The sequence below is a fragment of the Phyllobates terribilis genome, unplaced genomic scaffold (assembly GCF_046119375.1).
Source record: "Phyllobates terribilis strain yellow unplaced genomic scaffold, ASM4611937v1 Scaffold_3__8_contigs__length_932513732, whole genome shotgun sequence".
In the NCBI taxonomy this organism is placed as follows: Eukaryota; Metazoa; Chordata; class Amphibia; order Anura; family Dendrobatidae; genus Phyllobates; species Phyllobates terribilis.
This window is the reverse complement of record NW_027362763.1, coordinates 774,687,335-774,831,513: the sequence shown is the minus strand read 5'-3', so window position 1 is coordinate 774,831,513 and position 144,179 is coordinate 774,687,335. Positions and strand designations below refer to the sequence as shown.

General features: G+C 43.9%; 1 protein-coding gene across 1 annotated transcript; it reads right to left on the bottom strand.

The window, feature by feature from the left end:
- Window positions 1-24,773: 24,773 nt before the first annotated feature.
- Window positions 24,774-104,740, bottom strand: FERMT1 (FERM domain containing kindlin 1). The gene is made up of 15 exons (XM_073672254.1): window positions 104,289-104,740; window positions 95,939-96,098; window positions 90,354-90,587; window positions 61,007-61,147; window positions 56,707-56,920; window positions 54,856-54,958; window positions 51,960-52,067; window positions 51,042-51,173; window positions 45,827-45,876; window positions 42,485-42,609; window positions 37,446-37,552; window positions 34,855-35,076; window positions 33,098-33,222; window positions 30,135-30,276; window positions 24,774-25,294 (listed from the first exon to the last, which is right to left on the bottom strand). Exons 2-15 carry the CDS (start codon window positions 96,087-96,089, stop codon window positions 25,121-25,123), a joined length of 2,028 nt encoding a protein of 675 aa, XP_073528355.1. The 5' UTR covers window positions 96,090-96,098; window positions 104,289-104,740; the 3' UTR covers window positions 24,774-25,120.
- Window positions 104,741-144,179: the final 39,439 nt, after the last annotated feature.

Below are 144,179 nucleotides of genomic sequence, written 5' to 3'. Positions count from 1 at the left end.
GCGTGGTAGAACCACAACATTTTTTAGCAGGGAAGGATTCCATGTGACTGCACTAAATTACAGGTGCATCTCACTAAATTAGAATATCATCAAAAAGTTAATTTATTTTAGTTGTTCAATACAAAAAGTGAAACTCCTATATTATATAGAGTCATTACAGAGTGATCTATTTCAAGTGTTTATTTCTGTCAATGTTGATGATTATGGCTTACAGCCAATGAAAACACAAAAGTCTTTATCTCAGTAAATTAGAATACTTTATAACAACAGCTTGAAAAATGTTTTTAAAATTCGTAATGTTGGCCTACTGAAATTTATGTTCAGTAAATGCACTCAATACTTGGTCGGGCTCCTTTCGCATCAATTACTGCATCAATGTGGAGTGGCATGGAGGCGATCAGCCTGTGGCACTGCTGAGGTGTTATGGAAGCCCAGGTTGCTTTGATAGCAGCCTTCAGCTCGTCTGCATTGTTGGGTCTGGTGTCTCTCATCTTCCTCTTGACAATACCACATAGATTCTCTATAGGGTTAAGGTCAGGTGAGTTTGCTGGCCAATCAAGCACAGCGATACTGTTGTTTGTAAACCAGGTATTGGTACTTTTGGCAGTGTGGACAGGTGCCAAGTCCTGCTGGAGGATGAAAGTTCCATCTCCAAAAAGCTTGTCGGCAGAGGGAAGCATGAAGTGCTCTAAAATTTCCTGGTAGACGGCTGCGCTGACTTTGGTCTTGATAAAACACAGTGGACCTACACCAGCAGATGACATGGCTCCCCAAACCATCACTGATTGTGGAAACTTCACACTAGACCTCAAGCAGCTTGGATACTGAAACAGACTAATAGACCTTTTTAAACTCTTAGGAAGCCTTTGCAGGTGTTTTTAGTTAATTATTCTAATTTACTGAGATAATGACTTTTGTGTTTTCATTGGCTGTAAGCCATAATCATCAACATTAATAGAAATAAACACTTGAAATAGATCACTCTGTTTGTAATGACTCTATATAATATATGAGTTTCACTTTTTGTATTGAAGAACTGAAATAAATTAACTTTTTTGATGATATTCTAATTTAGTGAGATCCACCTGTATATGCTAAAATAGGAAGATCATAGTACCAAGTGATGGACTTTACAGTGAGCTCCACATGTGATTTTCTTCTCTTGGCCAACATTATTAACCCTAATTATCTATCTTTCTATGGGGCATACATAGGTAGTATGTATTACAAGATCATACCATACTGAGCTTAGTGCCAAATTATATTGTGATAGTTTACTTCAAAATTAAGAATAAAGTAGATTTCATCTTGCCTTTCATGTCTGCTTTTTATGTAATATAATGTTTTGGAGGCAATAATATCCAATCATAAATTTACATAGTAACAACATATTCTGAAACACTTTACAAACATAATTAGACATTAGGGATGTTTTCAGGCTGGACATAAATTTTTGCATTCACGCTATATGAATCCTGACAGTGCGCATTATCACCACTGTGAGGATTACTCTCTATCGCCCGGTCCAGCGGTTGTCACATGACCATAATGATGAGATTTCCATACTTCCTATCATGTGCCAACTAGCAGCTTTTCTTGCTTCTTTCAATGTTCTATTGAGAGAAGCTGATAAGAAACTATTCGGCACGTGACTGTGTGACGACACTACATTTAATCTTAATTATCATAAATTCAGTAGGCCAGGAGACATATGCTATTATCTTTATGTTGACTTTTGAATTTGTGTGTTTTTCTTTGGTTGGTCAAGAAACACAGACTATTATTTGTATAAGCCGGAATGTTGACAATTGAGTTGATATTTACTGCAACTTATTGCAACTTACTGCTAACTTTGCAAGACAGGGATGCAGGGTCATTGAACAATGGATGTTTGCTAAATATGTTAATTGACCATTGTGTGGGCCCTGTAGCTTGTTGATCTGCAAAACAGAGAAGGAGGAACTATGCAGATTTATTAAATGCTTAAACATTGAGAGTTAAACTCCTCCTACCTCCACTCTGACCTGTGGATGATGACCTGAGCCACAGATGTGGATGTAAAAAGGGATTTCTATCGTTCTGCAAGAAGAATCAGAGTGACTTGCCAGAGCAACAGCTAGGACAACATGACTTCATCAAGAGGGACACAAATTTGTCTTTCTACAGGAGGTCAGCTTAGGGGACCATGGTTATAGCTGGAAGAACACAGATATACTCCATTGAATATCACAGAACCCAAGGATACTGTTATGAACTGCTACAAACACTAAGGAAAGATAGGAAAACTGTCCCTACACTAGGACTAAGCTGATTCCCTACGATGCAGCGGGGGACCTGTTCCTTGTGAACAGACCCGCCTAAGTCCTCGGCTAGTCCAAATGCAGACCTATAGATATAAGGGAGGGGTCCCTACAAGAACTAAGGACTGGGATATAGTTGGACACCTCCTAGCAGAAATGTAGCAGAGCAAAGACAAACAAACAAACAGAAGTACTAGTGGTCAAAAGACCAAGCAAACTACAGAGTAAGGTACAAGGCACCTGGCTAGCTTAAGAGTAAATGTAACACTGAAGTCCAGCAAGGCCAGGAGGGCGGAGTTGGATTAAATAGGCAAAAAGTCATGTGACCAGCAAAATAGAAAAAACTAACAGGAGGGTTCTAACAGTACCCCCTCTTCTATGAGGATCCTCCAGATCCTCGAGGCCCAGGTCTATCAGGAAACCTCCTGTGAAACGCTCCGACAAGCCTAGGAGCAGAGACATCATCCGCCCTTACCCAGGAGTTATCCTTGGGACCGAAACCTTTCCAAGCGACGAGATACTGCAATCTCCCTCTATGCCATCTAGAATTAAGAATGCGAGAAATTTCATATTCACAGTCTTCCTCCACCGGAGGAACAGAGACAGTGGCGTCCCTATCAGAAACATCAGCTTTTTTCAATAAGGAAACATGAAACACCAGATTAATCTTCCAAGAGGTAGGAACCTCCAACCTAACAGCAGATTGGTTAACTACCTGAAGCACCTTAAACGGACCCACAAACTTCGGGCCCAATTTCTTAGAAGGAATCCTCAACCGCAGATTCCTAGAGGACAACCAAACCATGTCACCAACAGTAAACAAAACCTCTTGACGTTTCCTGTCAAAGTACCTCTTGGATTTTTTGTTAGCCTCCTGAAGGTTACGACGTACATCAGGCCAAACTCTCTCCAAATCACCGGAAAAATTCTCCTCCTCCGGCACAGCCGATACCAATTTGGAGAATGACCCAAGCGACGGATGTCTCCCAGTACAACAAAAAAAAGGAGAACACCCAGCAGAAGAGGATGTATGGTTGTTAAGAGCAAATTCAGCCAGTGGCAGAAACTCAGACCACCCCTCTTGATTGTCAGCCACAAAACAATGCAAAAACTGTTCAACATCCTGGTTCTTTCTTTCTGTCTGTCCATTAGACTCAGGATGATAACCAGATGAAAATGACAAATGGACTCCCAACCTGTCACAAAAGGCACGCCAAAAACGAGCCACGAACTGAGGTCCCCTATCGGAAACAATGTCGGTAGGAACGCCATGGAGCCTGACAATTTCTTTAACAAAAGCCTTAGCGAGTGTCTTGGCGAAGGGCAGTTTGATGAAGGGAACCAAGTGACACATCTTGCTAAAACGGTCCACGACCACCCAGATAACAGTGAAACTCTCAGAGGCAGGAAGGTCAGTAATAAAATCCATAGCAAGATGCGTCCAAGGAGCACTAGGAACCTCCAGAGGGCAAAGCAACCCCGCAGCAGGAGCATGTGAAGACTTAGATCTAGCACACACAGTACATTGACGCACCCACTTAATGACTTCCTTCTGCCACCCAGGCCACCAAAAACTGCGACCTACAAGTCTCTTAGTCTCCGAAATTCCTGGATGACCTGCCAACCGAGACTCATGACACTCCACAAACAAATCTCTCCTAAAGTTCCTAGGCACAAACAACCTCCCATGGGGAGTGTTAGATGGGGCATCCTCCTGGGCTTTCAGAATCCCATCTTCCAAAACGGAGTCCAATGCTGCTATCACAACACCTTCCTGTAAAATGCTCTCCTCCTCCTCCTCGGTACCAACCATGGGAGAAAAACTGCGCGATAAAGCATCAGCTTTTACATTCTTGGTACCCGGAATGTAAGTAACAGAAAAATTAAACCGCGAAAAAAAAAGTGCCCACCTAGCTTGACGGGCATTCAAGCGCTTGGCAGCATCAAGATAGATCAGATTCTTATGATCAGTAAAAACCTGAATGGGAAATTTAGCACCTTCCAAGAGATGACGCCAATGTTCAAATGCGAGTTTAATTGCCAGCAATTCCCGATTACCGACATCGTAATTAAGTTCGGTCTCAGAAAATTTTTTTGAAAAAAAAGCACAGGGATGTACTCTATCCTTGTTTTCCTGAGACAAAACAGCACCGACCCCCACCGAAGAAGCATCAATCTCGACCAAAAAAGGCTTGGTCTCATCAGGCTGCATAAGGATGGGGGTAGAACTGAACCTCTCCTTGAGATACACAAAAGCTTCAATGGCCTCAGTAGTCCACTGGACCGTATTCGCACCTTTCCTGGTGAGATCGGTCAGCGGCTTAACAATTATAGAAAAATTCTTAATGAATTTTCTGTAATAATTGGCGAAACCCAAAAATCTCTGTATTGGTTTCAAACCAATAGGCCTAGGCCATTCCTGAACCGCCTGAACCTTCACCGGGTCCATCTCAAAGCCCTCGCTGGAGATATTGTAGCCCAAAAAACTAATTCTCTGCACAGCAAACTCACATTTCTCCAGCTTAGGAAAAAGTGAATTGTCGCTTAACAACTGCAATACCTCACGTACGCTCTGCCAATGAGACTCCAGATCCGGCGCAAAAATCAAAATGTCATCCAAATACACCACCACATTCTTAACGATCAACGGTCTTAGGATGTCATTAATAAGGTTCTGAAAAAACGCTGGTGCGTTGGTAAGACCAAAGGGCATAACCAGATTCTCAAAATGACCCACTGGAGTGTTAAAAGCAGTTTTCCACTCATCACCTTCCTTCATACGTAACAAAATGCCATGGAGTCGCAGCTGCTCTAATCCCGGCGAGTCAGCGAAAGGGTGAGACTCTGTCATTTAGCATCATATTGGGTGTTTTGCTGGGACTGTTCTATATGTAATTGTCTGGTTTGTGGTTCAATAAAGTATTGCCACACTGTTTTACCCTCACCCTGTGTTGTCTGAGTAGTATTATGCCCATGGGAGACCCCCGTGTCTCCACAGACTGCAGGTAACAAAATTGAATACCTGCGGTCATGTGACGACTCCTTAAACTAGCAATGCAATCCAGTCACGAAGTGACAGCAGAAATTTATGTTAAGCTGGAAAACCATTTAAAGAGTAAAACATAATTCAACAAATCACACAAGAGGTGTGAGGGTTTTATTGTATGGTTTAGCTATATTTTAGAATAAAAGTATTCATTACCAGCCAGTACCTTTCTGTCATGCTCCTGTGTGGCTTCTCTGTCCGCCAAGCCACAGCAAACACTTTTTCCGGGTGTTTAGGTTCTGCTCTTCCGGCTGCAATCTGTTTAGTATAGCACACGTTTTCATTTGTCTGCCCTATCACCTTTCTGGTGCAGCTTTATATTCTGTCCCTCCTTCTGGAATACAGTACGTGTTTTATACTTTATTCTGTATTTTGTGGTTTATTTTACTCACTCTAGGATCCTTCCTTTTTCGGCACACTTTCCCTTTTGTAGGTAATTCACACTCTGCTCTGCCCTCCGGTTGTTTAGGAGGAACGTGAAGCACTCGACGACCTTTCAGGCTGTATAGGTCCAAGTTGCCATCTTCTAGTTTGTGGTTATGGCTATCTCAGCTCATGCAGGAGCCACTATGGACTGTGGTGTCAGGATCTCTAGTCTGTACAGGAACCAGCAGGGTCAGTTGCAGTTTTTTTTAGTTTTACCTATTATCCCAAGTGAGTTTCTGCTCTAGCACAACACTTTCATTATACAGATATAGTGTGTTACTGAGTGAATGGAGTGTGGGAAACATGTAGAAAATGCAGGAAGGGAGAATTGAGAAGTTATGTTAGGTAATGTGATAGGCCTGTCTAAAAATATGTGTTGTTATGGGGTGCTAAAACTGCAAACACTGAGTATTAACCTGATTTGACTGGGGTAGTGCATTCCAAAGGACTGGTGCAGCACATGAAAGGACTTGGAGAAGGGAGTGGGAGGTTCAGACAATGTAGGATATTAGTCTTAGATCATTAGCTGAACAGAGCACCTGGGTTGAGTGGTAGACAGAGATAAGGGGGGAGATCTAGGGTGATGCAGCAGTGGGGAGAGTTTTGTGAGTGTGATAACTTTATGTTGGATTCTGTATCGGACGGACAGTTAGAGAAATGTATGGCACAGAGTGAAGGCATTGGGATAGTGACTGTACAGAAATATGAACCTGGCTACTCCGTTCAGAATAGATTGAAGAGCTGAGAGTGAGTTGCAGTGATCTAGGCAGGAACGAGTCATATCAACAGTGAGACTTTCTTTGGTGCCAATGGTAAAAAAAAAGGGTGGATTCTGGTAAGGTGCAGGTGACGTGCGCGATTGGAAATAGGACGTGAAAGAATAGTATGAATCATCTATCACCCCCAATAGTGGATGTGCTGCCTGGGCGTTATGGTTGTACTACAATACACACAGAAATGGAAAAAACAAGTTTAGGTAGGTTAGTAGAGGAAGGAAACACAACAAGTTCAATTTTACAATATTCAGCATCAGACAAATTGAGAACATAATGTTGGACACAGTGTGCAGCAATTACATTGACCCATTCCCAAACTTTAGAGTGAACTTTGTCTCATAAATGCTGCCTCTAACAGCAGCTACCAGAGTTAGCCAATCTATAGTGTTTAACTACTTATACGCGACTCTTAAAATCTGACTGGTATTTAAATGGCGCGAATCAAGTGGTGTCCAAAAATACAATAAAGGGCAAACAAAATGTCGTATATACTCCAAAATGATACAAAGTAAAAATGTAGCTCACCATGCAAAAAACAAATCATAAGGGGTAAAGTTCCTCCTTGGGGAGCATGCCTAGTCGGCCTAAGGAGTCTTATAAGCCATAAAATGCTCCTCTGGGAATGGCTTATAAGTCTCCTTACGCTGACATGGCATTCTCTACAAGGACCACCTGTCAGAGGCCTCTAGCCCAGACAAAATCAGTTTTCCTGCTTTGCTATGATAAGGGGCAAATACTCCAAAACACGTGTCAGCAAATGGAGTTTCAGGTTTGGCTTCTTATCCCAAATCATGTGCAAATTTCTTCAAAGTGTTAATAATGGCTTTCAATATTGCTACCTACAATAAGAGATATAAACAGCTGAGGAGAAAAGATAGCGCAAAAATAGTGTCTTATCTGGTGATAATTAACAAGGATGGTATCAATATATGCTGACCTGATCCCTGGTTGGATGGCTGCTGCAGATCCACGGGTGATTTCACCAGAAAAATATAAAAAAAGTGGAAAGTTTGTGGTTTGTATCCACGCTGCCAGCTTACGAAGAAACGTCAATTGCCAGAGATAATGTACAATAATTTTTTTTTAAATTTTTCTACGCATTTCGAAGTGTAGCCCACTTCTTCTTCAGGAAACAAAAACATATCTGGTTTTCACTTTGAAACGCGTAGAAAATAAAAAAAACTTTATTTTATATTATCTGTGGCAATTGACGTTTCTTCATCAGCTGGCAGCGCGACTGCAGACCACAAACTTTCCACTTTTTTTTTATAATTACAATAAGTGGCACTAAAGTTCCTGTCCTCTACCTCTCTTTAGAGGCTATTTGCATAAAAAAACGCCCTCACACAGCTCCCCAATAAATCAATGTATACATTTTTTTTTGGATGTGCACTCCATGTCTTTCTCTACAGCTATGGTACCTCAACACAAAGCAATTGTTTTGCTTACAAAGTTCTAATTTTTTTTCTTTACACGTTTTTTTTCTACACGTTTGCTATCATTGTAATTGTATTTACCTGAAGAATCATATTGCCTGGCCATTTCTACCGTACACTGAACACTGTCAAAATAAAACCTAAAAAATGACGGAATTGCAGTTTTTTGACCATTCCAAACCACGTAGATTTTTTTTCTTGTTTTCAGAACATTACACGTATGGTAAAATAAATATAGTTCAACACTACAACTTATCCCCCCAAAATCAGTCCCTCATATGGCTATGCCGATGGGAAAATCCAAAAGTTATGACATGGAAAAAGGGGAAGAAAGAAATTAAGAGCAAAAATGAAAATTGTCCACAATAGGAAATAGTTAACAATTAGTAAGCTACCAAAGCTCAAATCCTGTTTCTTTGTGGTTTTATTAGGCTATGTTCACACATTGCCTTTTTGCTTCTTTTCTTGCTGCGTTTTTCAGGATCCCAAAGTTCAGCTTTGCTTCCACTTTGCAAGAATTAACAAGGCAAGTTGTTAGGCCACCAATGTAAGACATATGTGAAACCATAAAACATTTCTGGAAAAAAGGGCAAGTTGATCAAATTATTTAGTGGAAAAAGTTTTTATGTCTAAAAAATAGTGACTACTCTGAATAAAAAAGCTGAATTCATGTACGAAGCACAGCCGTGAACTAAGGTTACATGAGAACATGGAAAAAAGACACAAATGCGAAAACAGCAGGAAGAAGTTTAATTGGTCGCCATTGTTTGTGTAACAAATTGGTATGGCATTGAGTTGGTAGGACATTGTTTACTTTTACACATTGGTAGGGCACTGAGTTTGTAAGCATTGTTTACTTTTACACAGAGGCATACCTAGGGGTTCAGCTCAGGGGGTGACGAAACATCTGAGTGGGTCCCTTACCAGGTAACCCTGATTATAGCTATGGTGGCGCACCCCAACTGTAGGTAGAGAGGAACCTCAGCAGATGACAGCACTGTTACTAAAAATAATTCACTATACAAAGACCAACACTGATATTACTGTCATATGGTGACCATATATTGGTAAAACATACAAGTGATCACAGTACAGATGGTGACTTACAGCTGACGTTCTCTCTGATGGAGTTGTTCACTTTTCCCTTCTTTTCCATTTGGCCCAGACTGACATGACAACTTCTTCGAGTCACGATTCGTCTGCAAAGATTACATTTCCAGCAGCCTCCCCATCTATTTCCAACCTGCACAAACTACTCAACTCAATGCTGAGCCGCAGCTGCTGTATGTGTCCCTATTACTGCCTTGATGTTTGGCACAACAACAGTACTCCTCATGCACCACATAATAATGCCCACCACTGCGCCCCAGCATAATAATGCCCACCACTGTGCCCCTAAGAAAGTAAAATGCCTCCTTTATGCCCTCTAGATGGTAAAATTGCACCCTAAAAAATATTAGATAGACCATGATTAAGGTGTGACTGCCGAAACATGTTGGTCCTGTTCACATCCGTGGCCTGTCTTATGTATGCACCTTTTTAACTTAGGAATAAATATGAAGTTTTAACAATACAACAGGAGTCAGACTTATATTTTGCTGGAAATATTTTTTTCAACTAGAAAATATTAATGCCCTGTGTAAGTAACGCGCCCCTGGGCCTGTGTCGCGCTGCGCTGCGCATGCGGTAGCTTACCCGGAGCCGGATCTGTGGAGGGTTGTAGTCTCGCGGCGGTGACCCGGTCCGTGCCCAGGGAGTCAAACTAGACGGCAGTCCATTAGTAGTAAATGGTTGATGACTACGCCACCCGTTGAGTGCAGCCAGGGGGCTGCTGCTGCAGGGCAGACCGCTGAGGCCGATGGTGGGATTGTGCAGCGTGATAGTATAACCCCCAACGGGAGGGGTATGGCCTCAGGGCAGCCGACGTGGATGATGGGGGTAGCAGGAACCACTCAGAGACGGTACGGTGTAGTTCAGGGTCTTTACTGGTAACAACAAAAGACCCTCCCGGAGTACTTGCTAGCGGATGGGGCCTGGTCAGTCCTTGAGCAGATGGGATCTCCCCTGGCCAGGCGTAGTTGTAGGCCTCCCAAACTGACTGTACTCTTCTGGCTACCTTGCTAGGAGCTGATGTAAGTAGCCCACGTCCCTGAGTGTACCGTGTGGTGCTCACCCGTATGGCCGGTGACTCGGGGCCTTCTAATGGCTTCCGCTCCACGATGGCCGTGCTGGTCCCACGCGTGTGACCGTGCCTTCGGGCTTCTGGGCCAGAGGACCTGAAATCCCCTGCCTGACGGATTCTGCTGCTGGGCAGGAATTAGTCCCCACAGCCTCGGACTCCGGGTCCGGTAAAAAGTCTTCTTAGTCAGGGCGAACTCTGCAGCTGCCAGCCCCTGACTCCTTGTAACTGCTGTTTCTTCCTATGCTGTCTCTACTTCTTCTCTTCTTCTACTCACTCACCCTGCCTCAGCCCCAGGTTTATATAGGGGAAGTTCTTCCCCTCCCAAGACTGGGCAGGAGGTGTGGCATGCACAGGATCCCTGACTAAAGGACCTCCCACCTGCTCTCAGACATAACATTACGTTACTGTGGCAACCAGACCCCTGGGGTGTCACATTCCCCCCTAGTAAAATTTAGTACTCCGGGACTAAACACATTTAGAAAACATAACAAGGCAAAACATTAATAATACAATAAGAAAACACATAAAGATGGTTACGGCGTGTCCGCAACCGGGTGCAGTCTCTGAAGAAAGCAAGGTGTCCATTTCACCAACACAGGGAGACGTAACCAGGTAGGGGTCTGTTCTACCCCGAGTCCTTGACAGTCTTTAGTCCATCCTGGGTTACGCTCCAACTATATACAAGGATTCCCGGTAAATCCACCAAGGATTCCTAAAAACAACTAGAAATACAAAATTACACACAAGCAACTATAGACAGGTAAACATTATAAAATAGCTTAAACATTTAGATCCTCCAACGTGCGGGTAACTGGCCTCTAGTGGCCCTAGTGGACCTACGGAGCTGACTGTCTGGCCCTGAACTACAGGGTGTAGGAGCTGTCAAGGGTAAACTGGGCAGCTGTCTACCGGCTCTTTGTCTCACTAGGGGTACGGCAGGCTCACTATAAGCAGAGGGTTGATTCTCCTGTTCTACTTGTGTGGAGTCTTCTGCCTCCTGGACCGGCTGTTCTTCCAGCTCTACCCGTTGCTCCGTAGGTTCTTGGGATGATGGTTGGAGGAAGGTGAGTACGGGTACCACAACTGCACCATTGACTTGAGTCCAAGACCGAGGGAAGTCCCCGAGCACGGTACTAACCATATCTTCCCTTTCTCCCACGGGTCGATGGTCTTCTTGTTCCTCTTCAGGGTTCCTCAGTTGTTCGGGACACTTCTTCAGGTGGTCCCGGGATACAATGGCTGTGGTTTCCCCTCCGTCTTTACTGATGGTACAGACCTTCGGGTTCTCGTGGCTTGAGGGCAGTACGGTGTACGGGTCCTTCTCCCACTGGTCATCCAACTTGTGGAGCCGTCTTTTCCTCTTCAAGACCTGCTCTCCGGGTACCAGGGGAACAGCGGGAGCATACTGGTTGTAAGTCTTCTCTTGTCTTTCCCTAGCCTGACAGAGACTTCGCTCCACGCTCTCCTGTACTCTCCGGTACTGCTGCTGCCTCTCTGTGTCCCAGTCTGTTTCTGGTGAAGTGTCCTCAGGTGTCAGGACTCCCATTTCCAGGTCAACAGGTAACTTACCAGGTCTCGCCCTCATTAGGTAAGCCGGGGTACAGTTGGTGGAACCTACCGGGATGTGGTTGTATAGGTCCACCAGATCGGGCAACTTCTCAGGCCACAGACTGCGTTCTTCCAGGGGCAATGTTTTTAGAAGATCCATTACCACCTGGTTCATTTTTTCACAAAGTCCATTAGTTTGCGGATGGTAGGGTGTCGTCCTTATCTTCCGGCAGCCATACAGATTGCAGAATTCCTGGAAGACCTCCGCTTCAAAGGCAGGTCCCTGGTCCGTCAGCACTTGGTCCGGGTACCCGTGTGGACGGCAGAAGTGCTGCTGGAAGGCCCTAGCTGCTGTTTGAGCCGTTAAGTCCTTGACGGGGACGACAACCAAGAACCGGGAGTAATGATCCACGATGGTTAACGCGTAGACGTAGCCACTTCTGCTTGGGGTCAGTTTTACATGATCCAAGGCTACCAGTTCCAACGGTTGCCGGGTGACGATGGACTGCAGGGGAGTCTTCTGGCTGGCCCGGTCCTTCCTTCTCAGATTGCACGGGCCACAGTCTCTGCACCACTTCTCGATGGTTCCCCTCATGCCTACCCAGTGGAACCGCTCGCGCAGCAGGAACTCCAGCTTTTTCCACCCGAAGTGTCCAGCTCCGTCGTGGTATGCCTCCATCACCATGGCTGCGTCTCTTCGGGGCACCACTACTTGCCAGAGTAGTTCATGCGTCCGGGAGTTGACCATTCTGCGGCACAACTTCCCCTTGTAAAGGAATAGTCGACTCTTCTCCGCCCATAGTTGTTTGGCTTCCTCCGGAGCGTCTGGTTCAAGGCGAGCCTCCGGCCGAGTCAGCATCTCCTTCACCAGTCGGACGGCAGGGTCGCTGTCTTGCGTTTCCGCCCAGTTGTAGTGGGGTAAGGGGTTCAACGTAGCAGCCTGCTTACCCCTTACCCGGTGGGAATACTGGATAGTCCCATGACGGTGGAACGCAGGGAGTTCAACTTCTTCCAGTCCCTCCGGATCTTCTCCTTCGTCCGGCAGGTTGGGCATCCTGGACAGGGCGTCCGCGTTAGTATTGGAGCGTCCTGCCCGGTATTTGATTGTGAACTCGTAGTTGGACAGACGGGCCATCCACCTCTGCTCCAGGGCACCGAGTCTTGCCGTGTCCAGGTGTGTCAACGGGTTGTTATCCGTGTATACGGTGAACCGGGAAGAAGCGAGGTAATGCCTAAAGCGCTCGGTGACTGCCCATACCACGGCCAGGAACTCTAGCTTAAATGAGTTGTAATTTTCGGGGTTCCTTTCGGTGGGTCGCAGTTTTCGGCTGGCATAGGAGATTACTCGTTCTCTCCCCTGCTGAATCTGGGACAGTACGGCTCCTAGCCCGATGTTACTGGCGTCGGTGTAGAGGATGAAGGGCTGGCTATAGTCCGGGTACGCCAAGATTTCATCCCCCGTGAGGGCCATCTTCAGCTGGCGGAAGGACTCTTCTTCTAGCTTTTCCCATTTGAAGGGCGGCTTCTGGTTCTTGGCCTTCCAGGACTGGCCTATCAGGAGGTCCTGGATAGGTGCTGCCTTTTTGGTGAAACCGGGAATAAACCTTCGGTAGTAGCCTACCAACCCTAGGAACTGCCGCACTTCTTTTACGCTGGAGGGGCTTGGCCATCCCTTAATTGCGGTGATCTTATCGGGGTCGGGAGCCACTCCGTCAGCGCTCACCACGTGTCCCAGGTATTGCACCTTTGGTTTCAGGAGGTGACACTTGGAGGGTTTCACCTTTAGGCCGTAACTCGCCAGAGCTTCGAACACCTCCGCCAGGTGTTTCAGGTGGTCCTCATAAGTTTTGGAGTATACGATGACATCGTCCAGGTACAACAGGACCGTCTCGAAGTTTCTGTGGCCCAGACAGCACTCCATTAATCGTTGGAAGGTTCCTGGGGCGTTGCAGAGTCCGAACGGCATGCAGGTGAACTCGCTAAGTCCCATCGGGGTGGTGAATGCGGTCTTCTCCCGGTCCGCCTCTGCTACAGGAACCTGCCAGTACCCGCTAGTGAGATCCAAGGTAGAGAAGAAGTTAGCAGATCTTAAAGCAGCCAATGACTCCTCTATCCTTGGTAAGGGGTACGCATCCTTGTGTGTGATACGGTTGATTTTCCGGTAATCTACACACATCCTCATGGTGTTGTCTTTCTTTTTGACTAAAACTAGTGGGGCTGCCCAGGGGCTACAGCTATCCCGGATTACCCCAGCCTCCTTCATGTCTCTAAGCATCCCCTTGGCGTGTTGGTAATGTGCAGGGGGTACGGGTCGATACCTCTCTTTTATGGGAGGATGATCTCCCGTGGGGATGCGGTGTTCTACCCCCTTGACTCGCCCGAAGTCTAACGGGTGTTTACTAAACACTCTCTCATACTCTTGAACCACCCGATAGACTCCTTGTTTCTGATGTGAGGGAGTGGAGTCAGTACCCAGATGTAGTTGCTGACACCAGTCCTCCATGTCTTTCTTAGAGCCGTTACCTTCCTCCGGGTGAGATGGAGGCAAGGGTTCCACAGATTGTATAGAATTTTGATTAGTGGTATATAATTTGGCTAGCGTGGCATACCGGGGCAGGTACACTTCCCTCTCCCCGATATTTATTATGCGAACGGGCACCCTCCCATGGCGTACATTGACCACCCCCCGTGCTGTCAAAATGGTGGGCCTACTGTCTGAGTAAACTGGTTCTACCATTGCCTGGTAATCTCTACCTCTCAGACCAATAGCTGCCCGGCACCAAATCATCATTTCACTTTTTGGGGGCATGGCAATAGGAAAAGGGTCACACATTCTTACGCTACCAATCTCACCGCCGGAGAGTTCCACTTGTTGCCGTTGCATCAGTGCCCGGATCTCTTTCTGGAGCACCCGCTGCTCGCCGGAGCTGGCGTTCTTGGCAACCTGCTGTAAAAGGAAAATCACCTCTGCAAGACAATTTTCAATTACGTTAGTTCCTAGAGTTATTTTTGGGTGACTCTCATGTTTATCAATATCTACAATGATCAGTCCCTGTGCGGCCAGTTCGACTCTACCGATTTTGAGGGTCACCTCTTTAAATCCGATCTGTGGCACGGGCTGGCCATTGCTGGCGATGATACTCAAGTCGTCGTCAGGGTAGCGGGTAATATCCGAGTCATTCCAGTACTGCTTGAAGAGCACGTACGGGATGGTGGTGACCTGTGACCCGGTATCCAGTAGGGCACTCATGGGAATGCCATCCAGTACCACAGGCAAGACTGGACGTCCTCCCACATATCTGTCGCGCCAGTTCGATGGGCCTGGTGATCTTTTTCCTGGGGGTTGGCCCTCTACCCCAGGTTGTGCCCGTTTAAAGAACAGTACCTTTCCATATGTCCGGGTTGATTGCAGCGGCGGCAGATGGGTCGTCCGTCCTCGCTGTATCGGTCACTGGGTCTTCCTCTGGCCGGTGGGGTCCTCCTTGGTCGACGCCACGGGATGTCCTCCGGTCCGGATGCCAGCTGGATCTTCCCTGGGGTGGAAACCTATAAAGACTGCACAGTTCGGGTTAGCGCAGCAACGCTCTTAACTAGCTCTTGGACCTGATGGTGTAGGTCTGGAGCCGGGTCATTGTCCAAAGCCTGCGCATGAGCTCCCACAGGCCCTGTCGACAAGGGCGCCGCCTCCTGGTGGTAAGTGATAGCTGGGCGCCTGTGGGTCACAACGCCACCCGGTGCTGGTTCTCGGAGCACCCGGATAGCTCTATCCTTGAACTGTGCAAAGTCCAGATGGGGATCCTGTAAGGCCATTGCCCGCAACTGGGTTCGGTGGGCATTGCAATATAAACCCTCTATAAATTGTTCAGTCAACAGCCTGTCCTCGTTTCCCACCCCATCAGGGTCGGTCTGCTTTATGGCCCTCAGGGCCTCTTGTAGGTTTAGTGCATAGTCCCTTATACTCTCATGCGCTCGCTGCTTGCACCCGTAGAATCTAAGCTTGATCTCGGCTGAGGTGCGGGTATTGAAGGTGTCCCTCAGCCGGGTTAGTATCTCTGCGACAGTCCTCCTCCCAGGTGGCCAAGATTTTACTTCTCTTTTGGCTGCCCCGGTTAGTTGGGCCACCAGGATGCTCACTTTTTGCTCTTCTGTGAGGGGGTACACCTGGAAGAGGCTATCCAGCTTTTCTCTAAAGTCATGCAGGGTATGTGACTCCCCTGAGTACTGGGGTAGCCAAGCTGCTCCCGGGATATAGGGCATGGTGAAGGGCATAACTGCAGCAGTGGTAGCGCTGGCGGGGGTTGAGGCAGTGAAGCTCTCCTCCGTATCCGACATCTTCCTCCCCCCTAGTGGACCGTGGCCTACCTTGCGATGATCCTCTTCCGTAGGCCGCGGCTCCGCAGTGGATCGTCAGGGTTGAGGACCTTCCGTCGCGCTCCTGTGACGTCGGCGTCTGCTGGGCTCCTTCCAGGACCTTACGCAACGTCCGGACGTGAGGCGGGGCTTCAGTTCTCGCGCGCTTTCGGAGTCCACGCCCCTCTTCTTCCCGCGCGGCGTCCTCAAGATGGCGTCCAATGGGGGGAAAACTCCACGGATGGCGGGAAGAAGGTCGAAGATGGCGCCGGATGGCGGGAAAACTTCGCGGATGGCGGGAAGAAGGTAGAAGATGGCGCCGGATGGCGGGAAACCTCCACGGATAGCGGGAATCTTCACCACTGGTAAGTTTGAACAGTCTTTGCTTTTCAGGCACGCAGTACCCGGTGGTTGCGGGCACGAAATCCTGCCGACTACGCCAAAGTTAACGCGCCCCTGGGCCTGTGTCGCGCTGCGCTGCGCATGCGGGAGCTTACCCGGAGCCGGATCTGTGGAGGGTTGTAGTCTCGTGGCGGTGACCCGGTCCGTGCCCAGGGAGTCAAACTAGACGGCAGTCCATTAGTAGTAAATGGTTGATGACTACGCCACCCGTTGAGTGCAGCCAGGGGACTGCTGCTGCAGGGCAGACCGCTGAGGCCGATGGTGGGATTGTGCAGCGTGATAGTATAACCCCCAACGGGAGGGGTATGGCCTCAGGGCAGCCGACGTGGATGATGGGGGTAGCAGGAACCACTCAGAGACGGTACGGTGTAGTTCAGGGTCTTTACTGGTAACAACAAAAGACCCTCCCGGAGTACTTGCTAGCGGATGGGGCCTGGTCAGTCCTTGAGCAGATGGGATCTCCCCTGGCCAGGCGTAGTTGTAGGCCTCCCAAACTGACTGTACTCTTCTGGCTACCTTGCTAGGAGCTGATGTAAGTAGCCCACGTCCCTGAGTGTACCGTGTGGTGCTCACCCGTATGGCCGGTGACTCGGGGCCTTCTAATGGCTTCCGCTCCACGATGGCGGTGCTGGTCCCACGCGTGTGACCGTGCCTTCGGGCTTCTGGGCCAGAGGACCTGAAATCCCCTGCCTGACGGATTCTGCTGCTGGGCAGGAATTAGTCCCCACAGCCTCGGACTCCGGGTCCGGTAAAAAGTCTTCTTAGTCAGGGCGAACTCTGCAGCTGCCAGCCCCTGACTCCTTGTAACTGCTGTTTCTTCCTATGCTGTCTCTACTTCTTCTCTTCTTCTACTCACTCACCCTGCCTCAGCCCCAGGTTTATATAGGGGAAGTTCTTCCCCTCCCAAGACTGGGCAGGAGGTGTGGCATGCACAGGATCCCTGACTAAAGGACCTCCCACCTGCTCTCAGACATAACATTACGTTACTGTGGCAACCAGACCCCTGGGGTGTCACATTAGTGCCCTAGAAAACAGTGTCCACATTTTGCCCTTAGAAATGAATAATGCTCCATGCACACCTGTGACAGTCACAATACCCTGTGTGCTCCTATAACAATAATCCTTAAGTGCCCATGTCCCCTAAGCCCCTCATACACAGTATGATGTCTCCACTGCTCCATCAAAACACAGTATAATGGTCTCCACAATAGCCCCCACACTGTATAATGGCTCACACAGTAGCCCCTCATGGTATAATGGACGCCACAGTAGTCCCCACACTTTGAGGTCCCCCACACTGCATGAGGACCCCCTAAGTAGCCCCCAAACTGTTTTACTCCCACGCTGTGTAATGGCCCCTCATTAGCTCCCACGCTGTGTAATGGCCCCTCATTAGCTCCCATGCTGTATAATGGTGCCACATCAGCTCCCACACTGTATAATTTTCCCACATTAGCTCCAAGGCTGTATAATGGCCTCACATCAGCTCCCAGGGTGTATGATGGCCCCACATTAGCTCCCATGCTGCATAATTGACCCCATATTAGCTTCCACGCTGTATAATGGCCCCAACATTAGCTCTCATGCTGTAAAATGGCCAGCATATTAGCTCCCACGCTGTATAATGGCCCCAACATTAGCTCCCATGCTGCATAATGGACTGAACATTAGCTCCTAAGCTGTTTAATGGCCCCCATATTGACTTCCACGCTGCATAATTGCCTCACATTAGCTCCCTCCCTGTATAATTCTCCCACATTAGCTCGCACGCTTTATAACTGCCACACATTAGCTTCCACGCTGCATAATGGCCCCAACATTAACTCCTATGCTGTATAATGGCCCCAGCAATTAACTCCAATGCTGTATAATGGCCCCACATTAGGTCCCACGCTGTATGATGGCCCCCACAATGTATGAAGGGCCCCCACAGTAGTCCCTGCAATGTGTGAGTGGGTCCCTATACTTTATGATGCCCCCACAGTTACACCACAAGTTTTGATGAAAATAGAAAAACATATACTCACCTAATTCACGATCCTGACGTGTCCTCCGGCATAACCTGGGTGAACCAACGCTCTGATATCACAGTGCCTTTATATGCACAGGACGTGAGTCCCAGTGCCGGGACTCTGACATCCTGTTCTTGCCTCAGCCAGTTCTGTAGAACACGGGCTTAAAATGATCTGCGGTCTAACAGAACGGAGAGGGGTAGTGCAGGGAGACCGTGTCTCCCACTGCCACTGTGCTAGCTGATATAGTTAAGAGTAGCAGTAGCTCTGGGTGGGCCCCTCTAAGCGTGGGGCCTGGTGCAACCGCCTCCTTGGTCCCCCAGTACACTATTGCTGTAACACATTGGTCAGGTATTTTTTGCTTTAACAAATGTCACTAAATTAATTAAACTATACTGATACTAACAGCCATGCTCATGTGAGAACACCAAGACATTCTGCAGTTTCACATCCTGGTGTACCAGCGTTTTTTTCACCAAATATATTGTAAAAACTGATGGCAGAGTTTTACTTCATTTTTGGCGCTTTTTGCACTTACTCATTGCTTTCTATGGGTGAAAAACGTTGAAAAAACACTGAAAAAATTGACATTCTGCAGTTTTCAAAAACGTAGCAGTTTTTAAATTCAGTCAGAAAAAAAGCGTCTGCATGAGATTTCTGAAATCTGAGATTTTTATGGTAAAAGCAGCTTTTAATTTGCATTAAAAAACACAGCAAAAATGCAACGTGAGAACATAGCCTTACAGTTATATGAATATACAGTTGAAACCAGATGTTTACATACACTATATAAAAAGACACATATGGATGTTTTTCTCTATATCTGACATGAAATCAGAATAAACCTTTCCTGTTTTAGGTCTATTAGGATTACCATAATTTTTAATATTTTCCAAATGCCAGAATAATGAGAGAGAATGTTTTAAGGCATTTTTATTACCTGCTGCAGAGTCAAAAGTTTACATACACTAAGATCACTATGCCTTTAATCAATTCTGGACTGCCCATATGATGATGTCATGTGTTTGGAAGCTTCTGATAGTTTTTTTTTGGCAACATCTGAGTTAATTAGAAACACAACTGTGAATGAATTTTAATGCACACCTGAAACACACTGCTTTTTTTGTGTATCATCATGGGAAAGTCTAAAGAAATCAGCCAAGATATCAGGAGGAGAATTGTGGACTTGCACAAGTCTGGATCATCCTTGGGTACAATTTCAAGATACATGAAGGTGCCTCGTTCATCTGTACAAACAATTATACGCAAGTACAAACAAGAATGTCCAGCCATCATACTGCTCAGGAAGGAGATGGGTTCTGTGTCCCAGAGATGAACGTGCTTTGGTCCGACATTTGCATGTCAACCCAAGTACAAAAGCAAAAGACCTTGTGAAGATGATGGCGGAAGCTGGTAAGATTGTGTCAATAACCACAGTGAAATGAGTACTGTATCAGCATGGGCTGAAAAGCCATTCTGCCAGGAATAAGCCATTACTCCAAAAGAAACATAAAAAGCCAGATTAATGTTTGCAAATGCACACAGGAACAAAGACCTTAATTTTTGGAAACATGTACTGTGGTCTGATGAAACTAAACTTGAAAATTTTGGGCATAATGACCATCGTTATGTTTGGAGGAAAAAGGGAGAAGCTTGGAAGCCTAAGAACACCATCCCAACTGTGAAACACAGGGGTGGCAGCATCATGTTGTGGGGTTGTTTTGCTGCAAGAGGGAATGGTGCACTTCACAAAATAGATGGCATCATGGGAAAAGAAGATTATGTGGCAATACTGAAGCAACATCTCAAGACATCAACCAGGAAGTTAAAGCTCGGGGGGAAATGGACAATGGCCCAAAGCATACTGCCAAAATGGTAACAATGTGGCTTAAGGATAACAAAGTCAATGTTTTGGAGTGGACATCACAAAGCCCTGATCTCAATCCTAATGACAATGTATGGGCAAAGCTGAAAATGCAGGTGTGAGCAAGGCGACCTACAAACCTGGATCAAATTCCGACCAACTATTGTGAGAAGCTTGTGGAAGGATATCTCAAACGTTTGACCCAAGTCATTCAGTTTAAAGGCAATGGTACCAAATACTAATGAAATGTATGTAAACTTTTGACTTTGCAGTAAGTAATATAAATGACTTAAAACATTCTCTCTCTCTCTCATTATTCTGGCATTTGACAAATATTAAAAATTATGGTAATCCTAATTGACCTAAAACATGAAAGGTTTATTCTGATTTCATGTCAGATATTGAGAAAAACATGCATGTGTGTCTTCTTATATAGTGTAAGTAAACTTCTGATTTCAACTGTAGGTCTATAGAATATGGTGGAAATTACATTTACTGTATATGATGTAAGAAGCACATTAACCATTTACATGCCTATTTCTCACTCTTTGAACCTGATTATGTCCTGCTTGAACCAAAGGTGGTTTAGTGTTCTGTGATTTATCTTACTGTTGTTTGTGGTCGATACACTGTGACACGTACATTTAAGGAAAGCTGAATCTGTGGAATGTTAAGGATGAGCCGAGCATTCCCGACTGACAGAAAGGATAAGCAGAGCCTGATATGAAACATTTGTGTGAATGGTACCAGGTTTTGGCATCTCCAGTCTGGAATCCCCCATGAGTAAGCAGAGCCAAGTACATTTTCAGAAATAATGTGCACTTGTACATGTTTTTCATTTTCATTTTGTGACATTGGTCATTTTTAATAAGGGAAAAAATGAATAATATTTTTTAATAAGGACAAAATATAATAAAAAAAAAAAAAAAAAGTGTTTGCAAATATTGCAGCCATGTATGCAACTGGCATAAACGGTGCACTGTATATTTGCCACATCAGATGTTACCAATTCATCAAGACGGCATTTTGTACACCAGTCTTGATTCAGAATCTGCTAGAATTAGATGCGCCAAATTCAGTAAGACGTGTACGCCTCTTCAAAGGCTGGAGTACATTCCCAGTATAATTTACCCCACCTCTGTGGAATCAATGATAAGGATTTTACCCACAGCTCCCAGTAAGCTCTGTCCACTTCAAAAAGTAGGAAGAACTAGTGAACATACGCTAGCGTTTAAACTTAATCTTGCGCAAATATATTGCTACATTTGCAATAGTTTTACTACAGTTTTTGGGCATAAAACACTTTATGTTCTAAAGAATTTGACTGGCTCCTGAGAAAACTTTCTCTAACTGATCACTTAATATAGAAAAGATGTTAATGAAGCTCCAGTGAACTGGAACCGGAAATATAATTATGTTAATGTAAGTTTAAAATTACATCTTTACTTTCACAAGATGTTTAAAATTATTGCAATCATCTGTAGGGAACAGTTGGGAGGCCCCATACATGTTAGATGGTCGGACGATCCCGCTGAAAATTAGTGGGTTCAGTCGACTTCAATCTAATGTGTATATGGACTTTATATGGAGGTTGTTATGATCTCACCTTGTGAGGTGGATCCTCTAAGCCCAGGTCCGGGTGACATTTAGGCAGCAGGTAGGTACAGCACACAGGAAACAAGGACTAGAAGCACTGGAGGCCGCAGGCAAACATGACACCAAAAAGCAGATATGGAGCAGGTTCTAGAAGCACTGGAAGCTGCAGGCAGACACGACACCGGAAAGCAAGTACAGAGCACATACTAGAAGCATTGGAGGCCGCAGGCAGACAGGACACCAGAAAGCAGGTATGAAGCAGGTGCTAGAAGCATTGGAGGCCACAAGCAGACAGGACAAAGGAAAACTGAGAGTGTTTATATCCACACAGGTGTGTGCCTTGGTGGGCCTTATATAGGCCTAGGATGATAATCACATGAGAGTGTGGCGCCCAGCTGCCCTTGGTACCACAGATCCTAGAAGAGTGCATTGATGGAATCCTCCACAAGAGGCCCCCATAAGCATATACACACCTCCACCTTCCACCTCAGACCACCAGAGGGAGCCCGTTAGGGATATAAAAAGGGAAGGTGGAGCTAGGCAGTTAGTTTTAGTCTGGAGTGCACAGAGAGTGATTCAGCAGTTCCTGCTCAGACACAGAAGGAGTCAGTGCAGTCGAGCCAGAGCCTAGCAGTTCCTGCTGAAAAAGTTTAGTACAGTCAGTAGAGTGAGTCCAGACTAGAACTCACAGAGTTCAGGATAGAGAGCTAAGGTGTGCCGACGCCTGTCAGAGCGGTGAAGAGCGGCAAGCTGCCGTTAGTGTGAGTAGCCTAGTGAGGGCCCGAGCGTGGCCGAAGGCGAGTGGAAAGTGAGTAGCAGTGGGGGCAGAGGAGCTTACCCAGCTCACCCCCAAACATATACCGGACACCGGGTCCGAGCTTACCGGGATCTCTACGACCCAGTAAGTCACAACCAGAATCCCTGGAGAACTACAGGTCCCAGGTTCACCAGAGAGCTGATACGTAACAGAGCCAGGAGACACATAGGCCTCGTAAGCTGGGAGCGTGCACTCCAATAGAAGGCCCTACCACAACGTCAGCTGGTGCAGGACAGAGATAAAGTTAGTCCTAGCTTCAGGCAGGTCAGAAACTTACTATGCAGAGGCAAGAAACAGGAGGCCCTACACCCGCTCATTGGGGAGGATCCTGATATGCACCCTTCACCCTACAGTGCTCCGGGATGTGCCTGAACTACCACCAGTAAAAGGTACTGAAGTGACTACCGTGTCCATCCCCGTTCTTGCTCTGAACCGGCTGGGTCTCGCCTGTCCTGCATCCCCCTCTCCGTACGCTGCCCTGAGGCCTAGCTCCACCTGTGGGGAGCTATACCATCGAGCTGCCTTATCACCGGCCTCAGTGGACTGCTGCAGCGCTGGTGATTCTCACCAGAAACCACAGGTGGCGTCACGAACTTTCATAAAATTAACAAACAATCCCCTTTTAAAAGCTGACCCCAGGGTATGGGCCCGGGAGCCGACCACCACGACATCCCCAAAAGCCAGGCAAAGGCCCGGGTACCGAGTCGTCCCCATTCCCCTGGGCGTGTCAAGAGCATGCCGGGTCACTTGCAAAATCCAGTATGGAGCACAGCAGAGAGCAGCGGCCATAGGAGAAGGTAAGGAAGCCCTGCCGAACTGGGGAAAATGCATAACAGAGGTAAAAGGGAGCTAGCTTTCTCAACATTACTGAGGTAAGTACCTCTAATTAACAAATGATATCAAAAGGATTACCAATTAGGCATAGTAGGCACTGGCCTATGGGCTCTGCATCTTTTGTGGGCTCTGGGCAACAGATGAAAAATACTGACATTGATCTGATTTTGAAAGAAATATGCAAACAGTGTGCCGGATGGGCCATCTGACAATGGAGACCAGCTGGGGCAAGGGAGCTCCGATGTGAACATTACAGCGAGCGGCAATGAAATAATGTTTCAGCTGTTGTTGGGTATATTAGAAAACTCACGATTACTAGTGGAGAAGCATCTATGTGATTGGGCAGAGAAGGAGAGGTAATTGGCCATGAGCTCTCGGCGACTCCTGATCTAATAGAACATTTATGAGTAGAAGCCTCGGGAACACAGATGAGTATACTTAGACCGACACCCATGGTCCACATTATTTAATATTTGTTGGGTTGTAATGACGTTTGATTAGCTTAATTTTTGTTCTGTTTAATAAAATTTAATTGGTGTATTAAAATTTTTGTTAGCAAATTTAAAACCGAATTAGGAAATCATTTGATGAAGGAGTCCCAAGATTTCGACTGGCTAGGGGCCTCCACAGAGTTTAATAGGGTACTGTTGCCAACGCTATGATTGCAAACCATACTGTCTACTGTACTGCACAGAACGATTACCAACCAGAGACATGGCAAGTACCCCCTGAAGTACACACAGGTTAAGAACCTAACCCCTAATACTGAATGAAGACATGACTTGGACACAGTGCAGCATAAACTCCTTTGCTTGGATATTGCAGGGGGGGCACAGCTAACTGGTCTGATTTATGCATGGCTGCATGAGATAATTTGTATGGTAATCCATGGTTTGATATTGCAAAACAGGGACAGTTGCCCACTTTTGCTGTATATTTATATGGATGCTTGTTGATAGCAGAATCTATTATTAATTTTGTGGTATCTTCATTATCCATTTTCCCCATTCTATTCTATTCTTGATATCTTGGATTGAGTCTAAGAGAAGGACCATCCTTCAGCCATAATTCCTTACATTCCATTAGTGGATTTTTTTTTATTAATAATAATAACAATAAAAATAATAATAATTTTTAGTGAGTTTTTTTTCTTGTAGCTTTAAAAGTAAAATAAAACCCGAAAATAGAAAAAAACTGTTTATTGAATATCAGATGATGAAGGAAAAGTAACGTCAGGACAAATGATTAAGATGTAATGAAACACAAATAGAGATTCGATGCTGTTATGTACAACACGCTAATATTAATGCGGTATTATGTTTTTTAGAGTCACAACTGGAGAAGCAGAAGCCATGATGCAATATTATGTTATCAACCTGGGAAATCCATGTTCAGCTTTTTAAAAGTCTTTTAGATAGCAGGTCTGAAAGAATAGATTTGTTGGTTTTCTCAAAAATCATATAATTACACACATACAACCACACACATTCACACCTGCACAGACACAAACCCTTGTAAAAATGTGTAGTAATTATTCTTGGCCTCCAGTGAGTTTGTGGAAAAGTTCTTCATCCAAAGTTTCATTCTGGTCCTTTGAACGAGTAGAAAGAAAGATGTAGCCTCCTATGTATTCATGTACGACTTTGCAGCTTGCACTATTGCATGTAAATGCAATCGCAATGTTGGGGTCAAACTCAATAGCAACCTGAAAGACAAATCAAATTTTATAAATCCCATATGATGATTTCTGTTGAGCCAATCTGATAATTTTGTATTGTTAAAGAGAAAATACCTATTAAGTCTGTAATTTCAGTGACAAATCTTCTGGACATTTGTAGGGATATTAGTCATACTAACACCAGTATGACTGTGACTAATCTATTGCCAATAATTTAAAGTTTAATTTTGTTTAAGATTTGGCTTAAGTATCTATTTAGGTTCAACATTATGTGCTGATAAATATCCTAAGAAATCCTTTTAGAGGTCAGATCTTTTCTTTTTTTTTTATAAATCTTCTGAGTATTTCAGGAGTTCAGCCATGTCCCCCTCTTCCACATTACTGCACTGTCTGGCTGTAAGACAACTGTCTGCAGCAGAAGCCACTTTCCTCTGTCTGCAGTACAAAACAACATTAGTAAGTCCCACCTCTTTTGCAAAGGAGGCATGGCTTTGGCTAAACACAAGCCTAAGATGAGACTGATCAGCCAGAGAATATTCCCTTTGATCTGTGCAGGATTTATTCAAGACAGACTGGTGACTAACAAACAGAGAGGACAACTAAGTTAATTTATTTATTGATTTATAGACTTAGAGTTCCCTTATCCCCTTCAGCCACCAGCCTGTTTTAACCTTCCTAACCAGGCCAAATTTTTCAATTCAGACCAGCGTCACTCTATGAGGTAATAATTCTGGAATGCTTCAACATATCCCTGTGCTTTTCTGGGACTTTTTTTTGTGACATGTGTTTTATGTTAGTTGTGAATTTAGGTTATTTTTTGCATTAATTTATGAAAATATCAAAAATTCGACAACAAATGAGAAGATTTCTCAATTTTCAAACTTTGAATTTGTATTCCTTAAACCAAATAGTTATACCACACAAAATAGATAATAAATAACATTTGTGGAAGGCTTAAATGATAAAAAATGGACCATACAATTTGTTGTATAATTTCTCCTGAGTACAAACGATACCCCATATGTGGAGGGAATACTACTGTTTGTGAAGACAGCAGGGCTCGGAACAGAAGGAGCGTTATGTGACTTTTGGAGCACAAAAATAACTTGAAAAGATAGCTGACGCCATGTCACGTTTGAAGAGCCCCAATATGCAAAAACAGTGGAAACCCCCACGAGTGGCCCCATTTTGGAAACTACATCCCTCATGAAATTTATCTGGAGGTGTGGTGAGCACCTTGAACCCACAGGTGCTACACAGAATTTTATAATGTTGAGCCATGAAAATGAAAAAATAAATTTTTCCCTCAAAAATGTTGATTTAGCCCCAAATATTTCATGTTCTCAATGGTAACAGGAGAATGGACCATGCAATTTGTGATGCAATTTCTCCCAAGTACACCAATACCCCATATGTGATGGAAAACTGCTTTTTGGGTGCAGGGCTCGGAAGGGAAGGAGCGTCAGTTGAATTCTGGAGCGCAATTTTGGCTGGAATAGATTGCGAATGCGATGTCACGTTTGAAGAGCCCTTGACATGCCAAAACAGCAGAATCTCCCACAAGTGAACCAATTTTTGAAACTATAGCTCTTAACAAATTCATCTAGGAGTATAGTGAGCATTTTTAACCCTCAGGCGATTCACAGAATTATCAAACATTGGGCTGAGTAAATGGAAAATTACCATTTTTTTCCACTAAAGAAGTTGCTTTGGCCACAAGTTTTTAATTTTCAAAAGAGTTAATAGGAGAAAATGAATGGTAGAATATGTTGCACAATATCTCCTAAGTACGCAAATTCTCCATATGTGGTTGAAAACTACTTTTTAGGCACAGTGCAAAGCTAAAAAGGTAAGGAGCGCCATATTGGAGTTTAGATTTTGCTGGAATGGTTTGAGAGTGCCATGTCACATTGGCGTAGCCCCTGAAGTGCCAGAACAACAGAACCCCCATAAGTGACCCCACTTTACAAACTACACCCCTCAATTAATTCACCTATGGGTGCTTTGATTATGTTGACACCACATGTGTCTCACAGAATTTTATTTCATTGGGCGGTGAAGAAAGAATAATTACATTTTTACCATTAAAATGTTGTTTTAGCCCATAGTTTTTAATTTTTATAATGGCTAATAGGAAAAAATGGATCTCACAGTTTGAGTGTGTCAGTACCCTACATGTAATCGGGAAGGAACACAATATTATAGTGCCGATTTTGCTGTTGTGATTTGCAGGTGCCATGACCCACTGGTAGAGCCCCTGAGGTAACAGAACAGCAGTACTCCTCATATGTGACCCCATTTATCAAACTATACCTCTCAATTTTACATAATTACATTTTTAACCACAAAATTTTTTTTTATCCCCAGATATTACATTTTCACACAGGGAAATGGGTAAAAATGGTACACAATTTCTGCTGAATGTGACAATACCCCATATGTGGCAGTACTGCTTAGCCACACGGCAAGACTGGGGAAGGAAGGAGTGCTATTTGACTTTTGGAGAACACATTTTCATAGAATAGTTTGCAGACTCCATATACAGAGTCCTCAAGTGACCTCATAATTTGGAAATTACACCCCTCTGGGAATTTATCTACAAGTGTATGGACAACTTTGTGTGTTTTCCAGAAACAATCAGCAGTGGATGTTGCTGAGTGAAAATTGCAAATCTGCCATTGTAGAGCCCAGTACATTGTAGTGCCCAGTAAATTGTAGTGCCTGAACATTATGCCCAGCTCATGCTTCTGGAGACATGGACCCTGTAAATGAAGCGGGCTCCCATCGCTACAGAAATGCTAGACATGTGGTCGCTAAATATGATTTAGGTACACTGTGGTACTCATTGGGGAAGGGGATATTTGGATTTGGGAGTGCAGAATTTGCTGTATTTCTTTTGGGGGGTGAAGAGCCATATCGCTTTTTCAAAGCTTTTGTGCTACCAGTAACGTGGGATTCCCTTTATTTCCAATGACAGATGACGGACCTGAGTGGGGACTTGCTTTTTTTGTGGATTGAGTTGAAGTTTTATTGGGAACATTTTACATAACATTTTGGACCAAATTTATCATGTATTCTACGCTGAGTACATACATCAGGGTATCCATCTAAATCTCTGAATAACGTGATTTAAATGAAAGCCCCAAGGGATCCATTCACTGTAATAAGGCAGAAAAGTTACTCTGTTCAGCGGTGTCCTTTTAAGAGGTGCACAAAACTGTGGCCAATGGCACTTTTATGCATGCTTAAAAAGATGGACACTGATGTTATTAAGAGGGTTAAATACCCGGGGGCGGTGCAGGCACCACTCCTGGCTGTGACAGCAGGGACTCACCTATCATATTAGCCGAGCTCCCGGCAGTGATTGTGTGGGCATCGCTTCTATGCTCACACGATCGCCACGACCTACTGGTAGGTCCATTTGCAGGAACGCATTGCAAAATAGGAAGTACTGGTGTGTCTAATGTTGGGACAGGGTTAATGCTTGTAAAAGCAGAAAAAAGAAAAAAAGCTTAGCTTTAAATGAAGCCCCAGTGACCTGGAACAGAAATTATAATCGTGCTTTAAAGGGAATTTGTCAGTAAGATCAATCCTCCTAATCCATCTATATGGGCATGTAGGTCATAGGAAGCTGAATAAAATGATACCTTGATAACTGCGATCCAATGTCTTATTCCAGAACAATCCACATTTTTAAATAAGTAAATGAGCTGTTAAGATCTATGGGCTGGACATAGCTCTCCGAGTTCGAATCCAGAGCTTATTGTAAATGAAAGGGTGAGTTACCAATGTTAGACATGTAATGACTCACAGTCTGCTCTCCTAATCTACATGTATCACTTTGGTAATGCCCCCTTTATGTAAAATAAGCCCTGGAGGCAGATTCTCGAGAAGATCTATGACCTACCCATAGATCTAAACAGCTCATTTACAAATTCCAAAGAAATCCAGGTTTTTCTTAATAAGACATTGGATGGCAGAGATCAAGGTATAATTTTATTCAACTTTCTATGACCTACACGCCCATATAGATAGCTTTGGAGGTTTGATCCTACTGACAGATTAAATTTAAAATTACAGTGCTGGTCACCATGATTGGCACCTCTTAATTTTTTTCATAGACTGTACAATATCTTCAGAAATAAATGGAAATTTACCAAAGTTATATCCTCAGGATTTTTTAATTAGTGGTCCAAAGTAATACAACAATAGAGCATTGTTTTTGAACTTCCATGTTGCAATTTCAAAAAGGAAACAGAATAAACAGTATGTGCAGCAATAAACTAATTAATGAAGTAATAATAGTAGTAATGAATATCGCCGGCACTTCCCTCTCAGACACCTCAGGTATTTATACACCCAGGCAAGGGAGCTAATTAGCCAGAGGGAGGTAGCCGCGGGGTCCTAGAGAAAGCCAGCCTCTAAGAAAATGTCTGTAATGCCAAACGTAGAGATCTCCTGCAACCAACTGCAGGGTGACTGTCTGTCACCTCTGACACACCCGTGACACTAAATTAATATAAATGGTAAAAATATCAGTGTCACAGCAAGCTTTAGGTTTTTCTTCTTTTTCCCTCCCATTGTTTTTGGTTTTAAATTAATGTTTATCATTTGCTCTTTTGAATTTAACACGAGTGCTCTATACAAAAAAACTGTTTCACTTGATTAATTTTTTTCAGGAGCTATTCCACATTATGTACTTAAACTTCATGGGTGCCAATAACGATGAGCAGGACGGTATATCTTTACTTTTTGGAGGAGTTTTCTGTCTATCTTGCAAACAGTAGCCGGATTAACTGGAATGCAGCATATTGCTCCCATTCTTTAAAATAATGGTTGATTTAGTAAGAAAGGGAAGTTTTTGTACCTGCTGTATTTCCCAGTTGACATTCCATTGTTTCATATTTGAAAATCTCCAAGTTGTAACAGGATCTCCAGTCGCAATGTCTATTCTGATGAGTCTGTTGTAAGAGACTCCAAGCAGTTCTTCTTTCTTGCCATCTCTAAATCTGAAAAATAAATTAAAAAAACTTATCAAGCTTGTGTGAAGACACAGTTTCTAATCTTAATTATCCAGACGTCTAAATTTGTTAGGCCAGGAGAAATACACTATTATGTTTATGTTGACTTTTGAATTTGTGGTTTTCTTTGGCTGGTCAAGAAGGACAGTGACTCAGGGTAATAGAACAATAATGTTTGCTAATATGCTAATTACATATTTAACCAGGTCAGCTAGCTTGTTGACTCACAAAACAGGAGGACAAACTACCCAAATTGATTAAATGCTCAAACAATGAGACATGAGCCCTGCACCTTTCCCACTGACCTGTGAATGATGCCTGAGCCGCAGATGTAAATATAAAAAGGGATTTCTATCGTACTGCAAGGAGAATCAGAGAGACTCTTCAGGACAGCAGCTTGGAAGCATGGCTCCATCCAGAGGGACACAGATTTGTATGCTACAGGATACCAGGCTAAGGGAACATGGCCCTGGCTGGAAGGATACAGATCTGCTGAATTGACCATCACTGACCCTATGGAAATGTTTGGGGAAACCAGGATTGTGAACCTCCGGTCACCTGGTTCCATGGATATGTTCTGAGATGCTAGATTGGGACCATCCTGTCGCCTGGTCCCATGGAGATGTTTGGGAAAGCCAGGATTGTGACCCTACGGTCACCTGGTACCATGGAGACGTTTGGGAAAGCCAGGATCGTGACCTTCCGATCACCTGGGCCCATGAATATGTCTGGGTTAGCCAGGTTGGGACCATCCGTTCACCTGGAACCCATGGATACACTCAGAGAAAGCCAGGTTGGGACCATCTGGTCACCTGCTCCCATGGATATGTTTGGAGAAGCCAGGGTGGGATCCTCGGGTCTCCTTGCCTTGTACCTCAAAGGACTGTCAGCTTCCTAAGCTTGCAGCTACTTTTTCTCTGTGGGTGTCCACCCAAAGCAGGGTGTCACTGGTTGAGGTAGTTGGCCCTGGAAGTCCCAAAGTCGCAGGTGCTCTATTCCGAGGGGGCCAGCGGAAGGGTGAGACTGTGTAATTTTGCACCATCTTGGGTGTTTGCTGGGACTGTTCTATATGTTTATTGTCTGTTTGGTGGTTCAGTAAAGTATTGCCACACTGCTTTACCCTCACCCTGTATTATCTGAGTAGTATTACACTCACGGAAGACCCCGGGTCTTCACAGCTTGTAAATGATGGTTATTGTTAAAAGTATATGAAAATGTATGTTTATTATGTCTTGACTCTTGGTTGTTTTTTAGCAGTGCTTGATTAGGAGGCATGTGTGATCTGTAACTGTTGCATTGTTGCATGGGGTTTCTGAGGCTGTCTAATATCCACATGCTCTGTTTCTTATGTTTTTTTGCACTGCAGATCAGCTTGACTGCTGTGTCTAAAGGCAAGCTCTCCACCAGCAAGTCAGCTCATGGAGAACTGATTTATATAATAGATGCGACCAATCATTCCACAAAACATTCTTCTTTCCTGTGAAAGATTCTTCGCTCTCCTATAATAAATTTCACTTCGGGCAATACATTGACCATTACTCACCAGGCGTCATTGGACATGTATGGCTGCATTGAGCAGCTATAATGGACAAAATGAAGTAAAATGTTATGACCGCACCAGCAATGCAATCATTTAATGATTCGATCAATTACTGTTCAACCATCCACCAACTTCTATCTAATGTGTATGGGCTCCTTTTATTCACACACAGTATGGAGTGAGCAGCTCTTTCATGTGTTCTGTATGTGCAAAAAAGAGTATTGGACACCATTAATGGCGCCTTCTCTCCAGAGAGCAAAAAAACCAGAGTTTAAATCCAAAATGCATAGTCTGTGTGGGAGAGACAAAGATCCTTAAACAGCTTAGATAGTTTGCCAGTCTCGCCAAAATTGATTGGTTCGGCCATCTTCAATGGGTATGGTGGCCTTAAATAATTCTTTAGTTTATTTCATCTTGTTTGGACTATATATTTTAGAATTTTATACTGATAGGTTGTGACACAGCGCCAGGGAGGACACTTGTTCTGTAAAAAGTCTGGGAGTCCTGAACATTGCGCATACAGTGAAATGGGGAAAAATGGGGAGAGGGAGGTTCATGTACAGAGTGTTTACATGCAGCACTGGGGAATGAGAAGGCTAAAAAATAATAGGTAGGAGGACAGTAGTTGTTTGCACTACTGTGCTAGATTCAAAAAAATACAGAGGACGTAGTAGGGGATTACATCATACGGTTTACTCTCAACACGCTTCGAGGTTGAACCAATTTCTTCATCAGGAGAATCACAATAAATACTCCTATCCTCCTACATATTGTTCTAAACTGCGGGACCTCTCGACTTGAGGGTACTGCAGCAGCTGTCATACTTTGATTCTGTAGTTGTGGGTTAAATAACCTCAAATGGTGAGCATTTCCTATACCTCTCACCTAGACCAATTTCTCCAACCAATAAGACTCTATTGCCCTTGGTATTCCTCCCTCTTTCAGGGCTAAAAAGTACTTTTAAAGAGTACCTATAGTTTTTTTTATTTACAATCTGGACCCTTTCCAAAATGTGCAGCAGATGTCCTTAGAACCCCACTAATCATTCAAAAAAATGTTCTGTAGCGCAGTAACTCATCAGACCGAAGCCCCGAGCTCCTGAGTGCATGCACAGAGCAGTGTATGGCTCATTATAAGGTCTATGAGGCCATACTCTACTCCGTATACATACTTAGACTTTCTATTGAGCCTTTACATATGTGTCTAAATTGGAGTATGCCTGCAGCAACATATACAATATCAGTATATTTACCATGTAGATATATTTACCTGACAATGTAGTAGGCTAAGCCAAACTCCGGAAGTGATTGCCATGCCTGAATAAACCTCATTTTTGCTTCAATAAGAGGCATCTGTGATATATTCTGCTGCGCCTCCAATATGCGGGAAGCTAACTGTAAATAAAAAGAATTGTGTTAATACCCTATCGATTTATGATTAACAAAGACAATGCCAATCTGATAGATAGCAACTTCAGGCCTGTAACATAAACCCACAGTAGCAGATGATCTTACCTTGGGGCCTTGGCTAGGGGCATACATAGAAATCATGGGGCCCCATAGCAGAAGTCCTAATTGCCCAACAGCCCCCCCCCCCAAAATATTCAGAAATTCAGCAGGGTCATCGAAGAGCATATCTCACAACTTTGCAGCCCATACAAGGTAATTTTGCCCCTATTGACGTCCCTTAGTGTTCCCATACACTAAGATGCCCCCATAAAATATGATGCCAATAAATGTGGCCCCCAAACACAGTAAGATACACCCACAGTGAATTCCTACACAGTACCCTCCACACGCAGTTTGACGACCCTACAAAACCACTCCATCCTGCAAAATATGATACCCCCACAGTGACCCCCAACACAGCACTGTCACAGTATGATGGCCCAAAACAGCGCTCCAAACAATTATGGACCCGACATAGCCCTCCATACAATGATCGTCCCCATGCAGCCCTCCATATAGTATGGCGGCCCTCAAAACACTCACACTATATAATGGCCTGCACACATTATAAAGGCCATCACTAGGCCTCCAAAAAGTATAATGGTCCCCACTAGCCTTCCAAACAGTATAACTGGCCTCCGCACAGCCCTAAACTCAATACAACAGTATTATGTGCAGGGTTTGCAGACTGTAAATGTAGGCAAGAATAATCTCATTCACTGCCAACTGACATACAATATGCCTTTAAAATACTGAGAAATTGAAACGTGAAATATATTGGAAAGATTTATTTTCACCCCCCAAACCTCTTTGCGGCACTGTTCAGATGTTTGTTCTAATTCTGTTTGTCTGTTCTGTTTTAGGAACTGACAAGCGTAATAAGTGATATATGAGAGGCAGGTAGAAAAACTCGAAAGGGTGGCACTCACCGCTGACATAAAATAATGGCAACTTTATTCGGCTATCATGTGAGGAGCAGAGACATGTACAAACAGGCAGTTGATTGTTTGTTAATGTCTCTACTCCTCACATGATGACCGAATAAAGTTGCCATTATTTTATGCCAGCGGTGAGTGCCACTTTTTCAAGTTTTTCTACCTGCATCTTTTACTAAACACTATATCTTTTTAAGAAGAGCAATAACTGGCTGATTAAGAATATCCATTGCTTTGATTACGCTTCCACAAAGTGTTACAATTGAAAATGTGTCAGCAGTGCTAATGTTTTTTATGTTTTTTGTATTCCCATAAGTGATATATTGCTTTGCTTATGCAACCAGAAGCAGAGGGAGCCCATTGATTATTATAGAGTCCATTTGGTTTCTTCTTTTTTAGAACAGAAAAAATTGTTTTACATGCACCCGTTCTAAAAAAAAGGATACCAAACAGACCCGATAATCATTGAATAAGAAATGAAATAAATCACTTATTCCAAATGTCGGATCCTAAACAGGACCAAACAGAATATCCAAACGTACATGTGAACACAGCCTAAGAACCCTGAGTATTGTAGCAACACACAAGGAGCATCTGGACAAAATATTTATATGTCTCCACCTTTTGGTTGATGATGAGATACCTGTTTAGTTTTGTATTTCTTTGCATACTTCGGTGATACAAAGCACTCAGGCTTGATGTCCACGTTTTCAATGTTGGTATTTGTTTGAGTTGTAGTGTTGGTGTTCTTCAACCTCAGAAACGAGAGGATGCTTTGTACTTCTGATCGATAGGAGCTGTCGGCCATTGTTTTTCCTTTTGATGCCAGTATACACGCAGCCATCCATTTCGAGTACTGCGATTCCTAGTGATCCATAGTAGAAAGAGTAGATTAAACTATACTGAATGTCCATGTCTTCACTACTCATAGTTGACATCTGACAAATTATCTATAGTGTTAAGGGATATTTCCATGGACTGGAAGAAGGGGATATTCCCATGGACTAGAAGAAGGGAATATTCCCATGGACTGGAAGAAAGGGATATTCCCTTGGACTGGAAGAAGGGGATATTTCCATGGACTAGAAGAAGGGAATATTCCCATGGACTGGAAGAAGGAGATATTCCCATGGACTGGAAGAAGGGGATAGTCCCGTGGACTGGAAGAAGGGGATAGTCCCATGGACTGGAAGAAGGGGATAGTCCCGTGGACTGGAAGAAGGTGATATTCCCATACACTGAAAGAAGGGGATATTGCCTTGGACTGGAAGAAGGGGATATTCCTGTGGACTGGAAGAAGGGGATTTTCACATGGATAGTTCTCTCGCTCAATACATAAGAACTGATCTGTCGGGCAAAGGGATTGGGGCAGGGAGAAGCAAGCCAGGTACCACATTGGACTAGTTGGCCAAGACATACAGTGGGTACGAAAAGTATTCAGACCCCTTTAATTTTTTCACTCTTTGTTTCATTGCAACCATTTGGTAAATTCTAAAAAGTTCATTTTTTTTCTCAATAAAGTACATTCTGCACCCAATCTTGACTGAAAAAAAACAGAAATGTAGAAATTTTTGCAAATTTATTAAAAAAGAAAAACTGAAATATCACATTGTCATAACTATTCAGAACCTTTGCTCAGTATTGAGTAGAAGCACCCTTTTGAGCTAGTACAGCCATGAGTCTTCTTGGGAATGATGCAACAAGTTTTTCACACCTGGATTTGGGGATCCTCTGCCATTCTTCCTTGCAGATCCTCTCCAGTTCTGTCAGGTTGGATGGTGAATGTTGGTGGACAGCCATTTTCAGGTCTCTCCAGAGATGCTCAATTGGGTTTAGGTCAGGGCTCTGGCTGGGCCAGTCAAGAATGGTCACAGTGTTGTTCTGAAGCCACTCCTTTGTTATTTTAGCTGTGTGCGTAGGGTCATTGTCTTGTTGGAAGATGAACCTTCGGCTTAGTCTGAGGTCCAGAGCACTCTGGAAGAGATTTTCATCCAGGATATCTCTGTACTTGGCCGCATTCATGTTTCCTTCAATTGCAACCAGTCATCCTGTCCCTGCAGCTGAAAAACATCCCCATAGCATGATGCTGCTACCACCATGTTTCACTGTTGGGATTCTATTGGGCAGGTGATGAGCAGTGCCTGGTTTTCGCCACACACATATCGCTTAGAATTATCACAAAAAAGTTCTATCTTCATCTCATCAGACCAGAAAATCTTATTTATCATAGTCTGGAAGGCCTTCATGTGTTTTTAAGTAAACACTATGCAGGCTTTCATATGTCTTGCACTGAGTAGAGGCTTCCGTCGGGCGACTCTGTCATAAAGGCCCGACTAGTGGAGGGCTGCAGTGATAGTTGACTTTGTGGAACTTTCTCCCATCTCCCTACTGCATCTCTGGAGCTCAGCTCAGCCACAGTGATCTTGGGGTTCTTCTTTACCTCTCTCACCAAGGTTCTTCTCCCACGATTGCTCAGTTTGGCTGGACGGCCAGGTCTAGGAAGACTTCTGGTGGTCCCAAACTTCTTCCATTTAAGGATTATGGAGGCCACTGTGCTCTTAGGAACCTTGAGTAATGCAGAAATTCTTTTGTAACCTTGGCCAGATCTGTGCCTTGCCACAATTCTGTCTCTGAGTTCCTTGGGCAGTTCCTTTGAGCCCATGATTCTCATTTGGTCTGACATGCACTGTGAGCTGTGAGGTCTTATATAGACAGGTGTGTGCCTTTCCAAATCAAGTCCTATAAGTTTAATTAAACACAGCTGGACTCCAATGAAGGAGTAGAACCATCTCAAGGAGGATCACAAGGAAATGGACAGCATGTGACTTAAATATGAGTGTCTGAGCAAAGGGTCTGAATACTTATGACCATGTGATATTTCAGTTTTTCTTTTTTAATAAATGTGCAAAAATTTCTACATTTCTGGTTTATTTCAGTCAAGATGAGGTGCAGAGTGTACTTTAATGAGAAAAAAAAAAGATTAACTTTTTAGAATTTACCAAATGGCTGCAATGAAACAAAGAATGAAAAATTTAAAGGGGTCTGAATACTTTCTGTACCCACTGTATAGTCCTAGGGCAGCTTTTCAAAGTATATTTACTCTGAAATGCAGTAGCAATCGTGCAGCCAGTTTCTCATTCATGCTGCCCCGAGTATGGGCAGCAAGAATCTAGTAAAACTTTTCTTTTAAATTATAATGCAGTAATGTTACCTGCTAATAATACTTATACTTACATTATCACATCTTAGATGTACTTCATTCATTCCTTCTGCAAATGGTATTAATAGCTTTATCCCGAATCTTCTCTGCGATACATTGACATCTGGTACAACTTCACAACCTGAGCATAAATGCACATGAAATCCTTCAACCCACCTGGAATTAATGTATTTTATAGCCGACTTAAGTACATTCGGTGTTTGCACTATCGAACTATCCTAAGCCTGTGACATGCATGTATTCATTCTCTTATAAGGTTTTGTCGCTCTCAGGTACACTGTATACACTATGAACATGTTTAATGGATATTCTCTTCTATCATCTTCAAGAGTATACCACCACCCTGCCTCCATGTACATCACTGGCAATATAACAGAATTTGATATGCTGGATTTCAAATCCTTAGCGCTGGTCAATTTCAAATAAGATTTCTTAAAATCTCATTCACATTTCTTTTACTGTAATGTGCAGCCCATTTTTAACTGAAATATCTGAACTGAAAATCTGCAGTGGCTATACCCCATGTGGACAATTTGTGCTCTAAAGCGCTTCCAATCAGGGTTGCCAAATGTCCAAAAATTACTGGATAGTCCGTAAAAATGTTTTTTTTTTTTCTAATGGCAGTAAAAGATCTTTACAGATTATTGTGTTTTTAATTTTCATGATTTTACAGTTCAGTCAATGCCTCTAAAGTATTCATATCAGTAAGCTGTAGTCATAAATCACCTACAATCTTAATGATGTATATTATGGCTTTCCAATATGTTCGTAAAAAATGTTGTCTTTCCCTGATTTTTGGATGTTATCCAGAAAAAAATCATAAATTAAGTTGGCAACTTTGCCTCCAATATTGGTTAATGTAAGCAATTTTACAGAGAAGAATAAGACAGAATTCCTCCATAACGGTGGTAAGAAATGGGCTGCAGTTGTTTGAAAGTTTTTGATTGCAGTTGGTGGCACATCCGGGTATTCCAGGGGTCTAGCTATAGGAGATACACGGGTACACAGCCCAAGAGTATCTCTACCACATACAGTGGTGGCCAAAAGTATTGGCACCCCTGCAATTCTGTCAGATAATACTCAGTTTCTTCCTGAAAATGATTGCAATCACAAATTCTTTGGTCTTATTATCTTCATTTAATTTGCTTGCAAGGAAAAAACACAAAAGAGAATGAAGCAAAAATCAAATCATTGATCATTTCACACAAAACTCCAAAAATGGGCCAGACAAAGTATTGGCACCCTCAGCCTAATACTTGGTTGCACAACCTTTAGCCAAAATATCTGCGAACAACCGCTTCTGGTAACCATCAATGAGTTTCTTACAATGCTCTGCTGGAATTGTAGACCATTCTTCTTTGGCAAATTGCTCCAGGTCCCTGATATTTGAAGGGTGCCTTCTCCAAACTGCCATTTTGAGATCTCTCCACAGGTGTTCTATGGGATTCAGATCTGGACTCGTTGCTGGCCACCTTAGAAGTCTCCAGTGCTTTCTCTCAAACCATTTTATAGTGCTTTTGGAAGTGTGTTTTGGGTCATTGTCTTGCTGCAAGACCCATGACCTCTGAGGGAGACCCAGCTTTCTCACACTGGGCCCTACATTATGCTGCAAAATTTGTTGGTAGTCTTCAGACTTCATAATGTCATGCACACGGTCAAGCAGTCCAGTGCCAGAGGCAGCAAAGCAACCCCAAAACATCAGGGAACCTCCGCCATGTTTGACTGTAGGGACCGTGTTCTTTTCTTTGAATGCCTCTTTTTTTTTCCTGTACACTCTATGTTGATGCTTTTTCCCAAAAAGCTCTACTTTTGTCTCATCTGACCAGAGAACATTCTTCCAAAACGTTTTAGGCTTTCTCAGGTAAGTTTTGGCAAACTCCAGCCTGGCTTTTTTATGTCTCGGGGTAAGAAGTGGGGTCTTCCTGGGTATCCTACCATACAGTCCCTTTTCATTCAGACGCCGACGGATAGTACGGGTTGACACTGTTGTACCCTCGGACTGCAGGGCAGCTTGAACTTGCTTGGATGTTAGTCGAGGTTCTTTATCCACCATCCGCACAATCTTGCGTTGAAATCTCTTGTCAATTTTTCTTTTCCGTCCACATCTAGGGAGGTTAGCCACAGTGCCATGGGCTTTAAACTTCTTGATGACACTGCGCACGGAAGACACAGGAACATTCAGGTCTTTGGAGATGGACTTGTAGCCTTGAGATTGCTCATGCTTCCTCACAATTTGGTTTCTCAAGTCCTTAGACAGTTCTTTGGTCTTCTTTCTTTTCTCCATGCTCAATGTGGTACACACAAGGACACAGGACAGAGGTTGAGTCAACTTTAATCCATGTTAACTGGCTGCAAGTGTGATTTAGTTATTGCCAACACCTGTTAGGTGCCACAGGTAAGTTACAGGTGCTGTTAATTACACGAATTAGAGAAGCATCACATGATTTTTCAAACAGTGCCAATACTTTTGTCCACCCCCTTTTTTAGGTTTGGTGTGGAATTATATCCAATTTGGCTTTAGGACAATTCTTTTTGTGTTTTTTCATTGAAGACAAATTAAATGAAGATAATAATACCAAAGAATTTGTGATTGCAATCATTTTCAGGAAGAAACTGAGTATTATCTGACAGAATTGCAGGGGTGCCAATACTTTTGGCCACCACTGTAGGAACATATCTGTATTGTAAATGGCACATGACAGGAGCTTCAAGTTCCGCATTTTGAGGTATTCATTTTAAAGGGAATTAATTCACACAAGGCCAGTTGTTGAATAACATACTCCGATGAATTAAATTATTATTTAAAGCTATCACCCGTACATGATATGTCCTATGTAAGGGCAGTATATTACAACACAGATACATTTTTAAAATTGCGCACCTTTTCTGTTAAGCGATGTTCCCACATTGAGTATCTGGTGAGTTTTTATTATTGAAACCACCAAACAAAGAAAATAATAGGTGTGTATAATATCTAAAATTTTTAGACTTTATTGAAAATTACCAAAAAAATCAGAATAAAAGCTCGACTGAGTATGGAGGACAACATAATGCATTTATATAGTTATGTCTAGTTTCCATGATATTTAATCACAAACAGTCCAAGTACCTATTTTTATATAGTATGCAACAACATTCAAAAATCAATGCCTCAATCGCTACTTTATGTATAAACAATGATGCAAAAAATCAGGTTCATTAAAACTGATACCACTTTATCAAATTGAATGCAGGAAAATAACAATGAAAAATTTACATATGTTGCAGACTCATGTGATATGTGGTCCCAGTGCCCCGACGCACGTTTTACCCTCTAGTCCGACAAACCCTTCTCAATCCATAGGTTTCTCTTTTTTAAAATAACTACACTTATACTCACCTCTGGAGCCGTTTGAGCGGTGTTTGCACTGTCTCTCCAGGCAATTGCGTAACAGTATGACATCACGCGAACCCTGTGGCCAATCAGCGGCCGCTTCACCCTGTACTCCTTCAGACATATCACATAAATCCGAAAAGAAGAGCGAGAGCAACAGCGCTCACTTCTTCCGGATGTAAGCGATTTAAAAGGAGGAAACATACAGATTGAGAAAGGGTTGTCTGAGTTTTGGACAATGCCTTTAAGAGAAACTTTACTCCTTAGGATCCCCAGTGATTTTTCCCATAATAGAAAGTTTTCTTTTGATAGAAAAATATTTTGATTGTACCAATATCGGAGTGGACGTCTGATATTTGTTGTGTCTCTAGCCGCCATTACTGAGAACTAAGTTTAGTGCACTAGGATCCTCACATTGTTCACCAGCTATTTTTGCAGACCAAGTGATTAGTACAAACACGTCATGGTCAGCAGGTTAGAGGTCCACAGTCATTTGTGATGAATGTTGTGTCCTTGTGGGAGTTGTGTGAATCTTGGGATATGCTGTTTATTTTAGAGACTCCTCTCCTGTATTTTCGTAGATACAGCACTTCAGTCTTTGTGTTTCCAGTTGGAGATGAGAGCAAATATTTTTAGCAAAGCACCTTAAATGGTACTGAGTGACACACTTGTGGGTGAGGGTCACACACATAAGATGCAGAAATCCATGCATATGCTGAAGGAATAAACCCATTCACATGCTGCATCACCACAATTTCTGCAACAAATCTGAATTGTGTAAATATACTCCGAGAAAGAAAAATTCTTTATGGACAATTGCTGTATCTTATTTTGCTTTATTGGGAAAGTTTTTTTTGTTTTGTTTGCATATCATGGTATATAGTTTTTATCCACAAGCACTGCAGAACTGGTAAAAATGGCCAATCTCTAAACCAACGTGGCCATGATAAAAGTGTGACATACTATTTACCAGCAGCAGACATAGTCAGAAAAGTGTCATGTGCAAGAACAATATATGGGCCCTTTGCAATCGAGTAGCTCATCATAATGCACCGGTCCTGCTGCTTTGGAGGTGGAAGAGGGTCTCTTAGCGCTTGAGCCCATATGCGGCAGCAGAGGCACAGGTTGCACCAGTGGTATGTCCGCCCCTGCTATTTATATACTCACTATAACTTGCTACTATATTGTATACATCTTTTGGTATTCTTATATTAGATTTACGCTTTGTATTCTGACCCGGCTTTGTTCCATATTTACTCTTTTGCTTAACCATTAAATGCCTTTCTGAATGAGCCCACTGCTGTTTACTCTTTTGCCTTCCATCTCTTCCTGACCCTCTAGACTTTATCCCATCTATGCACTTAGCTTTTAGAAGTTTGTCATTGTCCGCACCTCTCTGGCTCTTACTTGGCTTTCTGACACTCCTTACCCAAACTCTTGGCTACTATGTAAATGCAACCTGGGAGTCTCTGCACTGAAGGCCAGATCCCTGTACAATAGTGAAAATGTGAACACTACGCTGTTTTGGGATCAAGTAAGTGACTTGTGTGGTAGCCCTTTTGAGTTTATGGACAATGGTTTTATAGTAGAGGACTCCAGTGACTCATGGTATACATAGCTCAGGTCCTGCAGATGACTCCATACCTCTATTGCGGGAATTATTTTTGTATGTTTTCTTACCTCTCAGGTTCAGTTTTTCAGCAGGTTCTCCATGAACAGCTTCTTTATTCTTAAAATAAGATATGGAAGTATCTTTAAAAACAAACCAGTATTGCTTGTAAGCTTTGAGTGTTAGCTTCTTAGGTCTAAAGGCAAACAGAAACAGGTTATCAGCTCCTTGTACGAGCACTATAAGACTTTGCCAGACCTCACCTATATTGATTGAACATCATCATCATCAGACAATGTAGTCCTATTAACACTTTACCATTGTCCACTTGTTATGGTCCTTATATACAGTACAGACCAAAAGTTTGGACACACCTTCTCATTTAAGATTTTTCTGTATTTTCATGACTATGAAAATTGTACATTCACACTGAAGGCATCAAAACTATGAATTAACACATGAGGAATTATATAAGTAATAAAAAAGTGTGAAACAACTGAAAATATGTCTTATATTCTAGGTTCTTCAAAGTAGCCACCTTTTGCTTTGATGACTGCTTTGCACACTCTTGGCATTCTATTGATGAGCTTCGAGTGGTAGTCACCGGAAATGGTTTTCACTTCACAGGTGCCCTGTCAGGTTTAATAAGTGGGATTTCTTGCCTTATAAATGGGGTTGGGACCATCAGTTGTGTTGTGCAGAAGTCTGGTGGATACACAGCTGATAGTCCTACTGAATAGACTGTTAGAATTTGTATTATGGCAAGAAAAAAGCAGCTAAGTAAAGAAAAACGAGTGGCCATCATTACTTTAAGAAATGAAGGTCAGTCAGTGCGAAAAATTGGGAAAACTTTGAAAGTGTCCTCAAGTGCAGTTGCAGAAACCATCAACCGCTACAAAGAAACTGGCTCACATGAGGACCGCCCCAGGAAAGGAAGACCAAGAGTCACCTCTACTTCTGAGGATGTTTATCCGAGTCACCAGCCTCAGAAATTGCAGGTTAACAGCAGCTCAGATTAGAGACCAGGTCAATGCCACACAGAGTTCTAGCAGCAGACGCATCTCTACAACAACTGTTAAGAGGAGACTTTGTGCAGCAGGCCATCATGGTAAAATAGCTGCTAGGAAACCACTGCTAAGGACAGGCAACAAGCAGAAGAGACTTGTTTGGGCTAAAGAACACAAAGAATGGACATTATACCAGTGGAAATCTGTGTTTTGGTCTGATGAATCCAAATTTGAGATCTTTAGTTCCAACCACCGTGTCTTTGTGTGACGCAGAAAAGGTGAACGGATGGACTCTACATGCCTGGTTCCCACTGTGAAGCATGGAGGAGGAGCTGTGATGGTGTGGGGGTGCTTTGCTGGTGACACTGTTGAGGATTTATTCAAAATTGAAGGAATACTGAACCAGCATGGCTACCAAAGCATTTTGCAGCGGCATGCTATTCCATCCGGTTTGCGTTTAGTTGGACCATCATTTATTTTTCAACAGGACAATGACCCCAAACACACCTCCAGGCTGTGTAAGGGCTATTTGACCAAGGAGTAGAGTGATGGGGTGCTACGCCAGATGACCTGGCCTCTATAGTCACCAGACCTGAACCCAATCGAGATGGTTTGGGGTGAGCTGGACTGCAGAAGGCAAAAGGGCCAACAAGTGCTAAGCATCTCTGGGAACTCCTTCAAGATTGTTGGAAGACCATTTCCGGTGACTACCACTTGAAGCTCATCAAGAGAATGCCAAGAGTGTGCAAAGCAGTCATCAAAGCAAAAGGTGGCTACTTTGAAGAACCTAGAATATAAGACATATTTTCAGTTGTTTCACACTTTTTTGTTAAGTATATAATTCCACATGTGTTAATTCATAGTTTTGATGCCTTCAGTGTGAATGTACAATTTTCATAGACATGAAAATACAGAAAAATCTTTAAATGAGAAGGTGTGTCCAAACTTTTGGTCTGTACTGTATAGTTCTATTTATTGGCACAGTGAATTACATGGATAATCAATATAAAAAGCTGTTTTTATAAAGATAAGGATCTAATATTTTTACCACTCTGCTACTGTAATTTGCAGCCGATTTTTTAACTGGAAAATATGGATGCTAAATGTGTGGCTGATATACGCCATATTGGCAATTTGTGTTCTAAAGCACTCCAATTAGGGCTGTAATCCAGGGTTGATGTTATCCAGAAAAAAAATCATAATTCAAGTTGGCAACCTTGGCTCCAATGTTGTTTAAAGGGGTGGTCCAAAGTCCAAAATAATTTTCCTCCTAAATCTCTATCTATTTAATGCCATAATCCAAACTATTTTCAAATATATTTGACTTAAAAATTCCCGAACCTTCCCCAACTATACTAACTACTTTTTTTTTCACTTCCTTTTTGATGACGCTTCATTTGAGAATCCCAGTGCATGCTGGGATACTAAAATGAAGCGTCATCAGGGGGCAGAGGCTGCTGTCACTGCCGCAGCCTGTGGCCTCTCCCTGAAATGAAGCGTCATCAGTGACTCTTGTTTCTAGGGCTGGACTAGTCCCTGCACGCTGTGCACGGTGTGATGTGCACAATGACAGCGCACACTCTGTTGGCGGATCAGATCAGCAGGAATAAGCTAGCAGCTGAGTGTGTTGTCAGAATACCCAGCGTGCAGAGACCAGCACCGTCCCCACAAGGTACGGTGGAGACAGAAACAGAGATCCGGTGCTCTACTCACATCTGCCACAGTGTCTATCACCCAGGACCCAGGATGTCTTCAGAGGGGGCAACAATGCAAGTGCCGCACCCTGTGACGTCCTGTTCCGGGAGGGACAATGGAGGCTGTGGAGAGTGAGTACAGCCCTAACCTCCTGTGACGTCACGTTTGAGTGTATCAAAGGAATCGTCCGTCAGAGGAAATACAGTAAAAAGAACCAGTTGCATCATTTTGGCTCAAAAATATCATTGAATACAACCAGACAAAAAAGAAAAAGTGACTTAAAACATTGCAAATAACGAAATAATATTAGATAGTGGCAGAACTTTTCTTCATACAGCAATTAAGGTTGATGAATTTAAAGAATATCTACTCAATAAGTTATTAAAATAATGAAATGTTTTAAATAATACATTTATAAAAACGCATTGTACATTATACTAAATTGTAAATTACTAATGAAAATGCTACTTATACTAATTAACCATACCATGCCTGGCTGCATAACGTAAGTGTGAAACTGGGCTTGGTCAGGAAGCACAAATGTTTACTCAGGTTAATGATTAAACTGGTGGCAAAGCTTTGAAGTTTGCAGAGAATTTCTAGATGTGGTGAAGTGACTGATGTAACTATTGTTCTGTAAAGATTAAAAAGGATGGAAAAAATGTCTGAAATGGTTGGAGAGACTAAATGCTTGATGATGCGACTACAAACCTGAAAAGTTTAAGATTATCAGCAAGTTTCGGAATGTCTGTGATATCCTCCTGTAAAATAGGTAAAAGAATAATTATACATTTTGCTAACAAGAATTGCTGTTAAAGGCGCATATTATTTCAGTAGCCAATTGTAACATATCCACAGGATATCATTTTGGAACTATATACGTCACTACGGGAGGTTGGATGCCAGAGTAAGATTACACTCCATATAACAATAGGCAAGTGACTCGGCACTCCTTTTTGAATTTGATATAAATGGACATTCGTCAGATGGGTTGCGATATTTAAATATTAGACAAAGCTAACACAAGTAATCACAAAATGTAGTTTTTAAATGAAGGTCTTTATGATTAAGGGAAAAAGAAAATCCAAACCTACAGGGCCCTGTGTGAAAAAATTATTGCCCCCTCCCCCCTTTAAAGGGGTTATCCACTACTAGGGCAACTCCTTCTTGATCAAAATGTATGGCCCCCATAAAATAATAAAGCCTATACTCGCTCTCGCGGTACCGGCGGTGCGGTGCTGTTGTTGTTACACTGGCGCCCAATCAGCGCTGGAGTCACTGTCCCTTCTAAAATGAAGAGAAAGTTGGAGATCAGTGGCGCTCGCACTTCCTCTTGATGTTCAATCCGTACGTAGGCGTACATAGGTTCAGCACTGATTGGACTCCCGCGTCACGTCTCACAACAACAGCACGGGAGCCCTGGGGAGAGCGAGTGCCGACACCCCGGGAACGGCGCCAGCATGGGAGGTAGGTATAGGCTTTATTATTTTATCGGGGCCAAGCGAGAGGTATGAACAGGGGTTGTCCAAGTAGTGGACAATTTCTTTAAAACATAAATTAACTGTGGTTTATCACATCTTTGGGAAGCGGAGTTCAATTTCCCTAGCCACACACAGGCCTGATTACTGCCACACCTGTTCTCAATCAAGAAATCACTTAAACGCGACCTGCCTGGCAAAGTGAAGTGGACCAAAAGATCCTCAAAAACTAAACATCATGCTGCCATCCAAAGAAAATCAGGAACAAATGATAAACAAAGTAATTGAGATCTATCAGTCTGCAAAAGGTTATGAAGCCATTTCTAAAGCTTTGGGACTCCAGTGAACCACAGTGAGAGTCATTATCCACAAATGGCAAAAACATGGAACAGTGGTGATCCTTCCCAGGTGTGGCCAGCTGACCAAAATTACCCCAAGAGCGCAGCGACGACTCATCCAAGAGGTCTCAAAAGACACCACCACAACATCCAAAGAACTGCAGGCCTCACTTGCCTCAGTTAAGGTCAGTCTTCCTGACTCCACTATAAGAAATAGTGTTAAGGGAAAAATGGCATGGATGGCAGAGTTCCAAGACGAAAACCACTGCTGAACAAAAAGAACATAAAAGCTCGTCTCAGTTTTACCAGAAAACATCTTGATGATCGGCAAGACTTTTGGGATAATACTCTGTGGACTGATGAGACAAAAGTTGAACTTTTTGGAAGGTGTATGTCACAATACATCTGGCCTAGAAGTAACACAGCATTTCAGAAAAAGAACATCATACCAGCAATAAAACATGGTGGTGGTCTGGGGCTGTTTTGCTGCTTCAGGATCTGGATGACTTGCTGTGGTAAATGGAACCTCGAATTCTGCGATCTACCAAAAAATCCTGAAGGAGAATGTCCGCCCATCTGTTCGTGACCTCAAGCTGAAGTGCACTTTGGTTATGCAGCAGGACAATGATCCAAAACACAACAGCAAATTCACCTATGAATGGCTTAAGAAAAACTAAATTATGACTTTGGAGTGGCCTAGTCAAAGTCCTGACCTTAATCAGATTGAGATGCCGTGGCATGACCTTAAAAAGGCGGTTTATGCTCGGAAACCCTCCAGTGTGGCTGAATTAAACAATTTTGCAAAGATGAGTGGGCTAAAATTCCTCCAGAGCGTTGTAAAAGACTCATTGCCAGCTATCGCAAACACTTGATTGCAGTTGTTGCTGCTGTGGTCCAACCAGTTATTAGGTTTAGGTGGCAATCACTTTTTCACATAGGGCCCAAACATAGGTTTGGATTTATTTTTCCCTTAATAATAATGACCTTCATTTAAAAACGGCATTTTGTTTTTACTTGTGTTATCTTTGTCTAATATTTAAATTTGTTTTGTGATCTGAAACATTTAACTGTGACAAACATGCAAAACAATAATAAATCGGGAAGGGGGCAAATACTTTTTCACACCACTGTATATTTAATATCTATTGCAACCTGTCTGACGAAGGCCCATTATTGAACAACCAAAACGTTATCTTTATTTTGGATTGTACAATAAAATTCACCATTTATCTCAAATTTAAAATGGAGTGCTGAGTTACTTATCTAATATCAACAGGATGTGGCAAATATATGTGACAAGGCATCCACTTTACACAGACTAGATTCTGTACATATGGTCGTGACGCTGCCTGGTATTGCAGCTCAGTTCTATTCATTTGAAATACATCAGATCCTATAACAATAAAGTGAGAACAGTCACAAATTCCTTAGGATAAAAATGACCAGCCCAACGAATCTGACAAATTATTCAAGATTTATACAGGGACCACTAATCTCCGTGGAAAAGCGGAAGTTAAAGGGGTTCTCCGGGAATAGAAAAATAAATAACTGCAGGAAATGTCATTTTAAATAAATTCCTAAACACATTTAATTAGCAAATCACAGTAGTTTTGTCTCGGGAGGTAATCACTATAGAATTAAAACGTCCATCACCTTGTTGCACTGACAGAAACCTGTCCTAAAACGTTAGGACAGATGCCTGTAAGCATGTGCAGTAGGAAGCCCCAATGCTGTGACCTGGAGATACTTATCTTGTTATTCAGGATGACAGGGCACACAGCAGTGTGAGCAGCCTCTTCTTACCTCAGCACCTCTGGAATCTCCTGTAGTATTAGTGGAGCATATAAACGAGGGCAGAGCTTCCTCCTGCACATGCTCACAGGCTCCTGTTCTAACATTCTAGGAAAGGTTTCTATCAGTGAAACATGGTGGCAGGGTGTGGCAGGGTTGACAGAGTCATACTGAGTTCGGCTGTAGAAGGTCGCTGTGATTGGCCTTACAAACATCTCCCTGATCTTTTTATGATTCTTCTCTTTAGGACCCAGCGGTGATCCTCACATTGCTTGGGGGTTATACCATTCCCTTTAGGACCCTGAGGCATCCTCACCTTTCAAATGTTAATCAGCAAATCAGTACTTCCTTGCTGTGTTCTTAAATGCAGTCAGATCCTCAGAGAGTTGCTGGTGATAGTGTGTTATACCTATTCAGGCCTGGGATTCTAGTAGTCGGCTAGAATTACCTTGGAGTTCCTTTGTGGATTGCTGCCATGCTTTCTCCAGTGTCATCTTGGAGCTAAGTGTATTCCCCTGTTTGTTTCCCCTGTGTGTAGTCTAGTTGGTAGTGGGCTTGGCTCAGTGCTCACCCTTCCTGCTCCCTACCTAGGGCCTAGTCGTAGGGTTAGCTAGGGCCAGGTTTCCTGCTTGGCGATAGGTGCAGAACCTATTTAGGGTCTATAGGGGAGTTAGGGTGTATTGTTTAGATCTGTTTAGGGGCCTCCACTCTCCCTTTCCCTAGTGGTAGTGCTCCCTCCCCTTTTTCCCGTCGTTATCCGCTGGGTTCTCTCCATATCTAGCATGACACTCCCTAAGCAAAACAATTGTGATTTGCTAGTTAATTGTATTTAGGAATTTATTTATACTGACACTTCCATTAGTTATTTCGTTTTTACTATTTCTGGAGAAACCCCTTTAAAAATGATCTGTCACTAGGTCAATAGTGACCATTTTTTTTTCTTCTTTTATTCCTGCTATTTCCCTTTTCTTTCCAGTCTACCATATGGTTCTAGAGACACAGGCCTTTTTATTTAGTACTAATTTGTATGGTCTTTACCAAGGGGATGTGGCTCACAGGATTCTCAGGGGGGCATGTCTTTATTACCCCGTGAGCCACGCCCCCTTAGTATAGACAATGCAAATTAGCACTAAATAAAATAGCCCATATCTCTGGAATCATATGATGGATTTAAAAAAACAAACAAATAAAAAATGGTATAATGAGGGGAGCAGCGAGAACAACATGAGAGCAACAACTATCCCCCTTTGACATAGTGACAAGTCCTCTTTAATGATATTTACCTTCCATATAACAAGAGAAGCAAATGGAAAAAAGAGGACAATAATTATATTCCATTTAAATGGCTCCACATTTAAAGGGAATCTGTCATCAGGATTTCACTATCCAAACTATTTATATGTGCATGCTGCTCTTTCAAATAATATTCCAGCAATACCTTTACATGGCCAGTCTATTCCTCCATTACCGAGAAATCAGCGTTTGAATTGATATGCAAATGAGGGTGAAGATCTGAAGCCTCTGTCACGCCAGCTCTATTTCCAGCCCAGCACTGCCTCCTCCTACTTGACTGATGGCTACTTTGCCTAAAGTCATAGAGCATAGAGGCTGTCTTTCCAGTAGGAGGAGGCAGCGCTGGGAAAGGTATAGAGCTGGAGTGACACAGGCTTCAGATCTAGAGCCTCATTTGCATATTAATTCAAATGCTGATTTCTCAGTAACGGAGAAATGGACCGTCTAGATAAAGGTATTACTGAACTTGTCTTTATAAGAGCTACATGCGCATATAAATAATTTGGGCCGTAACAGCTTGCTGACAGATTCCTTTTAAGTGTTTGAGATCATAAGTGCCAAGTAAAGGCACCTGAAACTTGTAAAATAATATTTAACTGACCTATTATGATGATATAAGTCAGTGACAGTGTGTACTATATTTACTATGAGGGTTTCGACATATAATATAAACTTAGTAATTATCACAGATATAATCCCATAAGTAGTGATGGTGTCTACATCCCATACTGCTGATATAATGCGTTAGGCTTAAGTGGATATGGTGTCTAGATCCCATAGTTACAAGATTGTCTAGCTTACACATATAAAAGAATACAGGGGCGGACATATCATTGGTGCAACCTGTGCGGCCGCACAGGGACCCAAGAGGTAAGGGGGCCCATTTATACCTCCAAAAAAGGTAGAATTTTGCATTTTAGGAGCTCTGGGGCTGTAAAGGGCCCATATATTGTTCCTGAACAGGGGCCCTTTTCTGTATGTATCCACCGATGAGAGAATACAAAATGCATCAACATCAAAACCTACCAAAATTTTGTTGGATTTTCCTCCTTCCAGGGCTACTTCTAAATTAGAAAGAGCTGCTTCAATTTCATCTGTTTCTCCATCTGTCGTTAGCTCAATTGACTCCGCTGATAGCGATAATTTGCTTATGTGGTACTATTGTAGATGTAGAAGAAGTTGTAGATTAGGGACACATACTTACACATACTTTCTAAGTCATGTTAGTGAATATATAACAATATATACATGTGTGTAGCTTGCGGAAGCTTCAATCAATCAGAGGTAATAGACAGAAAAACATCAATAGATTGATATGACCTCCATAAAGATATAGTGATAGATTTACTAAGACTGGTGAAGTAAGATGCACAACGTTTTTTAAGAGTAGCATACCTCCTAATAAATTTGACCAAACTTATGCAGGCGTAGAATTGCACTACAAATGTCACCAATTCTTGGTGCAAGTTTTAATCAGTTTGTCACCAATGGTGTTACAAAATGTTGTCTGGTCATAACACATTGATAGGAGCTGTTCTGCAGTACCCAGGATGGGCTACTACACATTGAATATAGCTGTCCAGTGCAGCATCATGTGTTTATATCATGTGGGGTAACATCTGATCAGTAGAGTGTTTGGTGCTGGACCCTCCCCGATTTAATATTAATCATGTACCCTAGGGGTAGATCATCAATATATTATGGCCAGAGCACCACTTTAAGCTCCCATTATATTAAATTAGTGTTAGCCAAATGAACAATTTTGCTGAACAATTATGTAATGCGTATAGAGGTGTCCTGACTACCCCAATACCAAATGTTGGAAAAGAGATAGGATCATGCATGCCCTCTTCCTATTGAAAATGCATGGGCTGAACATGTATGTGTATAGGGGTGGGGGTTCCCAAATCATGGAAAGAAAACAATGACAAATGTGAAACTTACTTGTAGTGCTGCAAACATTAACATTTCCTCTTCAGTGCAATCGATTTCTCCTAAGAGGATAGCCCAACGCGCTTGTTCAAACAGCTGGTTTATACGGACAGCATCATACTAAAAGATCGGAAAGGTTATATTAGATTTATACAAAGTTCAACTTCAACAGAGAAGATGCTTTTTAAAAGTAAGTAGCTTTTATTTTTTGTGAATATTTTCAATTTCAGAAATGAAATATACAGTGGTCCCAAAGATTCAATGGTATCAGGATACATTATCTCAAATTTAATTTCAGAAAAGGCCAGTCTTGTCTTCCCATACCATATCACTTCAAATAAGCAAATGATTGAGCAGGTAACGACACCATGTAGAGGAGGTCACCATAGCACGTTAGTGAAACAACATGAATCCTATTGGATCCATAAATTACAAATATTGTTGCTCTTGGGTCTCAATTGGGAGTATGATCTATTGAACTGATATCTTGTCTTCCTATTACCCATCTATCTGTTTTATGTACATATGGAGCCTCACTTGTTTGCCATATATTTTAATGTATTAAACCTAAGCTGCATTCACTGTAAACTGTAGTATGATGATAATTACAGTCAAAATAACCTGTACAAGGTTTTTCAGCTTATAAAAAATCACGGACGCCTTAAATTTTTTTTACGGACAGGGCAAAAAGGTGCCCTTTATTTAAGGACGGTCCTGGAATTTCTGGACGGTTGGCAACTACGTCTTCCAGCACACATTCCCTTGGCAACCCTGTCCAGCTCTACTTCCGAGTTTAGTGCGGTTCTCACTCACACACATCTAGTGCGGTCATATGACATTGCCTTCATGCTCTTATACACCTTGCTCTGATCATCGCCCACTCTAACCTGAGCGCCACAAGTGCCATCACGCACATCTTCCTCCTCTGACCTAGTGCTTCCAACGACAACCATACCCACATCCCTCTCCAAAAGTTATGGAGACATTTCCATTACAAACCTCCAACCTACACACAACTCACAGGTATGAATATAAGATGTAAATAAAATATTCATCTCATCACTCTCCTCTTCAGAAGCCCCATTGCTCGCTGAACGCCGTCCAGTCCTCCTCTTTCCATCTCCGCATCTCCGGCCTCTTCGTTATAGGCCAGGACTTCAGGCCGTGTCCAGGCTTCACTGCGTGTTGTAACGTTGCAACATCGTGATGTCAAGATGTGGAAAGCGACCTTACGACGTGCAGTGACCTTCGAGGTGTGGAGGTCCTGGGGTACATTGAAGTAGCCAGTGATGCAGTGTGAGGGTGGAAAGGAAAGAACTGGGTGGCGAGGCAGCCACAGAAGTGAGTGATAATGTGATTTATTTTTTTAAGCCTTTTGCCAACCATGTATCTGTTCCAATTTACATACAAATTTATCTTAAGAACAAACCTACAGAACCTATCTAGTTTGTAATCTTTGGACTGGCCAGAGGATTCTTTATTGTTCATTTACTTGTTTATTTATTTTATTTGCTTTTTCTTTGTTTCCTGTATTATGTAGGTATTTTTGCTTATGATCCTTTTCTTATAACAAAGCCTTGACCTACCCTACCATCTCCTACTTGTTCTCCATGATATCATACATAATTACAAAATGCAGTCCTTATATGCAATTTTTTACCATTCTTTTGACATCTTGAAATTTCTGTACATAGTGTATAAAAGTATTTAATATGAGTATTTGTATACATGACACTTTCATACAGTACACTCACATTTTATGCCTTGTTGATTCTTGAGAATGAAATTTATGATAAAGACCTGAGAGGGTCAAAATTATGGTCGCTGAAGACAAGACCAGGAGAACATATGAACTCCTTGCAGATGCTGCTCTTGGTGGAATCTGAACCCAAGACCCATGCCCAGTGTCAGGCAGCAGCTGCGAAGGCAAATAGAGTCATGGCATGCATCAGAAGAGGAATAGGGACATATGATGAGAACATTGTTCTTCCTCTGTATAAAGCGCTGGTAAGGCCGCACTTAGAATATTGTGCACAGTTCTGGGCTCCGGTGCTCAGGAAAGACATATTGGAGCTAGAGAGGGTACAAAGGAGGGCGACTAAGGTAATAAAGGGAATGGAGGGACTAGAATACCCAGAGAGGTTGTCAAAATTAGGCCTATTTACGTTGGAAAAGAGAAGGCTTAGGGGAGACCTCATAAACATGTACAAATACATCAGGGGGCAATACAGAGATCTCTCCCATGACCTGTTTATACCAAGGATGGTGACAAAGACGAGGGGGCACACTATGCGTCTGGAGGAAAGGAGGTTCCTGCACCAGCATAGAAGGGGATTCTTTACGGTCAGAGCCGTGAGACTCTGGAACTCTCTGGGAGAGGAAGTGGTGATGTCCAACTCACTTAAAGAGTTCAAGAGAGGCCTGGACGCCTTTCTTGAGAACAATAAAATTACATCTTATGCTTAGTTAATTAATCCAGGGATTTAATCTGACTGCCAGATTGGTGTCGGGAAGTGTATTTTTCCTCAATGATGTAAATTGGCCTATACCACATGGTTTTTTGTTGCCTTCCCCTGGATCAACGCTGTGGAATAGCTGCAGTGCACAAGAAATAGGCTGAACTGGATGGACGCTTGTTTTTTTTCGGCCTTATAAACTATATATCACTATAAGGCAACAGTGCGAACCATTGAGCCACCATGAGCTACCCATTATTTTTCAGGGCAGCTCTAACTGTACATATCACCCTACTGAGCAATAGAGACTAGAACAGTATAGTATACAGAAAATATATAGAGAGTATGCAGGTGAGAATTGTAAATGTCAGTCGACTATACACTGTCATTGTCTACATAAATCTCCGGTGCATGGTTACACGTTTACAGGCTACAACCATATACTTTCCTACCTTTGGATTCAGGTCATAGAAGCAGTAATACTTAAATCTCAGTAAAAGTAGCTCATCTTCCTGGATGCCTTGCTCCATAAGAGACCTAGATGAATCCAACCACCTGCAAAAGATGGAATACATGGGAAGATTAAAGGCGTTTACTATTCTCTGTTATAGTATGGACATGAGTTAATTCTCACTACAAAATATCTATAGCCCCTTCCATAACCCTAATATGATGGACACCTAACCAGTATTGCGAGTGATTGGTGACCACAACAATACCCCTTAACCCTGAGGAAGCTACAGCTTTTTAGTAGCGATACACGTGGGGTTCTCCCCCTCCCTCCCTCATACTCTATTTGACAGGTATTCACTTTATCATGAGTTTGTTACCTTTGTCTTTGCAGTCCTTTTGAGTTATTTTTTTGTCCAGGATTCTTTCAGCCTGGTTTTAGGATCCATTGATAGCTTGGTATCCCATTAAATCTTGACGCTAGACTCTCCAATACCATTTAGGGGAGTTATCTACATTTTGTGGGTTCTGTCTGATATACCTCATATATTTTTTATGTTGCTTGTACTTGTGAGCAATTTAAGTAGTGACACCCTTTGATATGCTGTTTATGCATTTGCACTTTTTTACCTTCTTTGCACATACTCGAGCTACCAGGTTCTTAGGGCTGGCCACCTAATTGTCCAGCTGGATGTGGGTTTATACCATGTTGTATTACATTACGTGTGGGTTCCTTGCTTTCTAGCATTGCTGTTCTCATTACTGCATCTAAATGGTGGAGGAGTGAATCTTTGCCTATACTTTGGGCAATTTCCAATGCACTTTGTGGGGTTGTTTTTAATTGTTTTTAGATGTTTGTGCTTTTTGTCTTAATCATGTGTCAATAAAATATTGTTATTAGTATTTTGCTGTGAGATCCCCGTTTTGTTGCATAGCTTTTTTTTTTGTTCATATGATTGATGACCACAGTTACATGGTGAAAATTGCTGGGCCCTTATGTGTCCTTACAATGATTGACACATTACCAATGCAGTCAGGAATTGGTTACAGCAGTCACTTTGTGCAAGAAGGAGTGGCAAGAAAACATGGAAGAACTTGGGAACATTGGAGGCTAGTTGCACTAAAACGGCACGGTATTTAGAAGGTGAGTATTGTATAATTTTTTTTTTACCATTGGCAGTAGTATTTGTAATATAAAGGAGTGAGTAGTTTGCCGACCCCCACTGAAGGCATTGCTTTGTCGATACTGTGATATGCTATACTAACCTGTTCATACTGCATGTTCTGATGTATAATCTCTATAGAAAGAAATGCTGCATACTGTTTTATATGGTTTATTGCAATTCCTCGGATGTGGGGCTGTGGAAGAATAAACAGCTGGGAGAGAAGGAGTTACAGCTGTCCAGTCCAGGTGGTGGGAATTGTTTTTTGGGAGATACTTCGTAGTTAGAGTTGGTCAATATTTTGGACTTATCAGGGAAAGATAGGAAGTTTAGCCCTAAGCTGGGTGTGTGAGCAAGGAAGGAGATCTCCTTGGTAGCAAGCCTGCAATAGTAACTGGATAAGTGACAGTCTGGATTTTAATAGACCAAAACATTCTGGATGCCTAGAAAGTGGAACAGCCTTTTTTTATTACTCTTTTATTACTTATTACTTACTTATTTGTTTTACATATGAGTACTTGCTGATGGGTATCTTTACCCTTATTTTTGCTGTCCATGTTCCTTGAACATTTTATTGTTTACTTGCTACTGGCCTAAAAAGTCATATAAACCGGGCCAAAATAATCTAAATTAGGTAATCCATCTAAATTCATATTACGTAAAATTAGCGTATAATGACAAGACACTTACCCAGTGTTCAGCCGTGCCTTATCAATCAGTGTCCTGGGCTGATGCATTTGAGTCAGGATATCTGGAGAAGAGATTGGCTGACTAAGAGCTAAGATGTTGCAGTTTTGATCGGCTAATGGACTGTCGGTAAACCATGTGATTGTGGAAGAGGCAGGGGTACCATTGACAGGATCATACATGGGTGTCATTGTCTTGCTGTATAATCCAGGACTACCTGCGGAATGAGAAGTTTGTCAACCATCAGAAAACAATCAATAAATCATTTAAATAAATACATATTCCGTATATGTATTTATATTTGAAATAAAAACTTGAACCATAGACTATAAACCAAAGGCATCTAGTAGAATAATACTCTTCATGTTTAAAATATTAGTAAATTATTTAAACTTTCCCCAATTACTTTGCTTTATGGGCTAAAAATGTGAAGACCAAATATGGGTTGTAAAAGTAAGAAATGCATTAAGGGAATGCTTTTTATTTGATCACTTTTGTTTCTGGTTAAAACACACTGTAGGAGCAATGTAAGTAGCATAGAAGCACACGTTTTCACCCGTCCCCGGCTCAGAATGAGGTGCATATGATCTGCAGTGTATCTTTGAATGGCTGTCATTTTATAAAGAAGCCTATTTTTTTTTGGTCTTCACTTCTTCCTACCCAAAAACTCTTTTATCACCCATCCACAGAATATGTGAGAATACTAGATCGGTAGTGGTTCAGAACAGCGGACATCCCATCTTATTTCAGGAATGGGGCAGTGGTTGAGCATGCGCATTGCTCCCATCTTTCTCTATGGGACAGTTGGAGAGAGCTGTCCTTTACCATCTCTGGCAGCCTCATCTAGATTTTGCTCATTGTGGGTCCCCACGCTATATTTCGCCTGATGAACTCAATGACAAACATAACATTTTTTAAATGTGTTTCTTCTTCTTCTACGGTATCAGTTAAAAGTTTGGACTCCCCTGTTCCGGCAATGACTTTCCTTGTTCTTATTGATATGTGCACATTTGTACATTTAGACTGAAGGCAGCAAAACCACGAAGGAACACATATGGAAACAAGGAGTAAAGAAACATGTGTGAAACAATCCAGAGTTTGTGTTTCCTCATAGTGCTCCCCTTTTAGCCTGATGACAGCTTTACACCCCCTTGGCATTCTCTAAAGCATCTTCAACAGGTAATCCTCATGAGAGCCAGTCATAGCAATTGATGGTTTTCATGACCTCACTTTAGGATACCTTCAAAGTGCTAGCAATTTTCTGGATTGACTGACTTTCATGTCTTAAAAGTATTGATGCACTGACATTTTTCTTTAATTAATTGAGTAGTTCTTGCAATATTCTGGCTGGGAACAATTGTATGGAACTGTGCAATTTGTGGTTTTGTTGCCTTCAGTCTGAATCTACAAAGTGCACATTTCAATAAGAACAAGAAAAACCATTGCACAAACAGGTGTCTCCAAGCTTTCGGCTGATACTGTAGGTAAGCTACTTCCTGTCTCGTGTCTTCAGCTTCCTCTATGTGCACAGATAGCAGAGAGGAGATGCTTTGATAACTTTCTGGCCAGGGAGGGGTTAGAGTATTACACCTTCATTGGATTACAGTGCTGCGATGACAATACAGCTAATTCATGTTATTTACTCAAGTATTCAATATACTTTCTTTATTAATTCCTTATGGTTTTCGGGATATCTTGTTGCAGTTATTCAGTAGAAACCTTGGGGAGGATTTTTAAAAACTGTCTAAATAAAAACTATCCCTGTTTACACACAATTAGGCCCTAAAAAGCTGCATCAATGGCGTCTCATTTATACAGGCAAACCTTGCTGTTTACTGATGAGAGGCAGCATCCTGAAGTGACGCTCGGCAGATGGATACCTGAATTGGTTAATAAGCTTGGTCATGTTGTTGTGCTCCTTAAAAGGAATCTGTCAGCAGGTTTTTGCTACCTCATCTGAGAGCAGCATACTGTAGGAAAAGAGACCCTGATTCCAATGATGTGTCACTTAGTTTACTGGGTGCAGCAGTTGTGACAGAGTTGTTAGGTTACGTGCACACGATGAGTATTTTGTGAGTTTTTTACATCAGTATTTGGTCAGTATTTCACCTCAGTATTTATAAGCCAAAACAAGGAGAGGAACTATCAGAGGAAAAGTATAATAGAAACAGGTCACCACTTCTGCATTTTTCATCCACTCCTGGTTTTGACTTACAAATATTGAGGTAAAAAACTCACCAAATACTGAACGTGCGAACGTGGCCTTAGATGTAGAATGCAGCAGAGCTCAGAAAGCTAACCCCATACTACAGCTTTCTGTATATATTGTTTATAGACGGTGAGCTGCTTATCAGAGGAGGCGCATGGTCAGACTAGGAGTTGCATGAGCACCAGTCCTGGCAGTGATAATGTCTTGGTGATAAAGCCTTCATCATAAGTAAACCCTGCACACAACTATATATATCACTCTTGGCATAATTTAGTGTTTTAACCCATACCCCATGATGTCCTCAGATTACATAGCAAAAACCTGCTGATAGATTCCCTTTAAAGAGTGGAACATTAAAGCTTAACCCATGGAGCATTGACCATAAGACTCCATACACAGATGGTCACCCTAATAAATGCCAAATACACCATCAAATCTGCATTAAAAAGTTTTCTAACTCAGCCAGTCAAACTCTGCTTTTTATTGATGAGGAGCAAGCATCCTGAAACAGCTGGCTACAGATGGGTATCTTACTTGATAGAAATCCCTAGTCATGTTGCAAGGCTCCTTAAAGGGAATCTGTCACTAGGCTTTTGCTATGTAATCTGAGATCAGCAATGTAGGGGCAGAGACCATGAGTCCAGCAATGCATCTCATACTGGTCTGATAAAATCATTGTTTTCTCCGCTGCAGAGCTAGCAGTTCTCTGAATGCTGAGCTCTGTATAACCCCGCCCCCACCACTGATTGGCAGATTTTGGGTACACTGTGTGTAGGCAGAAAGCTGATAATCAGTGATGGTGGTGGGGTTACAGGACAACAGTATGGCACGAAACAGTGATTTTATTGATACAACAAATGGCAGCCCAGTAAGTGACACATTGTTGGAATCAGGGTCTCTGCCCTTACATTATGCTGCTCAAATATTGCATATCAAAAACCTGCTGACAGATTACATTGTATCTACTTCCAAAGAGAGGCACAAGTGAGACACTCTCCTATCTCCTAGCAGAGGGCTAGTTTGCCTACTTTTTCTAATGGAGTTTTTGGTAAGTCTTCTCCTCAGAGGCAGAAACCCATAAAGCTGATAATTAACAACAACATACATTTTGTCTAGAAAAAAAAACAGTATTAGTATGCAGTACTTAGGCTAAGTGCACACGATGCAGAAATGCTGCAGATTTTTCCGCTTCTCCCTTGCAGGAAAAACGCATGCGGATTTTACATGCATTTTTCCTGGCAGGTAGAAGTGTTTGTCAAGCGTTTTTGCATGCATTTCTGCATGCGGGTTATCAAGCGCTTTTCCAAGCGATTTTTGCAACCGGCATGGATTTATAGTAGTGTGACCAAAAAAAAAAAAAAGAATAAGAATGGTAAAAAATAAAAAATAAAGATTATACTCACCTTCCGATGTCCTCCCGGTGTTTTCTCTGCTGCGTCCGGTGTCTTGGGCAGCTCACGGTGGTGTGAAGGACCTGCGGTGATGTCATTGAATCATGTGACATGTCACATGACTCAATGACGTCATGGCAGGTCCTTCACAACACCGCGACCCATACAGCAGACCAGACAGAGGGGAGAAAACACCGGGAGGACATCGGAAGGTAAGTATATCTTTTTTTTTACAGTTTCTATGGTACCCAGGTCTGGATGAGAGTCTCCTCTCCTCCAGACCTGGGTACCATCCGCACATTGAACCGTGTGATATCCGCTTGTGCAGATGCAGTGATGCGGATGTCACGCGGTCCAATGCAAGTCAATGGCGGCGATTACGCTGCGTGTCCGCAAAATTAATGGACATGCGTATTTTTTTCCGCAATGATAATCCGTAGCGGAAATTTCCGCAGCATGTGCACAGCACATGCGGATTATCATTGGGGACCATGGGGCACGTATTACCAAGCATTTTTTAAGCGTTTTCGCTGCGAAATTCCGCGGCAAAAACGCTTGAAAAACGCATAGTGGGCACGCAGCCTTAGTGCAATAGAGAAGACACAAGACATATTCTGTTATAGGAAGTAGAAGCAAACCCAATTATTTACAGGAACTGCTTATTATGATGATGAAATGTTCATGAAACGTTCATTATCTTTACCTAATGATCCGGAGTTACTTGTTGGACAGTCCAAGTTTATAACTTCTTCCAGCATTGTGTCCTTGACATCTTTTTTCTTTTTCTTCTTCACAGAATCTTCCAAAGGTTTTAACAAAGAAAGTTCTTCAGGTCTTCTAATATCTAAGATCGTAAAAACAGCTTGATAAAGTCAATAACACTCACAACCACTTGTACTGGTGGCCATAGACACAACAATAGGACTACCGTCATACAGACATTACAATAATGGGCAGATTTAGTGATACCTGTGCACCGAGTGAGATAAGGAGAGAAAGAAACCACTTGTGAGAGTCTGGCTCAAGATATTTGACAGCATCATCACCCCTATACTGCTTTATGGCAGCGAAGTATGGGGCCCAGAGACCTACCCAGACCAGAAAAAGTGGGATCTCAGCCCAACTGAAGTCTTCCACCTCGAGTTCTGCAATTATCTCCTCCAGGTCCATCGCAGCACCTCAAACATAGCCTGTAGGGCAGAGCTGGGCCGATTCCCCATTTGGCTCACTATACACAAGAGGGCGCTATCACTCTAGCCACACATACAGAGCAGCAACCCCAGCTCCTACCATCATAAAGCCCTGCTGAGCCGGAGCCCAGAGCAAGCAAGTAACCCCGGCAGCCAGTCCAGCCAAAGTCAGCAATACACCCTGACAAAAAGCCAAATAAAGGGGACAACAGAGAGCTGCAAGAAGCAATACGTAAAGGGATGGAAAAGTGAACTAGAGAAAGCCCAGAAACTCACCATCTACCGGGCACTGCAGAAGGAATACACTTTGGCCGTATATCTGGAGAGGTTACACCACCCCGAAGACAGGCAGACCCTGAGTCTGTACAGACAGAGTGCCCACAGCTTAGAGGTGGAAACAGGGCGACACCGACAGACATACAAGCCACGGGAGAACAGACTGTGCCAGCAGTACCAGCAGGGGGCTCTGGAGGATGAGGCGCACTTCCTGCTGCACTGCAACAAATACTCAGCAGTGAGAGCCTCCCATTTCCAGAGACTCTCCACTCACATCCCGGACTTCCCATCCATGTACGAGGAAAGGAAACTCCGCATCCTACTGGGGAAAGAGGAATCAACACTGGAGATTGCCGCCCAATTTGTCACCGCATGTCATTAACTGAGAGGAACGCAAGACTCCCGAACGGTCTATTACAGCCCAAATTGAGCTTCCCAACACACCATCCCCACAAGCCCCCTCCCCTATTACACTTATTTTTATTCTTGCTTTGGCAACACTAATCGTATTTTGGTCCTGCCAATAAAGCCTATTTGTATTGTATTGTATTGAATTCAACTCCTACATAGTGACATTTTGAGGACACCCATAGATAGTAGTGAGATGAATGCTTGTGTACCAGACATATCTCCCTTCCCCCCATACACATGTATACTCGGTCCAGCCAAGCATGCATGTGCTTTCAATGAGGAGAGGTGTCTGGCAGCTGTATGTGACATGCAGAAGTAGTGCTGTTGCTTCAAAAGAATCCAGAAACTATAAGAGTTAACACAGTCACAAGAGACAGGGAGTGTTTAGCAGAGCCCCAGGGAGTTTGTGGGGAACTTGTTTATTAGTCTGGCTGGAGCCAAAGAGAAAGGTGGTGTATGATCTGTATCTCACAGAAGGCAAGTGAACAGAATTCAGGTCAGGAGGGAAGCTAAACACAGGTCAGATAGACTCCCTGAACTAACAGTGCAGAGTATTATCAGGCAGAAAGATAAGGACTGGAAGGAATCCTATCACAGGGATCATCTCCCTCATAACCCCCCCCCCCCTTCATCCCCATGCAGGATAAAGAATGCTGTGCGGTATTGTGTCCTTGTGAAGGAAAAACCTGTGGTTGTGTATGCATAGAAGTGTGCTGCTAAGAGATCTAATCTGTGCTGAATTATGCTACTGAAGAAACTGACGTTACTGTGCCTGCTTTAATAGACTGTACTGTGGTGAAGCCTGTTACTTCAAAGAGTTAAATGGTACTGGCCGTACTTGATTAAACTCCACTGTTCAACGATTTATGAAGACTCTTGTCAGATGTGTCTGGTCAGCAATTAAATCTATGGTGTGCCTGAGAGAAGCTGCAACCTATGGTCGCCCTGAGTAACGGTTCCCCCAGGATTCCAACAAATTCATGAAAACTGTCTCGCCCTATCTGAACCTAGCAGCGTGCGTGTAACATGTATAATTATCATTGGAAGAAAAGTTTAGAGATTAACATTCCTAATAACTTCGGTAAACCCACAAACACATTAGATGGTTGGTCGATCCTGTCAAAAATATCAGGCTTTGGGTGACATTAAAGGGAACCTGTCACGTCCTAGCTAACCTCTACACTGCCCTCATAGCATTGTTAGTGATGCAATGTGCATCACTAACAAGCTTTTTCATTAAAATTGGTGCAGCTATAATGATTTCATAACCTTTAACTCCTTAATTACCGGAGCATTTTCCGTTTTTGCATTTTCGTTTTTTGCTCCCCTTGTTCCCAGAGCCATAACTTTTTTATTTTTTGGTCAATATGGCCATGTGAGGGCTTATTTTTTGTACTTTTGAACGACATTACTGTTTTTAACATATCATGTACTGGAAAACGGGAAAAAAATCCAAGTGCGGTGAAATTGCAAAAAAATGCAATTTCGCAGTTGTTTTTTTTTTTTTTAACCACGTTCACTGACTGCTAAAACTGACCTGCCATTATTATTGTCCAGGTCATTATGAGTTCGTAGACACCAAACATGTATAGGTTCTTTTTTATTTACCGTATTTTTCGGACTATAAGATGCACCGGACCATAAGACGCACCCCAAATTTTGGGGTGGAAAATAGGAAAAAGAATATTTTTTAAAAGATGGGGGTCCGTCTTATAGTCTGAATAGGCATCTTACCTGGGGGGACTTTAAAGCAGGGGTCACAGGAGGCAGGGTCCTTCAGGCAGCCGGAGGAAGTGGATGAATGCTGTGGACCCTGGATGCGAGAAGCCGGTGCTCCAGCAGCAGGGAGGTGTGGTGCTGGTGGAGCAGGATCGCAGGGCCCTCAGTTCCCTCCCTCAGGAACCTGGCAGCTGCAGCAGAAGAGGTGAGATGCTGCGGGGCCGGAGCCTGTGGTGGGGCCTGGGGCCTGTGGTGGCACCTAGGGCCTGTGGTGGGCTTAGGGCCTGTGGTGGGGCCTGGGGCCTGTGGTGGGGCCTAGGGCCTGTAAGCGGCCTGCACTGCTGTCCGGTGGCTGCGGCTGTGCAGCGGTGCGGCTTTCTGGTGGCCGCGGCCATCTTTATGAAGCTGTGATTCACAGAAAAATGGCCGCCCGGGCGTCCGTTTTCCTGTAGATTATGGTGCACCCAAAGCCGCTCTGCCTCGCCGCCGCCCCGCTGCACATCCACTCTGCCTAGCTGCCGCACAGCCGCTCTGCTGCATCGGCCCTGCGATCCCGCTACACCACCACTGCAATTATCTGGCAAGGTTTGGACCATAAGACACACCCCCATTTTCCTCCCAAATATGGGGGAAAAAAAGTGGGTCTTATGGTCTGAAAAATACTGTAAGTGGTGAAAAAAAAATCCAAAGTTTGCTAAAAGAAAAAAAAAAAAATGGTGCCATTTTCCGAGATCCGTAGCGTCTCCATTTTTTGTGATCTGGGGCCGAGTGATAGCTTATTTTTTGCGTGTCAAGCTGATGTTTTTATTGATACCATTTTTGGGATAGATCTGATGTTTTGATCGCCTGTTATTGCATTTTATTGCAATGTTGTGGCAACCCCAAAAAATCGTATTTCTGGCGTTTAGAATTTTTTTCTCGCTATGCCATTTACCAATCGGATGAATTATTATTTTATATTGATAGATCGGGCGATTCTAAACGCGGCGATACCAAATATATGTATGTGGGATTTTTTGTTATTGTTTTATTTTGAATGGGGCGAAAGGGGGGTGATTTAAACTTTTATATATTTTTTATGTTTTTAATATTTTTACAAACATTTTTTTTTTTACTTTTTGCTTGCTTCTATAGTCTCCATGGGAAACTAGAAGCAGCACTTGCCTGATCGGCTCTGCTGCATACAGGCGATGAGCAGATCGCCTGTATGCAGCAGATCTGCTCACTTGCTATGAGTGCCGACCACTGTCATGCCAACCCATCGGTGACCCGCGATCATGTGACGGGGTCACCGATGGGTGGGGCCAATGACGCACTTCCAGCGCAGCGATGTTAAATGCCGCTGGTTAACAGCCGTGGGTGGATTGCAATTCCACCCGCGGCTGTTGCGGGCACATGTCAGCTGTATGAATCAACTGACATTTGCCCGGTTTAGTGTGGGCTCAGCGCCGAAGCCCGCGCTAGACAAGGGGTGATGACGTGGGGCGTACTAATACGCCCCACGTCATTAAGGGGTTAATATACTTAGATCTTACCTGCTCGTTAAGTCATAGGAGTGTGATTCTCATATTTAGTCATGGGCGGGCGCCACATTCAGTCACTGCTGTTCATGTATTTGAATATTGCTTCCAGCGAGTGTTATTATTGTGTGCGCAGTGAAGCTGTGTAGTTCGCAGCTTCACTGCGCATGCGCTATGACGCTCTGTTCCCCGCACCTGCACAGTGAGGCTGTGTGATTACCAGCTTCACTGCGCACGTGCGGGGAACATAGCGTGTGCGCAGTTAAGCTGGTAATCATGCAGCCTCACTGCGCAGGCACGGGACCAGCAGCCTGACTTGGAAAAATGCGCATGCGCCCCACAATAATAGCACTCGCCGGAAGCAATATTCAAATACGTGGGCGGCACCAGCAGTGACTGAATGCTGCGCCCGCCCATGACTGAATATGGCAATCACACCCCTATGACTGAACGAGCAGGTAGGATCTAAGTATATTAAAGGTTATAAAATCATTATAACTGCACCAATTTTAATGAAAAAAGCATCACTAACAATGCTATGGGAGCAGTGTAGAGGATAGCTAGGATGTGACAGGTTCCCTTTAATCTAATGCACATAGAGTTCTTAAAGGGGCTGTCTTCTACTAGGACAAACCCTTCTTAAATACTATAATCCTCTTTGTACATAAAAATACCCTATACTCATCTTCGGTGCTGTTCCAGTGATTTCAGCATCGGGTCTTCGTAGGGTCGTGTGATTCTGTCATGCCACATGAGCCGGCCCCATCAGCCAATCAGAGACCGCTAATGGGCTGCAGTTCTAAAAGTCCAAAATTTGGTCAAAGGAAGTGAGAGTACAAAAGCCCAATAGTGTCCACTGATTGACTGCAGGGCTCATGTGGCATAGCAATGTCATGTCAGCTTTGGGAGGTGAGGCTCTGACATACCTGAAAATACCAGGAAATGGGCATAGGGTATTTTTATTATAAAGCATCACTTCAGTGTTTTCTTTTTTTTGCAGTGCTGGAGTGGTGTCACTAATCTACATGCCTTGCACCTAGTCTCATACTTACCAGTCGCTGTCTTCTTCTGTTCTCAGCACCGCTCTGGTCAGTCTTCTACAGTGCCAGAAGTCACTACTCAATGTAAGTCTATGGAAGCCAGAACGAGGGTCTCATAGACTTGCATTGAGAGCTTGTGACCGTTACTTCTGACTTCCGGTCAGTCAGATAATACAGGCACAAGATGGCGGAGCAGGACTGGAGCGGAGCCGGGAAGAGCTGAAGACGGTGGCTGGTAAGTATAATACTAGGGTCAAAGAACGTAGATTAGTGGCACCACTCCAGCACTGAAATAAGAAAAAACAAACGCTCGAATGGTGCTTTAAAGGGGGAATATTGTATTTAGGAAGGGGTTATCCGAGTAGATGAAAACACCTTTAACTTTTCTTTTCATGCCTTAAAAGGGTTCATTGACTGATCCGTAGGGAGGGCGGGGGTAAGGGTTCTATATACTTTGCAAAGAACATTGCCAGCTTTTGCCTTTTTTTTTTCCCTAAAATGCTCCATTTGTAACCTGAATCTGAATTGGAATGGAATGGCACTGAAAGGGTCATCTGACTTACTACTGAATATTGCTGGGAAACCTCTTTGAATCCCAAGAGAATGTCCTCCTTTTTGGGTTATGTTAACAGCAATGTCGTACTCCCTAATGCCATTGCTTACATGGTTCTTAGCTTGTGCACATACGATTTTTTACAATAGGGTCCAATATGTGACATATGCCAGTGTCCATTGTTTTGCCAGATCTAGTTTTATCACGTCCCAATGTTCTTTTTTTTTCTATGCACTTGGAGCTGCTATACCATTTCAGTCATTGACCTCTTTTTTACTTGCCTTAGTGGCCTCTCATGTCTCATTGAAGTTTGAATATGCAATGAGGAAACTAGAAATAACAGCTGTGTAGTTATCCTCTGCAGAACACAGAATAAGTTATTTAGTATACTGTTTGGAATAGAACAAGAATAGACGTGCACGGCAACGCTGGAGTTGTATCTACTGTACTCAATGGCATTCCTAATCCCCCAGGGTATCTGTATTATCTCCCAGACCCTGCTATGCTATGAATACAAGCCTTCATCCTAAGCTTACATTGGCATGCAAAACAATAGATAATATTATATGAAACAATGAGCCATTTTATATTGTCTGCATGCTACAGTAGTTTCTCATTCAATCGTAGCTTTGAAGAATTTCCTTTTTCATTTAGAAAAACAGCACTACAAAAGCAAAAAGCTGCTGCAAGGAATCTTACGTGCAAAATATTATCCAAATGCCATGTGACACTAAGCCTTATATTAGTAAAAAAAATTGTGTTAACTAATTTCTTAATATATATTTAGATCAGCTGGGGTTTTATCTTATGGTACAAATCTTAGGCATAGATTTAAATAATAGCATTCTGTCTACTTGCAGCCACCACTAGAGGGAGCACAGGAGCTTACTGCATACTGTGTCATTGTTGTTTTCATTGTATAACTATATGCAGTAAACTCTTGTGCTCCCTCTAGTGGTGGCTGTGGCCGGAATGTTACATTTTAAAGGGAACCTGTGAGTATAATAGACAAAACCAGCCAATTATGTATATGAACAGACCACTTAGTTTTCATTTTTTTCTAGTCCTGTGGTGATCACAAGGGGGCATTTTCTACACAAAGAATATGTAATACTTATCACACAAAATTAACGTATTTCTTGATTTTGATTGCAGTCCATATAACAAGTACAAAAATAGACGTTTCGGTCTCAAAACGACCTTCGTCAGTGTCCCGACTGCACAAGTAGAGAACAGAAAGAGGAGAGGACACAGTGTCCAGTGAAGCAAGTGTTCCGGATTGTTTTAGAGAAAAACCCAAATAAGTAATGTGCTGAACGTGGCATCCACCGCTAGTTCCTATGTGTACCCATTTTGTCCTATGTACAAATATAAGACGTTTACCCTTCATATGGAATTGCAAATATTTTACCTTTCGTTAAGATTAAAAGCCTACTTTTCACAAGAGACGATTTCCCCTTTGTCCCATACCATCACTTATAAGGCACTTATAACTGCTACAAGTTTAGGATTACGTTTCAAAAGCATGTACCGTCCACCTCTGGGTAGCCATGCACTAGAGACTTTCATAGGCTTTGTGGATCCAGCATTTAAAAATCTTTGTTCAAATATGGGTAGAGGCTGTCTCCATTACAAATCTAAGTTATCCTCCCTTGATTAGATCCCTTAAGAATGATAAAAACGTAATTATCAAACCTGCCCATAAAGGCGGAGCAATTGTGATAAGAGTGATTATTAAGAGTGATTATCTCTAAGAAATTCAGAGACAACTAGATCATAATACAAACTTACTAATGATCCTGCTGATAATTTCAGCTCATTAGTCTCTATTATTCTTGACAAATATGAGACCAATGGAGTTATTGATCTAAAGACTCAAGGTATTTTTTAAAAATAAATTCACATCATACCGGTATTTTATATTTTACCCCAAATTCACAAATGTTTTGAAAAAACCCAGGCTGTCCAATTGTAGCTTTAACTGAATCATTATTCTCTCCCTTATCAATTTTTCCAGAAAAAAATACTCATTCCTCTTATTAAGAGCACTCTGTCGTTTCTCTAAGATGCCGGAAAAGGTGTACATCGGAACTAGCCGTGGATGCATGTTCAGCACGTTACCTATTAGGGGTTTTCTCTAAAACAATCTGGAACACTTGCTTCACTGGACACTGTTCTCTCCTCTTTCCTTTCTCTACTTGTGCTGTCGGTACACTGAGGAAGGTCACTTTGAGACCGAAACGTCTATTTTTTACTTGCAATTAAAATCAAGAAATACGTTCACTTTGAGTGCCAAGTTTTTTCATATATTTTATTGGTTTTGGACCCTACTTGAGCACCAACCAGGAGTGCTGGGATTTATTCCTAATCAATATCACAGACAGCGATTCTTTACTGAGCGAGCCTTCTCTCCAAGCAGTTTGCCTATTGGCCTATAGCCCATCCCAACCTTGTGCAGGTCTACATATTTGTTTCTGGTGTCCTTAGACAGCTCATTAGTCTTGGCCATGGTGGAGAGGTTGGAGTGTGATTGATTGAGTGAGTGGACAGGTGTCTTTTATACAGGGAATGAGTTCAAACAGGAGCAATTAATACAGGTAATGGTTGCAGAGTAGGAGAGCTTCTTAAAGAAAAACTAACAGGTCTGTGAGAGCCAGAATTCTTGCTGGTTGGTAGGTGATCAAATACTTATTTCATGCAATAAAATGCAATTTAATTATTTAAAAATCATACAATGTGATTTTCTGGTTTTTATTTTTAGATTCTGTCTCTCACAGTTGACGTGTACCTACGATAAAAATTACTGACCTCTCCACTCTTTGTAGATTGGAAAACTTGCAAAATCGGCATATCTTATTATTACCATCAAGTAAGTGAGTAAATAAAATATATCACATTTAAATCTAATTCATATATAATCTTTATTATGAGTGAACACACACAACAACAGAAAAAATTCCATAAAATAACCCAATTAAAACCCAGTTAAAAAAGACTAGAAAGTGGAACAGTGTGGTATGACATATAGATGCACAACAGTAAGTATAGCATATTAGTAACAATTGTATAACAGGTATTAGGTCATAAATCGACCTTATACATAATCCTTATATACACAGAGATGAACAGATGTTTATATCAACATATCTTTTTTACTCCAATAGGAGCTTAAGACATTTACTAGTTAAATCATCCAATACAGAACTATGCGCCTATCAACACAGCCGGTCTTTCAGGTGAGGGCTTCACTACAAATACCACCAAGGGACACTGCCCCTGTTCCCCCTGACGAAGGCACGGTGCCGAAACGCGCTTAGGGGTACTGCACAGTGTGGTGGTGCACAATATGGCACATGGTCTGTATCTATCCTGATCTGTTTGCTAGATGCTGTTTGGCTCATTGGGGGTTGCTATTTAGCTTTGAATCACTGACTGAGATAAAATATAACCTTTAATAAATTATTAAAAACACAATAATTTCTACCATGATTTTATACAGTCTTATCCGTTCCAGCCAAATCTTTAGCTAGACCCGGATATTAATATTAAAATATCTCACTGGGCTTAACCATACTCAATGGGGATTTTCCTATTGTTGATTAATAGTACTTCGATAAATATTATGAAATCTTTTTAACTCCACTGTATATAACAATATATTACACTTTGCCCTCAATAGCCTGTTACAAATTGGCAAAGTGAACATAAATCCCTTACAAATCAGTGTGCGTAATCAATTCAACACTATTCTCAATACTGGTATGGTATAATAAAATCCACAGCACACTGTACCAACAACTACTCCTGATCTAGATCATTATACATCTTGTGTCAAACCTAGCCAATTATTCTGCGGACAAATTATTATTCTGCGGACAAATTATGTTGGAACATAGATAGTCCGGGTGACTATCTATTAATCTAGTCACTCCTCAAATATTCCCTCATGTGCAGCGCTCATTTGTCACTACCTCATAACTGTCCACTGTTATCAGGGTTATAGGACTCTTATATACTCAATCTCCTCTTAGCCCTATTCCCCTTCTATTTCCATCCTTGACGCGTTTCACCCAGCATTTTTTCCTGGGTACATCAGGAGGTATATGTTATTTTACGCAAAGCTGTGCTGTCACATATAGGAGCTATTTCCCCGGCATCAATGCTAGCCGCATTCGGCGGCACGGACGTTGAACATTTAAAGACTACACTCCGCCCCTCTTCCTCTGACGCGCATTCCCTCCGGCCAGTCAAGGACTCTCTCTCTCTACCAATCACACATAGCCACGCAGACAGGGAATGCCAAAGTGTCATGGGGGCTGCAGAGGTATCCTAGAGACCAAACATCACGGTGAAGCTACGGATCTATTTAACCGCTTGTTACCCGGTCAGTATTATTCTTCATTCAATATATACTACATACCCTCAATTTCCACAAACAACCTCTAGATGACTAATATTCTAGAGAGGTATTGGGACGTCCTAAAAATGGATCTAGAAATAGGAAATAAGGTAACATCGAAAGCTTCGGTTACATACCAAAGAGGTCGGAATTTAAAAGATTGTCTAGTCCACAGCCATCTACAACCAAGACAAACTAATCCAACATGGCTTAATCGTACAGTGATCACAGGAACTTTCAGATGTGGATCATGTAAGGCTTGTGAGTATGTAGTTAAAAGTAATTCATTTGTTAGTGATGTGACTGAAAAGAAATATTCAAATAAGGATTTCATTAACTGGCAAACTGAAGGCCTGGTCTATCTTGTAAAATGTGATTGCCCTTAAAACTATGTTGGCAAAACTGTTCGATAATTTAGAAGAAGGATTTTAGAACATGTGGGGGATGTGAGAAGGAAGGAGGATACCCCTATTGCAAGACATACAGTACAGACCAAAAGTTTGGGCACACCTTCTCATTTAAAGATTTTTCTGTATTTTCTTGACTATGAAAATTGTACATTCACACTGAAGGCATCAAAACTATGAATTAACACATGTGGAATTATATACTTAACAAAAAAAGTGTGAAACAACTGAAAATATGTCTTATATTCTAGGTTCTTCATAGTAGCCACCTTTTGCTTTGATGACTGCTTTGCACACTCTTGGCATTCTCTTGATGAGCTTCAAGGGGTAGTCACCAGAAATGGTTTTCACTTCACAGGTGTGCCCTGTCAGGTTTAATAAGTGTGATTTCTTGCCTTATAAATGGGGTTGGGACCATCAGTTGTGTTGTGCAGAAGTCTGGTGGATACACAGCTGATAGTCCTACTGAATAGACTGTTAGAATTTGTATTATGGCAAGAAAAAAGCAGCTAAGTAAAGAAAAACGAGTGACCATCATTACTTTAAGAAATCAAGGTCAGTCAGTCCGAAAAATTGGGCAAACTTTGAAAGTGTCCCCAAGTGCAGTTGCAAAAAACCATCAAGCGCCACAAAGAAACTGGCTCACATGAGGACCGCCCCAGGAAAGGAAGACCAAGAGTCACCTCTGCTTCTGAGGATAAGTTTATCTGAGTCATCAGCCTCAGAAATCGCAGGTTAACAGCAGCTCAGATTAGCGACCAGGTCAATGCCACATAGGGTTCTAGCAGCAGACACATCTCTACAACAACTGTTAAGAGGAGACTTTGTGCAGCAGGCCTTCATGGTAAAATAGCTGCTAGGAAACCACTGCTAAGGACAGGCAACAAGCAGAAGAGACTTGTTTGGGCTAAAGAACACAAGGAATGGACATTAGACCAGTGGAAATCTGTGCTTTGGTCTGATGAGTCCAAATTTGAGATCTTTGGTTCCAACCACCATGTCTTTGTGCGACGCAGAAAAGGTGAACAGATGGACTCTACATGCCTGGTTCCCACCGTGAAGCATGGAGGAGGAGGTGTGATGGTGTGGGGGTGCTTTGCTGGTGACACTGTTGGGGATTTATTCAAAATTGAAGGCATACTGAACCAGCATGGCTACCACAGCATCTTGCAGCGACATGCTATTCCATCCGGTTTGCGTTTAGTTGGACCATCATTTATTTTTCAACAGGACAACGACCCCAAACACACCTCCAGGCTGTGTAAGGGTTATTTGACCAAGAAGGAGAGTGATGGGGTGCTACGCCAGATGACCTGGCCTCCACAGTCACCAGACCTGAACCCAATCGAGATGGTTTGGGGTGAGCTGGACCGCAGAGTGAAGGTAAAAGGGCCAACAAGTGCTAAGCATCTCTGGGAACTCCTTCAAGATTGTTGGAAGACCATTTCCGATGTCTACCTCTTGAAGCTCATCAAGAGAATGCCAAGAGTATGCAAAGCAGTCATCAAAGCAAAAGGTGGCTACTTTGAAGAACCTAGAATATAAGACATATTTTCAGTTATTTCACACTTTTTTGTTAAGTATATAATTCCACATGTGTTAATTCATAGTTTTGATGCCTTCAGTGTGAATGTACAATTTTCATAGTCAACAAAATACAGAAAAATCTTTAAATGAGAAGGTGTGTCCAAACTTTTGGTCTGTACTGTATATGGCATAAACATGCAGGAAATGTTAGTATGATCAGGTTTCAGGGAATTGAAAAGGTGCAGTCGTCCCCAATGGGAGGAGATCATCATAACTGTATACTTAGAAAAGAGACCCAATGGATTCACAGACTAAAAACTATGACTCCACTGGGTTTGAATGAGAATATCTAATTTATTCCCTTTATATGAGAATTAGGAAATTGTTGAGGTTCTCTTAAAATCAAATTAAATACTAAATATAGGTAGATCAATAGTTTGCCCTGTATGGAATCTGTGTAAGAGAATACAATTTGTTTGTGGAAATTGAGGGTATTTAGTATATATTGAATGAAGAATAATACTGACGTGGGAATGAGCGGTTAAATAGATCCGTAGCTTCACTGTAATGTTTGGTATCTAGGATACCTCTGCCACCCCCGTGATGCTTTGGCATTCCCTGTCTATGTGGCTATGTGTGATTGGTGGAGAGACAGAGAATCCTTCATTGGCCGGAGGGAATGCGCGTCAGAGGAAGAGGGGCGAAGTGTAGTCTTTAAATGTTTGGCGGCTAACATTGATGCCGGGGAAATAGCTCCTGTATGTGACAGCACAGCTTTGTGTAAAATAACATATCCCTTCTGATGTACCCAGTAAAAAACGCTGGGTGAAATGTGTCGAAGGTGGAAATAGAAGGGGAATAGGGCTAAGAGGAGATTGAGCATATAAGAGTCCTACAACCCTGACAACCATGGACAATTAAGAGGCAGTGACAAATGAGCGCTGCACATGAGGGAATATTTGAGGACTGACTAGATTAATAGTCACCCCAAATATCTATACTCCAACATAATTTGGAAAAGTGTCAGAATAATTGGCTAGGTTTGACACAAGGTGTATGTTACACGCACGCTGCTAGGTTCAGATAGGGGCGAGACAGGTTACATGAATTCTTTGGAATCCTGGGGGAACCGTTACTCAGGGTGACCATAGACCATGTGCTGCAGCTTCTCTCAGGCACACAGGGGTATTGACCCTCAGGCACAGACACGTTGGTTGTTTCACTTGCTAACCAGACACACTTGACAAGAGTCCTCATAAACGGTAGAAAAGTAGCATTTAATAAGAAGCTGCACAGGAGCAACAGGCTCCAGTGACAAACAGTACAGTTTCCCTAGCAGCACAGCAGTTCACAGTATTCCCAGTAGTACAGGACAGCACAGTTCTAATGCAAAGGCACATAAATGAACACAGCATTCTTTACAGCACAGTGAGATGGGGGGGTTTGCTGAGGGAGATGATCCTTGCGACACCATTTATTCCAGTCCTTATCTTTCTGCCTGACAATACTCTGCACTGCTAGTTCAGGAACTCTACCTGACCTGTGCTTAGCTTCATTGCTAACTTGAATCCTTTTCACATGCAGGGGCACTTCTGTGAGATACAGAACACACACACCACCTTTCTCTTTGGCTCCAGCCAAACAGTAAACAACTTCCCCACAATCCCCCTGGGGCTCTGCTAAAACACTCCCATTCTCCTGTGACAGTGTTAACCCCTCTAGTTGCTGGATGCTTCTGGAACACAACACTTCTGTCTCGTGTGCTTGTGTTACTTCTAATAGTTGCTGAATGCTTTTAAAGCAACAGCACTACTTCTGCTTGTCACACTCTGCAACAGCACTACTTCTGCATGTCACACTCTTCCCTCCTTTTTGAATGTCGTCCTCAACATTCATCTTAATTGGTTAATCTGACCAATTCTAAGACAGTGGAAAAAGTTGGATAACTTTATATACAAATTGGCATTGTGAAATTGGTATAATGTTCAAACACATTGATAACAACCTAATCTTATAACCTTTTTCTTGTAGGATGCCTGTAAGAAATAAACAATTAACACAATTAAAACAATCAACATCTCTTGAGCTGGAGCTTTTTCGTACATCTTCAACCAGCTCTCTCTCTCTATGCTTTAACAGTTCTTTGTTTCTACAAAGTCTTTTAAGGAAAATCAAAGCATGAAAACAAGTCTTTCCACCAGGCAACATCTTCCATACTGCCTCTCGGTAGTGAATACCACTCAAGTGGGCTTACCTGGTCCACTGGCAGACATACCTGTTTCCAGTCGACAGTCCTTGGCACTTGACTCGGTTCGCCAAGTGTCTCATACGTCAGCATCACGGGCCTCCTCAGTTCTTGAGTCGACATCCTCCTGGTGGGTTGTTCCTCAGAGACCATGGGTTTTTCGGTCACAGAAGTTTCTTCCACCACACTCATTTCCTGTGCTTCCTCAGATGCTCTTGGAGCTGCTTCTGTAAGTTCCTGTACTTCTCCTGAGTCGCTTGTTTCCGCACGGTCTGGTAATTCCTCTCCTTCTGAGTGTCGATTGGTCTCTTCAGGGGCTGGTGTTCGATCATCAGATCTGAATTGGACTTCATCTGTACTCATTGGTATGAACTCTGGAACCTCAAGACCTAGTTCACTCTCCTGAGGATGGTACATCCCTCTCCTTGCCGGTCTGAGAAATACAATGTTGTGTTCTTCTCCATCGGTACTTTCAAGGTCACTATCCACCTCTTTAGCTGCAGTCTGTGGTGGTCCCTTAGTCCATCTCGGACAATGTCGGTCTACTTTTGGGAAGTCTTGCTGTAGTGGGAGATAATCACAAGGTAGCAGTAAATTCCGATGGACTATTCTGGTTTTCTTGTCTCCCGTTTCCAATTGGATTTCATACACTGAGCTGTCATCAGCTTTCCTCCTTACGACCACATACACCTTGTCTTCCCTGTGCGAACAAAGTTTTCCTGGACCGCCTTTCTCACGTACGTTCTTGACTAGCACCCAGCTTCCCAGTGTCAATTCTGATCCATAACATTTTCGATCATAGTACTCCTTACCCTTGCTCTGTCCTTGTGTAACCACTTTGGACGCTATGTTGTATGCCTCTGCCATCTGTTCCTTCCATTTCCGAAAGTACTCCGGATACGTTCTGTAAGTCTCTGACACCTGAGTATCAAACATGATGTCGATTGGCAGTTTTGGCGATCGTCCATACAATAGGAAAAAGGGTGAGTAACCCGTTGCATCACTCTTTGTACAGTTATAGGCATGTACCACTTTTGACAGAGAACTCTTCCAGTCTTTGTTCTCATCAGCTGTTAAAGTGCGCAACATCGACAATAATGTCCGATTAAAACGTTCCACTTGTCCATTACCCTCTGGGTGATAGGGCGCTGTGTGGGATCTCTGAATTCTACAGTACTTTCCTAGCTTGGCAAAGAGCTGGTTCTTAAATTCTCTTCCTTGGTCATGGTGTAACCTCGTAGGGAACCCAAACCTCAAAGCAAAATCATTGAAGATCTTCTCTGTTGCTGTTTGACCCAATTTATTGGTGGTGGCATATGATTGAACAAATCGAGTGAAATGGTCCATCACCACTAAGATGTATTTGTAACCACCCTTGCACATCTCGAGATGTAGAAAGTCTATTGAGACCATCTCAAACGGATACGTAGTTTGGATGTTGCCCATAGGTGCCCGTTGATGTGTTGGGACATTTATCTTTCAGACACCCACACTCCCTGGTCACGTACCTCTCAATATCTCTCTGCATGTACGGCCAAAAGAAACATTCACGGATCAAATTTGTTGTCCTTTCCACTGCCAGGTGTCCCATGTTTTCATGGAGTTCTTTGAAGACCAACTGCCGATTTTGTCCTCCTTTACGATACAGGATACAGTCTTCATTGAAGTAGAGCTTCATCCATTCTTGAATTAAAACAGATACTGCTGGTGACTCATTGTCTCTCTCACGTTTACTTGGAAACCAATTTTGGTCCACATAAAGTAGTATTCTACCAATCATCTGATCTTCCGGTTGTGCTCTATGAATTTTCCCTTTTGGTAGTTGTTGAATAGACCGGGGGTGATCTTGTTCTCTCGCTTTTATGGTGGTTTCCACCGTCAACGGACACCACAAAGGTGTGTCTTCCTTCTGATAAGCTTGTACTGCTTGGGTAGTACTCTCAATTGCTTCCAGACTGACTTCCTCTGAGCATTCTTGCATGAACTCCTCAGGCTCTAGTGGCATTCTTGACAATCTGTCAGCATCCGCATTGCATTTTCCTGGCCTGTACTTGATGCTAAAATTGAAGTCAGCTAGTTCAGCGACACATCTCTGACCAGTTGCATTCAGTTTGGCTGTAGTAAGGACATAGGACAAAGGGTTGTTGTCAGTGTATACCTCAAACTCTTTGCTGTAGTAGAGATAATCTCTAAATCGTTCACAGATAGCCCATTTCAATGCCAGGAACTCCAATTTTCCATAATGTAGATGGTAATTCTTCTCAGCGTCTGTCAACGTTTTTCCATCTTGATGCTGATACAGGGCAGCTCCCAGTCCAACTTGAGAAGTGTCACAATGAAGAACAAATAGTAAATTGAAATCAGGATATCCTAGGATGGGTGGTTTTACCAGTTAGTCTACTAGTTCTTCCAATACCTCCTGGTGGTCTGCTGTCCAGAGAATGGCTGTTGGGATGAAACGGCGTTGTTTCTTTTAAGCCCGATCCTACCCACGTTCTTCTTTTTCTCCGTGGGTGTTGTTGTCTCTGTCCCCCCCCCCAAGAGGAGGTATAGTGGGGCGGCAATCCTGGAGAAGTTCCAAATGTAAGTACGATAGTAGGAGAGGAATCCTGATATCTGCCTCAACTCCCCGATGGTAAAGGGCCACTTGTCTTTTAAGGTCAGTACCGGAGCGATTTCTGCTGGGTCCATGGTATATCCTTCTCCGAACACAATTTTCCCTAGAAATCGGACTTGTCTTTTGAACAGTTAACACTTCTTTGGGGCCAACTTAACTCCATGTTGTTGATACCGTTGTATCAACATGTTCAACATGCTTCCGGAAGGTTTTGCTGTGTACCTCATTGTCATCCAAGTACGGCTGGCAGATATCATCCCTCAATCCTTCTAAACATGTCTCCATGCTCCTCTGGAATTCTGTTGGAGCTGAGCTGAGCCCAAACGGTATGCGGATCCACTCATATAATCCCCACGTTGTGATGAATGCTGTCAAGGGTCTACTGGACTCTTTGACAAACCCTTGGTGGTATGCCTTACCCTGATCGAGGACAGAGAACCAGGTGCTTCCTGATAGGCTATCCAGCATATCTTGGATCTTTGGTATCGGGTGTCGATCAGGTACTGACTTTCGGTTTAGTTCCCGGTAATCACAACAGAGTCTCAACGTACCGTCCTTCTTCCTAACATGGACAATAGGAGAGGACTAAGATGACTTCGACTTTTGGACCCAACCTCTGTTGATGAGATCTTGTAAATATTTTTTCACTTCACGATGTAATTGTTTTGGCACAGACATGTAACTTCTGGTTACTGGGGTCGTGTCTTTCAAATTGATTTTCAAATGCAACGACAGGATACAGCCTATATCAGTCATCTTTGGAGGACGCATGACACTCTTCTCTCAATATCTGTTTTGCTACCGCTAGATCTTCAGCACCCAAGTGTTCCAGGGATACTGGGGGATTTCAGGACCCTGAGGTGGGTTGCGCAATTTCCTCCCCTGGGCAACTCCTGTTCCTTGGTGGGGAGACTGAATTCAATGTGGACCCCTGGGCTGGTCTCACACTGGCTGGATATACCGTTTTAACGGTTTCGATGTGACCTAACACAGTCTTTGGATCCAGTCTAATTTCGTGTTTTGTAGTATTCATCACCGGTACTGTCACTCGAGCAAATCCACCAGTAGGAATTGTAAGCACAGTCAGACCTTGAACTAGGCCTTCCAGAAGTTCTGAGGAGCCTTTTGGCACAAACAGTCTTTTCTGGACTTTTCTTCCAGAGATGTGGAGTTCTACCCGGACTCCACATCTCACCCCCACCATTTGGTTTGCAGGGATGATGGTTGGGCGCAAGCCCACCTTGACTTCCTTTAGGTCCATTGTATTCTGTGCATTCTTTACACTGTGACACACATTTTCCGCCATGGCGTTGGGTATGGCGAGCGATGTGGCGATTGCATCCACCACCAACGCCCCTGTCTTGTGTTTCATGATGACCTCACTGACTACATTATAACCCAGGATAGGATCCTCTGCCACGTTCTAATCACTGGACACGAGAAAAGGTACCAAAACCTCGATGGTGTTGCTGTTCTTTCTGGCCCTGAGTTGCAAAGTCACTTGCACCCAGCCTATGAAAGGGATTTCGGTCTGGTTGACGGCTTTGCTGTGGAGTTCCACTGGTCCCAAGAATTCTTTTAGTGACCGAAGGCAAGTGTGTGGCAGGTAGGGCCTTCTCCATTCTTCATTTAAAAGGCTCGCTTGGGCTCCTGTGTCCCACAGTGCTTTTACTAGGAGTCCATCTAGCTGGCACTGTATAAAGCACCTTGCACTGATTAGGCTGATGAGGCTATCTTTACTGACTGCGGAATCCTCCTCCCAGGAGTACATTGTTTGACCTCCGCACTGGGCATTAAGTAACTGATGCCCCTTTCTCCCTTGCAGCTGTTGTAGACGGGAACACACTTGGGGATAGTAATGACGCAGCCGTTTTACCTCATTCGCCGTTCTGGGGTTTGGTGAGATTTGGATTTGTTTCTGGGGCCTCCTCCATGCAGCGGTTACCAGTCGCCCCACACTGGTAACTTCCTGTCTTTTAACCCAAACAACGGTGGCCAGTGGCATTGCTTGGCATAATGTCTTTCCTCACCACATCTTAGACAGTGGACACACACCGTACTCTGATTTGATGAACGGCATGCTTCACAAGCCGGGTATCTTCTGTTTTGGAATCCACTCCTGGGTCTGAGGGATACCGGTTTTGGCCTGGAACAAATCAACTTTTTCACCTCAATCAACTCGGCTCGCAGTTCTCCTATTACTTCCTCCCAGTCAGCGCTGGCAGGCCTCTATTTTGTTGGTGATTTAAGGTTCCCTCTTGTAGGTAGCACTGGAGGGTCTCTATGATGATTTTCAGACTGGCCACCAGGGGTCTCCAACTACAGCTGACTCATTTTGGTGATTTTAGGAGCAGAACCTTTCTTTAACTTCTGTTCGCTCTCTGACTCCAAACTAGCGGCCTCATTCATTTTTTCAATTAGGACTTCATCCAAAATACCAGGATCTTCCAGATACTGTTTCAGCTGCAACTTGATATTTTTCTGATTAATCCCGTTCCCAATGATCTCAAGAACTTCTTCTGAACTATTCCAGCAGCAAGCTTCTCTTCCGCTTCTACATCTCTGGATGCAAACAACAGTCTATCCTTCAGTTCAATTGCTCTGAACAAAAATTTTTGGGGTGATTCATTATTTTTCTGTGAGAGGTTAATGAGTCGGTGGAACAATTCTGAAGTACTCTCTTCTTTATAGTGCCCTTTTAAAATCATCTTCAGCAGTTCAGAGGTCAGTTGACTTTTCATTTCTAGCATACTACAGAGGTTCAGTCCCGGGCTGATTGCTTTCACCGCCACCTCAACGATCTCATCTAACTGGTAGCCTTTCTGTAAGCCTGCATCGATCTGGTGCAACAAGTTCCTATAAGACAGTCTCTCTTTCTGTTCACACTCTCCAATCTGTCCCAGGATCTTGAATTCTTTCTTTATGGTGATTTGTGGTGTTAGAGAGGACAGTCTCCCTGATTTATCTAACCCGAGCAGGTTAAAGGTCCTGTCTGAGTCTATCATGCGTTCAGAGGTTTTGGTCGATTCCTGCAGGGCTGTTAGGGCTTTCAATTGTTCTTTCAATTCCTGTAGTTCTGTTATGATCTGCAACAAGAACTAAGGAAAGATAAGGGAAAACTGTCGCTACAGTAAAACTAAGCTGAATCCCTACGATGTAGTGGGCTGCCTGTTCCTAGCGAAAAGACCCGCCTTAGTCCTTGGCTAGTCTGAATGAAGACCTATAGCATAAGGGGAGGGGTCCCTAAAAGTACTAAGGACTGGGACAAAAATGGGACACCTCCTAAACAGAGAAGTTGTTGCAGAACACAAAAAGACAAACAGACAAAAAAGTACTAGAGGTCCCAGAAGGACCAAACTAACTGACAGAGAAAGTTACAGAAGCACCTGGCTAGAAAGACAGTCAAACACTGAAGTCCAGCACAGCCAAAAGGGCGAAGCTGGAATATAAAGGCAGATGGTCACATGACCGCAAAACACAAGATGGAAAAAACAAATAGGAGGGTTCTAACAAGTTCAGTCTGTGGACGGAGATTCCCGCTTTTGGTAATTGGTGCCGCTCCTCCATCCTCCAGCTTCAACCGGGTTAGAAACTGTGTTAGTTTCTAGAGGAATGTCCCCATGACGTCTTCAGCTTCTTTCTCCCCCAGTTCATCCATTTTTGCATTAATAGAAGCTAACAGTTGCCTGCGGTTGTGTGCTTTGGTAATTTATTCTACTGACAACTTTATATCTTCTGCTACTGTTCTCAATTCTTCACAGGTTAGCTGAAGAAGCAGCTCACTAATTCTGTCCATTTGTATTTCCACATCCATTGCTGCTAGTGAGTTTTTCTTTAGGGCTGGTTCCCTTTAACTGGTGGAGCAGAGTTGAGTTGAGATGCTGTGCTGCTGTGTTTTTCCAGACACTTTTCCTCTTCTCCCTCTGCACGCTAATTCCCGCTCAGGATTCCTCGTATGGGCCACCAAAGTTACACGCATGCCGCTAGTTTCAGATAAGGGTGAGACAGGTTACATGAATTCTTTGGAATCCTAGGGGAACCGTTACTCAGGGCGACGATAGACCATGTGCTGCAGCTTCTCTCAGGCACACAGGGGTATTGACCCTCAGGCACAGACACGTAGGTTGTTTCACTTGCTAACCAGACACACTTGACAAGAGTCCTCATAAATGGTAGAACAGTAGCATTTAATAAGAAGCCGCACAGGAGCAACAGGCTCCAGTGACAAACAGTACAGTTTCCTTAGCAGCACAGCAGTTCACAGTCTTCCCAGTAGTACAGGACAGCACAGTTCTAATGCAAAGGCACATAAATGAACACAGCATTCTTTACAGCACAGTGAGATAGGGGGGGGTTGCTGAGGGAGATGATCCTTGCGACACCATTTCTTCCAGTCCTTATCTTTCTGCCTGACAATACTCTGCACTGCTAGTTCAGGAACTCTACCTGACCTGTGCTTAGCTTCACTCCTAACTTGAATCCTTTTAACTTGCAGGGGCGCTTCTGTGAGATACAGAACACACACACCACATTTCTCTTCAGCTCCAGCCAGACAGTAAACAACTTCCCCACAATCCCCCTGGGGCTCTGCTAAAACATTCCCCTTCTCCTGTGACTGTGTTAACCCCCTAGTTGGTAGATGCTTCTGGAGCACAACACTTCCTGTCTCATGTGCTTGTGTTATTTCTAATAGTTGCTGAATGCTTTTAAAGCAACAGCACTACTTCTGCATGTCACATGTATAATGATGTAGATCTGGAGTAGTTGTTGATACAGTGTGCTGTGGATTTTATAATACCAGCCAGTATTAAGAATAGTGTTGGATTGATTACGCACACTGATTTGTAAGGGATTTATGTTCACTGAGCCAATTTGTAACAGGCTATTGAGGGCAAAGTGTAATATAGTGTTATATACAGTGGAGTTAAATAGATTTAATAATATTTATCGAAGTATTATTAATCAACAATAGGAAAATCCCCATTGAGTATGGTTAAGCCCAGTGAGATATTTTAATATTAATATCCGGTTCTAGCTAAGAATTTGGCTGGAACGGATTAGACTGTATAAAAGCATGGTGGAAATTATTGTGCTTTTAATAATTTATTAAAGGTTATATTTTATCTTAGGAGTCCACCTCAGTCAGTGATTCATGTTATTTATTGGACTCTAATATTGTGGAGTTCAAGGTCCTCAGTCAGTGAATTTTTTACTATTTAGCTTTGCCTGAATCACTTTATAGCTGAGCACTAGTTCTATATTGGATGATTTAACTAGTAAATGTCTTAAGCTCCTATTGGAGTAAAACAAGATATGTTGATATAAACATCTGTTCATCTCTGTGTATATAAGGATTATGTATAAGGCCTATTTATGACCTAATACCTGTTATACAATTGTTACTAATGTGCTATACTTACTTGTAAAGGTTATCAATGTGGTGCACTTATATGTCATACCACACTGTTTCAGTTTCTGGTCTTTCTTTAACTGGGTTTTAATTTGGTTATTTTATGGATTTTTTTCTGTTGTGTGTGTTTACTCATAACAAAGATTATATTTGAATTAGATTTAAATTAAATTTAGATATATTTTATTTACTTGGTGGTAATAATTAGTGATTAGCGAATATGTTCGAAATCCGATCTCAGATGTTAAGTTCGACACGAATGTGGCACATTCGGATTCGTGATCGGAAAGGTGAGAATTTTTTTTTAAATTCGGGAAAATCTGTAAAGTTCGGTGAATTTACGTGGTTACGGGCAACTACTGCGTTTTTTACAGTTTTGCTACCATAGTGCTTGCGTATGATGAGCGGGGAGACGTGGCAGATGAGTGGGGGCGCTGGTGAAAGCTCAGAACAGGTCAGATCAGCGACACGCTGTTTTGTTTTTTTTTCCTTCCTATAGGCAGTAACTTCAAGTCAGGAAAGCGCAGGTAGCCAATCAGAGTGCAGGAAGCATCCACAGTGTCCCAGACACATGGGCTTCTGCAATTGGCTGCTGAAAACACATGTTCTCTCCATATAAAAACCGGCCATGTTCCCTCAGTGCCATTTTATGCTCCTGCACCCAGCTCCTGTGTAATGAGATATTATCTAGATAGATGGGCGCTTCTGTGGAGGTCAGATAGTGTAGATAAGTCCTGTGCTGTGTACCTACCTGTTCAATCAACCTTGCAGCCTTTTTTTTGTTTTTGTGCAATTACTGCGATTCTCACAGAAAGAGCAGGGTGTATGACTCAGAACAGTGCTGTGCATCGGTTGTACTATGCTCCATGCAGACCTTCAATATATTTTTGCACTTGCTAATGTGATAAAGTAAGCAAGCCCTTGTAGGCCACTTTTTGATTTTGTGAGGTTGAAATTCAGCTATCTGCAGAGCTTGTCAGTGCAGAGCTTCTTAGTGCAGAGTACAAAAAACTTTTTTTTTTCATTTGCTAATATGATAGTGCAAACTGTGTTAGCCCAGTTTGTCATTTTTTTGGTGGATGAACTTCCGCTTTATGCACAGTAAAATAATTTTTTTTTTCTGTTGCTAGCCACAGTCCACCAAAGATTTTTTGTGTCGCAGACGTGTTACACTCTGCTATAAGCCACCTAGTGCTTTTAGTGGCGGTGAAATTTAGCTGTATTCAGAGCTTGTGCAGAGTCTGAAAAATCTATTTTTTGCTCTAGCTAATGTTATACAGCAGCCTAGATCTGAGTTTGAAATAGTTTGGAGAATATCTCCTATGTTATACAGGCCTCATCCACAGTAAAAAAAGACTTTGGTTCCTAATGTTATACAGCAGGGACGTCTCAGTTTGAAATAGTTTGGAGAATATTTCCTATGTTATACAGGCATCATCCCCAGTAAAAAAAATACTTTGTTCGGTTTTTAACACTATACAGCAGGAACATCTCAGTTTGAAATAGTTTGGAGAAAATCTCCTATGTTATATCATCCACAGTTAAAAAAAATACTTTGTTCAGTTAGTAACAATACAAGCCATATCTTACCTTGTCATTTAGTGCCGCTGAAATTCAAGTGTGTGCAGAGCTGTTGAAGAGGAAATAATCTATTTTTGTTTTGCTAATAGCGTGCTCCTACTACAGTATCTGAGCAACATGAGTGGGAAAAAGAGAAGTCGTGGTGGAAGGGGGAATAGGCTTGGTGTTCAAGGTATATGTGGGGTAGGTGGTAATGTTAGTGAAAGCACTAGTGAACCAACACCATCATGTCCTATCCAAAGACAACTGACAACTTCTGTTACTGGACGGGCTACTCAACTCCCTTTTTTGGCAGCCGCACAGGGATGCGCCTTGTTGATAAGGGCCAGAAAGAGCAGGTGCTCCAGTGGATGGAAAACACTGCTTCAAGTGGCCTCTCCTCTTCTTTCTCCACCTCAAAATGACACACAGTACAGTCCACAGAGGTGGCACCCCAACTACCCTTGCTTCCCCCCGTGTCACAACTGTCCAAGCGCCCAACTGACTGTAGCGAACCACAGATGGGCGAGTCCAGGGTCTGCTCCAGGTTTTTCTGGGCCCCGGGCGAAAGAGTCTCAGTGGCCCCTTTAATACATACCACGATTCATGATGCACAGATACCGCAGAGAAATATATATATATATATATATATATATATATATATATATATAGTACAATGCAAAGATTTCACTTCTTACATTACATGAGTGATATCTATTGTAAATTCCACAATAGCTCAGAAACCGGCGAATCGCTCCACACAGAATACTGGCCCCCATATAAGGCCCCATACGGAATACTGGCCCCCATATAAGGCCCCATACGGAATACTGGCCCCCATATAAGGCCCCATATGGAATACTGGCCCCCATATAAGGCTCCATACGGAATACTGGCCCCCATATAAGGCTCCATACGGAATACTGGCCCCCATATAAGGCTCCATACGGAATACTGGCCCCCATATAAGGCTCCATACGGAATACTGGCCCCCATATAAGGCTCCATACGGAATACTGGCCCCCATATAAGGCTCCATACGGAATACTGGCCCCCATATAAGGCTCCATACGGAATACTGGCCCCCATATAAGGCTCCATACGGAATACTGGCCCACATATAAGGCTCCATACAGGATACTGGTCCCCTTATAAAGCTCCATACAGGATACTGGTCCCTTTATAAAACTCCATACAGGATACTGGCCCCCATTTAACACTCCATACAGGATACTGGTCCCCTTATAATGCTCCATACAGGATACTGGCCCCCATATAATGCTGCATGCAGGCTGTTACCCACCACATAATGCCCCATACAGGCTGTCCCCCCCTTATAATGCTCCATGCAGGCTGTTACCCCCCACATAATGCCCCATACAGGCTGTCCCCCCCCTTATAATGCTTCATGCAGGCTGTTGCCCCCACATAATGCACTATGCAGGCTGTCCCCCCCCCTTATAATGCCCCATGCAGGCTGTTCCCCCCCTTATAATGCCCCATGCAGGCTGTCACCCCCTCTCTCTATAATGCCCCATGCAGGCTGTCACCCCCTCTCTCTATAATGCCCTATGCAGGATGTCACCCCATCTCTCTATAATGCCCCATGCAGGCTGTCACCCCCTCTCTCTATAATGCCCCATGCAGGATGTCACCCCCCATATAATGGCCCATGCAGGCTGTTCCCCCCCTTATAATGCCCCATGCTGGCTGTCACCCCCCGGGTGCGCCGGGTGCTGACGCCGGACCTGGGCGATTCTGTAGAACTGTTCACCCATTCTATACCATAGGCATCAGAAGGGTACTCTAAACATTCACAGAGTCAAGAAGAGGAGGAAAGCATCTGCACCGATGTCCAAGATTTTCTTATGTTGGATTCGGGGCAGGACAGAGTGGGATCAGAGCAAGTTCCTGACCCTAGTCACCAGACGTTAACTACCGGGGAGGGAGGTGATCCTGATGAGACTCAGATACCTGAGGCTCATGCAGACTGTACTGTACTGTCAGGGCAACAAGAGGAGAAGGGTCACTCTGAGGGCGAGGAATGGGATAACATATTGGATGATGACGAGGTTGAAGATCCTACTTGGTGTGCACCCAGAGTGACGCAGCCGAGTAGGTCATCTGAGGAGGAAGACGAGGAGGTTACCTTCCGCCCTACGGCGCAGACACGGTGAGCACTGCATCCTTATCCACAACTGTGAATGTGGCCAGCAGCAGTCGTGGGTCTGCAGCTCGCAGGGGTGGCAAGGGTTGCCTAGCCTGGGCCTTTTTGAGACCGCAAAGGATGAGCCAACTCACATTATCTGCACACTTTGCAAGAAAAAAATCAGCAAAGGGAAAAAGTGCAATAATTTGACTACTACATGCATGAACCTTCACATGCGCACACAACATGCGTTATGCTGGGAATCTCACTGCAATAAAATGCAGACCAGCGGACCTCAACAACCATCAGGTGCCCCATCACCCACATCTGCTGCTTCTTCCTCCTCCTCTGTTACCATGCCAAGTATTGGCACGCAGGATTCCCACCGCAAAACTTCTGGTTCTCTACCTGCTCCAGTCAGGCTGAGTGAGAGTCCGTCAGCTGTAACGGAAGCGGACATGCCTGCTGTGTTTGTTTCACCGAGCACACCACACGTTTCTCAATCCACCATAACATCTGCACCTCACTCACAGTCCAGCAGTTTGTCCGTTTCACCATACTCCGCCATCTCTCAGCACCGCAGCCAGCCCTCGGTCCCGCAGTTGTGGTCACATAAAAGATTGTTTCATCCTACACATGACAAAGCTAAGAGGTTGAACTCCACCATCTTAAATCTGTTGGCCACGGAAATGCAGCATTTCCGCCTGGTAGATACAGATGGTTTCCAAAAGCTGATTGCCGTCGCAGTACCCCAGTACCAGTTGCCCAGTCGCCATTACTTCTCTAAGAAAGCTGTGCCTGCGCTACACCAGCATGTCGCAGACAACATCACCCATTCGTTGTCTAAATCTATGTGTGCCAGGTTGCATTTCACCACAGACACCTGGACGAGTAAGCATGGCCAAGGGCGTTACATCTCGCAGACTGGGCTCTGGGTGATTCTGGTGACTGTGGGGACAGGCGGGGAAGGGGCTTCTCCACAAATCTTGGAATCCCCAGGGCTTGCAGAACAATCCTCTGTATTTCACATTTCCTCCACTGCTTCTGCGTTCTGCACCTCCTCTAGTCTTGGAATCCCCAAGGCTTGCAGAACAAACCTCTGTATTTCACATTTTCTCCACTGCTTCTGCGTCCTGAACCTCCTCTAGGGCCTCCACCTGCGCAATCAACCTCTGCCTTAACGAGACACACGAGTTTCAACAGTGCAGGGTTAATCCATACCACCTTCGTACTGTGCAACCAGGGCTCACCGCAATCAGGCAGTCTTCAAATTAATATGCCTTGGAGATTGCAGTCATACAGCTGAAGAGTTGTGGACAGCTCTCCAGGCTCAGTTTCAGCAATGGCTGTCTCCGCTGAACCTGGAGCCAGGGAAGGCCGTGTGCGATAATGGTGCGAACCTGTTGGTGGCCCTTCACCGAGGCGAACTCACACATGTGCCTTGCATGGCTCACATCCCCAATCTGGTGGTACAGCGATTTCCCTGCCACTATCCCAGCCTGGATGAGCTGCTTCAGAAAGTACGGAAGCTGTGTGCTCACTTCCGCCGTTCGCATCCCTCATGTCATCGACTTGCATCGATACATAGATCTTTTTCCATGCCAGTTAACAGGTTGATCTGCGATGTGCCGATGCAGTGGAATTCCACTCTGCATATGTTGCAGCGACTGTGTCAGCAGCAATGAGCCCTGACGCAGTATGTCATGTCGTATAGCCTAAGACAACGCAGTATGGACGTGGGGCATATCACATTTACGGAGTGGGAACAGATTAAAGACCTCTGCACCCTTCTGCACAGTTTTTAAATGGCTACTAAACTAGTTAGCGCTGACAATGCCGTCATTAGCATCACTATTCCAGTCATCTACATGCTGGAGAAGACTTTGAATAGCGTGTGGCAGGAGGTGGTTGTCCCTGAAGAAGAGGAGGATGTGGAAGGGATAAGAATGTCTCAAAGTTCCAGACTGTCGTCACACAGGCGGATGCCAAGTGACAGTGGCTTCCTGCGATCGAAGGGGTTTGGTGATACCAGACATACTGTTAGTGAAGGTGCAAGAGCCTGAGGAACAAATGGAGGAGGAAGAAGTGATGGGCGAGTAACAGTCAGAAGACGAAGAGGATAATCATCCCCTCTCTGTTGAACATAGTTGGCAGGAGGGGACGGAGGAAACATGCATCAGTGTTATGCAGCCAACAATAGAGCCTGGCTTTGGACCACCTGGAAGAGCCCGACATATGAGTACCTTCTTGCTGCACTTTCTGCAACATGATCCCCGTATAGTTAGGATTCGAAATAATGATGACTACTGGGTTGCCACTCTGGTAGATCCACGTTATAAGAGTAAATTTTGCCAGATGCTTCCCACCCTGGAAAGGGACCACTAACGGTGGAGTATCAAAAGAAGCTTTTAAGCAACCTTAATAGAGCTTTTCCCCAAGATAGGAGTGAGACACACAGTGTGCATCGCAGCTGTAGTCTTTCAACCTCTGGCACGTCAGTTCGTCAATGACAAAACATTAGCAACAGCAGAAAAAGTGGCAGAAGCAATTTCTGTGAGTCCTTTCACACATTTTTTAGACCAACTCGTGCACCAGCACAACAGAGTACAAGTCTGACACGTGGAGAACGACTGGAGAGGATGGTGGAGGAGTATCTAGAGCTCAGTACGAATACCATCAGTGAGGATTTTGACCCTTTTACATTCTGGTCTTCAAAAATGGATAAATGGCCTGAGCTTGCCTGTCACGCCTTGGAGGTTTTATCATGCCCGACAGTCAGCGTTCTCTCAGAACGTGTGTTCAGCGATGCTGGTGGTGTCCTGGCTAAATGCTGCATTTGGCAGTAATTTCTGTGCTTGCGTACAGTAGAATTCTATGTGAATTTTACAAAGCCATACCTATTCCTTCTGGTATAATGTAAGAATATAATGTTGAGCCTAAGCTTTAGTACCTACATCCACATTTAATCAGAACATCCTTTACATAAAACAAATCTGAACAAAATACAGTATTTGTATTGATACTTACTTAGTGTTCTACAGACTTCTGTAACTGATTTGAATACCAGAGATGAGAAGCTGACTTTAAGTCTGACAGTTTTCATATTTGGTAGTCGGAGACGAAGAACCTTGTGCTGAGGGGTGAAAAAAAGCTTTGCATTTGCTTGTACTCCACATTTATCCAGAGTCCAGTGAGTCTTTAGTAGCCAGCTGTTTTTTTGTTCCCACCATAGTGCGTAGTCTGACCAGTCCCTGGCCACACCTAGACACATACAAAAAATAATAAAGTTTGAATAAAAACAAACTATAAAATGGAAAACAAGAGCATATCTCTATCCAGTTTTCTCACAGTTAATTATGTCTTCAATGGTTCAGGTCAATATTTTTGAAACTTGCCATTAATGAACTCCCAATAACCCGTTGTCTTGAGGATTTCTGTCACTTAGGTCAACAGACAGATGGTGAACCTACTGAATTTCTAATGGGTTTGATGTGAGCCTAGGGAGCAGATCTATTGGTGAATTTTGACTCGTTAATGTACCTTAACTAGTGGCCATGAACTGCATAGGAGTCGATCACTGACTTGGTTACAAAAGGCGATGAATACAGATGAAAACAAAGCTCATTAAAGCACCAGCATATTTTTACTCATAATTAAATTTAAGAGTAAAATAGCTTAATCTCTCAATAGAATGTCAAAAAAGTCCCATTTGTAGGAGAGAGGAGTATGGAACAGACTCAGGAACTTTCTATGGTTCTTATCTATATCATATTTTGTCAATAGTGATCACAGCATTTAAGAATTTAGACTGAGGGGCCCCTTAGTCATAGCAATGACCCCTAGAAAAAAACAAAACTTATTTTGAATATAAGCCCCCCCCAAACACACGAAAACTTATAAAAGTTTAAATCATCCCCCTTTTTCCCTTTAAACAAATCTAAAAAATAAAGGTAGCATAATTAGTATCACTGCATCTTTAAAGGTCCAAACTATTTAAATATTGCATTAGCTATGACACAGAGTGAATGGCATAAAAATGTAAACATACCAGAATTCATGTTCCCTCCCTAAACAAAAAGGTAATAAAATGCGATAAAAAGTTGTTCCCCTTCTCTTTTCTCTTTACATCTCCTCTATTGGACAAAATATTAGCAGATCTGACTTTCAGGACCATGCCTATGCTGATGATACTCAATTATACACATTGTCTCCTGACATCGGCCCTACTACTAAATACCAGTGATTATCTGCCCGCTGTCACTAACATCATGTCCACCCTCTATCTGAAACTGAATCTTTCCAAAACTGAACTTGTGTTTCTTCCCTCTTGTAATCCAACTAAAGCTGATATTTCCATTCCATTCTATTACTACCATAACTTCCAGGCAGCAAACCTGCTTTCTTGGGGTTATATTTGCATTAGATCTTTGTTTCATTCCTTATATCCAATTACACACTTGCTCATGTTACCTGCACCTCAAAAATCTCTCCAGAATCCACCCTTTTTTGTACCTTTGATGCCAGCATATCTGGCGTAAATTACTTTAAAAAGTCGCAAAATGTTGTTACAACTGCAAGCTGTGCAACAATTTTGTGACTTTTCAAGTTTTTCATGCCAGTTTCTCCCATCTCTGCCACAATGGGCAGAACTAGGACAGGACAGAGACGCCGTGGGGGCGTGATGCCACAGCTCATCCACTTTATGATGAGCTATGGCATTCCCTAAGACAAAAATCGTACTCCTTTCCATAATTGGAGAAAAATTTCTGGCGTATAGCACGGAGGTATATGCCACTCTTCAGACACTCCTCATTCATGCACTTCATGAAAGAGGAGTGTCTGACTTCACCATGCCCCCACTTTAAAACTGGCCAGAAAATCACCGGTCTTCATGAATCGGGGCAACACTGTTACTCTGATTCAGTCTCATTTTTGCTACTGAAACTTAAAATGAATCAGTCTACCTCTCACTAAACTCAACTCTCTCCAATCTATCTTGAAAGGACCAGCATGGCTTATATTTCTTTCCATCTGCTACACTGATGCCTCCTCCATGTGCCAGTTACTGCACTGGTTGCTCATCTACTACAGAATATAATTTAAACTTATTATCCACAAAGCTCTTGCACAGTTCTGCACTGCCCTACATCTCCTCTCTCATCTCAGTCTACCACCCTACCTGTGCTCTCCGTTCTGATAATGCTCTAAGACTACAAAAACAAGGAGGACAATACAAGCGCAATAAGACCTTATCCGAAAAACCAGTGGAGGATTTAGACGATGCGGTCACCTTGGGAGGATGTGTGAATCACAACAAAAGTTTGCGCTTTGGAAGGTAGCTGTGCCAGCTGCTTCAACTCCAACAGTTTGGGAAATCCAACATAGTAATCAAGTAGAAGAATAAAAGTTGGTAAATCTGCGCTGCTGGTTTTCTATTCACAATAAAGATTCCATGTGTGGTTTCAGATCATCGATGCGGTTTTATCTCAACATGTTTCGAAGTTAGCACAAAATAGTTATGGTTGTCCTGATGAAGAAGTATGCTAACCATGAAATGCGTTCAGATAAAACCTCATAGATGATCTGAAATCACATATGAGATCTTTAGTGCGAACACGGAACCAGCAACGCTGATGTAGCAGCTTTTTTCTTACTATTTGAATGCTCTAAGACTAACATCCTCCATAATCCGAATAGCCCACATCCATTTTCAGGACTTTTCATGTGCTGCACCAGTTCTCTACAATGTATTATCCCCAGACAATATGGTTAATGCCCAGTGTCCACAGTATAAACCATGCACTAAAAACACTTCTTTAGGCAGAACGATCACATCACTGCGCTGATAAAACTTCTGTCCGCCTTTCCTACATTTTTCCTAGGAATTCGGTCCTTCCATCATCTGTTAACACACACTAACTGCACTCAGAAGCACTTTGTATCTCGACATATACAGATACTGTCTGGAACCAGTTCATGGAATAAACCCTTATTTATTGTAAAGATGGCTGGACCGTACACTACAAGAACGTTTTACCTTTTGTGTCTCCCCTACTTCCTGATAGATTGTAAGCTCTTGTGAGCAGGGCCCTCACTCCTCGTTTGAATTGTTGAATTATGTGTTATTATGTAATGTCTTATGTGATTTGTTCATATTCCTTCTGAATAGTAAAGGGCAGTGGATCATGTTGGCGCTATAGAAATAAAATTATTATTTTTATTATTATTATATTTTGATGTAGCGTACAGCTGTGGAAACTACTAAAAGCTTAAAATGAACATTGAGTGTTCAACGTAAGAAACACGAGCAAACACCTGGATAAAGTATACATGACATATAGTACCTGACACTTAGAGGGTTTACATGTCATTTCCTTCAATGCCTAAGGCACAGCGGGATTAACTAACTTCTAAAATACAAAATGGTATTAAAAGCTGTCTATATTGCGTGAAAAAAATTACCTTGAGGCCACTAATTCCTTTTGGTAAAACAATACAAAAAATACATAAACCTTGCGACTCTCAATGAGTACATTGTTATACTACATATAAAGACACAACGTGGTCCATCGTGGTATTGATGAGTCTCAATCCACCTAATATGTTGTGTAATATTAAGGGATCATTAGCAAAAATATAAAATATATAACAATGTGGTGTTGTCTCTAGACCTTGCTTTACTTGGGATAAAGATTTAATTAAAGGGGTGGTCCGGTCAAAACTGATAAGTCTGCAGTCACTCTGTGTAGCTGCAGTCTTATGAATCCCCCCCAGCCCACGCACTGTGGGGATTCGCCGGTATCTGAGCCGGGACTGGAGGGTATGTAGGAGTTTTACATACCCCTGGCCAGAGCATGTCTTGTGGGCGTCGCCTCACTCCATACACTTGTATTGTATGGAAGCGAGACCGCGCCCACTGGCCGGGAGTATGTATAACTCATACATACCCTCCAGTCCCAAAGTGACTGCAGACTTATCGATTTGGACTGGACAACCCTTTTAAGTGCCATAGCCGTGTTTCTAAATACTCATGGTGTCGGGCGGTAGCTGGTTGATGCTGTCCTGACATCTGACATTCAACACCACCAGGCATTCCCGCTTTCCAGCTCGTTACCTCTCGCTACATCCTCCAGCAAAGAAACTACAACTGGGTTACTGCACATTATCTAGATTCCATTTAAATAAAAATTGTATGATATGATCTCAATATAATTTCCTTAAAAGTAAAACATAAGAGACTTTGCACAGATCAATGCAATGTGTCAAATGGTTAAATAATAATTAAATTAAAATATATTCTTAAATTATATTTACAACACGTCTTATTGGTCCACGGAAAGAACCATATACCAGTAAGTGTAAAAATTTGACCTAAACAACTCTGTGCTTTATAAGTATTACTGCACATACATGATGTTTTGATTAGACACCCATCAGCTAACACATAGGGTCAGTATTTGCCTCAAGGGTCAGCTTCAACTCTGCACAATAAAATTATTTTGTTATTTAATACAATCAACATATTTATCCCCCCCAAAATACTACAAATTTATATGTTCTATAAATTGGTGACTCCTTATACAGCTTGATCAACAGCAAGTGAAAAAGTTACAGCTGTTAGGAGTTTGGCCGGATCGAGTTAGGATATAGTGCTACATGTAGCAGCTGTAGGGCAGACGATATCTGTACTGATATGTGGTTTTACCACTAATCTGTGTAATTTTCAGATTGTTAGTGACAGTATAAGGCTATATTCACATGTCCAGTAATCATCAGTTAGAATGGATCTAGCAGCAATCCGTTGACAAAAAGTTGTGCAGACACATTTTTTCATCCTGCTAAAAAAACAAACTGATTTCCACTGGATCCGTTTTTTGACCATGAAAGTATATGGAAAATAGATTGGTTATGTAGCCGTACGTTTTTTTCTATTTGAAAATGATTTAGTAAGCAAAAAATGGATCCTTTTAGAATGAAAGAAAAACAGATGGCTGATTAACGGATCCGTTTTCCATAGACTTCAATATGAAAAAAACGGATTCAGTTGAAACTTTTTTTTTTAGCCAGACTTTTTTTAGTCTGCACAACTTTGTCAACTGATTGCTACTGGATCCGATCTAATGGATGACAACTGGACTTAGGAGCATAGCCTAAGGCTGTGTTCACAAGTCCAGTAATCAACCATTTGAAACGGATCCAGTACTCAAAAATACTGGACCTGTTCCAAACTGATTAAAAACTTGCAATTTAAAATGATACTTTCACATTGACTTCAATGATTTAACAAACTGATCCAGCGGCAGTTAGGTTTTGTAGCCAGACGCAAAAGTTGTGCATACACCCATTTTTTGTCCGGTGAAAAAAAAACCTGATTGTTGATGTTGGATCCTTTTGTTAAACCATTGAAGTCAGTGTAAAAGGATCAGTTTTGAAGTGCATATAAAATTGGTTTATTTGCTCATATGAGTAGCAGACAACATTTTTTTTACAATGATAATAAATAAAATAGACAAATCCTAAATGGCTAACAATGGTCTTTTATAGAAATTTTGGACAACCACCAGCTTTTGCGTCATTCAGTAGTAAATGTGGTATAGAAATACCATACTTACCAATTTGTTCAACAAGTTTGAACATCACTCCACCAATATGAAGATCTCCAGACACTCTTATTGTGACACCAAGATTCTCGGATTCATTCTGTTGATCCACGGTCACACATAGTTCCCATGATGCTGGTCCAACAGCGGCTGTATGAGTCATTGTAGAAAGCTCAAAGAGGTAGAAAAAAGGTGTTATAAGCTATATACACAGACATAAAAGGGTCCCTATGTAAGAACAATATTTATACACTTTGCAAACCTGTAGCTCATTATAATGCAATTCCACCTGCTTTGGAGGGGATAGTGGACCTCTTACTTCTTGGACCCCTGTGCGGCTGCACACCAATTGTATGTCCACCCCTGGATTGAAGTCACTTGGACATTAATAAGGATGTGTTTGCATTACAGAGCTCAACATGTGGGGTTCAGTACACTCCTTGGAGAACTCAATGTGTCATACATATATTCTGAGTAAAGTCACTATCATCTGATACAGAGACGTGATCATTTTTAAATATACGAATGCACGAACGGCTAAAGTGGAACAACCACTAGGACACTCCCAGGTATATACATCCTATAGGAGACATTGAGTCACAAGTCCATTAATATAAAAAATTATTGAAATACAATACAGGCAAAATAACAATATAATCAAAAAAAGTCAAAAAAAGAAAAAGGCACAGGTGTTTAGAACTGCTGGCACACTATAGTATAATGGGCATGGGGGGTGAGTATACCCTAATGATGTTCAGAAAGGTAATGCATACAAAAGTTGCAGCTCCCTACATATAGAAGCCATGTATATCAACAGTGAGCAAAATGATACATATAAGCAAAAATGTACAACATGCAAAATAGGTGGTCACATCTCAAGCTATGTCAACATCATACATTATACCATATATCGATAAACTTCAATAAAAAAAATAAAGAAATAAAGTGCAAGTGTATATGGTTTGTCTCCAGACCACCTTGTCCTGCTGGTACACACGGGTATATGATGGGTATGGCGCTTTCCCTATACTAATCGCTCCTCTCTCTACTATATTATATTACCTGTCGCATACATGCTCTTACGGGCTATCCTTCTTAGATATACACTTGATATATGTTTGATGTTCACGTCATAGATAGGTTTGATCCGGACAATTTCTGGAGACAGACCATATGCACTTGCACTTTATTTCTTTATATTTTATTGAAGTTTATCGATATATGGTATGTTGACATAGCTTGAGATGTGACCACCTATTTTGCATCTTATACATTTTTGCTTATATGTATCATTTTGCTAACTGTTGATATAAATGGCTTCTATATGTAGGGAGCTGCAACTTTTGTATGCATTACCTTTCTGAACATCATTAGGGTATACTCACCCCCCCTGCCCGTTTTACTATTGTGTCCCAGCAGTTCTAAACACCTGTGCCTTTTTCTTTTTTGACATTTTTTGATTACATTGTTATTTTGCCTGTATTGTATTTCAATAAATTTTGATATTTTATATTAATAGACTTGTGACTCCATGTCTCTTATAGGATGTATATATTCTGAGTAATTAGAGGCTTTGCAGTATATTTTATTGTCGGAAAGATATGGCAACGTGGGCAAATCTGAATGTTAAAAGATTCGCTCATCTCTTATTAGAACCTTTGTGTTTTTTCTTCAAAGTTTTCACCATTGAGTTGCCTGGATACTGGCTACTTTTCCTGCATTTTATTCCACGCCTTATGAATTGTCTGAACTTACCTACTAAGCTTGAGGATTGAAAGTGATAACTGCCTGTTAGTGATGAGCGAACGTGCTAGTTTAAACCTTTAAACAAGCACGCTCTGGTGCTCGCCGAGTATTTTGGCGTGCTCAGCATTTCTTATACTGTCGCCGCGCCTGCAAGTGTCACTGCTATTAGACAGCTGTGACACATGCATAGATTGCCTGACAAACAAGCAATCCCTGCATGTGTCACATATATATGACAGATGTGACACATGCAGGCGCGGCGACACTTTCATCGATGCCGAGCACTCCGCAAATACTCGGCAAGCACCCGAGCGTGCTCGCAGAAGGGGTTAACAATTCATACTCAGTCAACAGTACTGCCTGTAAAACAATTCTTGGTCAACAACAGTTACCTTATTTCAATAGCCAGAGGACCTGGTGATGAGTTACTATTGTTTTACAACATATGTTGTGCTTTAATACTATGTATAATGCAGTGTGCTGCATGTAATAAGCATTCATGTAGCAAGTACTGTAATTGCAATGTGGGTTTTTACATGGTACTTATCCATATTAGTTTACAGCAGGCTGTTGCTCCCTTTGTTAGATAAAAGTGATTTCTACATATTTGCATCTCTAATAAAGTTTAACATTGACTGTTGTTTTTTTTCTTCATATTTCAGCATTACCTGCATGCACGTTATACTCAATACAAGATTACTGAAGAAAATATTGTTATGGTTCTTGACATCATGCAATCTGGAATTTACAGCTAAATTATGCACAAAAGGCATTCATCAAGTTTATCTACATTCCTGTTAATATCGCTCCCCTGAGGGCTAGCACTGTGTGTTCGGTCTTCTAGGGAAGCGTGTCTGTGCTTGTGTTTGTCAGCAGCCAGACTTGGAGTCTTGCAGCTATAGATAGTTTTGAGAATAAAGAGAACGACTCCGGAAAACCACAGGATTGAGGAAAGATACTGTATGTGTGCAGACCAAAAGATGCGAAAAGACAGTAAAATAACTAATCTGAGCTCCTATGTAAAATCCCATTGCATTATGGCACATCCCACAATACTGCTTATAGAGGGTCTTTAATCAGATTTCACAATAGAAATGGAATTCAATATTAAAGAGCTATTCCCAAAATAACAAGTTATTCGCTATCCACCTGCTGATTGCTGGGGATCTGACTTCTGGGACCCAGAGCATTTCCTAGAAGGGGTCTCTGCAGCCCCATCCTGAGTGGAGCGCATGCTTGACCTCTGCTCCATTCATTGTCTATAGGACTGCCAGAGAAAGCTCAGAGCTGTACTTGACAGTCCCACTGACAATGAATGGAGCATTGGCCGAGCATGCACACCTCCACCTTACTCCAAAGCCACAATCGTTGAATGGCTCGGAGTACCAGCAGTCGGACCCCCAGCAGCCAGTAAGTTATCTGCTATCACATAGATAGTGGACAACTTGTTTATTTGTTTGGAAAAAACATTTAAATAACTTTCTTAGTACATGTAAGAGGTATGCAATCGTCAACACTACATAAAATACATTTAAAAGGACTTGTCATAATTTTTTCTCTATTATGATTTTAATTAAATATTGAAGAAAGACTGGCACTCACTTGTAGATTTGCAGAATTAGTAGACTTTTATTCCATATTCTTCAGAATATAAATATATGAAACACGTTTCGGCTTGAACACAAGACTTTTTCAAACAAAGTCTTGTGTTCAAGCTGAAACGTGTTACATATATTTGTATTCTGAAGAATATGGAATAAAAGTCTACTAATTCTGCAAATCTACAAGTGAGTGCCAGTCTTTCTTCACTATTTGAAATGGGATGCCAACCCTAGACACGAGCACCACGTACTTTGAGTGCCGATTAGAATTGATATTTAATGACTTTAATTAAAGGCAGGAATAATGTTTCTGATGTGACCTCATTCTCCTGGGAATTTGCAATATATCTTGAACTCTATGCTCCCTTCTGGGAAAGCAGTGATCTTCCCCATGAACACATGTGGCTGCTTGGGAATGAGGACAAGTATTAAATCCTCAAACACAAACAGGAAGTTTGTTAATGCTCGAGTATTTATTGCACTTGTTCATAGGAAACACTTCCTTGTATTTTTGTACCTAGGGATTACTGCCTGCCTTGGAAAAAGTCATGGAAGGAGGGAGAAATTATTGGCCTTTCCTGAAAGAAGAGGGCTTTCAAGGAACCCATTTTTGGTGGGTTTACATAATACTAGTAGGAATAAGGGACCTTATAAGGTGTACCCTGTAATAGGCCCAAAATCAATGTTCAGACCCTGTATTGGGGAGATGGGACTCTATAAACATGGCCTGCTGTGATTGCTGTCAAGAGAGGCAGAAGGTTAAACTGTTAACATGGAGTCTCCAGGACAAGTATGACCAGCTGGGTTAATGGGAATTCTGTTATGGATCATCTGCATATTAGCTCAGTAGTTATCATTGTAGCCTTGCAGCGCTGGGGTCCTGGGTTTAACTCCCATTGTGGACAACATGTGTAGGGAGTTTGTATGTTCTCCCTGTGTTTTGTGGATTTCCTCCTACACTCCAAAGATATAGCGAATTTAGATTGTGATGAGCCCCAATGGGGACAGTGATGATGATGTCTGTAAAGCTATGGATATGTTGTACTATGTAAGGAAAATTAATAAACAAATTGGTACTTTAACGACTTTACTGATTTTCTTAATAATAGTTGTAATTTCAGTATTTTATCAATATTGGGCCTAATAAAGTAACGATTGTAACCCTAGACGACAAACTAGACTACTCATTGCTTCACTTGCTGGGTAACGCAGTTCACCTCTGATTGACAATCTTGACCTCTCTATTCGGGCAGTCTGCAGTGTATCATCAATCACTGATAGCGTTTAGATTTTTAGTAGATGTCATTTTAGGTTCACAAGCATGTAAATTATGAGGCTGGTTTACAATCTCAGGAGTATCTCTATGTAACTTGCCCTGACACTGATCCTAAGCTGATATGTAGACATTTAGTGGCAACCCCTTGGGCTGGAAAGTCACCTCTAATAATTACTTGATTGGACATGCACATATATCCTTGGTGAGCTCTGTTCACGTCAATGAAAAATCTGTAGAACCGAGACATTTTTAGGGACAGGAATGGGGTTATTACCAGCTTGTAAGGTTGACTTTCCAGAAAATATAAAGTTTTACCTTAGCTTAAAGGGAATCTGTCATCATGATTGTGCTAAGTAAACTACAGGCAGTGTCAGGTTGGAGCTTTTACATTGATTAAAATGATAACTTGGTTGATGAAATTCATTTTGCCATTGTTGTTTAATCTGTGTTTGCAATTTGGAGATAATGATATGCTCATGCTTCGGGGCGGCCTGTGGATGGGGCTTTATTTGGTGCTTTGTTCTCATATTCATCCTTATGGGTTTAAATGACAGATCACTGAACCTTCAGTGACTTGCCTCCTATTTTAAATACTGCGCTTGCGCAGTTCATTTTGTGGTCTTTAAAAAAAAAATTAAGTACAGCAAAATGGCGTCGGCAGATGCCCATGCGCAGTAGCATCTATCGCTTGCCGATAAATGCTTCTGCGCAAGTGCTGCCTGAGCCAATTTTTTTCCTCTAACATAATAGCACCGCCGGTGGCGCTTGCGCAATTGCATCTATCGGTTGTGGCTAGATGCTACTGCGCATGTGCATCCGCCATTTTGCTGTAGTTAAATTTTTGTTTTAAAGACCACAATATGAACTGCGCAAGTGCAGTATTTAAAATAGAAGACAGGTCACTGACGGTTCAGTGACCTGTCATTTAAGCCCATAAGGCTGAATTTAAGAACAGAGCACTAAATAAACCCTGTCCACAGGCCGCACCGAAGCACGAGCATCTCATTAATTCCTAACCTTAATCAAAGATTAAACAACAACCACAGGATGGATTTCATCAACCAAGGTATTATTTTAATCAGTGTAGAGGCGCCCACCTCACAGTGTATATAGCTTACTGAGCACAATCCTGATGACAGGTTTGCTTTAAACGACATACTTCTGATGCCTGTCATACCATGGTCTTCTAGATTTATTAGGCTGGAGTAAAAAGGAAATGCACAACACTTCACAAGATGCACTGATTAAAGTATTGGATTGAATATATTGATATCTGGACATTTAGTTCTGTGTTTATGGATGTTCAAATCGTATCCATGTTCTGTTTGACTTATTCTGGGTTCCTCCTAGAGTCCAAATATGTGTCTATCCACAGGATCATAGACTGTTAGGGCACATTTTGTTGTGCACCTGTAAACAATATTTTTCTGAATTCTGTCCACTACTAAGAAAGTTTTTAAGAGGCAATGAACTACCAGGTTTGGACTACTATTCTCACATTCCCAATGACACAGCTCGATCAGCTGTTTAACACTTGTTTTAATAAAGGCAGAATAGACCCCTGGCCCACTGAACTCAGTAGATGTCCATGCCATGAACTATTTGCTTACATCACAACTGCAGTTTCCGGTACAAGTGCCCTAATAGGGTATATAAAACTTTCTGACAGTACACAATGCAATGTGTCATGCTCATGTCATCAATGCTACTCCATAAATCCCGGCCTCCAGAGAAACTTTTCTTTAGTTGAGTAATAAATTAAACAGCACATACAAGGTCCTGACTTGGAAATAAGATATTGTTGGGTAGTACCAGATTTAATGTTTAGAATCATGTCTGCAATTACAACAGACATTTCCTAACCATGTAATTATGATAAAGGAGCAGATATAGCCAGTTCTATAGATATATTTCATTCAAAGAAGAAATTCACTTAAATGGGAGCCTGAGGCCTCAACAATTTCACTGACTACCTGAAAAGTGGAAGCATAAAATTACAAATATAAATGTATACTATAACTACAACACTACTGTATATATAATAGAGTATAGTAGAATAGTACAAATGGAAATGTTTCAATTGATGGTATGTGCAATACATTAGTGATCACTGAGGTCCGATTTAAGGGACTAATACTGAAGATGAGGGGGCTTCTATGCAGCTCCCCCTTCACTACGTCTTTCTCCACTCGAGCCAGTTGTGAAGGAAACTGCAGCTTGTGTGATTAATTTTAATTTAAGAGATTGTGCAGGACCACATGACTTATTCTTTGGATAGATTTCCAATATCAGGTTGGTGGAGTCCAACAGACAGCACCCCCAGGGATCAGGTGTTGGGAGATCCAGCGGTCGCTTGAAATATGCAGAGTATGGGGCCAGAACACTACAGATCTCTATAATCTTGAGTACTGCAACTCAGCTCCTATTGAAGTGAATGGGAGCAGCCATAGCACAGTGTTCGGAGCTGTGGTTTTCTGGATACATACATTGCATACATTTGGCAGTTGGGGAATCTGCTAAAAACTGATTTTGGGAGTTTTAGCTATCGGTCCCCCATCAAAAATTGCTGAGATTTCTAGAGTAGTAGCAGGCGACCGTATCTTCTCTCATCCGAGAGAATCGGGTCAATTATGCAAATAACACTCTGATCAAACTCTGATCAGAGTTTGATCAGAGTGTGACCATAGTGTGATCTGATTCTTTCGGATGCGGAGAAGATGGAAACATTTTTTTTTCCATCTTCTCCAATCTGTTAGACTGCACAGACAGGTCTCCTGTCAGTTCAGTCTGATGTTTTCCAAGGGCTCATTGACTTGCATGGATTAGTGTGATCTGAATATAGGACCAAACTCAGGCATGCAGCGATTTGTTTCCAAGTACAGAATCTGTCGAAGAAAAAAATCAGACATGTGCATAGCCCAACAGTCTAACACTGGTCCGAGTGTGATCCAATGTTTTGTTGGATTGCACTGGGACAGACAATACGATCGTCTGCACCTGCCCATCAATATTCTAGTCCAGCACAACCCCTTTAGCTTCTAAATGGGAATCCTCCTATAAAGATGAAAAATAGTGAGGGGCCGCAGCTCTGAGGCATTACTGTGCATCCCTTCATTCCCCGGATCAGTGGGGGGGGTCTAACGATCATAAAATGATGGAATATCCTAGTGATATTATACCACTTACTGAGATAGGAAAATCCTTTTGCTGCACTATGTATTGTATGAATAAGTAATAATTTGGTCATTTCTGTAATGATGATTGAGCTATATGGTATAGTCACTGCTCCATACAAACTACTAATCAATGTAGGCAAAATATACCCCATTCTAGCACTGGCTGAAGCCTTCAGAACTTACCAATCTAACATTTATCACTTTTTTCATTATTTACTGGAATAACCCTTTAGATTAGGCATTCAACTCAGGCTAAATATTCCCTAAAAATACTTCCTCCTAAGAGGAAATTAGTGAATAGTCAAATCAAACACAGAAATGAATTCTAAACAAGACGTATATCATATATAGAATGAAATAAAAGAATCTCTGACAAATACATATAAATTACCACTAAGACATGTCGACCATAGACTACAATGCGAAGACACCATTGAAACTAAGTGCAGCAAGGAATATACTTGTATATAAGGTGACCCTCTCACCTTACTACTAGTTCTTTATACCTTGAAGACATTGATTCCTGTATTGCATGATCAGGAGTATGTATAAAGTGGTCTCACCTTGGTTTCCCGTGTTCTGTACACTGCACTTCTGTATCCACCTGAATTCCAAAGAGGACAGGAACAAACTCTTCAGGTAAGCAGCAATTCTTAATCCCCACCCAACTGTGACGAGGACAAGAAGAGCGAAGGGGGCAGGTTATGAGCTGAAAAAGTGCCCTCCACTTGTTATTCAATGTCCCGCCCAAGTTTTCTGGCACAAGCAAGCATTTCTTTTTCTGCAGGTAACAACATGTCAAAAGATGAGACTCGCAGCTTTACCGATTCAGCAGACTATGAATTCTTTAAGTGCCTTGATATATTTATCTCCTTTGGTTTAAGCACTAATCGCGAATAGTTGTGAACATTTCACAAATTCCTTCCTAGAATTATATCAATGCCAAGATTTCATGAAGCACAAACAATGTGGAGTGTGACTTATTAAGAGCGCAAAGCTATATCCTGAAGGCAAAGGATTTACAGATCGGACTTTAGCACCTGCGGGCTGCGTTCCTTTGTGTATTTAACTCTTTCCCCTGGTACGTCATCACAATGCAGCTCTCACTGCCTGCTGGGATTACTTTCCTTTTGTTAAAGGGAAGCTATCAGAAAATGACCTAGGTTTTTGTGTTAAATATATACATTTTAAAAATAGTGGCATTGTTTTTTTTCACATGACAATTTGTATTAAAAATAAATAGAAATCTTTCAGTTTTCACACTGGCCACTGGGATTATTTTTAGACTATAATTTCTTATTGTTTTAGGAAACAACATATGTACATAGCCACAATGGTCAGACCCTGTATCTATCTTTTGCATGGAAGCATCTAATGATTGTGTGCAATGTCACTGTAAAGGGACAAGGTCAGCTGTGACATCGCCTATTGTGATTTTTGGATCTTGTGTTATAGTGGCCAAAAAGTCACTAGACCATTTCAAAATGGAATAACTCTTATGTATTAAAAATTCACATTTATTCTTTTATAAACAAAAATCATACTTCTTGGAAATTATTTTTAATTAGTTTAGTAGATTATGTCCGTAAGACCGGGTGAGCTTGGAGATCAATTGAATTCAGAGTTTCGCAAAATTATTAGCCATCCAAAAATTTGCCATATGAGCGTGTTATGCCTCGTTCTCAAAGAAAGTAGGACCAAGAACTCTTTCTCCACCTAGACAGCACCAAACTGTTACTTTACGGGTTGCAACTCATACTGATGGAGTATTCTTGGGGTTTCTCTCCCTCAAAGTTGCATATTTTGTTTATGAACAAACCCATTTAGATGAAAGTGGGCCTCTTCAACTATAATGAGATTGTTAATGAAATTATCTTCTTGCCTTGCAAAATCTTGGATCTGAGCAGCACACACTAATCGTGCCCAATAATTTGCAGGCTTCAATTGTTGCACTGCCTGTATTTTATACGGGAATAAATTCAGCATCCTTTGAATCCTCTGCAGTGAGCTTTGGGATATGCCCAGCTGCTGGGATCACCTTGGGGTTGATGTTGAAGATAATGAAGGTAAGCACAATTGTTCGTTGGTTTTGTAGATAAAATTGGATTATTTTTACTCTTGCTCTGTCGTGAATTTCCCTATAACGATTTTCCAAGGATTTTCAAAAAAAATGTTAAAATATGAATAGCAATTAAGTTATATTTTAAAATGGTCTAGTGACTACTGGGCTGCCTGTTATGATTTTACAAAAGCCCCCGTGGCCAGTGTAAAAATTGTAAGATTACTAATTTTAGGGTTTTTTTTTAATAAAGTTTCATAATATGAAAAAAAAACAAAAAAACCCGAAAGTGCCGAAAATGCTTTAGAAATAAATGTATACGCTAAAACCTGATTTAAACAATATATCATTATCTGACGATAGCTTCCTTTTAAGCTCCTTGAAATCTATTGTTACAATTTTTTTTCCGTTATTACACTGATGATCATAACCTATCCATAGGATAGGTCTTCAAAATCTGAACACCTGGCACCCCCACTGATAACTTGCTAGCAGCTCCAGCAGCGGTCCCACTATCAGTATTCGGTCAGTATTTATTCTTAGGAGTGGGAGCCAAAACCAGGAGTGGGTGATAAATGCAGAATTGGTGACTTGTTTCTTGATTGTGAGCCCCAATGGGGACAGCGATGATGATTATGTATGTAAAGCGCTGCGGAATATGTTAGCGCTATATAAAAAAATAAAGAAAATAAAGATTATTATACCTTTTCTCTGATTATTCCTCACCTGGTTTTGGCTCCCACTCCTGAGAAAAAATACTGACCGAATACTGACAAAATAGTGATAGTGGGGCTGAGGCCAAACAGTGTGATGGAGCGCTGATGGTCGGCTCATTCACACTGTTTAATGCATGCTCCAGGAATTTAGCTCCATTCACGTGAATAGAGGCTGATAGCAAAATACTTGGAATGCACCAACATTTTGGTCCATCTGGACCTTGTTCATGGTGGTTTTCTGTACCATAAGAGTAAGAGGAATGATAAAAATGTGCGGAGGTGGAAAGTAGGGATAGGTCATCAATATCAGTGTTGTAGCCCATTTTAACTTCATAGTGCTGGTGCTATTTTTTTTCACTATTGTTTTTTCATCCTCACCTTCCATGTGCTATAACTTTTTTATATTTTTCTGTTGATGAAACTGTGTGAGTTTTTTTCTGCAAGGTTAACAATAGTTTTATTTACCTTTTTTTTGTAGATTTTTTTTCATTTAGGCAATGGGAAGATTCTAAATTGTTATGTTGTTCTTTATTTATTCTTTTCTAAAAATTTCTTAAATAATTTTTTAGGAGATTTGAACCCGCATCACTTCATCGCTGGTACAATAAGCATTGAAGTGTATTGTCATTTGAGTGATCTCCTGTAGGATGATGAAGACCATTCATGGAAAGCACATGACACATGCAACTAGTATTTTAGGACATGGTCAAAATAAAGACTGCTTTTACTCAGGCTGGAAGGCAGCTTCCTGCAACAGAAGGCTTCTAACTCTGGATGAAAAAATATCATGGACTGTTATCTGACCAGTTTTTTAATGTATTTGGCGGGTATTAGATATAATAAACCCCCAAACAAACCTTAAAAGGGTATTCCCATCTTAAGCATTTACATCATATGTTCCAAATATGGCAAATATGCCCAATAGGTGCTGGTCCACTTTGTTTCTGAAGTCCTAGCTGCCACAGTCTCCAAGTAGTTCCATGGAGTAGGTTAACACAATTGTGTGCCCTCTTCCATCAAACTCTGTGGGAGTTACAGAAAGAGTTAATATTTACTTTCAGATAGGTTACCATCCATGGTATTCCCACAACCATAAGTCACTCTGCAGCAATAGTCTTCATTCTATGTCTGTGAGAAGGTTCCTACTGGAAACACAGAGCTACATTATGAAATTATTCCGTAGAGGAACTTTAAGTGTTAGGTCTTCCCAAGAAATATGGTCACTCACATGCTGCTTAATCTTAAAAGGGATTGCCATGTTCCACGAGTTGGGAATCATACAGTATTGTCATTGTATTGTTGCTGTTTCATTGCTATGCAATAAGGTCTGCCCCTTCTAGAAGTTTGTCCTGTCTCTCTCCCTGTTTGCCTCCTCAGCTCTGATGTCAGCAATCCCTCCCTTCTTCCTCCTGTGCCAGTGTTGTCAGCTATAATCGTGTGAGCATCATCTCTAGTCACAGCTCTGGTTCAGAACAGTTGTTTTTATGGTACCGGTGTCATCAGGGTTTTGGATCAGTGTGCCATCAGTGTATGATCAGTTTGCCATCTGTTTTTTTTCTGGTATGGCTTAAGAAAAAAAAATCCAAAACTTCTCTTATCCTTTGCAATGTTAAACACGTACAGCACACGAACAGCACATGGATGACATCCGTATGCTGTACGTGTTTTACAGGGATCGGTAGATTTGTATTGGCCCTCGTCATCCATACTCCTTGTAATGTTTCCATGTGGTTTGCACGGTCCATTCAAACACAAGGAAATGTGTGCAGTATCATAAATTATAATGGGCACGTGTGGTGAAAAAAACGAATGTCACACGTACATGTGAAGGGGGCCTAATTGAGCATAACTACAAGAAGTCAGCTTGAAAATAAACCTTTTTCTGGAATTTTCATAGGTGCCTCTGCAGTCGAGTCAAGCTATCTGATGAAATCACTTAGTGCGAGTAATGGTACATAGAGACATCCATAGAAACGGTGTCTCAAGAGCCCCAGACTCGCAGCCTAGTTAAGGAGCTGGAATAGGGCTGTTTTCTTTTATAGACCAATGTGGGATTAATGCCACTATATAAGTGAGTAAAATAAAATAAAAAAAAAAAACTACTCATCTCTTTAATTGGCTGATGATCCAGACAGGCATTCCCTGCTGGTTTTTGATAGCAAGCTGCCATTATATAACCACTACAGCCAATCAGTGAACTCAGTGATCAAGTTTTTGGCTTCATGGCTCAGAGCAGAGTGGTGATGCCAGTACTATGGTACCTGACCACTGAGACCACTGATTGGCTGTAATTGTCACATACTGGAATCTTATTAACAAAGACTGGTAGTCACTGCCTGGATTGGCGAGGGACTGAAGAGGTGAGAAGTGTTTTTTATATTCCCAGAAACTGGACAACCCATTTGAAACATGACTATTAGGGCTCATGCAGACATGGATCCCGTGGATTTCAGTTTAATCAAGGACTGCAATGCAAGGACTGGCCACAGGTCTCCTGACCAGAGCATAACAGCTTCACATATTTCTATAAGGCTGTTGGGAGACCCATCGCCATTCGCCAGTCCGTGCAATCCGGTCCTTGATCGGACCGAGATCCACGGACATCTACTTGAGCCCTTACAGAGAATATTACCAGAGCTATAATCCAATTTGCCTGTGAGCAGCACACAAGAAAAATTCCTTTACAATTGCAATTCCTCCTGCAGTGCACTTCTCCAGATATACAAGTAAATCAACAGTAAGGAGGCCGTCAATGGTGCACTGGTGGAAAGTGATACATACATTGCTCTTTGTAAGGCTAGTTCTGGATAATTTCATCATAAAACTGCTATCAGCTGGGAGGTCATATATAATCCTTGGAATTTCCAATTTATACAAAAAATATGCAGAACTCAACTCTCCTATTCTTCAATAACAACAAACTGTAATATACTTTACAGAATGTGATCAAGTCATAATTAAGGCAATGGAGCTGAACATGTATTCATAATTTCATATTACTTTATGAACAATTACATATTATAACGTATAGTAATTAAATATTTTAAATCTATTTAACTGTTAAAGGACTAGCTTTTGTTTTAGTTGTGTATGTGGATTGGTGGCACAAATCAACCACACACTTAGAGGAATATGGGGTTCTGGTACTTATGGAAGTACCAAGTGTGGCCATCCATAGCTTCCAGTTGAGCAATTTTTTGAGGTTATAAATTCATTTGTCAAAACGGATCCACATAAACACATGGTGATATTCAGTTATGCATTCATTTTCATTGAGATTTTCGTGAAGATCATCCCTTTGAAATCAATATACGTACAAAGGGTTTTCTTGGCTCAAAATTATGCAATGAGGCATATTACCTAGGAGGTCCAGGCAAATGGCCCCACTGCCTGCCTGGCTTCTCCATCTTCTACCGACCCTCCTCTGTATGTTCAGAGAAGTCCTGAAAATGTGTATGTCTATGAATAGGAGTGCCCAACCTGTAGTTTGGGTGGATGGATAAAACAGTATGAGCATGTTTAGACTGACCCCTTAATATTGGTGGGGTGAAATGCCAGAACGGTGATAAATATTGCTGCTGCATAGGATGGTTAAATATTATCCCTGACTTTTTGCTACTGGAACACCAAAAAACTTGCTAGGCTTTAATACGCCTTGGTATAAGAAATACACGTTCCCAATTGGTGTGCAATCTTTGTATCCCATATCTGTCAGAAAGGGCTTTGGTACTACGCCTCTTTATAGGATACACAGTTACACTACGTTTGATAATACAGTCCATAAGATAAGGATAATCCTTAATGTATGATGAAGTAGGGTTTACCTGTATACCACTCAGGAAGACGTTATAAATGAACGGCATGGTTAAAACCTTTGGTATGTTTAGGTGACCAGTAATTGTCTGAATCACTTTTTGAGCACTTGGCACCATGTTATTTTTAATTAATTCATTAAAAGCTATATTTTAATAATCAGATTTTTCTGCTGTAACTCAAGTTCCTATAAATCGGATAATCTACTCATCTGTTTGCCGAAGCTGTAAATGACAAAATCACACATGAGCAATGCATGCGGCTAGTTTCTCCATACAGGAGATGTCTTGAAGCTGTCATCACGAACAAAGGCTTTAGTATTAAGTATTAATTAAAATTTCAATGAGCGTGTACGATACTTTCTCATTTCTCGTTATTACGCAGAACTTAATTTATGGACATCTATGGTTTGATTTCTTTGCCTATGTGGATTGCATGGGTTGTTACCAACATCTGGTGAGGATTGCATGTCAATTACACCTTTAGAAATATATTTACTTAGAATTTGGTGACGAGTTCAATGCTTATATCACCCGCTGTATATGCCAAACCTGCTGATTTGAGCTGGACAAGCCAATCATCGAATGTGTATGGGGGCTTCAGGTTGGAGTATATAAGGATTGGGCAGTTAGCTTTCACCTGCCTAATCTTTTTGTTGTTGTCAGGGAGATAAACTTGTGACAGAGGTGTCCGTCAGTGACCAAATGTGCATGTAAATGGTGGGGTGTGGTAGATACAACTCTCAGCTGATTTGAGCATTTGGCCCACAGTTTTCTAATGTATATGGCCAGCAGTGATCCATTATGTTATAGTAAGAACCATACCTTATTTGTGTGGTTACACAATTCAGACATGAGCAATACGTGGCAGACAGGCTTAATTGAGTCATATAATTAAAAATACTTTGTGCCTTGTAGTTCAGATTTCTAACCTCATGTGGCAACCTGATATCAACATCCTGGCTTGTGTTACATGAGCTGAAATGATGATGTCAATGTTTTTTTCTACTAATCTTCATATTCACACCCTCAACAGCTATGACCAAGGAGTAAAACCCCAGAAAATGAGTGTTGTAACCACTGAGGATGTGTGAGTAACTCATTCATCATAATTGCTCATCAAACACTATGAATAATGATGACCATCAGCTGATTACAGAAAAAAAACAAATAGTAATTACAACATTGTACAGAATACTACTATTTACCTATGAGAATACTACTATTTACCTATGACAATAAACCTTAGACATTCAGAGATACGACTTATATACTAGTTCATGCAAGAATGAAAGGAATGTGTCCAGACTGCTACAAATGAGTGGAAAAACTCAGATCCACAGTACAAGTATGAACAATCAGGAGCTTTTAAATATATATATTTTTACTTTCATAGATCTTTTAATCAGATGTTTGTATGGTTACTGATGTAGAATTATAAACATTTCATAGGTTTTTAATATTTGACAAATACAACAAGTTTACGCCAAGATTCAATATTTACAGTGTTGAGTCTTGAGTTAACCCTTACATTTCAAGACTTCTGTAATTCACCTTTGCTGCTGAATATCAGCAGCCAAGACAAATTTCCTGAAGTCCCTCTTGGCCCCAATCATAGTACACCTATGAAATCCAGACTGTGGAGATTGTTATTTGTACTATTTACTGAAATACAATGGTATTATTATGATACTATGGTATTGCCTAGAGGGGACAAAAAAGTGACATTTAATTATAAAATGTTAACAAAAATAAAATACAAAAAAACAAACATTCAAATCCCCCCCCCTCTTTTACCGATCTAAAAGTAAAGAAATAAAAAAAATAAAATATTTGGTATTGACTTGACTGTAAAAGTGCAATCTATGAAAATCTAACATTTATTTATGGCAGACAGCATAAAGGAAAAGAATATAGATACTTCAGAATTTCCAGTTATTTGGTCACCCACACCTCGCTTTAAAAAATGCAATAAAAAGCATTTAAAGCATTTTATGCTCCCCAAAATGGTACCAATAAAAAATAGAGCTTGCCACTAATAATAAAAAAAGCCCTCACACAGCTTGACAGAGAGCAAGAAAAGGTATGGTCTCAGAAAATGTTGACACAAACCATTTTTTTTTAGCAAATCATTGGTTCAGGATGGAGGCATTGGAGTAGCAATTGGACAGAAATATGAGTCTGACTGCAGCATTCAGGATAGCAATTATCGCTTCAATATACAATTTCATGGCAGTCAGAATTCAAACATGGTGACATTTGCCAGAGAAAAAAGCAGGTAAAGAATTAACATAACACAATACAACGAGCATGTTGGTTGCGGGTGTATGGAGCGGAATGAGGAGAAGAGCTATATACACTACTACTGTGTTATATATCTGGCACCTGCCTCTAACAGCAGCAATCAGAGCAAGATCTGTTCTGCAGCGATCAGAGGTGCTTTATAAGATCCCTTTAAACTGGCAGGTGATAGGTCTGATGAACTTTAGTAATTGTGTTACCCAATAAATAGCAATTATAGAGCATTATTATTATAACTTTGTGTTGTGTCGTTCTTCAGTCATTATTCCACTGTTACAAGTTGGGAGTGTATCCCTATATAATGTGACGCTGTCCAATGAGAACTGACTGCATGAGAAGTTGTACCGACACACTCCTTATACAAGAGGAATAAAGATGCCCAGGTGCAATTTATTCGATTTGTTTTGTCATATTTTCAGTGTGTTATGTCATCCATACACTTGCTTGGATCTCGGCTTCTGAACCATCACTGTACATGTCAAAAGTATTTGTGAAATATATAGGGTCATGACTTTTCTTCCTGTCATGTACCAAGGTCTATAAAGTCATACAGATGTGTCCACCCTTACTTTTACTTGAATTGCGTGAACTTATACAATTTATCATAATACCAATTAAAGACAATCTTGTGCCATTCAGTAAAAAAAGTGTGGGTTAAATGTATACTTTTTTTTTTAACATGGGGGCCTATTGTATCAATAGGAGGCGGATGTGCAGTACTCAGCCACGGCCACTATCAGAAGACAGAGCAGCTCCACAATTGAGCAGTTCCGGTTGGCACCCGCCGACACTGAGAGCTGCAGATCGGCGGGGGTGCCAGGCGTCAGACCCCGACTGATCAGAGATTGATGACCTAACGATAGAATAGGTCAGCAATGATAAAGTAGTCGACAACCTCTTTAAGATTTCCCTCCAGACACCAGAGTATAATAAATTTAGGTAAAAAAAAAAATATTAATAATACTCACGTCAACCCTCACCTTTCCCGCCATACAGCCCTGCTCCAGACTGGTCTTCATTGTGACTGTCTTCTGGCATCTTCAGTGTCTCAGGCACTGACTAGACCTCATGACATCATGGCAATGTGGGTAACAGCACAGATAACACCTTCAATGAGTAGGCCTCTCACAATTTCTTGAAGGTGTGAGGGCTAGTCCCTGCTGGAGGCTGTGAGGGCCTTGACAAGGGAAGTATCATTTTTTGATTTTCTTTAACACCTTCTCAGCTGTTTAGAATCCAGCAAAATGGTGTACACTAGGGAAAATGAAAAAAAAATTGGATTATGGCAAATATGACATTTTTGTAAAATTCTAAAGCAAATCCAATTAGCCTCAAAGCGATACACTCATCTCTAGCAGAGAAACATGACTGGTTGTTCAATACTATTTACTCTAAGCAGCATAATATATTTTATCCCCTGCGGAAGCGGACAAGTGAAATGCTTATCCTCCTGTTACTGGAGGTATTTTATGCTCAGCCTATAGACCATATTTTTCAATGAATTTACTCCAGACAACTAGCATAAATAGGATAACAACCGCTCCATACAAAGCTAAATAATTCACCAGCATATGAAAAAACTAAATGTATTCAACCGCTGGTAGATCAGTACGTATTAGGCTACGTTCCCGCAGTGAGTTTTTGACGCTGCATATTTTAGAAAAAAATGCAAGTAACCTACTTACTGCGGAAATGGTGCAGAAAATCTGCAACATCAAAAACTCACCAAGAACTCACCCTGGGAATGTAGCCTTATATAGATACCCTCAAACTCCATAGAAGCAATATAAATAGCTATGATATGAGCTCCCCCAAGTGGTGACTGCAGGAAATTGTCATGTCTGTGTGTCGGAGAGTGTTTGGAATGATGCAGAACTCTACAGTTCACCAAATACCTGAGTTGTGCCTAAAGTGATTGCAGACTTTTGCCCGTTCTGTAGTGTCGTTTTAAGTATTTGGAAGCCCCCTCACTGAAATAGCCTGCTCCCCTTTATATAGAGTGATAGCTGCTGTGGTTGGCTTTCCATTAAAAACCACCCAACATATTTCATGCATTTGTGGACTGGTCACAGCTCACTCCACCCGACTATCAAGAAGTCGATGACTACACAGATTCTTTATTAGTAGATAACCACTAAGGTCCAACCTGGAATCTACCTGATAAAGCGCCCCATGAAATTAACATAATGACAGCATTGCTGTGTACATGTTTCTTCTTATGTCATTTCTTTTAACTGCTTAAGGGTTTGGAAACCTTTAAGTGGTGTAAGGTTTTACTCACTCAGTTACTTTTGAGGTAGGCACAAGAAGCGGTTTCTTTAAAATGTCCAAGGCAGGTTTATTGTAACTTCATAAACCGCACTTTAGAAGTAAAACAAAACACAGCCTTGTCCGGCACAGAGTAACAAACAGAAAATAAACAGTCCATACAATACTGCGGGTTCGCCTGCTCGCAGTCAGTGTCCTTTAGCACGAACACGCTGGAGGTCTCCACACCTCCAGCCACAGACACTGAATGAGACACTTGATCTCCATTTTATTAACAAAAACCACACCCCCGGCTATTCCCTCCCATCTCTTATGACTGCTCGTAAAACCCGGCCCTGGTACGCCCTATTAACCCTCTCAGCACTATACGTGCTGGAGCATGCTTTCCTGGGTTTACATCACCGAAGCTACCAACCTCGGTGATATATATCTCCCCTCAAGGACCTGTCCGGCGGCCATCTTACAGTGGTTAAAATAAATTACATACTCATTTTTTGGGAGGCTGCCACTTGGAAGTTTCCTGCTCTAAATATTTCACATTATTGTGTGAAAGACACGGGTGGCAGAGCTGCTGCATGAACGCCAGCAAAACCGCTGGGAAAGCAGCTTTAGGAAAATGAACGCAGATGCCATGTGCACATACCCTTAGAAAGAAACTGAATGTAAATGTGCAAGAATCATAATTGTACACAAGATCAATTACTTTTTAAGAGGGAATCTAAATGCCATTAACATCAGAAATTCATAAAGCCAACATATAACTAGAAATCAAGAGGCTGTAGCCAGTGGCGTAACTTGAATTTTGTGGGCCCCAATGCAAAAGCTGCAAGGGGCCCTTAATTATTGCAAGTCTTTAATAGTAATGGTCTTTTCATATGGACCAAAGGGGCCTTTTGTGCCCCCTGTGCCCCCTAGGCAATTGCAACCCCTGCACATATTATAGTTACACCTCTGGTTGCAGTGTAAACAGGTCACTGGATTAGTGATGGGCGAACCTGTGACTTTTCGGGTTCGGCAAGTTTATTAAAAGTTCTTGTTCGGGTACCAGTACAGTACCCGAACCTCGAACACGGAGCCGAATATACCTGGTTTCCCTCTCTGTCATTTGCGTGACAGTGCAGGAAAAACAGGCTTTGATCGGCGGTAATAGCATTACCATGGTCAGAGCGCTGTGAGATTGTTGGAATATATTTAGTGCAACAATTCCATTCCTGTGTATGTAAATGTTCTATTGCTAGGTTTGTGTATTGTCTATAAAGTTAAAAAAAACAACTCCCAGAGGCTCACACACAGAAAAGATCATGTGACTGTGTTCAGTTTCCTGTGTCTGTGCACAGGGGTAGATTAAGAGTAGCAAGGGCCTCGGGCAGTTTAGAAGGCACGGCCCCCCCCCACACACCTGATGTATCACATGTCACATAATCCCCTGTGATAGATCATGTGATAGTTCACGTGAAATTAATTTTGCACAATATTAATTATAATAATTTTTTTAGGCTGTGTGCCCACTATGCGTTTTTTTAGCGTTTCCGCAGCGGCAATTGACTTGCATTGGAACACATGTAATCCGCATCACTGCATCTGTACATGCGGATTCCATGCGTTTCAATGTGTGGATGGTACCCAGGTTTGGAGAAGAGGAGACTCTCCTCCAGATCCAGGTACCATAGTACCTGTAAAAAAAAGAATAAAGTAAAAAATAAATATCATACTTACCTTCTGATGGCCCCCGATGTCTTTATCCGATGCATCCTGGCTTGCCGGCAGCTCACGATGGTCTGAAAAGGACCTGCCGTGACGTCATTTAGTCATGTGACGTATCACGCGACCGCTGACATCGGCAGGCCATCAGAAGGTAATTATATATTTATTTTTTATTTTTCACCATTCTTTTATGGTCACACTATATAAATCCATGCTGGATGCATGGATTTATATAGTGTGACCAAGTTGTCAAGCACTTTCCAAGTGATGCTAAAATCGCTTGGAAAAGCGCTTGATAACCTGCATGCAAAAATGCATGTGAAGAACGCTTCACTTCCGCTTTTCCCTGGCAGGAAAAACGCATGTACAATCCGCATAGCCTTACCTTAATTGTATGACTCAATATTGAGCACACGTCGCCATCTATACACGGCCGGAGGCGGCACGGCGCCATCTATACACAGCGGGAGGCCATATGTAGCCATCTATACACAGCGGGAGGCCGCACGGTGCCATCAATACACAGCGGGAGGCTGCACGGAGCCATCTATACACAGCGGGAGGCCGCACGTAGCCATCTATACACAGCAGGAGGCCGCACGTAGCCATCTATACACAGCGGGAGGCCACGCGTAGCCATCAATACACAGCAGGGGGCCGCACGTAGCCATCTGTACACAGCGGGAGGCCGCACGTAGCCATCTATACACAGCAGGAGGCCGCACGTAGCCATCTATACACAGCGGGAGGCCATACGTAGCCATCTATACACAGCGGGAGGCCGCACGTAGCCATCTATACACAGTGGGAGGCCGCACGCAGTCACGCATGCACAAACATATACAGGCATATACATACACGCATAAACACATTTGAAACACGAAAATATATATAAACAGACATCACACAATGATATCTGCCTGCACACACACACACACACACACACACACACACACACACTCACTCACTCACTCAATCACACACACACACTCTCACACACACACACACTCACACAGACTCACCATCCCACTGCTCGGCTCCAGTCCTCCTGCTCCTCTCCGGTGCAGCACTGCAGGCCGGGCGCGCACTGCGTCACGTCACAGCTAGGAGACATGGCCGCACACAGGGCCTTGTCTCCTAGTTGTGACGTGGCTGGGCCAGCACATGGAAGTTAACAGCTGCAGTGCTGGCCTGGCCGAAGAAGAAGCAGCGGCCGCCGCTGTTGGGGGAGCGGTCCGGGGCCCCCCCGCCTCTGACTGCCAGTATGTGCCGCGGCGCCGCACATATAATGAGGGCAATTTGGCCATAGACACCCCAGAGCCCCGGGCCCCCTGGACGCTGTTGTGCATGCAAGCCAATCCCCTGTCCATGGTGCATGCGAAGACGCCTCCTGCCCTGCACCTGTCGTTGCACACTCTCAAGTAGCAGCATCAGGAAGCACGTCCATGTCCTTGTCCCAGCGCAGCGTTTAGTTGTCCACACCCCAGTCCTTGGAACACAAGCGCAAATATGCAGCCAACGCCCCACAGGCCACACTACTAAATTCTCACATTTCACGTCTGCTTGCGCTCGAAATGTTGCCTTTTAGGCTCGTGGAGACTGAAGCATTCCGCAACCTGATGGCGGCGGCTGTCCCTCGGTACTCGGTCCCCAGCCGCCACTATTTCTCCCGGTGTGCCGTCCCCGCATTACACAAGCATGTGTCCCAAAACATTAGCCGTGCTCTCAACAACGCAGTTGCTGGTAAAGTCCACCTAACCACGGGCACGTGGACAAGTGCTTGTGGGCAGGGACGGTACATCTCACTGACGGCACACTGGGTTAACATAGTGGAAGCCGGGACCCAGTCGGACCTTGGGACGGAACACGTCCTCCCGACGCCAAGGTTTGCGGGTCCTAGGTCAATCAGGGTTTCCCCCATGGTCTACAGCTCCTGCACCTCATCCTCGTCAGCCTCCTCCTCCTCTTCTGCCTTCATCTCCGAAATGACCACATCAGTCGCAAGCTGCAAGCACTGCAGCACTGCCTCGGCCAAGCGGCAACAGGCTGTGCTGAAGCTAATATGCTTAGCTGAAAAACCACACAATGCTGGACAGCTCTAAAAGAGCAGGCAGATCTGTGGCTCACACCGCTAAACCTACAGCCAGGCATGGTCGTGTGTGACAATGGCGGGAACCTGGTGGCGGCTCTGAAGCGAGGCGAGCTCACACATGTACCATGCCTGGCCCATGTGCTTAACCTCGTGGTTCAGCGGTTTCTCAAATCTTGCCCGGAGCTGCCGGATCTGCTTGTTAAAGTACGCCGCCTGTGTGCCCATTTTAGAAAGTCAGCTACAGCTTCCGCCGCCCTTGCAGTGTTTCAGCAGCGTTCCGGCTCACAGACTGGTGTGTGATGTCCCCACGCGTTGGAACTCTACACTGCAGATGATGGGAAGGATTTGTGAGCAGAAGAGGGCAGTTGTTGAGTACCAGCATCAACAAGGCCGTCGATATTCAGTTCAGACTCCACACATAAGACCTCAGGAGTGGACCTGGATGTCAGACATATGTACCATCCTCCAAAACTTTGAGGACTCCACCAAGATGGTGAGCGGCGATGACGCCATAATTAGCGTCACCATCCCGCTTCTCTGTCTTCTGAAACGCTCTCTGCTCACAATCAAAGAGGATGCATTGCAGGCGGAGCACGATGAGATGGAGCAAGGAACCATACAGGGTGATTACACACAGCCAAGCCTCATCTCATCCCAACGTGGATTGGGTGTCAATGAGGAAGAGGAGGAGGAGGAGGAAGGACAGGAGCTAGTTTCATGCGCTATAGATGGTACTACCTGCACAGCAGTCAGACGGTCTGTTCAGCGTGGATGGCCAGAGGACGGAGAGGAGGAGGAGGAGAGCATGGTCAGTCATCCTCTTGGTGAGGACACGGAAGTCTTGCCTGTTAGTAGTTTGGCACGCATGGCTGAGATTATGTTACGCTGCCTTTCCCATGACCCTCGCGTTCTCAAAATTTTGGGTGACAGTCATTACTGGTTGGTGACACTTCTAGACCCATGCTACAAGGAGAACTTTATATCTCTTATTCCTGAGACGGACAGGTCTACCAAAATGGGGCAGTACCAGAAGGCCCTTGTTGCGGAACTATTAAAAAAATTCCCATCTGAAAATGCTGGCGGCAGAGGGCACACTTCGTTGGACAACCAAGAAGTACAGGCGAGAGAGGCACAACTTCAATCCAGCAGAGGCAGGGGAACACTGTCAAAGTTCTGGGAGAGTTTTCTCAGACCCTCCCATCGCACAGGCCCTGAGACGCGGGGTACTCTCACAAGGAGTGCAAAGTTTAGGAAAATGCTGAGGGAGTACCTTGCCGACCGTACCAACGTCCTCCGTGATTCCTCTGTGCCTTATAATTATTGGGTATCCAAGATGGATACGTGGAATGAACTAGCTCTCTATTCCTTGGAGGTCCTGGCCTGCCCTGCCGCCAGCGTTTTATCAGAGCGGGTTTTTAGTGCCGCTGGTGGAATTATAACTGATAAGCGCATCCGCCTGTCAACTAAAAATGCTGACAGTGTTACGCTCGCGCCCGGACTGACTGGCGTGAGCGTGATTAGTGATTCCACTGTACCATGAACCGAGGAGTGCCTGGAGGGGCGTAACTAAGTATCAACCCGGTCCGACCAAGGTCGCACGGCGGCTCAGTCGACTCCGTGAACCAGGGAGGAGCCGAGCAGAGGGACCAGGTGCTACTCCAGGTCAGACCCCGGTCACAGCTGTTGACCCACACCGGGGAATGCAGGAACAGGCAGGTTAGCTGGTATGCAGACAGGTGGGTACTGGCAGGCACGGCTGGTATGACGGCAGGTAGGTACTTAGCAGGCACGGCTGGTATGTAGGCAGGTGAGTACTGGCAGGCACGGCAGATATGCAGACAGGCGGGTGCTGACAGGCACGGCTGGAATGCAGAGAGGCAGATACTGGCAGGTAAGAACGCAGGCTGGATAGGGACCAGTACAGACTGGGATACAGGAACAGAGTCACAGGTGCGGTGGACTAGCAGAGCGGAGCAGAATCGCAGGTGCGGTAAACAAGCAAAGCAGAGCAGAACCGCTGGAGCGGTGAACAAGCAGAGCAGAACAGAACCGAAGGTGCGGTAAACAAGCGGAGCAGAGCGGAACCGCCGGAGCCGTGAACAAGCAGATCAAAACAGAGCAGAAGGTGAAGGCAGACAGGACAGGGCTCTGTTCACATGGAACAGACTGGAAAATACAGGAAGATGGAGGTAAATAAGGAGGCAGGGAAAGGCGACAAGCAGAACCAGATACACACAAGGTACTTACAATGAAGTAGCGAGTGGACACAAAACTCACAAACAGAAGTACAGAGACAACGAGTTGGAGTTAGGTGCAGGTTCAGACATTGCAGGCAAATGGAAGGTACGGACATAGAGAGAAACAAGTAACGGGCTAGGACACTGTTCAGACAGGAACTGAACCGGGAACAAGATACAGGAATGATCCTGGGAACTCAGCCCCCAGGGTGGCGGAAACAGACTAGAAGTCAGAGATACAGGTTGCGGCCCTGGGTACTTGGCCCTCAGGGTGGCGGAAACAGACTAGAAGTCACAGGTACAGGATAAGGCCCTGGGTACTCAGCCCCCAGGGTGGCGGACAGACTAGAGTCAGGACAAGACCTGGCACCTCAGTTGCAAAAGACAAACTGAGTGAAAGTGTTGTTCAGGCACCTCCTACTGGGTGGAGGGGGTTTAAGTATCCAGTGACTCACAGCAATAGTCTGGGGACGCATTAGGACTGTGCACACAGTAGCTATAAGAAACAAGCAGAAAGTGGCGCCGACTCCCTAAGCAATCAGACAAGAGACATAGACACAGCAGGTAATGGAGCAAAGAGTGCAGCATGGACTGACAGGTAAGATTGCGGTCTTGCATGGTGGGAGGTGGTGCACCATAAAAGCACGCCGCCAGGGATGTTACAGTACCCCCCCCTTTACGCCCCCTCTTCCTCCAGCCAGCAAGGATTTTCTGCAGAGAATTTGGAGGCCGACCCTTCTCCTCAAGAAGATTTCCTCTTCTGTCCACTAGAGGGAACAAAGCTGGTCTCATCATCTTGGTAACTAGGATGCTTCCTTCCATCGGGCCATCCTCAGCAACAGATGAAGTGGGCGAGGTACCAGGAACAGGACACAGGAAAGTCTCTCTCCACTTATTAATATCGGGTAGCTCCCCAAAGGATTCACGAGACAACTGGAGGTCCTCCACCAGGTTGGAGGGGTGCAGAGACTCGGGGTTAGCCACAGCTTTGACGTACACTTTGCCAAGCTTACTGGATGAAGTAGGCGAAGTACCAGGTACAGGGTGTAGAAAAGTCTCTCTCCATTTGTTATCAGGTAGCACCCCGGAGGATTCAGGAGACAACTGTAAGTCCTCCGCCTGGTTGAAGGGGTGCAGAGACTCGGGGGTAACCACTGCCTTTATGTACACTTTGCCAAGCTTACTGGGTGAAGTGGGCGAAATACCAGGTACAGGGTGCAGAAAAGTCTCTCACCATTTGTTATCAGATAGCACTCCGAAGGATTCAGGAGGCAACTGGAGGTCCTCTGCCTGGTTGGAGGGGTGCAGAGACTTGGAGGTAGCCACCGCCTTGATGGACTTATTGCCAGATTTGTTAAAGATGGAGGATCCTTGCTTCGGGACCAACTTCTGTCTGGTTTCTGAGATGACACGTTTGCGAGGTGGGGCGGTGCCTAAAGCCAGATCATTGGTACAATCGTCGAGACTTTGTGGGGACATCGCCTCCGCTTCCCTTCCTTTGGAGACTTCAGCGCATAGCGAGTCAGCGACTATCAGATCTGGTGAAGAAGAAGAAGAAACTGCTGACTGTCCTGAAGATATGGAAACTGGACACCCCTTGCACCTCAGCAGTCCCCCAGGAAACACCATGCAGGATCTCCAGACCTGAGCGGGCACTAGATCTCTCAGCTCTGGACGACATGTGGGTAAACCAGACAGCACCTGAAATGTGAACTTCTTCATGTGTAATGCTCCAATCTGGAGCTTAATTTGTACAGACATATTTTGACTGTTTCTGAGTAGGGCTCGTACTTCCTCTGATGTGGCGCCCCTGAGGGTTCAGTCACCACAGAGATGCTGCACCTCACCCCGAGGTGTGGTGTCTCCCTTCTCTCAGGTAAGGAGGGAGTGCTGCACGGAACCCCAACCACCTACATCCAACACAACACTGCTCCAGGCCAGCAGGAGGGGCAAGACGCAATGTAGTTTTCTGCTGAGCCCTGGCCCTGGCTGGAGTAGGGGGGGAACCCAAAGGTATGGGGAACCAATAGTGGGTATGGGTGGAGGAAGTGGATACATGAAGCACATATACAGTAGGTATATAATAGGAAGCCATATTTGGTCTACAAGTCAGTCAGTCTAGTAAGGGCTGTTCAGGAGGAACTGTCCGAGAGCAGAAGCTCAGTCAGAGCTCTGCTCCACAAGTTAGGGCCCAGGATAGTGGCCCCGGAGGGGAGCAGGGAGCAGGCTCCATTCTACGTAAAGGATCCCAGGAGGTACGGAGCGTGCAAGACGGCACCCGTACGCCCCGCTCCTGCCAGGTATCAGGAAGGATCGGTTGCTACATTCAAATCCCCAGGGGGTCAGGCTGGTCCCGGATCCGACGTACAGGAAGGACTGCAGCATACCCGAGCGGGAACGAGAGTGGGCAGCGTAGGGCAACGGTGAGAAGGACCAAGTGTGAAGAAGGTCAAAATAGGTACATATGGAAGTGGGGTTCCGCCAGGCATTCCTAAATTTGCTTGAGAAAGGATTAAACCCCTGCCCGGTGAACGTAGCGTGACGAGGGAGGCCTTCACCTGCAAAGTGCACTTATGAATTGCCTAAGAACTGTAAGTAAAACCGTGGACGACTGCAAGGAAATTGCCTCTGTCTGTTTCTTCGCCGGCGCTAATATTCCTCACTGCACCGCAACGCCCAGCGCACCCACCATCCATTCATCTATCTACACTGCCCAGAGGCCCGATCCACCTGTGGGGAGCTGTACCATCTTTGGCTGCCTTGTCACCTGCCTCAGAGGACTGCCGCAGTGCTGGTGACCTTCACCAGACACCACAGGTGACGTCACGAATTTCTCTGAACTTTTATTAGTAATCGCTACCCCTTTTGTGCACTATCCGCCCTGGGCCAGCCACCGTGATAATATACTGTCCCCAAACAGTAAGGGCCCCGGGGGCGCGACACTGACAATGCCCAAACCGGCTTCTGGAGTTGTCGGACGGGAATCAGACACTGACTCTTCAAGGCTTTAAGCCCGAAACTTCCGGTTAATTTGAGGTCTTCACTTGCCACGGAGACAGTCATGGTCATCTGTGGAGAGGAAACATTAACGCCAAGGGCAGCCTCTCCCACAGGCCTAATGTCTTGGGATTCTCCAACCTTCGCTGGACAAAGACCGTCCGGGGGTCCCAAACAACCGCAACGGTAACACAATCCGACTTTGTGACTGAGTTCTGGCCTCTGCTTTGCCTGACGAACATAGTCATCCTTCATGGACTCTGTGCGGATAGCGGCCTCCACAGGCTGGGGAACAGGAGGTCTTTGGGAGGAACTGAACCCGGCGTGATGGTTTACCTCTACGCCTTGCACGTCTGGACTGCCTCTTGAGGTTGGGAAGGGAAGTATTCTGTGGAGCATTGTCATCTTGTGTGGATTCTGTGTGGGCAGCAGTCTCTTCAGGCTGGAGAACTGGTAAGCTACCTACACACATCACCCATCGGGGCTGCTCCAGGATATTGGGAAGGGAAGCTTTAGCAGAAGCTTCAGGATTAGGGTCATCGAAGACCATTAGAAAGGCCACCAGGAAGGCCTGCAGGTCAGAGACGATAGGATCCCATGCTTCCCATAAGGGGGTGATCCATTGCAGGGCATCACCCGCTAGGTAGGACATCATGAATGCTACTTTAACCCGATCGGTAGGAAAATAGTGAGCATAAAATTTGAAATGCAGCATGCATTGCTCCACAAATGCACGACTTCATTTTGGATCCCCATAGTACCGTGGTGGATCCGCAGGAACGAGTGCTGATAGCTCCATTTGGGCTGGTGCGTAAATCGCCTGAACCTCAGCTTGAGAATTTTTTTTTTTCTTAGGGCACGTATTCGCCAGACAAGGACTCAAATGTCTCTGAGAGCAAAGGGCCGTGGGGCTCAACGGGAACCATGGCCTGAGCAAACTGTTACGCTCGCGCCCGGACTGGCTGGCGTGAGCGTGATTAGTGATCCCACTGTACCATGAACCGAGGAGTGCCTGGAGGCGCGTAACTAAGTATCAATCTGGTCCAACCAAGGTCGCACAGCGGCTCAGTCGACTCCGTGAACCAGGGAGGAACCAAGCTGAGGGACCAGGTGCTACTCCAGGTCAGACCCCAGTCACAGCTGTTGACCCACACCAGGGAATGCAGGAACAGGCAGGTTAGCTGGTATGCAGACAGGTGGGTACTGGCAGGCACGGCTGGTATGACGGCAGGTGGGTACTTAGCAGGCACAGCTGGTATGTAGGCAGGTGGGTACTGGCAGGCGCGGCAGGTATGCAGACAGGCGGGTGCTGACAGGCACGGCTGGAATGCAGACAGGCAGATACTGGCAGGTAAGAATGCAGGCTGGATAGGGACCAGTACAGACTGGGATACAGGAACAGAGCCACAGGTACGGTGGACTAGCAGAGCAAAACCGCAGGGGCGGTGAACAAGCAGAGCGGAGCAAAACCGCAGGTGCGGTGAACAAGCAGAGCGGAGCAAAACCGCAGGTGCGGAGAACAAGCAGAGTGGAGCAAAACCGAAGGTGCGGTGAGCAAGCAGAGCGGAGCAAAACCACAGGTGCGGTGAACAAGCAGAGCGGAGCAAAACCGCAGGTGTGGTGAACAGGCAGAGCGGAGCAAAACTGCAGGTGCGGAGAGCAAGCAGAGCGGAGTAGAACCGCAGGTGGGGTAAACAAGCGTAGCAGAGCGGAGCCGCCGGAGCGGTGAACAAGCAGAGCAGAACAGAACCGCAGGTGCTGTAACCAAGCGGAGCAGAGCGGAACCGCCGGAGCGGTGAACAAGCAGAGCAAAACAGAGCAGAAGGTGGAGGCAGACAGGGCAGGGCTCTGTTCACATGGAGCAGACTGGAAAATACAGGAAGATGGTTAGAACACAGGAGGTAGATACGGAGGCAGGTAAAGGGGAAAAGCAGAACCAGATACACACAAGGTACTTACAATGAAGTAGCGAGTGGACACAAAACTCACAAACAGAAGTACAGAGACAACGAGTTGGAGTTAGGTGCAGGTTCAGACACTGCAGGCAAAGGGAAGGTACGGACATAGAGAGAAAGAAGTAACGGGCTAGGACACTGTTCAGACAGGAACTGAACCGGGAACAAGATACAGGAACGAGCCTGGGAACTCAGCCCCCAGGGTGGCGGAAACAGACTAGAAGTCAGAGATACAGGTAGTGGCCCTGGGTACTCGGCCCCCAGGGTGGCGGAAACAGACTAGAAGTCACAGGTACAGGAAAAGGCCCTGGGTACTCAGCCCCCAGGGTGGCGGACAGACTAGAGTCAGGACAGGACCTGGCACCTCAGTTGCAAAAGACAAACTGAGTGAAAGTGTTGCTCAGGCACCTCCTACTGGGTGGAGGGGGTTTAAGTATCCAGTGACTCACAGCAATAGGCTGGGGACGTATTAGGACTGTGCACACAGTAGCTATAAGAAACAAGCAGAAAGCCGTGCCGACGCCCTAAGACAATCAGACACAGCAGGTAATGGAGCAAAGAGTGCAGCATGGACTGACAGGTAAGATTGCGGTCTTGCATGGTGGGAGGTGGTGCACCATGCAAGCATGCCGCCAGGGATGTTACAGACAGGCTGACTCTTATGAAAATGAACAAGGGCTGGATTGGGCCAGACTTCTCAACACCACTGAATGACAGCAGCGTAACATAAACTCAAATCCAGTGTTTCTTCTTTGGAGATGTATTCCCATGCACCTTTTCACACCCACACATGGGTATACGCTTCCTGATTTTGTCTATTTGCTCTTGTCCTCCTCCTTCTCCTCCACCACCTTATCACCAGGGTGGCCGTGGTCCGTGATGCAACACCCACATAATTTTTTTAAAGGGTGTTTATGATGCCCGTGAAAATTTTTTTTTATACAGTATGTTCATGTATACCCCCCAGGGGTAAATGTTTGTCAGCCCATACACTTAGTGCATGGTCATTGCAAGTAAAGGAGGCCCGCTCCTTTCTAATGGGAACATTTTTTTATGAGGCCCTCCTCCAAGTCTCTTCCAAGGGGCATTGAAGTGCCTCCAAATTTTTGGCAGCCCTTGCATTCACTGCATAGGCCAACACTATGGGAGTCTCTCTCCATTCTAATGCGAATTTGTCGTTACTGTGGCCCTGCTCTGTGTGTCTTTAAATTCTTAGTGGGGTTTTTCCTAAAATTGGTTAGCCGTTGGACTCACTGCATACCCTATAACTGTGTAGCAGACCCTCTCCTTTCTAATGGGAACATGTCGTACCTTGTTACTGTGGCCTTGCTCTACGTATCTTTAAATTCTTAGTGGGGTTTTTCCTAAAATTGGTCAGCCGTTAGACTCACTGCATACCCTATAACTGTATAGCAGACCCTCTCCTTTCTAATGGGAACATGTCGTACCTTGTTACTGTGGCCCTGCTCTATGTATCTTTAAATTCTTAGTGGGGTTTTTCCTAAAATTGGTCAGCCATTGGACTCACTGCATACCCTATAACTGTATAGTAGACCCTCTCCTTTCTAATGGGAACATGTCGTACCTTGTTACTGTGGCCCTGCTCTATGTATCTTTAAATTCTTAGTGGGGTTTTTCCTAAAATTGGTCAGCCATTGGACTCACTGCATACCCTATAAGTGTATAGTAGACCCTCTCCTTTCTAATGGGAACATGTCGTACATGTTACTGTGGCCCTGCTCTGTGTGTCTTTAAATTCTTAGTGGGGTTTTTCCTAAAATTGGTCAGTCGTTGGACTCACTGCATACCCTATAACTGTATAGCAGACCCTCTCCTTTCTAATGGGAACATGTCGTACCTTGTTACTGTGGCCCTGCTCCGTGTGTCTTTAAATTCTTTGTGGGGTTTTTCCTAAAATTGGTCAGCCATTGGACTCACTGCATACTGTATAACTGTATAGCAGACCCTCTCCTTTCTAATGGGAACATGTCGTACTTGTTACTGTGGCCCTGCTCTATGTGTCTTTAATTTCTTAGTGGGGTTTTTCCTAAAATTGGTCAGCCGTTGGACTCACTGCATATCCTATAACTGTATAGCAGACCCTCTCCTTTCTAATGGGAACATGTCGTACCTTGTTACTGTGGCCCTGCTCTATGTGTCTTTCAATTCTTAGTGGGGTTTTTCCCAAATTTTGGCAGCCCTTGCAGTCACAGCATGGGCATTACCACTATAGGAGACCCGCTCCTTTATAATGGGAACATTTTTTTTACTGAGACCCTACTCTATGTCTCTTCAAAGGGGTATTGGGTTGCGTCCAAATTTTTGGCAGCCCTTGCAGTCACTGGATACGCAATAACAGTATAGGAGACCCACTTGTTAATAATGGGAACAACAAAGCATAGCCGGCTGATGGCTCTCTAACAATAGCTACGGCCGACTGCTGGCCTTTTAAGAATAGTAAGGGCCGTCTGATGTCCCTGTGAAAATAGGCTTTATGACTTTCAGAGTCCCTCCATCATAAATAAAACAGGATGTGTCTGATGATGTGTCACACACCACATTGCCAGATAAGGTTGTAAAATGTTAAAATGACATTTCCCGGTGAATGCATTTGTCTTGAAAAATAACGTAAAAAAATTAAAACAATAGGACCTTTCTTTAGTATAAAAAACAGCGTCACCAATTTAACCTCAATGTAATCACATTGTTCAGCTCATGCACCTCCTCCTCCATCTCCGAAATGATCACATCAGTCACAAGCTGACAGCACTGCAGCACTGCCTTGGCCAAGCGGCAACAGGCTGTGCTGAAGATAACATGCTTAATGCTTAATTAACAAACTGCCCAGCGCTGCAGAGTTGTTGAAAGCTGTAACACAGCAGCCTGATCTGTGGCTCTTACCGCTGAACATACAGCCAGGCATGGTCGTGTGTGACAATGGTGACAACCTGGTGACGGAGAAATGACAGCCGGGGTAGATACGGTTTCCCTATGCCAGCCCTTTCACTGAGCTAAAGAATATGGCTCTGGTGAAATACAACTCCCACTGAGAAGCTGTTTCAGATTGAAAAACATTGTACCCACCAGAGGATTTGATTCTGAGGGCTAACCTTTCTCACCTGCTCAAGAGCCCCATAGCAGCTGCAAAGTTAGCGCTATTATGAACTCTCCTGAGGTAGAAGTCAAGGCACACCAGAGGATTCTCTGGTGGGACCATCCAACCCTGCTGAGAAGCAGTCCTGGCTAAGAAAAGTGTGTGGGAAGGTTCCCAGACACTCTAGGGCTGCTTTTTTTTTTACTGAGGAGGAAACACACGCAAACACAGGGAGAACATACAAAGTCCTTGCAGATGTTGTCCTTGCTGAGATTTGATCCCAGCGCTTCAAGTCTTCAGTGCTAACCACTGATCCAATGAGCTGCCGTTCACCCTCTAATATCTAACAGGCTGGAGAAACTTGCACCTACTGCCACTCTATCTTCAGCTCCTTTGTGAGAAAAATGCTCGAGTTTCCCATAGACTTACATTGGGCTCGTTGTTTGGGTCGAGCACCCGAGTATTCCAATTTGCTCGGCCCGAGCAACGAGTACCCGAGCATTTGCTCGCTCATCTCTACTGTTTATGCAAGTCAAGAAGTTATTTGGTTGAAACAACTTTTGGATGATTTCGGCAAGCCACTAGCTCAGTCAACAGTTATCTATAAGGACAACCAAAGATGTATTTGTGGAGCCCCTGCAGGTTCAGTCGCCACAGAGGTACTGCATCTCACCCAGAGGTGTGGTATCCCACTCTCAGGTAAGGAGTTATTACTACCCGGAACCCACACACCCACATCTAATACACTCCACTTCAGTAGGGAAGGGCGAGATTGCTCCTAAGGGAGAGCACAGTCCCTGGTCCCTAGCTGGAAGGTGGAACTGGGTAGAGGAGGTGGGTGGAGGAAGTAGATCAGGGGAGCACCGACAGAAGGAGGTTCTGCTCAGGACAGCAGTGTAGGAGGGTCCAGGCTCCTGGCTCCAGTGCTTGGAGCAGGAGTTGAGTGGAGAGAGATAGGAGTCGGGCCTAGTCTGAGAGGCCCAGGAGGAGAGAGTGAAAGAACGGGAGCAGAGGGAAGGCTCCAGAGACAGAGGGGATCCCAGGGGCACGGCGAGTGCAAGAAGCCACCCGTGCGCCCGAATTCACACGAATGTGGAGGGATCAGGCTGGAGAGGGGACCGGCCCCTAAACTAGTGGATAATAATCAGGCTCAGCTAGATAACTGGAGGCTACTGTACTTGCAAGGTGCAGCTGCCAACCACCACAATTACATTGCCGAAAAGGTGGCCACAGAGGGTCCAGGGGACTACACGTCGCCCGACAAGATCCGAGGCTACCGGCTTGGGACACTGATTGTGAGGCGCAGGGCAGGAGGGTGAGAGCCAGCGCAGGGAAGACGACCGGGAAATGCACATAGAACGGGGTCCCGTGTAAGTACTCCTGAAATACTTGAGAGCTGCTGAACCCCTTCCTTGGTGAACACAGGACGACGTGGGCAGTTATAATCCGGAAAGTGTAACCTGAGGAACTTAACAACTGTGAGTAAAACCTGAAGACTGCAACCCACTGTGTCCTTGAATAATTGCTGCGCCATCAGCAGCCCTGCACTACACAGCACCAACAACATCTACCTCATAGCATCACTATATCCTGCCCTGGAGCTAAGCTCTGCCTGTGGAAAGCTGAACCAACTCTGCTGCGTCACCATCAGCTCCATAGGATCTGCACCGCAGCGGCGGCCCCAAATAGCCGCATACCACAGGTTGCGTCACGAACATTATCTCTAAAAACTTTATTCCCCTTTTACTTTTCCCCTTTTATTGACCGCCCTGGGTCACGGACCGGGTCATTGCCACCGTGACATCCCCCAGCACCAACCGGCCCGGCTACCGAGTACCCCACGGCCCAGGGGGTGCGTCATATTAAACTTGCCAGCAGTGAGAAGATTAGTGCAAGGACTAAACACATCGGCGTTAAACATCACCACTTACGTGACTTAGTAGAATGTGGTGTACTAGATTTTGTCTATTGCGAGTCTGACAAGATGTTAGCTGATGGTATGACAAAACTATTGCCAAGAGCCAAGTTTGAGGACTTCAGAACCACAATGGGACTAACAGGATAAGTAGTTGTTGAGTGGGGGTGTTGGAATATGTTTAGTGCAACAACTCCATTCCTGTGTATGTAAATGTTCTACTGCTAGGTTTGTGTATTGTTTATAAAGTTAAAAAAACAACAAAACTCCCAGATGCTCACACACAGAAAAGACCATGTGACTGTGTTCATTTTCCTGTGTCTGTGCATGAGAGGAGAAGTAGCCTGTTGATGCTGCACAAAGACACTTAAGATATGTATATTCCTAATTCCACAAAGCCTATCATATCTGTACCTGTTTATAGCTAATTAAAGCTTTGTTCTGTTGTCAACACGCTTTGAGAGTATCCTGAATGATCCGCAGCCAACAGAGATCATGCTGACAGGTGTCAGCATAATCCCACAGCTAATGTGGCACCCCAGGGGTCTGGTTGCCACAGTAATAGAAATATTGAGAGCAAGTGGGAGGTTTCTCTGGTCAGGAGCCCTAAGCATGCAACACTTCCCGCCCAGACCTCGGAGGGGAGGAATCTGCCCTTATAAACTGGGTCTGGGGCGGGATTAGAGAGTCAGAGCTTGGAGAGGGAAAGATACAGCAGGAGCTCTGTAGGAGCAGGAGTGAGAGCCAGAGGCTGGAAGCTAGATAGCTCGCCTTGACTGAAGACACTAAAGCCGGACACGGAGTCCGAGGCTGTGGGGACATCCAGGTCCAGCAGCAGAATCCAACCGGCAGGGGATTCCAGGTCCTCTGGCCTTAGAAGCCCGGAGGCACGGTCACAAGCAAGGGACCAGCACCGCCGTCATGGAGCGGAGGCAAACAGAAGGCCCCAAGTCACCGGCCATACGGGTGAGCACCACATGGTATACTCAGGGACGTGGGCTACTTCTACCCGCATAGAGCAAGGTAGCCAGGAAAGAGTGCAGATAGACGGGGAGGCCTACAACCTGCAGGGTAACTAGAGAAACATAATCAATGAACAGGCAACAAAAACATAAACCTTTTTCGACATTGGCAATTTACAAGCAAATTCACATTACATTTAGATTCTCCAACGAGCGGGCATCTGTCCTCTAGTGCTCCTGGTGGACCTACGTAACCCACTATCTGGTTCTACACTACAGGGTGTAGAAGGTGTTACGGGCAGGCCTGGCAGCTTTCTGCACACTCTTTGGCTCACTAGGGGCACGGCAGGCTCACTACTAGCAGAGGGTTGATTCTCCTGGGCTGCAGGTATGGGTTCTTCTGCCTCTTGGGCCGGCTGCTCTCCCGACACTTCCTGTTCTTCTGTAGGCCCTTGAGGGACTGGCTGGAGAAAGGTGAGGACGGGTACCACGATTGCGTTGTTGATTTGAGTCCAGGACCGGGGAAAGTCTCTGAGTACGGTACTGATAATTTCTTCCCTTTCCTCTGCGGGTTGAGGGTTCTCTTGATCTTCGTCTGGGCTTTGCAGCTGCTCGGGACACTTTTTCAGGTGGTCTCTGGAGACAATGGCTGTGGTCTCTCCTCCATCCTTACTGATTATACAGACTTTTGGATTGTCATGGCTTGAGGGCAGTACTGTGTACGGGTCCTTCTCCCACTGGTCGTCCAACTTGTGGAGCCGCCTCTTTCTCTTCAAGACCTGCTCTCCAGGTACCAGGGGAACAGCGGGAGCATGCTGGTTATAAGTCTTCTCTTGCCTTTCTCTTGCTTGAGACAGACTCCGCTCGACGCCCTCCTGTACTTTCCGATACTGCTGCTGCCCTTCTGTATCCCAGTCTGCCTCTGGCGAGGTGTCCTCAGGTGTCAGGACTCCCATATCCAGGTCAATAGGCAGCTTACCAGGTCTTGCTCTCATTAGGTAAGCCAGGGTACAGTTGGTGGAACCTACAGGGATGTGATTATATAAGTCCACCAGATCAGGCAGTTTTTCAGGCCACAGACTACGTTCTTCCAGGGGCAACGTTTTTAGCAAGTCTATCACCACCTGGTTCATTTTCTCACATAGTCCATTGGTCTGAGGGTGATAGGGCGCTGTTCTTATCTTCCTGCAGCCATACAGATTGCAGAACTCTTGGAAGACCTCTGCTTCGAAGGCTGGTCCTTGGTCCGTCAACACTTGCTCCGGATACCCGTGTGGATGGCAGAAGTGCTGCTGGAAGGCTCTAGCTGCTGTTTGAGCCGTTAAGTCCTTGACAGGGACCACCACCAGGAACCGGGAGTACTGATCTACGATTGTGAGGGCGTAGACGTTCCCAGATTTGCTTGGAGCCAGTTTCACATGGTCCAGGGCTACCAGTTCCAGTGGCTGCCTGGTGATGATGGACTGCAGGGGAGTCTTCTGGCTGGCACGGTCCTTTTTTCTTAGGTTGCACGGGCCACAGTCTCTGCACCATCTCTCGATGGCTCCTCTCATGCCTACCCAGTAGAACCGTTCACGCAACAGGAACTCCAGCTTCTTCCATCCGAAGTGCCCTGCTCCGTCGTGGTATGCCTCCAGAACCATAGCCGCATCTCGTCTTGGGACCACTACCTGCCAGGTCAGCTCATGTGTTCTAGAGTTGACCATTCTCCGGCACAGCTTCTCCTTGTAAAGAAACAGTCTACTTTTCTCCTTCCACAGTTGCTTGGTCTCCTCCGGAGCGTCTGGGTCAAGACGGGCATCGGCCTGTGTCAGCATTTCCTTCACCAGACGGACTGCGGGATCACTGTCTTGTGTCTCCGCCCAGCTGTAGTGGGGTAAGGGATTGAACGTAGCAGAGCGCCTGTCCCTTACACGGTGGGAATACAGGGTAATCCCATGACGGTGGAACGCAGGGAGTTCAACTTCTTCCAGTTCTTCTGGATCTTCCCCTACGTCCGGTAAGTTTGGCATTCTGGACAGGGCATCCGCATTGGCATTTGAGCGTCCCGCCCGGTATTTGATGGTGAATTCATAGTTGGACAGGCGGGCCATCCATCTCTGCTCCAGGGCACCAAGTCTTGCAGTGTCCAGGTGTGTCAACGGGTTGTTATCCGTGTACACGGTGAACTTGGAAGAGGCAAGGTAATGCTTGAAACGTTCGGTCACTGCCCACACCACTGCCAGGAACTCTAGCTTGAATGAGCTATAATTCTCAGGGTTCCTCTCCGTGGGCCATAGTTTTCGGCTGGCGTAAGCGATTACCCGTTCTTTCCCCTGCTGGATCTGGGACAGTACGGCTCCTAGCTCGATGTTGCTCGCGTCTGTGTGGAGGATAAAGGGCTGGCTGTAGTCAGGGTACGCCAGGATTTCATCCCCCGTGAGGGCCATCTTCAGCTGGCGGAAGGACTCCTCTTCCAGCTTTTCCCACCTGAAGGGCGGCTTCTGGTTTTTGGCCTTCCTGGATTGACCTATCAGGAGGTCCTGCATAGGAGCTGCCATTTTGGTGAAACCGGGAATGAATCTTCGGTAGTAGCCTACCAACCCGAGAAACTGCCGCACTTCCTTTATGCTGGAGGGTCTTGGCCAGTCTTTAATCACGGTGATCTTATCGGGGTCGGGGGCCACTCCGTCAGCACTCACCACGTGTCCCAGGTACTGCACCTTTGGTTTCAGCAGGTGACACTTGGAGGGTTTCACCTTTAGGCCATAGCTTGCCAGGGCGTCAAACACTTCTGCCAGGTGTTTCATATGGTCCTCTTAGGTTTTGGAATAAACGATGACATCGTCCAGGTATAACAGGTATGTGGAGAGCGCGTGCGAAGGTGCGCGTCTCCTAGGAAAGCGCGCGAGAGGGGGGCAGCGTGACTTGCAGTCACGTGGTGTGCAGCGTGCACAAAGTACGGAGGCCTGTGGGCGCCTCTTTCACTGGGTTAAAGGTCAGTCTGACGCGTTTCAACAGCTGCGGCTGTCTTCCTGCACGTCACGCTGCCCACCTCTCTCGCGCTTTCCTAGGAGACGCGCACCTTCGCACGCGCTCTCCACATACACTCCTTCTCCCTCTCCTACCCAGAAGCAGCGAGTACGCGGCAGTCACCGGCCGGGACTCCGCCCTCGCTCCGGACCTCGACCACCACCCCCAGACGGTGAAGCTCTCTACTGACCATAAGTAATAACGAGCCTCTGCCCTACCAAGCCATACTGCACCCAGCTGACCCTCTAACGGATTTTCCCTGCTCCCTGCAGTACTTGCCATCAACCTCCCCAGTTGGGCCCTGCACCAGCAACCCTCCATATTGTCGCATCTGGCACCTGCACTCTCTACTCAGCCAGAGCTTCCTGGTGCACCCAACATAGGACAACAATAGCCTCATGCTGTATCCTCTCTCTGGCTACCTCTGATACCACTATAGCCTCCTACTACAGTACCCTGCTGTATCTACAATAAGGAGACCGGAACCAGCATCTACTATTTGACACCCTAATCCCTACGAAACAGGTAAACCACGATCTCTGGGTACATACTGGAGGCTACAACCACTACCCAGTGACACCCTAACAGATATACCCCCTCCCCCTTCCGTATAGATTTCTATTCAGCATACAGAGACACTATATGCTAATACCAGCCTCCTGCTGCATCCCACCTCTGACCTCCTCGTGCTACCTCCACTCTACAAGGGACCAGGATTACTACCTCCAGCTCATCTCAAGACGCCCCTGGAGGCCCCTTGTACCTATTTACAGGTAAACCAAAAAACCTTTTGTCTCCAAGGCTTGTACCACGGCTATACAAGTTAGTTAATTTATGATCTATCCTTATTCCTCTCCCTTACAGATCTAACTCAGATCATCCACCCACAGCCGTGTGTGACATATCCTCTACCACTTTTCAAAAAGGACTAGGACCGCCATCTCCTAGTCATCCAAAAAATACTCAGGACACCCCCCGCCACCTTCTAGAAGGTAACTGACTTCTTCAAATCTCGTACCTTTACCCCTGAGCCTCGCACCCTATTTAATACTTGTCTCCCCTCACTCCCTTTTAGTACCCCTCCAGTGAATTCCGTATTATCCACACAGCCTGCTGACTGTCATACCAGTAGCAGAACGACTGTGGAGAAACAGCCAACCACTACCACAGCCTATTGAGTACCATACCAAGTACAGGTAACTCACGACTCAACTCAGAGTCCAACAGAGACATCTCTATCGAGTTCCACCCCCACTGATCCATACATCTTTTGTACCCCACTCTAGGTACCCTTCGTCCTCTCTCCTAGGCACCAACACGTACCACCAGTGACCCTCGTATCCCATACGAGGCACCAGTATCAGGTAACCACAACAAAAAGATATCTACCTGTTCCCTATCGCTCATTAGTATACCATATTTATACATTCCTATTCTATCCCACCAGGTCTACAAGCCTTTGCCTCCTTATACATCTACTGCAACCGAACATCCACAGACTATGGGAAAAAGGCCTATGTTGATCCTATATCAGTGGACACCAATCTTTTTATTGATTTTAAAAAAATCTTAATACTTTTAATACCTATTCTCTTATCCGACCCAGTGACCCCACTGAGTCTGAATCATTTTAACTAAGCTAATTTAAGCTTATGTTCGATTAAATAAAATTATCTCTTGCACTGTATATCTCTCGTGCTGTCCTTCTGTTCACTACCACTAGCGCAAATTTACTTCTTTTCAACTACATCCAAACCCATTTGGACCACTCTGGTTCCCTGTCCACTAATTTGCTGCCACTAGTAGTGACGAGCCCACAGCGCCTCCTATACCCATATACCAACTAATATTTCTATTACTGTGGTAACCAGACCCCTGGGGTGCCACACATGCAGGGATTGCCAGTCAGTCACTGTAATGCCGCAGCCATGTTAGTTGTGGGCATTACATTGATTGGCTGGCCGCACAGCGTCACCTCGAGTATTTAAAACCGGGCGAGGCCATCTTGGACACAGACGGCTGGGATCAGACAGTGTAGGGACAGCGCTGCTGATTTAGGGAGAGATATATACTGCAAAATAGTTAGTGTAGGGTCTGTAAAGGCTGCCAGATCAAACAAACAGTCCTTCTCAGGACTAATATCCATCCCAGATATCAGGCAGGCAGGCAGGCTGTATAGGAGACGCAGTGGTTATACCAGCAAACGCTGCATTACAGTCCTGTGTGCTCCTGTTGATGAAATTGCTGGACTTAGCTCCAGGTCTCGGGGGCCAGGAAAAATCCTTTTTTTTCATCTAAATCCTCTTTTTTTTTCTTCCTCCTTCACACTGTACAAATACCCATCTCATTAACCTTTTGGTGTCCCCTCCCCCCCCCCAAAAAAAATAGTGTGTCTCTGATTTTTCATACACAAATATATCTGTTGAAAATAGTCTGGTGTAGGCTAGAGAAACAGAAGTGTGGTTTTGCAGTTCCACGGTTCAAACCTCTGTATTATCCACTTATGGGCCATTTGTATCTAAAAAAAAAAAGTTTGAGTGTGTCAGCCGCAAATATATATATTTTAAAAAGTCTGGTATACACCAGTAAATTATAACTGTGGTTTTGCTGTTCCACGGTAAAAAATCTCTATTATCCTGCTTTTGACATTTTTTGCCGTAAAAAAAAAAAAACTAATAGTGTCTCCTGATTGTTCAGACACAAATATATCTGTTGAAAATAGTCTGGTGTAGGCCCGAGAAATAGAAGTGTGGTTTTGCAGTTCCACAGGTCAAATCTCTGTATTATCCTGCTTTTGGCATTTTTTGCCGTAAAGAAAAACAGTAATAGTGTCTCCTGATTGTTCAGACACAAATATATCTGTTAAAAATAGTCTGGTGTAGGCCCGAGAAATAGAAGTGTGGTTTTGCTGTTCCACGGGTCAAATCTCTGTATTATCCTGCTTTTGCCATTTTTTGCCATAAAGTAAAACAGTAATAGTGTCTCCTGATTGTTCAGACACAAATATATCTGTTAAAAATAGTCTGGTGTAGGCCCGAGAAATAGAAATGTGGTTTTGCAGTTCCACGGGTCAAATCTCTGTATTATCCTGCTTTTGCCATTTTTTGCCGTAAAGAAAAACAGTAATAGTGTCTCCTGATTGTTCAGACACATATATATCTGTTGAAAATAGTCTGGTGTAGGCCCGAGAAATAGAAGTGTGGTTTTGCAGTTCCACAGGTCAAATCTCTGTATTATCCTGCTTTTGCCATTTTTTGCCGTAAAGAAAAACAGTAATAGTTTCTTCCTGATTGTTCAGATTGTTTAAAAGAGTCGGGTGTAGGCCAGAGAAATAGAACTGTGGTTTTCCTCTTCCACGGTTCTAATCTACTTTTTATTACCCTTTTTCCATTGATAGTGCGAGTGTAAGCTATTTTACTTCCTTTACAATGGGCAAGGCACGTGGCAAGGGACGTGGAACTGGACGTTCTGGTGATGGCGCGTGCAGAGGACGGGGCCGTGGCCAAGGTGAAAATGTGCCACAACCAACAGCCACATCTTCTCGCTGCCACTTCTTGACCGAATTACTAGGGAAGCACAGAACAACACCAGTATTGCAAACTGATCAGTGTGAACAGGTTATTAATTGGATAGCAGATAATTCTTCCAGTTACCTGGGCACCACCACCTCCGGTCAGTCTTCCACATGGTCAACTCTTAGTAGCCATGAGTCTCGACCGCATACTCCTCCTCAACCTGATGCTCCTTCCTCCCACCATGCCGAGTGTCGTCAGACAGCAACTGATCCCACACTTGGACACTCTGAAGAGCTGTTCACTGGTCCATTTCCAGATTTGTGCCCCTCGCCTACTCCGCTTGAAGTGGTGGAAGAGGAGATCCCATGTAGCGATGCCCAAATATTTGAACAGCCACGGCCACAGGAAGTCGACGCTGGCAATTTGTCACAAGAGGTGGACGATGACGAGACACAATTGCCAGGAAGTGAGGAGGAGGACCGTGGTGCGCAAGTGGAAGAGGAGGAGGTGGTGGATGATCTAGTAACTGACCCAACGTGGCAGGAGGACACGCAGAGTGAGGCCAGCAGCACACAGGGTGAGGGAGGCGGAGTACCCCAACAGGCAGGAAGAAGCAGTGTGGTGGCCGCACGCAGAAGGCGGGCAGCAGTTCCCCATAACACCAACACAAGGGACGATGCCAGTACAACCTGTATGTCTTCCAGAGTCTGGAATTTTTTTAAAGACTCTGCTGATAACCCCAAAAAGGTCATTTGTACCACCTGCCATGCCAGCAACAGCAGGGGTGACAAAACTACCAGCCTGACCACCACCAGCATGATCAGGCACATGGCAGCAAAGCACCCGACTTTGTGGGGCGAACCCCAGGGTTCACGACCAGTGTCAGCGGGTGTCACCACTGCTTCTTCTGCTGTTGTGTGTGCAATAGAACCCCCTGTTGTGTGTGCAAGGCAATCCCCTGTCCATACTGCATGAAAAGATGCCCCCTCCTCTCAGTCTTCACTTGTTATGGCAGTTTCTCAAGAAACAGCATCAACGTCCACGTCCACGTTCCACCGCAGCGTTCAATTGTCCATATCCCAGACCTTTGAACGAAAGCAGAAATTCGCAGCTAACACCCCACAGGCCACAGTCCTAAATTTGCACATTTCAAGACTGCTTGCGTTGGAAATGCTGCCTTTTAGGCTGGTGGAGACGGAATCCTTCCACAACCTTATGGCGGTGGCCGTCCCTCGGTACTCGGTCCCCAGCCGACACTATTTTGCCCGGTGTGCCATCCCCGCACTACACAAGCACGTGTCCCAAAACATCAGCCGTGCCCTCAACAACGCAGTTAATGGGAGAGTCCACCTGACAACGGACACGTGGGCAAGTGCTTGTGGCCAGGGATGGTACATCTCCCTGACGGCACACTGGGTAAACATAGTGGAAGCCGGGACCCAGTCGGACCTTGGGACGGAACACATCCTCCCCACACCGAGGATTGTGGGCCCTATGTCAGTCAGAGTTGCCCCCACAGTGTACAGCTCCTGCGCATCATCCTCCTCCTCCTCATGTTCAGCCTCCATCTCAGATATCACCACATCAGTTACAAGCTGGAAGCACTGCAGTACTGCCTCCGCCAAGCGGCAACAGGCTGTGCTGAAACTCATAAGCTTAGGTGAGAAACCTCACACTGCTTGTGAGTTGTGGACAGCTGTGAAAGAGCAGGCAGATCTGTGGCTGACACCGCTGAACCTACATCCAGGCATGGTCGTGTGTGACAATGGCCATAACCTGGTGGCGGCTCTGAGGCGAGGCGAGATCACACACGTACCATTCCTGGTTCATGTGCTTAACCTCATGGTTCAGCGGTTTCTTAAATCGTACCCCGAGTTGCCAGATCTGCTCGTCAAAGTACGCCGCCTGTCAGCTCATTTTCGCAAGTCGGCTACAGCTTCCACCGCCCTTGCTGTGTTGCAGCAGCGTTTGCAGCTTCCGTCACACCGACTGGTGTGTGATGTCCCCACACGTTGGAACTCTACCCTCCACATGTTGCAAAGGATTTGTGAGCAGAAGAGAGCAGTTGTGGAGTACCAGCTGCAACAAGGCCGTCGATATTCAGGTCAGACTCCACACATAAAACCTCAGGAGTGGACCTGGATGTCTGACATATGTACCATCTTGACAAACTTTGAGGAGTCCACCAAGATGGTGAGTGGCGATGATGCCATCATTAGCGTCAGCATTCCACTTGTCTGTCTTTTGAAACCCTCTCTGCAGAGAATTAAAGAGGAGGCATTGCAGCCAGAGTATGATGAGATGGATCAAGAAGCTGTAGCGGTCGATTACATACAGCCCAGCCTCATCTCATCCCAACGTGCATTGGGGGACAATGAGGGAGAGGAGGAGGAGGAGGAGGAAGAACAGGAGCTTGTATCATGCACTGTAGACGGTAGTACCTGTACAACTGTCATACCATCGGTTCAGCGTGGGTGGCCTGAGGACAGGGGGGGGGGAGCAGGAGGAGAGCATGGTCAGTCGTCATCTTGGTGAGGACATGGAAGTCTTGCCCTTTACCAGTCTGGCACGCATGGCTGACTTTATGTTACGTTGCCTTAACCGTGAGCCTCGTGTTGTCAAAATGTTGGGTGACAGTCATTACTGATTGGTTACACTTTTAGACCCCTGCTACAAGGAGAACTTTCACTCTCTTATTCCTGAGGTGGAGAGGTCTACAAAAATGGGGCAGTACCAGAAGGCCCTTGCTGCAGAACTGTTAAAAAAATTCCCATCTGAACACGCTAGAGGTAGAGGTCACAGTTCGTTGCCCAACCAAGGCGTATATGCGAGAGAGACGCAACTCCAATCCAGCAAAGGCAGGGGAACACTGTCAACGTTCTGGGACAGTTTTCTCAGACCCTCCCTTCGGACAGACCCTGAGGCGCGGGGTACTCTCAGAAGGAGTGGAAAATTTCAAAAGATGGTGAGGGAGTACCTTGCCGACCGTACCAGCGTCCTCCGTGATTCCTCTGTGCCTTTTAATTATTGGGTATCCAAGCTGGACACTTGGAATGAACTCGCTCTGTACGCCTTGGAGGTCCTGGTCTGCCCTGCCGCTAGCGTGTTATCGGAGCGTGTTTTTAGTGCCGCTGGGGGAATTATAGCTGATAAGCGCACTTGCCTGTCAACTGACAATGCTGACAAGCTGACCCTTATCAAAATGAACAAGGGCTGGATTGTGCCAGACTTCTCATCACCACCAAATGACAGCAGAGTAACATAAAGTCAAATCCACTGTGTTATTTTGGGAGGTGTATTCACATGCACCGCTTCACACCCACACATGGGTATACGCTTCCTCATTGCGGCTGTTTTATGTTCTTCTCCTTATCCTCAGCCTCCACCACCACTATACCACCAGAGTGACCGTGGTCCATGTTGCCATTATTGAAAGTTCCTCCATCCTTATTTTTGTCAGCTTTTGCTTGGAAGGCATAAGCAAAGACTGGGGGAGACCCACTCCCCATTAATGGGAATAATATTTTTAAGATGCTGTACTGTATGGCTCTTGTAAGGGGCATTAAAACCATCTTGTTAAGCTACTGTGACCTCCACCACTTTTCCAAGGGGCATTAAAAGTGTCTTGTTAAGCTACTGCGACCTCCACCACTTTTCCGAGGGGCATTAAAACTGTCTTGTTAAGCTACTGGGACCTCCACGTCTCTTCCAAGGGGCATTCAAACTGTCTTGTAAAGCTACTGCAACCTCCACCACTTTTCCTAGGGGCATTCAAACTGTCTTGTTAAGCTACTGTGACCTCCACCACTTTTCCAAGGGGCATTAAAATCGTCTTGTTAAGCTACTGCGACCTCCACGTCTCTTCCAAGGGGCATTAAAACCGTCTTGTTAAGCTACTGCGACCTCGACCTCTCTTCCAAGGGGCATTAAAACCGTCTTGTTAAGCTACTGTGACCTCCACGTCTCCTCAAAGGGGCATTAAAAGCATCTTCTTAAGCCACTCTGAACTCCACAGCTCTTCCAAGGGGCATTGAAATGTTGTTTTTAATTACCTCTAACCTCCACGACTCTTCCAACGAGCATTGCATTTCCTCCTAATTTTAGTCAGCTTTTGCTTTTCAATGCAAAGGCGAAAACTAAGGGAGACCCACTCCCCAATAATGGGTAGAAGGTTTTTAGTACGCTGTAATCCACGTCTGTTTCAAGGGTCATTGCAGTTCCTCATAATTTTTGGAAAGCCTTCCATTCACTGCTTAGGCCTACAGTGTACAGGAGATCCAGTTGCTATAAATGGAAAAAACAGTTTAGTTAAGGCCCTCTCACCTCCATGTCATTTCCAAGGGGCATTGGAGTGCCTCGAAATTTTTGGTAGGCATTGCACTCACTGTATGCCCTATAACTGTGTAGCCGAACCGCTCCTTTTGTTACAGAAACATATCCTACAAGACATATGTGGTTGACTGGCCTGATATTGATGTGAATGGTCCCTGTTCCTCCTGCTCATTCTCCTTTGCCTCCACCTCATCCATCATTTATCACCTGAAGCTTTGTTTTAACGGGAGTCATAGAACTGGGATAGTAGCAGGCAAACATCCAGCAATCCTCGGAATAGGTAGGATATGCGCCAACATGCTGACCACCTCAGGCCTAGCCACTACTACATACATGCACTTGCATTCCAAGAAAACAAAGCAGATGCTAACTTCTATCATCATCATCATGCTCCTCACCTTGGCACTCTCAACTCCCCTGATGGAGAAGCCAGGGCCCACCGGAGGAGTCTGGTTCTCTGGTGGGCTCGTCCAATGCTGCCCTAAAGCAGGCCGGCCTAAGAAAAGTGTGTGGGGGGAAGTTAACAGGAGAAATAGGGGCGGCTGGGGACCGTTTATGGAAACCCAGCTGCCCCCAGGCGGCTGGGGACCTTGTGTGGACACCCGGCCACGGGGCGGTTGGGGACAGAGTATGGACACCCGGCCGCCCCCTGGCGGCTGGGAACCGAGTGTGGACACCCGGCCGCCGGGCGGCTGGGGACTGAGTATGGATACCAGGCCGCCAACGCAGCCATGACGTGATGGCCAGATTCCGCCTCCACATGCCTAAAAGGCCCAATTTCAAGTGCAAGCAAGCAGTATGGTATTGCAGCCTGGGGGTGGGTGGGTGGCAGGCTGCATACTTGTGCTTGCATTGCAAGGAATTGGAGAGGTACAATTGAACACTGCCCTGGGATAAGGACTTGAACGGGGATAGTTGCAAGTCTGCAATGACAGGTGCAGGGTGGGAGGCATCTTCACATGTACCATGAACAGGGGTTTGGCATGCACACACTACAGAGGAATAGGCTGTCCTTCCCACTAAATGCACTGGGAAGGGCACAGGTAATGTTTTGGTATGCGCGCTTAATCTTATGTATAAGGCACACCGGGACAAATAGGGGCGGCTGGGGACTGAGTATGGATACCTCGCTTCCGAAGCAGCCATGAGATAGTGGCCAGCATCGGCCTCCTCCAAACTAAAAGGCCCCATTTCAAGTGCAAGCTAGCAGTATGGTATTGCAGCCTGGGGGTGGGTGGGTGGCAGGCTGCACACTTACGCTTGCATTCCAAGAAAACAAAGCAGATGCTAACTTCTATCATCATCATCATGCTCCTCACCTTGGCACTCTCAACTCCCCTGATGGAGAAGCCAGGGCCCACCGGAGGAGACTGGCTCTCTGGTGGGCTCGTCCAATGCTGCCCTAAACCAGGCCAGGCTAAGAAAAGTGTGTGGGAAGGTGACAGGAGAAATAGGGGCAGCTGGGGACCGTTTATGGACACCC

Bases quoted from the DNA above. Each gene is read 5' to 3' on its own strand.
- FERMT1 (XM_073672254.1), bottom strand. From the start codon at position 96,089: ATGACTCATACAGCCGCTGTTGGACCAGCATCATGGGAACTATGTGTG. The intron at 51,174-51,959 runs GTAAGTTTCACA...CATCTACAATAG, and splicing joins TAATGTTTGCAGCACTACAA to TACCACATAAGCAAATTATC. The intron at 30,277-33,097 runs GTAAATATATCT...TTTATTTTTCAG, and splicing joins TTAGCCTACTACATTGTCAG to ATTTAGAGATGGCAAGAAAG.